At 41.9% G+C, this 144,179-nt stretch overlaps 2 protein-coding genes across 3 annotated transcripts; both read right to left on the bottom strand.

The window, feature by feature from the left end:
* Nucleotides 1-30,940: 30,940 nt before the first annotated feature.
* Nucleotides 30,941-68,807, bottom strand: TESMIN (testis expressed metallothionein like protein). The gene is made up of 10 exons (XM_077819937.1): nt 68,744-68,807; nt 64,580-65,166; nt 48,633-48,791; nt 46,603-46,723; nt 44,777-44,853; nt 42,549-42,640; nt 36,241-36,343; nt 33,852-33,989; nt 32,838-33,013; nt 30,941-31,133 (listed from the first exon to the last, which is right to left on the bottom strand). The coding sequence occupies exons 1-10, from the start codon at nt 68,805-68,807 to the stop codon at nt 30,941-30,943; spliced, it is 1,710 nt and encodes a 569-aa protein (XP_077676063.1).
* A 951-nt stretch (nt 68,808-69,758) lies between these two features.
* CPT1A (carnitine palmitoyltransferase 1A) lies at nt 69,759-139,608 on the bottom strand. Of its 2 annotated transcripts, XM_077818178.1 has the most exons (19): nt 139,548-139,608; nt 115,612-115,766; nt 113,143-113,282; nt 110,673-110,844; nt 106,273-106,374; nt 105,194-105,331; nt 103,689-103,766; nt 101,400-101,507; nt 98,132-98,216; nt 94,682-94,877; nt 93,002-93,190; nt 90,567-90,672; nt 86,144-86,260; nt 85,110-85,274; nt 83,792-83,926; nt 80,387-80,539; nt 78,569-78,673; nt 76,652-76,744; nt 69,759-72,899 (listed from the first exon to the last, which is right to left on the bottom strand). In XM_077818178.1, exons 2-19 carry the CDS (start codon nt 115,750-115,752, stop codon nt 72,813-72,815), a joined length of 2,310 nt encoding a protein of 769 aa, XP_077674304.1. In that variant the 5' UTR covers nt 115,753-115,766; nt 139,548-139,608; the 3' UTR covers nt 69,759-72,812. The 2 variants fall into 2 exon arrangements, with proteins under 2 accessions (XP_077674304.1, XP_077674305.1); XM_077818179.1 differs by lacking the exons at nt 69,759-72,899; nt 76,652-76,744; nt 78,569-78,673; ... (1 more) ...; nt 83,792-83,926; nt 90,567-90,672 and having other exon boundaries at nt 85,117-85,274.
* Between the last annotated feature and the right edge of the window lie 4,571 nt (nt 139,609-144,179).

Here is a 144,179-nt window from a genome sequence, read left to right as displayed (position 1 = left end):
ATGAGTCTGCTCTACAGCCTTAGTTAAGGGCGAGGTAGCTTTTAGCTCATGCAGTAGAGGCTCATGCATTTAGCTCCAGAGGTCCCAGGTTCAGTGATGACCAGGGTCTGCCGGCTTTACATGTACACTATTTATCAATAAACAAGATTACACCAAGAATATATCTGACCTATACAATCTATTTTTCAATCTAATAGCCCCAAATTTTGAGTAACTGGGCCACATGGACAATAGTATTATATGACTGGTATGAAACAATCTCACTGGTTTCAGAGAACACCTTGAGCTAACAAAGAGTTAAGCAGCTTCACAGCTCTACACCTACTATAGCTTTTAATCACCTAATTCATAGTAAATTTATGCGAGAGATTTTCCAGTGTTTCTGGCTCTAGCATGAGTGATGTATCACTTTACAAGACATGTAACAGCTGCTTCCAAGACTGCCTCTATTATTTTTCTCTTTAAGAAACAGCTGAATGCCTGAAAAGCCATCTGTAAATCTTCCTTTTATTATCTGTAGTGTAGGAGACTTGTCAGAGGCCAGATTTTATCTTGTCAATTAGTTTCTGAAATATCAGCCTGGCTGTGGAAAAGCTTATTCAGGAAAGAAAGGACCATTCCACAAACATAATGATGTTCTGAGTGATAGCGACAGGGCACACCTCTATGCTATTTGTATTGATTTTCTATATTCAGTAGCTTGAATTCTGTAAATCATTAGAGTTGGGTAAAAAGGCCCAATTTTTTCCTTTGTGATATTATTTTTGTTTATTTAAATTTGCTGGATTTATACTATGAGCAGGGATGGACAAACCGGTTTGGAAAAACTAAGAACCTTTACCCAACCCTAGAACTCCACCTAGACCAAATCTTTGTGGGAGCTAGAGGGGGTCATTACATGGCATTCATCTTTCCAGCACATTCTCTTATTTACTTTTTCATGGTTAGCACGTATGGAAGATAGCTGCATCTGGAGCCAGTCTTCTCTTCAAGGGACAACTAATCAGCTCAATCAGGGATTGACAATCCACCCTCTCCAGGAAGCTAAATGGATGCCTCTCCACAGTTAACAACCCCATTCACTTCTGAAGCTGTGGGACCCAATAGCTCCTTTACCCAGTCTTACTGAACTGCTCCTCTTAAATATATTAAAACTGTGGAACTTAGGCAACTAAACAAAGCAAAAAACCCAACAACTTTCTATTAACAAGTTAAACACAATGGGCTTGATCAAAAGCCCACTGAAGTAAATGGGAGGCCTTTCATGGACCAAATGGACCAATACGAACTTACATGGTGAAAGTTTCTGTCTAACATACTGTGTCATATAAACCTACAGAGTGAGACAGACAGATCCTCAAAGAAATGTCTCAAAGTATTTTAATGACTGAAGAAATCTAATTTAATACACACATTCTGGATAATAAGGTTGTATGCAAACTTGACAGTTTATCTTGTGGAAAGAAAAGGAGTACTTTTAAAATTTTAAATTTGTTAGTCTCTAAGGTGCCACAAGTCCTCTTTTTCTTTTTGCGAATACAGACTGACATGGCTGCTACTCTGAAACCTGTCAGTTTATCTTGTGGAGTATGCAGATCAACCGATGAGAAAGGGAAACATTTGAAGATTTTAAGGGCTTGATTTTTTAAGTGGCCTTCATTATTTGTGGGCATAAATTGTGAGCACCAAAAAAGGATGCCAGATTTTAAAAATCAGGCCCTAACCTTTTTGCAGTAGAGTTCTGTGAATTTTAATGTTTTTCACTCTTTGCCTATAACTTCAAAACAAATGTAGAATGAAACAGTCCCTAGGGCTGTTCTTTTCAAAACCAGAGTGGATCCTACTTATTGACCATGTGGATAAAGCAAACTTCTTATAAGACTAGCTTTTCAAAAGTAATTTTGAAAAGCCTTAAAAGGAGCTAATTTGCAGAAAGTGCTGAGTGTCTCCCTCTCATAATCAGTCCCCTTTAAGCTACCTCAAGCTAGGCACCCGAAATCACTCATCACTTTTAAAAATTAAGCCTCGTCCTTTTCTTCAGTCAAAGACATTAAAAACTTATTGTCCATTTGTTTCAAATCCTGCAGTCCTTAGTCAGGCAGAACTCCGTCTAATGTCAGTGGGAGTTTTGCTTTAGAGGATAGTGTAAGGATTGCAAGGTTGGGCCCATGTTGATTATTTTAACAATACGATTAGTTTAGATTTAACTTCTGTAAATCAAACATTCTAAAAGCAGCACATGAAAATTATAAAAGAAAACACATTAAATACACATATACTTTTTAATAATGGGCAAAGAGGTAAAGCCATTAAGCTGACCTTTTCAAATGTAAACTCTGTATTAGAGTGGTAAATTGTTAAACCCTGGATTTGTGCTGGAAATGGCCCACCTTGATTATCATACACATTGTAAGGAGAGTGATCACTTTAGATAAGCTATTACCAGCAGGAGAGTGGGGTGGGGGGAAAGAAAACCTTTTGTAGTGGTAAACACCCATTTTTTCATGCTTTGTATGTATAAAAAGATCTTCTATACTTTCCACAGTATGCATCCGATGAAGTGAGCTGTAGCTCACGAAAGTTTATGCTCAAATAAATTGGTTAGTCTCCAAGGTGCCACAAGTACTCCTTTTCTTTTTGTAAATTGTTGTCAAATTCACCCCATTTCTCTTGGAACAGCTTCAATGAGTTGCTTCAGATTATGTAGCGATTAGCCTTTCAGTTATCATGGACCGGATAATAACTCTCTGAAGCTGTAACTGAACACAGAATAAAGCAAGTCATTTGGTTAAAACAAAACCAAAAAAACAAGTGGTACATTACATAAAATCAGTGCTAGAGAAAAATACTACATAAATAGCATCACCTGCAATCTGTCATCATAGTAGCAATTTTAGAACTGAAGGGCACGTGTATTCACATTTTACGGTCTTGAATTGATGTATAACTTTGATGTAAGATAATTAGGGAACTGAAAAAAATGTTATTCAGTACATGTTTATGGATGGTTCAGATGAAGATTAAAAAAAAACCCAAACCCCAAAGTAGCAAATCTGCTTCCTAGCCTCACTGACAGAAGTTACACTGAAACATGTGCTTTGCTGAACAGAGATGGACTAAAGCATGTGCCTATCTTAAAGCATGTACTTAAGTGCTTTGCCAAATTGGAGTCCTGATGAGGAGGGTCCAAAAGACAGAGGAACTGGTACAGTTCCACTCCAAAGGGGAAAGGGGCAGGATTTGGAGAGCCCATGCAGGGGAGCCATACCTATTTTGCTGAGCACGGCTCTATGGGGGTTCCCCCCGTGGGGTTCCGCCCACAGGTCACTTTTTGAGGGCAGAGGTGGGATAGGGTAGGAGTGGAGCTTGGTGGGTCTGAAGCTATGGAGATCCACTGATTACTGCTCCAGCTACAGAGCTCATTGGTGCAGTTTCTCAAGGTGCTGCTGACATCAGAATTTGTTCCTAAATGCAAAATAATTAGATCACTGCACAGAAATGAAGATTCAGTTAAGTCAGGTCTGGTCATATGTACTGTTAAAATTCATGCAAGTTGTTGCATCACCAACATTTCTTACTTCTATTTAATTTAATGTACTTGATGAATCTGTCAATTTACTGACTGATAGTCCATTTGTTGGTATTGCTGCTTCTGAACAAACACCGCTAAATTCAGTGCTGATTTCCAGGTAGCATAATGCTGGTGACTTCAGCATTGCACAAGATGTGTTAAACAGTGCTAAGTTTGGTCCACCATTCCTTTTAATTCTCTCAGGACCCTTCTGTATCCAAAAGTCCAGTTAACTGCAATGGGAGCTTTGAGTGAGCAACTAAACTTTTTATATTATAATAAACACACATGGGCCTGAATCTCATTTACATTGAGACAACTCTGCAGCACACTGGCAGTGTAGAAGGACTTTAAAGTGGGAGCAGATATATACACCCACTTTATGGCCCCTGTACGCTGCTAGAGCTGTATAAAGTGGCCTTTGTGTCAATAAGAATTGGACCCATATGTAATACTTAAACCCTAAAGATTTGTAAAGTTCACACACAGCCCAGAGCTAATATTTCTACATATATTTATAGGAAGAGGAGAGGAAATAAAATCCTTCAGATTCTACAGCTTGAATTTCAGCCCCTTCACTTTCTTTACTCTGGGCAGAATATTTTGCTAGAATCCTTAACATTTGTTTTAATTTACTAGTTTATAATAATTCAATCTTCTTTCCTTTTGTGGTCAAAACACATTTTTAATTCTGGAAAGTCCTGTAAATGTAGGAAATTAATGAACATGTTGTTGCTTTTCATCTTACCATTAATAAGCTTAAAAAGAAAAGAAATAGTGGCATGTCCAGCTCTGTGTAATCAATGGGAACAGATATAACAGGAACTAGTCCGTTTCCTAATGAATCTGAACCCTTGAAATGAACCTATAAATGTATAAAGTCATTGACTTTACAATAAAATGATCTAAAGGACTTAAGCAAACACACCAAAGAGATTAAATAAAATACTCTGAATGTATATGTTATATGCCATACAGATTAATGCCATATCGGATAAAAAACAAATTAACGACTGCAATGAAGGGATGGAACAGTACATAGAAGTAAAACAAAATGTGTAGCTCTACATAGGTGCTACGGTAATGAGTATGGTACAACAAACTAAAGAGAACAGAAGAGAGTGATGGAAAAATGAGCGTATAAAATAGTCAATGAACCGGAAAAGTTTCCTTTTCAACCATTGTCAGGTGTTTACTATGGTAGAAAACAGGGCAGAAGATGCAAATTACACATATACAGCATCTGCTGAGAATGCTTGACATTTAATCAACTTTTGTCTTGTTTTTTTTTTTTTTTTCCTTTGGGTACAGGTTGTTTCTGGATCTCATGGGGACAACTGTCATTAACTACCCTGGTATAAAAGAGCCTGACACAATAATTTTTTTGTTTTGATCACAAAGGAAAGTAGACACTGTATACCTAATTTTCGCATACTAAACTGCATGTATACATTGGTGCCTTTAAAACTGACTGCTGGAAAGAAACATTCGCAGCTGAACTGAGGTTTGCATGTTTTATGATCATCAGCTGCTCAATCTCTTTTCTAGTGAGAAAGTGGCAAACCAAATCTTTGACAGCATTTGGATGATAGAAGAGAGGGACAGCAGCAGACGTGCTAAAATGGTAAGAAGAATACAGAGTATGCATGAAGTTTGATTTATAATATTCATTGCTCCATTTTGCTAAATGTATTATGAAAGACAAAAATATTTTTTTTATTATTTTCTTACAGAAAACTAAAACTGCAGTGGTTTGCGCTTGTGCCATCCTCATGGTTTTTCTTATAGTTGAATCTTGGTGTGCTCCAAAGGTAAAATTTGGGTTAAAAATGTCTCTGCAGGACTTTATAAGAGGATTCATTTCTAGCCGAATAATTTCTACTTTGTTTTTGCAACTTACAGAACAAACTAGTAGCAAGAAATTGGGGCCCACAATCAATGCTATACCTCAAAGGACGATGTAAGTTAAATTCAGTAGCCTATCATTTTCACAGTGAGATTAAATGCTTAGTTGGACGAAAAAATAGTTATGAAACTGAATTGATATGTATTTTTAAAAATACCATATTAAATAAAAACACGGCTAAGTTAATAAATCTGTTTTATCATATGAAAGTTGTGCCACCGGGAAGTATACAGATAAATCTACTGTGTAAGGATATCCTAATACCAAAGTATTGGTAATTTTTTTGTGTTAAGTACCAATTCTGTTAGAAATGTTATTTTTCTACTAATACCATAGTCATATCTTACTCAGTTATGTATTTCTTTTACATAACATATTATTTACAATTACAAATACTAGTGCCTTAGACAAATAGTACAATACTTATTAGCAGAAAATAAGATTGTGTTTCTAATTTTTGTGATGTTTGTACATTTACATGTACTTGTTATAAAGTCAACCCAAAAACAGTTTGATGAAAAGTGGTAAACGTATATTGCGCTGTCTACTTTTAATCAATTTTACTGCTAGTGTCCAGTCTTGAAAACAAATAATCTCCCAGCATTCAAATGTCTCTACCTGTAGAATGACCCACGCATTCCAATGCAGGATTTTAAATTCACTTTCAATTCAGATTTTTTTAATTACAGTAAGTAAACAAGTAATTTTGTTTTGTTGATTCTCAGAGGAGTCTATAAAGTACGCAATCATCTAATTTATTTAAGTAACCAGAGAAAGACAAGAGCTAGCAGTGGCGGGCAATCTGATAAAGTTTGCCATTGTTTGACAACAGAATGTCACAGAGCAGACAGCACTACTTAGTTATATCTTTGAAATCAAACTAGTTGAATTTGTCAGGAGTGACAAAAGGTACCTGAAGTACTGAGACCTACATCTACTCAATGTCTTCCTATAATGTCCCGATGACATTTGTACTTTTAATAGACGTTTATTATCACTATGACACGTGCGACTGTCTGTGCATAGTTTATAGGTCATAAGAAACCGTTATGATTAGGTGCATTGTGAATAAATACAAGCTGTTGTTGCTGCTGCTGAAGATAACTGTGACAAGGTCTGAAATGCTCTTTCAGGCTTGGATGAATTTTATAAATGATACTGTGGGAAAAATATGCTTCTAGAGAGTGATGACCAAAGAGTTCATTCCAAATTACTGTAAGCTCTCAGATTCATAAACCTCTAAAACCTGATTTACTTAAGAAGTTTTATTTTCTGTGACTGTAGGTTGAGACGTTAATGTAGATAAATAATCTTGGAGTGGATCATATTAAAAATCAAAATATTTCAGAGGTGGATCACAGCTGTAGGCCTAAATCCTTCCATCACTAGGACAATTTGGCCTTGCTTCACTGATGGGCAATGGCTATGAGGCTGGTTTAACCAGCCACAGGAGTATTCCCCAATGTAGGGGGATTCTTGGATGGCATAGAACCAATAAGGCCTCCATAATGGCTTTTACTCCAACCCAACCTCCTCCTGGTGGCCAGTATATGGGGCATAGCTGGAGAAAAGAGGGGATTAGCACATTTTCCCTGTTCCCAGCGATCCCCAGTTATCATAATGACCCCTTGGGACTGTTGGCAGTGGGTGCAAGTTAGAGCAATCTCCCAGTTATCATAATGACCCCTTAGGGCTGTTGGCAGTGGGTGCAAGTTAGAACAATCTTCAAGCTACTCAGAGGTCATTAAAATCACTTTTGCACTCCTGCATCTCCTGACAAATTCTAAGAGATCCTCAGCTGGACTCTTTGTCCACTTTGTCCCCGAACTGCAAGCAGCCAGTACAAGCAGCTCTTGCAACACACTGGATAGCTGCTGTCTATGTGGACACAAGGCATTGTACAGGCATTGCAAGCTCAATTAATGGTTTGTTGCAATGCCTTTTTGACTAGTTGAGATCAGGTCAGAGAAGTTAAGTGACCTGACCAACGCCAAAGGAGGAGTCAGTGTCAAGATTCAGGAGTTCCTAGCTCCCTCGCTCAGCTCAGCAAATCACAGCTTTGTCTGGATTCAGTGTGGCTCTCTCACACACATACTGAATATTTATAATAAACCATGCAGACCTATGGTTTGTTTTGAATGATGCCTTGATAAACCATTTTCATTGGTAACTTGTCTGTCTCTTTTTTTCATTTTTTAACAGATGGTAGAAGATATGCTTCTGATAGTGAAGAGCAATATTACAAGTTTGACCTGGAGGACTTGAATGCAGTGTTAAAAAGTAATTTTAAAAATATAATATAGAAGTAAATCTGCCATAAGCATTTATACGTCGCTTTTTAAAATGTTACCCAGTCAAACAAATTTCTTGGTCTGGGATGCAGGCAAAACCTTTGGGGCAGATCCTCAGCTGCTGTAAATTGTCATAGATCCAGTGGACAATTTACACTAGCTGAGGATCTGTTCCTTGCTTTGCTAATTCACTTCACATCTGGAGGGAAAAACAGAAAACAGAACACAGGCATAATTTTCCACAATGGTTAATGTTACCTTAACCTTGCTGCTGGTGAACCATTGACTTTGATGGGAGCAGAGTTAGGCCAGCACGGTGTGCAGTGGAAAATCTCATGTATATACTGACAGGTTTCAGGGTAGCAGCCGTGTTAGTCTGTATCCGCAAAAAGATGCATGCATCCAATGAAGTGAGCTGTAGCTCACGAAAGCTTATGCTCAAATAAGTTTGTTAGTCTCTAAGATGCCACAAGTCCTCCTTTTCTTTTTTCATGTATATACTGGAGGTTCAACCATTTCATACCATAAAGCAAAAATTTAAATAAAAAAGTCTTTATTTTTGGACTGGCAAAAAGGCAGGCAGCAATCTTCCCGCACATCCTGGAGTCTGCAGAGGTGGGAGTGGGGCAAGGCAGAGAGAAGGGAGTTGCAGGAGTGAAGACAAGAGGAGATGAAGGAACAGATGAGGATTTCAACTGAAGTGGAGTGGTGGCAGTGTTATACACACAATGGCAATGATGGAGGTGCCAACAGGCAGCGTTGCAAACGTAAGTGATGCAGGTAGAACAGTGAAATTCAGGGCCCATGATAAAGCCAAATTTGCAGACAGTGAAGGCTACTGGGGAAAACATATGCTTACTTTGTGACATGAGAATCATTCCCATCAAATATGCGGTAGTATAACAGGAAATGGCATTGCAATGCTGCGTCACAGCATAGAGATACACCACGGTGCACTGATGCAACATCACACTGGGGATGCATCCGATGAAGTGGGTTTTAGCCCACGAAAGCTTATGCTCAGATAAATTGGTTAGTCTCTAAGGTGCCATAAGTCCTCCTGTTCTTATCACACCGGGGAGATTTCCATTCTCTGATGTGGCAACACAATGGTGAAATCCTGCCCCATCAAAGTCAATAGGAGTTTTGCTATTACCTTCAGTGGGGCCAGGATTTCAGCCCTAATTATTCTGGCTCACCGGCAAATACTGAAAGGTGGCAGCCCACAACCAGGGTGAGCTGGGAGTCTTCAGAACCATACCCCAGGGTCTCTGCTTGCTGCCATGAAGCCACAAAAAGGTGTTACTGTTACAATACCATCTTCTCTCACTGTTCTACAGGAGCAGCCGAAGAAACCCGACCTCGGCCCCGTCTCCGGTCTGGGGGCCATGGCCATTATTGTCCGTGCCTGTGCCAAGAAGTGCGGCAGCATGTACTTCAGTGCTTTCCTGGCCAGGCCTGGATTTGAGTATGTGCTGAAATGCTTTCCTGGATTGGGGACTGGGTGAACAAATCAGCAGCAAATTACAATGGGGACAGGAAGGAGTGAGCTCCAGGAGGACGTGGCCTTTTAGTGGTAGAGAGAAGGATGGTGGTTTGTGGCAGGCCTTACCATGGGAAAATGAGAAGTCCTAGCTCAGGTCACCAGCAACTCACTGTTACCCTAGGAAATGAATGAACACTTTTATTTTTCTCTTTGTTTTTGCTATCTCTGCTCAGTGTATTTTGGGGTATGTTGCTGAAGAGTAAAATAAACAAAATCTCCAGGAAGAGCAATTTGTTTCCCACCAGACTCCCACCAAGTCTGGGCTGCTGTAGGTGGAGGGGGGAAAGAAGGGGTGGACGAAGACTATGAATACACTATACTTTTTAGGAAAAGATCAGTGACAAACTTTCTACCCTATAAATTGGTTTAGATTCATGTAAGTTTTCAAGACTAGATTGGCAAGGAAGAGGGCTAGAAACAGTAGCCCAGACTTGGTGGGATGGATCTTTATACCTAAAGTAGGTGGAGTCCTACTCAGGTGTTTATATTACTGATTTTAGGGCCCAGTCCAACTCCTAGTGCAGTCAATAGAAAGACCTTGACTTCAATGGTAGTTTGAACAGGTCATAATATCTAATCATGGACACTAAACATTGTATATGTTTTCATATTAGGAACATGTGTAATGAATATATATTTTTTGAATTTAGGTTATAAAAGTTCAACACCAGTGAAATTTATGAACATCAAAAGAAGATTAACAGCTCAAAATATGGACATTAACTACTTGGAATAGAACAAATAGATTTACTTTACCTGCTGCTAATTTCTCATCATGCTGTAAAAATAAAAACAAATATGTTAACTTAAAAAAGTAACTGTAAATGTCACTGTGAAAAATCCCATTAAAGGCTGGTAAACTTGAAATCAGTTTGTTTTAGTAACAATTTCATTTTATGTTAATAAAATTAAATTTGGTAGTCATGGAAGCTAAAGGGTGAACAACATATTAAACGCTTGATGTTCTTAGGAGCGATATTCAATGTAAAAAAGCAGTAGCAAAGTTTACAACTCCCAGGTATCTGCAAAGTAGCAGTGTTCAAAACACAAGACAGGTGTCTCTCTCTGCTTTCACTAAAGACATACCTCCCAAAAACTGGCAAATGTGACTCTGTTTCTCACTTCCACTGCAGTGACATTACGCGTCCTCCTGTGTTTGACTCACTCAACAAAGTCATCCCCATCAGCCAGGTGTTTAAATAGGATGAAATGTCCAGCTGGAGCTGCCTCCATTGCAGTTCTCTGGTCTGACAGAGAGAGCAGTTACTGCCTCTGATCACACATGTAAAAGACCATGCTACCTTTAAGACATAGGTTAAACAAGATGGCAATGCATTTGTACCTCATTGATGTATCTGTCTGGGTTGTGGGTAGTTGGCTTTTCTGATTTTATTGCAATAAAGTTATTAGCTTTCTTTCTTTATCAGGTTTCACACATCACTGGCTTCCTAAAGTTTGTTCAGGAATCTGAACATGACTTAAGTGGGATTTTGTACATGCAGTCTTCACAAATATTGCGCTAGGATATGTTTGGTATTCGTGTAAGAGCTACGAAACCAAACGGCATCCTTCAAGTGAGCTGCTTTTGATCTTTCTGGTACAAATGCCATGTCTGCTAATTTCTCATTGAAATTTTACATCAGATGCTCACTCATTACACTGACAGAGGACATGTGTTCTGAAAATGGCATTGTATCCTTTGTATTTAAACAACTAAGTCATTTATAATATTTGCTGTATGCCTGGTGACACTGTACACTGCCGCAAGAGTTATTCTGTGGCATTAGCTTATTTTAACATTAAACTGCTTCCAGAAGAATTTATCACTCATGTGAGATCAGATAATGCATATGCTCGCCAATAAAGATCAACATGACCTGGCAAAAAGTGACAGCATAGTCTGTGGTCTGTGGGCAGCTTATGCAATGTCGGTTTTTATGGTCGTCTAAAACTTCTGGGTGCTTATCTGAACTCTGAATGTTTTGAGGTTCCCCATCATTTGTGTCACTGTACTGATGCTAGTTTATGGCACACTTTTACGTGCTGTTTGCCTGAGGTAATGGGTTTGCATGTTTTTCCTTTTATTCCCGTCTCAGTACTAGAAGCAGGACAAGAATTGTTTTAAAAGGGGAGAAGGAAAATATTTCAGTTTGGGAGGCACAACTGACCAGGGAAAGATTGCCCTAACACAACTGTTTTTTTTTGAATATTGGATGCCTGGCCTCCTTCCTGTCATGGGCACAAAAAGTATGTGCAGTGCTGTGTATGACCACCCATGAGAGTAATGGTCAGATCTGTGCGATGCTTTGGTTACGCGTAGGCCTGGTGGGCACTTGCACCGGTAGGTAGGAAGGCTCCCACAGGGGGACACTACTCTGCTAAAAATAGCAATGTAGACATGGAAGGCACTGCTTGGGTGTGGAGAGAGCCATGTAGGGTATATACTCTAAGGTTCTGGCATGTCTCTACCCTACTTGCCTAAGCAATGCTCGCTATCTACATAGTACAATAGAACCCCATATAGCTGAGCCTCCATTATCCAGCTCTCCGTATTAGCTGAACTGGGGCTGAGAGCTGGAGCCCCACTGCCTGGGGCTGACAGTAGGTGCCCTGCCACCCAGGGCTGAAGCTCTTTGCCCACTCTCCAGATTATCCAAATTTTCGATGATCCGATCTGGCTCCGGTCCCACTTAGATCAGATAAGTGGGGTTCTACTGTATTTATACATGTGGTAGGGAGGCGTGCAGTGTCTTACGCCATCATAAGTGTAGACCTACCGATACACGTCTAAAACAGTGAGAAGGGATCAGAGTTGAAGACCCAGCTGAAAGGTCTATTATTCTTCTTATTCTTATTTGTATCATGTGAGTGCCTAGAAACCCTAGCCTTGAACCAGGACCTCACTGTGTACATTCTGTGGGCACTGTACCAACACAAGGTCTATCTAGTTTGGCTGGCGCTGCTCCTGCCTGAGATTAAGTGTACTTTTAATAAGACCTTTATTATCGGTACGACACCTGCGACTGTGCATCGTTTATAGGACATAAGAAACCGCTATGATTAGGTGTATCGCGAATAAAAACAAGCTGCTGTTGCTGCTGCTGAAGATACTGTTTGGTGGGTGAAAGGGTGCGTTGATTTTCACAACTGAATTTTGCCTGGGCTGTCAGTTCTGCTGTTCTTGAACTTTGCTGTTCAAGTGATGCTGATTTTGTGTCCTGCCTGCCTCTCCCAAGTTCTATGGCGTATGCCTCAGCAAAATGCTGGCTCCTGATTTATTGCTGTTCTTTTTGGCTAACTTGGGGTCCTGTGTGGTTAAAACAATTAGCCTCGCAACAGGCAGGCCGACGAGCAGCCAGACCACTGACTACGTGTGAGCACCCACTGGGTTAGATCTGGGGGAAAGAAACTTGGACATGGGCAAGAGTGCCAGAACAAACACCTGCCTCCCACTGATTTCACTAGCATATGAATCAAGCCCTAACACCAACAAATTAACAATTTTTCTTCCTTCCTTCCATTGACCCAGCCACTCTCTTCACCTACAGTGCACAAAATTTTAAGAAATGGCCACTATCCTGCTTGGGCATGAAATTCCAAGATCATGAAACTTCTCCAAATGGAACAAATATTTTCAAGTGAAATTTTGTGAAAAAATGGTCACCAGTTTGACACATCTCTTGTTGCACTCAGGTAGCCTGACTTTTATATGTGCTCTGAACCACACAAAACATGGAAAGGGGATCTGCAAGTGATAACGCCAAGTAGACTTTACAGTAGAAGACAGAAGCTGCTTGCAAACAACTGGAAGCATTAAAAAAATCCTTTCCTAAGGAAGCAAACACTGCTTCAAAATCGAACAGAAAAAAAATGTGATTTGCACATTTGCACTCCCATTAAAGCCAACAGGACTTTTGCCTGCAGGAAGTCTCCCCAGCAATAACCCCCAGCAATCCAGGTTTTCTATAATGTCCATCACTATAGTATTTAAATTCTGGCTACAAAAACTGTAGAATTGGGCCCTTAATTGGTTCGTTATCATGGATAAAGGTTACAAATATCTTTGAGGAATCATTTAGTGGTAGGGTGGGTGAAAACTGAGAACTCGTCAACTTTGTGATGGAAAGCCATGATTGCCACAAAGTGTACTCTGATTGAGCTCATTGATAGGCCTGATTTTTTGAGTTCCAATATATAATCTAATACCATTGGTAAAGGAGAGGTAGTCACCACTGTTTGTCTATTCTGGTACCATATGTGGAATATCTTCCATTTGTGAAAGTAAGTGTATTATGTAGCAGACTTTCTGCTGTTTAATAGTATGGCCTTTACCTCCTATGAGCAGGTCATTTCATTGCCTTGGAACCACGGAGTAACCATGCCTTAATGTGGAGTATTTCCAGGTTCAGGTGGCAGATGTGGCCTGCATCCTGAGACAGGAGATGGGGAAGAGTGTGTGGTGGGCATATTGCCATCTTCAACAGGTAAGGGAACCACATTTGTCTGGGCTAAGTGTGAGCTTTCAAGATGACTCTGGATTCATTGGTCTTTATCATGTGTATGACCCTGGAGGCGCATCCCATTTGAGGAGAAAAGCACTGCCCAGAGATCGGGGTCCCAATCCTGCTCTCGAGCAGAAGTGTGGGTACTTGGCATTCTGCGCTGTAGCAAAGAGGTCTATAGTTAGGGAATCCCAGCATTTGAATAGCCTGTGTAATACCTTGGTGTTTATTTCCCACTTCTGGTCCTGAGAGAATTTTCTGCTCAGCGCATACACAGTGGTTTTGTGGCATCCTGGTAGATAGGAGGTTGAGATGTTGATGTTGTGGTAGGTGCTCCAGTTCCATAATCTCATTGCTTCTGTACGTAGGGATTGCGACCATGCCCCTCCCCCCTTGCTGGTTTATATAAAACATACAAGGAATGTTGTCTGTCAACACTTTTATGGTCTTGTTCCGGATCCTGGGCAGAAAGTGTGAGCTTGCATTGCAGACTGCTCGCAGTACCAGTAGGTTTATGTACAATGTTGATTCTGAGGGGGACCACCTGCCCTGGATCGTGTGGTTGTGCAAGTGTGCTCTCCAACCAAGCATAGAAGTGTCTCTTGTAAGTATAACTGATGATGGGGTCTATGCAAAGGGAACTCCTGCACAAACATTGTGTGGTCGAGTCCACCAGTAAAGAGAGTATTTTATTTTGATTCACATCATAAGGCTCCTGTTTATTCTGTGTCTGTGTAAAATATACACTCTTCTGAGCCAGCCTTAAAGCCAATGCATGTGTAGCCTGGCATGCTTCATGACAAATGTCATTGCTGACATATCGCCTAATATTTGGAGGCAGGTCGCGGCCGATGTCTGCGAGCTGGTTTGTGCTGTACTGATCAGATTGACTAGAGTGTGGTGGTAGAGAGGCTGTGGCCTCCAGTGAATCGAGGTAAGCCCTGATGAATTCTAGTCTCTGTACAGGTGTGAGCGTTGATTTTTGCTTGTTTATTTGTAGACCTAGTTGTGTGAAGAGAGCTTTTCTCTTTTGGGTAGTTTCTAAGGCATCTTCTTGGATGCAGGCTTTGAATAAGCAGTCATCCAGATAGGAGAATATTATGACCCCTTGTCCAGGGCTGGTACACCCACAACAAAAAATTAGCAGGTGCTTAGCACTTACTGGCAGCCACCTTCCCCTTCCCCCCAGCGCCTCCTGGTAACCAGGGGCTCTGCTGTTCAACTCCTCCCCCTCCCTCCCAGCACCTCCTGCTTACCACAATCAACTGGGGTGGAGTGGGGGGGGGTGTTGAGCTGGGGGGGGTTGAGCTGGCGCCTATGCAGGAGATGGTTTACTTCCTGTCATAGCAGGTGCTTGTGAGAAGGGTCCCTGAATAAGGACAGGTAGGTGGAGGGGATGGAGGTGAATTGGTTTGAATAGCCAGTCTCAATGATTTTTAATACCCATTTGTCTGATGTGATGGTCTGCCATGCTGGGTGGAATGCAATCAGATGGTCTCCAAAAGGATGGATGGTTCAAGCACTTGAAAATGGGGGAAGTATCTCAGGTCCTCAGCCAAACCCTCAAAATTGCTGTTTAGAGGAGGGTTGCTGGGATGTCGATGGCTGAGACTGTAATGGTCTCCATCTTGTGGGCCTCTGTCTACGTCTTTGGGAATCATATAGCCTCTGTGGTTGTATGTATGTCACAGATCTTGTTCTTTGGGCTGAGTAGTATTTCCCTTGCTTCCTTCTTTGTATAGGCATATAGATGCCTAAGGACTGAAGAGTCAGCCTGCAGTCTTTTAGGATGTGAAGCGACTCATCGGTCTTAGCGGAGAACAGCTTTGGTCCCTTGAATGGGAGATCTTCTGCAGTGGATTGTACCTCTTTGGGGAAACCAGAGAGGTGGAGCCAGGAAGCTTGCTGCATGACTATGGCTGTGGTGATGGACTGTGCCACTGTGTCTGCTGAATCCAGTGAGGCTTGTAAGGCTGTTCAAGCTAGAAGGTAGTCCTCCAAGATGACTGCTTTAAATTGCTCTTTTTTTGTCCTCAGGGAAATAATCAATAAATTCTGGTTTCAGAGTAACAGCCATGTTAGTCTGAATTCACAAAAAGAAAAGGAGTACTTGTGGCACCTTAGAGACTAACCAATTTATTTGAGCATAAGCTTTCGTGAGCATCTGATGAAGTGAGCTGTAGCTCACGAAAGCTTATGCTCAAATAAATTGGTTAGTCTCTAAGGTGCCACAAGTATTCCTTTTCTTTTTGCAATAAATTCTGATATCTTTGAATGATTGGAGTGGTTGTATTTAGCCATCAGTGCTTCATAATTGACAATTCTGAATTGTAGGGTTGCCCAATCTAATCGCTTCCAGTCCCGAGCATACCGAGTGGATCTGGAGTGATGTTGTCTGCACCATTCATTCACTGCCTTTACCATCAGAGAGTCTGGTGTCAGATTTTAAAACAAAAATTCCATTCCCTTGGAGGGAAGTGGTGTTTTTTGTCCTGTTTTACAAGTGGATGGAACTGTTGCTGGGGTCTGCCAGATGGTCTTGGCTGGGTCCGTGAGTGTCAATCTCATCAGGAAAGCAATTTTGGATGAAGTTGCTGTTAGTACAATATCCAACAACTTGTGTTGAGACTCTGCAAGTTCTTCCAGTCGTATATATAGCAAGTCCGCAATCCTCTTACACAGCTCTTGGAATTGTTTAAAATCATCACCCATTGCAGGCGGTCGGGACAAGATGGCTTCATCCAGAGAGGAGGAGGAAAAATTGGTAGCTGGGGTGACTTCCTGATCAGGCCTCCAGTCCATCGGGTGCCTCTTCTGGGAGTTCAGAGGATCCCAGTATTGAGGATGATGGAGAATGTCTCAATCTCTCCCTGTGGGTATTGGGAGGCTTACAATAGTGGTGATGGTACGTTGCCTCACAGAGACCAGTAGGGCCACTGTGGCGGGAATGGCATTGATGGTGGCATCCATGGATGTCTATGCCACCCCTTGGTTTCCATCCTGGCTGGTATTCAGGTTGTTCTGGGGGCCCCATCGGGTGGCTGTCTGGATGGGCAAGGAGTGATGTGATGAGTAGATCTCCCCTTCCTCATCATCCTCCTCATCGCTGGAGAAAGGAGGCACTGATCTGGATGGCGGTGTAAATTGGTTTGGGACCAAGCTTGCTGGAGTAACTTCAGTACCAAGGAGGGGAGAGTAGGAGGTCTTTGTGGCAAAGAAATTCCTACGGTACTGAGAGCACCGATATTGAGAAGAGCATTGGTGGTGCCGCCGATGAAATTACCGCAGTTGTCGGTAGCGACAATTGCACCCTATGTGCTATAGAGGCAGAAGGTGGTGCCACAGACTTCAGTGCTGCTGAGCTGCGTGGTGCCGCACGTTTGAGCAGCTCTGGTGGTGCCGAGAAAGGGACGTGTGACGTTGCACTCTGTGTGTTTTATGAAAATACGCTTGGAATGTGAATATAATGTAACTGGAATATGCTTTATGCAAAAGGTCTCTTCTAAGGTATCATTACAAAGCTTATAATCTACTGAGTGTGGTCATCCTATTTGTATGAATGTATCATTCTTGTATCTAAAACTAAAAATATGAAGTATTACTAAGGTCCTATTGTAATTATGCAAAGTGTGGGCCATTAATGGTGGCTTAGGATCTTGATGGTTCCCATTAACTAGAACAATTGGTTGTAAATGGCTCTGTTTATTTGTAAGCCTTCCTGTGTTCCTGTGAGTCAGGCCGGAAAGAATGGAGGCTTGGGGTCTCACAGGACATGTGACCATGTCACCTGGAACTGGAATCCATCTTAAACCTGGTGCTTTCCATTTAAAAGGCAGGGTAGGGACCCAGAGAGACAAAAGATTCCTGCCTTGTGCCAAAACTATAGAAGGGGGTGGAACAGAACAAAGGAGGCTGCCAGTCATGAGAAATCCCCTAGTTACCACCTGAGCTGGAACTAACAAGAACTGTACCGGGGAAAGGATTAGGCCCAGACTAAGAAGGAGTCTAGTCTGTGAAAGAAGCTTATCAGTACATCTCTGAGAGTGAAATTTATCTGTATTCAGTTTCTTAAATGTATTAGGCTTAGACTTGTGTGTTTTGTTTTATTTTGCTTGGTAACTTACTTTGTTCTGTCTGTTATTACTTGAAACCACTTAAATTCTACCTTTTATTCTTAATAAAATCACTTTTGTTTATTAGTAAATGATTAATACCTGGGAGACCAAACAGCTGTGCATATCTCTCTATTGGTGTTAGAGAGGGTGGGCAATTTATGAGTTTACCCTGTATAAGCTGTATACAGAGTAAAACGGATTTATTTGGGGTTTGGCTCCCATTGGGAACTGGGTGTCTGGGGGCTGAAGACAGGAGTACTTCTTAAGCTGTTTTCAGTTAAGTCTGCAGCTTTGTGGGCATGGTTCAGACCCTGAGTCTGTGTTGCAGCAGGCTTGCATGTCTGGCTCAACAAGGCAGGGTTCTGGAGTCCCAAGATGGCAGGGAAAACAGGGCTCAGAGGTAATTTGAGGACGTCAGGTGACAGTCCCAAGTAGGTCTCTGTGAACGAACCCATCACAGGATGCTTCTCTTTCCTGTTTCTCTCTGACCCTGCCCACTTAGGGTCTTTGGCTGACATGGCACCCATGGTACCAGAGGGCACCGCTGCCTCAGAGGTAATCTGCCTCAGTGTAATCAGTACCAATAGCGTCTGATGGGTGGGGATCATCTCTTTTTAGCTAATTCCTGGGGAGGAAAGGTTGAAGGCTGTTTTTTGTCACCTTTCTGGTGGAGTGCTCTTTCCTCGGAGAGGATGGTCTGGAATGTCTCTCAGATGCTGCCTCTGGAGACCGGTGCCCAGGAGAGTCCATGATCCTGGACTGGATGCTGGGTGCAGAAACTTCTCCATCAAAAGAAGTTTTAATTTAAGATCCCTCACTTTTTTGGAGCGGATCTTAAGATTGTGGCAATGGGAGCACTTTTGTGGGACATGTGTCTCATCAAGACAGCAGACATAGTGCAAGTGTCATTGGAGATCAGGATTGACTCCTGGCAAATAAGGCAGAGTTTAAAACCTGGGGAACCAGGCATGCCCCTTAGAATAAAGGTTCTCCCTTGAGGGTGGGTATCTACACTATGCTAAAGGGTATAATAAGGAATGATACTTATTGAAGAAAATTTTTTTCTATAAAGAAAGATAAACGGGGAAGAGAAAGGTAGCTAAACTACTAAAGGTTCTAAAACTACTAAATCTACATCTAATTCTTAAGTTAAGGCAAACTTGGAGGCATTGATGATGCTCTGTCTTAAGCCACGGGTGGTAAAGAAGGAACTGAGGGCAGTTTAGTCACACAGTGCTATGTTACCATCAGAAGCGGCGTGAGATAGGGAAAGTGCATGTGCGACTCAACTAGGCACTGATACTGAAATTCTCCAATCACAGGGGCAGGGATGCAGATTCACCTAAAGTGGAGCACCCACAGGGACACTCCTCGAAGAAGAAACATGAATTCCTCTTTTTCTGACGCATGCTGATACTATCATCACACATTTTGTAAAAGCGTGAGATGCCAAGGACAGGCCAAAGGGAAGCACAGTGGCTTACCATGACAAATCTCAGAAATCTCCTGTGGCTTGGGAGAATCACCACATGAAAAGAAGCATCCTGGGAAGGGCAGCACACAAGTTATTGTGGTTCAGTGTGGGAAGGCTAATGTCTACAGTGACCATACGGAACCTCATGTATCTGATGTATCTGTTGAGGTGACAGAGATTGAGGATAGGTCTCATTCCTCCTTTGGATTTGGGGTCTAGGAAATACAGGCAATAGAACCTCTCTCCCCGATGCTGTAGGGCAGTGGTTCTCAACATACAGCCCAACTAGCACACAGCTGTGGCCCATCTGTGTGCTAAAAAAAACCCGGGTCCTGGCTGCCTGGCCCAGTGTGTGGCAGGGTCTGGGTCTGGCACCAGCTGCCTGGCCTCGTGTGTGGCAGGGTCCCAGCCCCAGCTGCCTGGCCCCGCACAGGTTCCAGGTTCCGGCTGCCTGGTGCTGTGTGGCAGGGTCCGGGTCCTGGCTGCCCAGCGGGGGTGTTAGTGAGGTGGGTGCTGCGGTTCTCAACCTGTGGCCCATGTAACACACTGAGGGCTGCATATGCAGCCCACAATTATAAATAGGTTGAGAACCACTGCTGTAGGGGAACCTCCTCTAAAGCTTCCTGCACAAGCAGAGTCTGGACCTGCTTCAGGAACAATGTCTTGTAAGAAGGGTCCTTGAAGACAGACGGGCTAGAAGGTGGTGAGAAGAGTTGGCTAGGAATTGCATGGCATTACCCGATCTCATGACGCTTAGGACTCATTTGTCTGCAGTAACTGTACATAAAAGTGAGACAACTAGTCTCCAAACTGAGGAGACGGAGATGGCGGGTATGCAACTAGAATGCTGCCCTAGACAGGCAAGGCAAAATGGGTGCTTGCTGGAGAAGGATTCGCTAACTGGTTGAAACTGGACCCAGAAGTCCTCCTGCTCTGAGATCTCTGACCTTTCCTGGAAAAATCTTGCTGCCTCACGGGAAAGGATGACTGGCAGAAAAACCTCTGTGAGCGGTATTGGTGCTGCTCCTGTGGACCCACTCAGTGACGTCGCTTTGTGGTTGGGGTACAAACTCCCAAGGAACAAGTAGTAGTAGCCCATGATCCTTCCACAAATTTAGAGTTTCATCCGTCTTTTCTGAAAACAAAAATGACTCTCAGAAGGTAAGTCCTCTATGTTTTGCAACCACAAGGCCCTCCTTATGGTCACAGCTGATACCATAATTCTGGATGAAGCATTTGCCATGTCCAGAGCCAAATGCAACAAAGTGTTTGCCACCAGATGGCCCTCTGCAGTGAAAACTTTAAACACTCTCCTGGAGGCTTCCGGCAACTTTCAATTGCCCCAGGGTGGTTTGCACTTAAATATGGTACTATGGTCTGTCATTTCTTTATAAATAAAGGACATTGTGATCCTCCAAGCTCCTGAAGCTTCTTGTTTCTTATAACTGCGGTGGTGCCATTTCCCTTGCTGTAGGCATTAATAATAAATAATAACCAGACTTTGAATTTCTATAGCATCTTCCACCAAAGATCTCAAAGTTCTATTCTTTCGATTTTCCTGGTGCTTATCCAGAACTCCAGGTATCTCCCAAATATTAAAACACTCTGGTGGGCCAGATTCTCAGCTGGTATAAATCAGCATAGATCTGTTGACTTCCATGGAGCCTTGCTGATTTACATCACTTGAGACTCTGACCCAGCATTTGAAATCCTAAAAATGTTCAATATGCTGTTATGATCCACAAAATATCTAGTTAATAGTCTCACACAAAAACCAAAGAAACTCAGTTGATATGGAAATATCCAAAGACCTGACCCACCTCATCCTGTGTTCTCCAACCCCTCCATCTATGAACTCTAACATCCCTGAAAGCCTGTGAGAAAAGATGCACTTTACAGCACAGCTTGGATTGTTCAGACTCCGAGGGACCAAGGAGGGAAGTGAATTTCATAGCCAAGCTCTCCTCAGGGAGAATGTCCTGCCATGATTTCCTCTCATTTATACTGAGGGACCTCCAGCTTGAGCACCTCTACTGATATCCATTGTGGCAATATAAAATAAGCGGCCCCTCAGGTAGCCAGGGTCTGTGCCACTTAGGACTTTCCAACTTAAAACATACAGCTACTTGACCTTCTGTAAACTGTAGGAAACCAGTGCAATTCTCTGGCTACTGATGTTGTATGGTCCCTGCTGAAAAATAGCCAGGGTCACTAGCATCAAGTGTTGATTTCTTGAGGATGGGAAGGACTACCTTGTGTTTCAGAGTACATGGTGGAGTGCCCTTCCTGAGAGGGTTGTTTATATTGTTAAGTAACATCTAAGATTACTATAACTGAAAGAGTTCAGAGGAAAACAGTAGTGTATCTTTCCTTCTCTGCACTTTACTTTGCATTTAACAGCACTTTCACTTAGCAACGAGAAAAACAAATAGGAAAGCATGACTGTAAAACCACATAGATTGGTAGTGAGTTTCAGGGACAAGGGTAGTATCTGAAACTATTGTTAACTCATGTTTTAAAACTGAATAGACTTCAAGTTGACAGCGACCCTTTAATCTGCTGGACATACTGCAAGGCCCACCTTTGCTCCCAGGCCTTTGGGGAGAAGGCTGTGTGAAGGGGAAAGGGAAGTTTTATATTTTATTTGAAGCATTATTGGTTACTTGTTTTCTGTAGCTTTGGGGGAGCTGGGTATTTGTGGTGGGTGAGCAGTTTATTAATTGTTGCTTTATTACATTAATGAAATTCTAATTTTAATTGCTGACAAGGTGCATGCCTGTTAAATTATTTGCCGTCTTTTAAAAATCAAAATACATAAGGGCTAGATTGTGACTTTAGGCTTAGTGCTTGGCCCTGAATGAGAGGTGCTGTGTAAATTGTACTAACCTAGCAGGAGTCTCAGAAGGCAGTGTGACAGGTTTTCTCTGAGGGACCCTATAGAATTCACTTCCCCATTGGTCTGACAGAGTCTGGATTTGTTAATCTTACAGGCATGCTGCAGTGCTCCTATTTTCTCACTGGTATTGCACTGGAGGGCTGAAAGCTGAAAGACAATTTAGGTGGTGTCTTAGATCACTGGACTTTAGCTCTTGCGAGAGTCTGTTAATATAGTACTTGGGAAAAATGATGAACTAAGGTTTTGCGTGGTAATTTTTAAATAGCTAACCTTGTGTTTAAAGTTCTGAGAGGTGCCCAGAGCTCTGTACAGGTATCAGGAAATCTAAAGAAAGGTCAATGCTAAAATACAACATTACATTAATATGGACTAATTATGAGCTGAATGTAACACTCTGAATGTTTGCTTAAATTAAATGTTCAGACACATTTACTACTGTATTAAAATGAATGAACCCAAGATGCTCTGGATAATTCAGTTCAGAGAAGAATGTACATTTATGGAAGTCACACTAAATCTATTTCACACACATACATCTACCTTTTTCAAAATACAGAACTCCATTCACATGTTCCCAAGACATTTCCTCTATATTGCTGGAGACAAGCACCTAAATACAAACGCCTCCTGTTCTGCATACATTCAGAACAGACATTTGCATCCCCAACTGTAATTTTGTTTCCATGCTCTTTCCAAATGTAAAGACTTCCCCCTCCCCACTTCCAATAATATAATTACGCTTTAGTGAATCTCTTTTATAGACACTGAAACATTACATTGCCTCTAACCAGTTTCCTTGTTAGGATGGAATACAGGGGGATGTGTTTCCAGCTACAGTAATTACCTTAATTTTGTAGGAACATAAGATTGCTGCGTAATCGGCTATTACTAATGCAATTACTCTAACAAAAATGGCTCACAAAGAGACAGTGTCAGGGTTACTCCTACATCAGCACAGATTGTAGTAATTTAATACTGAGTCATATTTGTCTCTGAAGTGGATAATACTGAATGCAAAATATCCACATTATAATTAAGATTTATGAAAGCATTATTTTGTGGTATGCTCATAGGACTGCTTTTTGGTTTTGCAAGTTCCCTACACTCCTCTTCCTGGGCCTAATATCCTAACAGTATTACTATTATTTGTAGTACAGTAGTGCTTGGAGGCCCAAACCAAGATCGGGGCCCTGTTGTGCTAGGCACATACATATATAAGGGTATGTTTACACTGGCAGTTACATCACTGGCAGTTATATCGCTGCTCAGAGAGCGCTGAAGGGAAACCGCTGTTGTGTGTTCACACTATCAGCTGCCTACACAATACCATGTTCACACTTGTGGCACTTGCATTGGTATTTGGAGCAGTGCATTCTGGGCAGCTATCCCACAGAGGATCTCTTCCTCTTCTACTGCTAAGAGTTGTGGGAAGGTGGAGGGGGTCATGGGCATCCTGGGTCCTGTCCCAATGCCCCATAATGCATTGCGCATCCCAGCAATCCCTGTGCTTACATCCGCATTTGGCGCAATCTTCCAATGGTTTGTGTACTGTGCGCTCTGCCTCTTCGGTCTGCAGGAATGGATCCTCCACTGTTGACCAATATGCTGCTCGCTCTGACTAACACATCATGAGTGGCAGTGGAGTTACTCCTTAAACATTGATCTTGCTACGTGTAGTAGCTACAACACAAGATTGCTTGTGGCATTCACAAAGGTGCTGACCACAGCTCGGGAAACAAGCACTGAGTGGTGGGATCACATCGTCATGCGTGTCTGGGATGATGAGCAGTGGCTGCAGAACTTTCAGATGAGGAAAGCCACACTCCTGGGACTGTGTGATGAGCTCACCCCAGCACTCTGGCACAAGGACATGAGAATGAGAGCTGCCCTGTCATTGGAGAAGCGTGTGGCGATTGCACTGTGGAAACTAACTACTCCAGACTGCTACCGATTGGGATTTCTGGAGCACCTGCTATGTTTTAGCGTCTTATGGAGAAAGTTGTGGGAGACATGAATTTACTGCAAGTGTTAGTTTATTTGGATGACCTGATTGTATTTGGAAGAACCTTGGAGGAGCATGAAGAAAAATTTCTTAAAGTTCTAGATCAGTTGGAAGCTTATAGTCTGAAGCTTTCAATTGACAAATGCCAGTTCTGCAGAACCTCGATGAAGTACATGGGTCACATTGTGTCTCAAGAGAGTGTGAGTACTGATCCTGACAAAATAGATGCCCTCACTACATGGCCACGTCCAAGTAATTACAGAGAACTCAAGACCTTCCTTAGATTTAGTGGCTACTACTGCAGATTTGTAAAGAACTATGCTACCATTGTAAAACCCCTGAATGATCTTACTCAGGGGTACCAGTCCACCAAGAACAAATCTAAGACCAAGAATAAGGGGAGGTCCCCAAAGGCTCCCAAGCAGAGACATTATGGCCCCTTAGAACCATTTGGACCACAGTGGGATGAGAGGTGTGAAAGGGGCATTAGCGATAGTAGAGCAGCCAGCTGAAGGAGATCCGTGTGAGAGTCAGAGGCCCATAAGAGTCTTCATGGGTGTGTTACAGAAGCTCTGGGTCTGCCCTCTGAAAGCATGCCATCTGCCTCAGTGAATTATACTGTGTTGGACCAATCTCCGTTGCCCATGCTCAATGTGGCTAACTGGCAAGAAGCCCAGCTGTAAAATATTGAAATTTGTGATACACTACTTGGCAAAAGGGAGGGGTGAAGCCCCACTGTGATTATCCCACTTACCCCTAAGGGTAAACTACTATTGAGAGAATGGACCAAACTAAAACTGATTCAGGGAGTGCTGCATCGAATTACCACTGACCCTTTACAACAGCAATGAACGCAATTAGTGCTACCAAAAGAGTACAGAGCCCTGGCCATGAGGGGCCTGCGTGATGACTTTGGACATTTAGGAATGGAGAGGACCCTGGAACTTATTTGTGGTAGGTTCTATTGGCCCCAGATGGCGGAAGATTTTCATAGGAAATGTGAGACGTGCGCTCAATGTGTTCAATGGAAAATTCTGCCCACAAGAGCTGCATATCTGAAGAATATTACCAGCAGAAAACCTTTGGAGCTGGTATGCATTGACTTCTTGTCTTTAAAAGTGGACAAGAGGAATTTCCAGAATATTTTAGTAGTGACTGACCATTTTACACGGTATGCACAGGCATATCCCACACGTGACCAGAGGGTCACCACCGTCGCTCAAGTGCTGTGGGAGAAATATTTTTCAGTGTATGGGTTCCCAGCTCGGATGCACTCCAATCAAGGGCAGGACTTTGAGAGTCACCTTCGGAAGAAGGTGCTGAGGATAGCAGGAATTAAAAAGTCTAGGACAACGCCTTATCACCTCAAGGTCATCCTCAGCCAGAGAGTTTTAATTGAACTCTGTTAGATATGTTGGGGACTTTACGGCCAGAGCAGAAGGCAACCTGGAGCCAGCATGTTGCGTTTTTGGTGCATGCCTACAACACCACAAAGAACGATGCTATGGAGTCACCCCATATCTCTTGATGTTTGGGCGAGAACCAAGATTACTCATAGACTTGTGCTTTGGCACATCAGGATGGAGACAGCTATGAGATTCATCAACAATATGTATCCCAACTAAGAGAAAAGCTGCGGGATGCTTATTGCTTAGCTATGTCTGCAGCTCAGAAAAACTCAGACCGTTAACAAGCATCGGTATGATGCTAGGGTGTGTTCACAGGCGCTCCAGCTGGAGGATAGGGTTCTGCTGCGAAATTTGGGTATTGCTGGCAAACACAAGATAGCCAACAGATGGAAAGCAATACCTTACTTGGTGGTGGAAAAACTGGTTGATCTGCCGGTCTACAAGATCAAACCTGAAGTGGGGCCATGGCAAATAAAGACAGTACATAGAAACCTTTTACTCCCTGTGGGGGAGTTGGTAGGCACCCATTACAAAGTGGACCACAACATGGCAACTGGGCAGAACAAACGTGCTAGACCAAAGCCATCATCCTACATGGACAGTGGGCCCCCTGTGGATAACCTACCCCTACTCAGCACATCTGAGAGTGAGTCTGAGGAGGAAGACACGACCGTGGTGTATCCTAAAATGGAGATGAGATTTCAGTCTCAATCAGCTGAATCAAGGGAGAGCACCACTTTTTCAGCCCTAAACCCCATGGAGGAAGTATTTAGGCCCTTTGCTGGCACACCCATGCCACCAATTAGATTGCCCTGCGATGACACATCTAGGTTATTGGACAGTGGAAACATACAGGTGGAAGGTGTCCTGGATGCCTTGGACCTTCCACTACTAGAATCAGAGATGCAGAGGCCTATGCCAGTAGCTAAGGGATCCTCAAAAGAACCCTCACCATCCCTTGCCCAAGAAGATGTCTCCCACTGTCCCTGCAATGCCCACTCTCAATAGGTGGGACAGGGTTATGAGGCCGGTAAGCCGGTTAACTCATGATGCACCTTGGGTGGCTAGTGAAGAACCAATACACTTAGTTCACAGGACTGTGGAAGCCATAGTGGGTTTCCTGAGGCCCTTTGGGGGAAACTAATGAATTTGGTATAATATCGAGTGTGATTTGTCAGGATGGCAAATTCTTGGCTGGGGGGAGGATGTAAGCAGAGTTTGAATGAGCTCTCCCCTGACATCTAGTGGTGAGCTGTGTGGAAAAAGACTTCAGGAGCTCATCTTGTTTGCATGGACACAACCACCCTCCCTAGGTGCTCAGCATGATGCGATTGCTTGCCCAAATGATCACTTGTGGCTGATGTTGGATCCCCAGTCTCCTTGTTATAGGGGCAGGAGTAATAAAGCATTGTTATCCTTGTTGTGTGAACCGAGGGCAGCAGAACTGCACCTGGCATACCCCGCTGGAGGGATTCACCCTCAACTGAACGGCACTCGATAGGCAGGGGACATGGGTTCCAAAGCCCAATGAGTTGAGAGAGGGTGGGGGACAGGTACTTGTGGTGTGGGCCCTGTTTAAGGGTTCTAGACACCATTTGACTATTTCTTTCTCCATGGTATAAAAGAGCTAATTGAGATTCAATTGAGAGTATTATTATATGCTGCAGAGCTACTTTGGGATAGTGTCTCTATTGCAAGAGACTGCCCAGTGTGTGCCAGCAGTGGGGCTCCCCCACTAACAGCTGAAATCACTGAGAGCTGTGTTAAGTGGGGGGCCCTGAAGACATCTTGGTGAGTGGGTGGCTGGTGGAGAGGCGCAGCAAGTGGCCAGCAGGGTGGTTGGTGGTGTGGTGTGGCAAGCAGCCAGCAAGGTGGCTGGTGGTGTGGGCCAGAGCAGAGCCCCGCAGAGAGGCGTGGTAATCGGCCGTTGGGGTGATGACTGAGTACCTGAGCAGTGGAGCGTGTAAGGTCCCGTCTTACTCCCCCTGCCCACGCAGGGCCAGAAAGATTAATAAAGCCACAAAAGAAGGGTGTGGCAGAACTGGGAATTGAACCCAGGTTTCCTGAGTTCAGTACCTCCAGTTCAGTGCCTTAGTCATAAGACCATCCCTCTCCAGGGTATAATACTGTGTAATGCAGATATAGCCTGCATTCTAATTAGTGCCATTCTTAATCCCACTAATCATTCGGAAGAACAGAATTTATTTTACTGAAAAATGGCAGCAAACAGGCCTGCTGTAATGTAAGGAAATTAAACTGAACATTGCATAGCATAAAAAGAAACTCTATCAGGACAACATCTATATGAGGGAGACAGAGAGAGGAATTAAATAAAAGACATTCAAAGTTTTAAAAATAAATTATATGCAGGATCATGAATAAATGATTCAGGAAATACACTTAAATTAAATAGTATATTATAATGTCCTTTTAAAAGTAATTTAAAGTTCAGAGCAGAGGGAGGGAACCTCTGTTATTTTTGTGAGGAGTGGACTTAACACAGCGTTTGTCATAGGAATACATTGTGTTTGGATATTTGTGTGGTTTTTGTGAAAATGAGATTTCAGCATTTATTTGAAATACATGATATTCAACGTTAAATACCTAAATGCATTGAGAAGTCTGCTTAACTTGCTGAATAAGGAAAGCCTGCAGACAGGAAGAAAGACATTATAGTAACAGGTTTCAGAGTAGCAGCCGTATTAGTCTGTATTCGCAAAAAGAAAAGGAGGACTTGTGGCACCTTAGAGACTAACCAATTTATTTGAGCATAAGCTTTTGTGAGCTACAGCTCACTTCATTGGATGCATTCAGTGGAATTTTCCACTGAATGCATCCGATGAAGTGAGCTGTAGCTCACAAAAGCTCATGCTCAAATAAATTGGTTAGTCTTTAAGGTGCCACAAGTACTTCTTTTCTTTTTATTATAGTAATAGAAATTGTCAGACCAGGCCAAAGTTTCAACTAGTCTGGTACCTTTTTCTCTACAGTTGCCAACACTATAAGTTTCAGAAGAAAGTGTAAAATCCCCATGTTGTTGAAGCTTAATCATAATAAAGGTGCAATACTATACCATGGAGGGAATGCCTTCATGTCCTCAGCCGATGATCAGTTTATGAAATTAAGTATCTAAGTATTAATTACTGTAGTTTTCATGTTGCTAGTGTAATTGCTGATATTTCAAAACTCTAAATATTTGCACATTTAAAATATTTGCATGATTTGATAAATGCTTTATGTCTAAATAAAATAGATTAAATTCTGTTCTCAGATTCACCAGTGTAAATCCATTGAAGTCAGTGGAGTTACATTGATTCACGTGAGAGGAGAATTAGGCTCAATATCCAGTATCTGTATATAGAATGATAAAGGATGGACTGGAACTCTACTGTACAATACTGCAGTGAAATATCCTATTAGTGCAGTGCAACAGGATATGATGCAAAAACAAGCATCCTAAGAAAGTCTTTTTGAAGAATTTTTGCTTCTGAGGGTTTGTCTACATGGCGCAGCAATGCCCACTAATGGGGTGCGAATTTTAAAGAGCACTAACATGCTGTGTACTAACTGACCTCTGTAGACCCTGGTAGCGCACACTAAATGCTCCCTAGTGCATGTTACCGTAGAGCTATGGAATCAGTAACTATGTTAACGTGCAGTAGGAAACATTTAGTGTACACCAGCAGAGTCTATGTGGGCCAGTTAGTGTGCAGCATGTGGTGTGCTTTAGAATTCACAACCCTCTAGCATGCATTATCAAGCTGTGTAGACAAACCCTGTGATAAATTAAGCTATTAAGATGTTAATTTCAAACACTGATTCTAGAAATTGCTCAAAATACAGAATGCTGTAGCATGTAAATTACCTATATGCAGTAGGAGCTATTGATTGTCATAAATAAGTTCTGAAGCATACACTACCTCTTATGTTTTATTTGCTTTTTTATACATATGGTTCACAACAAAGTTATATTAAATAAAAACAATGACATTTGAAATACCTGGAAAGAAGATTTAGGCTTCCATCTAGCAAAGCACTTAACTTGCTTAATTTTATTCATGTGAATAGTCCTTGTTGAAGGTGATGGGATTACCCAGGTGATTAAATTTAAGCCCGTATTTAAATGCTTTGCTGGACCAAGGACATAGTGGAAGAATACTATAAGAAATAGGAAAAAACAAATGAAATAAAAACACTGCTCTGTCATATCAAACTCCAGTATAGAGCAGTGTAGAAGTGTTTTTAGAACATTAGTATTTGTGATAACATATAAAACTTGGAAATAAATTGATTAAATATTTATTGTGTGAATAAAGATGGACCTAAGTGAGGATGCAAAAATGTGAACACCTTCAAAATACAGTTATCTGCAGGTAGACTGAATATTGACAGATACAGTATATATGGACCCAAACCAAATATTCACAAAACTCCCACAAAAATGGGCAGTGAATGTTTAATCCCTTTCAAAGTAGTGCAGCTCTACTTATTATAATTGGAAGAGCAGGTGTGGGGATAGGGTCTAGAGAAAACTTTGAGGCCTTGATTTTCAGCTGCACCTCCATCGAATCTCCAATTTCTGCAGGTGTTTTTGGGCACCCGTAGTGAACTGCATATATAAATATCAATCATTCACATCTAACTACCCGATTTGAGGGAGCAAAATTGCAACTGCAAAAATGAAGGCCATATCTAAAAATCTTGGGTTTAATATTTAATTTTTTCCCCAAACTGGAAAAGTAGAGAAAACACCAAAAGATGTATATTACAAGTAAATAAGTAGCTCTCTACTCTTCTGATTTTAATAAGTACTTTCATAGTACTAAAAGGGGCCTAATCCTAAATCCTAAAATAGGCCTCTTTTGGGGCTTAATCCTAAAATCATTGACTTCGATACCTTACTTAGGTAAACTCCCCTCAAAACCATGTAAATTATTTGGATTTCAATGGCAGTTTTGTTTGGGTAAAGACTTCAGAATCTGGCCCAAAGCAATGATGTTGTTTTATGGAAAATTCTTTAACATAAGTAAAATATTCTAGGTGACTCTGAAATGTTTTGGTCCTGATTCTGATCTCACTTAAACCCTGTAATTCAGAATCAACTGAGTTAAAGTCAATGGAGTTACGTCAGTGTGAGATCAAAATCAGCCCACTGAGTAATAATAGTACTCAGAATACAGTGATGCGCAATAAAGTGAACACTCATTAGTTTTAGAATACATTGTACATTACTCAACTGTCAGCCCTTTGGACTTAAATTCTGAATGTAGAATTTGTGATAAGCATCTCCCAAACTCTTCCAAGATCATTTGTTCTGCTAGACAAAGAGAGTAAGCTTCTTTTTCTGCCTCTTCAGCTTGTGCCAGGAGACAAGCACACGTTGCTTCAACCACTTCCCAGGATATACATGTAGTAGGTTGCCTGTCAGGAAAAAAAACACAATATAAAATACTTGAATAGTAAACACTCAATATATGAAAGGCAAATTACACTCTACTAAACTTACTGAAACTGAAAATACATAGTGCTGAGTCATGGTAGTTGCATAGTTACTAGATAGCATATTCCTGTGGGACATCTTAGTCCTCTACTTGTAACAGCTCTAGAAGCCAACAAGCTGCATCTGAATCCTCCTAATTAATCACATGTAAGATAGTTTTCAGAGTAGCAGCCGTGTTAGTCTGTATTCGCAAAAAGAAAAGGAGTACTTGTGGCACCTTAGAGACTAACAAATTTATCTGAGCATACGCTTCTGTGAGCTACAGCTCACTTCATCGGATGCAAGTGAGCTGTAGCTCACGAAAGCTTATGCTCAAATAAATTGGTTAGTCTCTAAGGTGCCACAAGTACTCCTTTTCCTTTTATGTAAGATAGTGTTCACACTAAGGGATAAGTGCATCCAAGTGCTGCATACATAGTACAAGTTGGGAAAGATGGTGCAATGAATTTCTTTCCTCTTTTGTAAGAAACAGTCAGATTCCCACCTTTGCAGTCAAGGAACATGGTCTACCATTTAAGAGGCCTAGTCAGGCACCATGGTATTTGTTCCAGGAAGCAACACACATTAGCTGGAAACATACTCTGCTCATTTTTAAGCAAAAGGCAGTGAGTGTCCTCTCCTGGCACTCAGAGCCATCTTGCTTCAAGTCAACAGGATGACTCTTGTAACCCCCATATGGTTGCCATCATTCCACTCCCCCTGCAGCATGACTCAAGCAAGTAATGGCAGGACTTAGTACTAACTAACTAATTAACCAACCTCACAAGTACATGCACAAACAGCAAGCCTACAAAAACTATTTAAATTAATCAAAATAAGTCACCAGTCAGTTTTTAAAACAGAATTAATAATATGATTTTTTAAAAATTATATATGAAGGTTAAAAAACAAAAAGCCGTGGTTGATGCAGTGAAAAATTCATCTTGCATAGAAGCTTCTGGGCCTGATGCAAGGTCCATTGAAGTCAATGGAGAGACTCCTATAGATTTCAATGGGCTTTGGATCCTTATTAAGTTTTATTATGTTTATTAGGATGGTCCCTAGGGTCCACAAAAGAATGGGGTCCTGTTGGGCTGGGCACTGTTAAGAGTAGTAGACAGTCCCTGTCCCATATAGCGTACAATCTACATGGGCAAGACAGACAACAAGTAGAGGAGAAAGGGGTATAACATACAAGCAGGGTGAACAATGTGATCACCTGCAAACATTGTGTAAATGACATTTTAAAAAAATTATTTGGCCACGATTTTGTTAAGAGGGGATTAGCTAAATCGAAAGACAAATAAGGGAGAAGGGATGCTAAAAATGAGTGGGACGGGGAAGAGAGAAGAGTGGGGGAAGGATCAGGTCCTCAATCAGTAAAAAAGTAATTGCAGTTCGGTAAGTAGGTGTAATATTTATAAACCCTAAATGATGCACAGTGTATTCCTAACGGGTTTGTCTTAAATTATCTTTCTAAGCCTATAAATCCAAAATTATGTGTGGATCCACAGATATCTGTTATACAAACCATTAGTCAATATTAGTCACTATTTTTTAGATAACGCAGTGATGGGCACTTCAGAAAAATCTAGAATAACATGGACAGATAGATGGACTTCATTTTGTTAATGCCAAATATTCACCTGTCTCGTCTAGATTTTGATAACGTATCAAATGTAGATGTTGAAACAAGGATGTTTCCTTCATTATTTCTAATCTCTGTGTAGTTTGGCATGTTCATTAGTGTTTTTCGATCTGGGCTTTCTTCATAATTTTTGCAACCAATGCATTTGCAAATAGAGGAACACATAATTTTCGCCTGGAAAAAACAAAATACTTTGATTTAAACAAACACTAAAATCATAAATTACTAAACATACATAAGAGTATCTATTGGAGCCATGCTACCACAGACTCACCCTGACTGTTCTAGTCCTGGAGACTCCCAGAGGGAGACTAGAGAAAAGTCAGCAGAGCAAGGGGCTATTATCAGCTTTTCCAAGTATTCTCTGTGGGGCCACAGAGGGGAATGATTGGGATGTGTATGCCTCGAACCCTGCACATGGCCCACCCACTCCTTCCCTCTAGCCTGCCTAGTCTCCTTCAGCTCCCACAGCATGGACTCCAGACATGTGGAGGACTTTGCTGGATCAGATGGGAGGACAATGACACAGAAGCAACTGAGCCACTCTTCCACACGGACAGGAAAAATCTGCACTTGGGGCCTGATCCAAAAGTCCAATGAAGCCAATGGGAAACTGTCCTCTGCCTTCAAATGCTTTTGGATCAGGGGTGGGGCAAGGCCCTTCAGGGACCACACAACAACTGAGAACTGGTGGAGCGTAGTTGTGCTTTGCTCCTCCCAACACAGCCTTTCCCCATCCCCTACACTGGAGCAAGGAGTGCAGTTGGCATAGGAGCCTGCTGAGAGCTCCTCCACCCCCATAGGGAAATTCTTAGCTGGTGACCCACAGCCAGATCAGGGAAAAGGATCTGTTCCCCTAAGGTGAATAAGATTTAGAACGAACAATCTGAGGGGGGGAAAGACAAATATTTATTTTTAGTGTCTAACATTATTTATGCAAAAACAGCTGGATCAGAACATATCCATTTTCATTAAGAACACGATTAATGCTAGGAAAGTTCACTTGACTAACCTCAAAGCACTCACAATAATTCTTAAGGCACCCTGAGCGCTTGCAATTACATCCTTTGTTGTGGCGAGGTTTAATATCCCCCAGTTTCCCTTTCCCAATCTTTGGTAGGAAAGCTTCTGGGTTTCTATCAAGACAAGCCTAGAACAAAAAGCATTGGCATGTGAGACATTCACAGAAATTTTCCTTATGTAAAATACAAGATCAACTGTGCTTATGAAAAAAAAAGTACTTACATGTAATTCTTATTCTCTGAGGTATGTGCAATAGACCCACACCTCTGAGTCTGGATATCTAGTGTAAAGTAAGTGGGAATTCCTGTAACTCAAAATTCTGAGCTGACAGGGCTCAGCCAAGGGTACCATGTGCTGTCCCTCTTATGGTAAACTCTAGTGACTCCTACTCTCCAGCTCACTTAAGATTAGTCTGGTACATGGCACATCATTCTTAAATAATCTTAATATAATATGGCTCAATCATGAAATGCTAAAGCTCACTCATTGTGCAAACTGAAGCCACTGTCACCAGAAATATAACATTCCATGTAAGAAACTTGAAGTCACTGGTATTTATCTGAGGAGGTTTCATCAGATTTATAAATATCATACTAAGGGTCTGATCTAAAGCCCTTTTGTTGAAGACAATGGGAGTCTTTCAGTTGACTTCAATGGGTTTTCAATCAGGCCTTAAGATTTCATGACACCAAGGACTTCTAAAAGGCAGACTTTAAATGTAACAAGCCCCTCATGAATCGGAGGAAAAGGGACAGCAGAGAAACTGGTCTGCCTTCAGCGTGGTGATACACACAACTGAAACAGGACCCAGAGGTGAAAGTAAGCCGGTACGCCCTGGTATGGCGTACCGGCAAGAGCTGGTGCGCCGCACCAGGGTGGATTGGCTTCCCTGGGTGCAATTTAAAGGGCCTGCGGCTCCCAGTGGAGATTTAAAGGGCCCAGGGCGGTAGCAGCGGCTGAGTCCTGGGCCCTTTAAATCGTCCCTGGAGCCCCACCGCCGCTTCCCCAGGGCTCCGGCAGGCTCTGGGGACAATTTAAAGGGTCCGGGGCAGCAGTGGCGGCTGGAGCCCCGTCCCCGGAGCCCTGCTACTGGAGCCCTGGGGAAGCGGCGGCGGGGCTCTGGGGATGATTTAAAGGGCCCAGGGCTCCGGCCGCTGCTACCACCCCAGGCCCTTTAAACCGCTGCCAGAGCCCCCAGCTGCCGCTGTTACCGCAGGGAGGGGGAAGGAGGCACTTGCCGGTACAGGATGCGCCGGGGCTGGCTCTGACCCCCCTCAGCCCCGCCCCTTCCGGGAGCCAGAGCCGGCCCCAGCCCAGCCCCTTACCGGTAAGTCCCTACACTTACTTTCATTCCTGCAGTAACCAAATATACTCTCCCAAATATACTCTCCAGGATGCAATCTGAAGTAGCAAGGAGAACTTCAGGCACCTGCTTGGAGAGTCCAAACCTCTCCAGCTTTACCATCCAAAGAGCCATGCTGACACAGAAAGAAATCCAAGGGTATGATGCAATGAAGTGCCATGGTTTTGTGTGATCAGATGTGACAAAACTCTCAGTCTGATGAGATCAGCATCAGCTACTACCACTATTCACAGTGCTTAGAACTATATTGGGGAATTCCTGACAGTTGCAGTCTAGGAGCACAGACCAAGTAATACAGAGTTATTACAACGCACCTACCTTTGGAAAATAGATTTCTTTTATGTTCAAATTTTACAAAAATTAGCTAGATAATATAATTCTGTCGTAACAGCCGAGACAGATATACTATATTGCTTCTTGCATAGCAATTAGCCCTCTATTTTTTCACTCTTTTATTCCCCTCAAAGGTTAATCAAAGGCTCCAAATATGGAGGTGATCTTCCTTCCAAGACAGCAGGTTCAATATAGCTGCCATTAAAGAGCCTTTATATTACTGCATGAGTCATACAGAAAGAGTAACAAAAGGGCCCTGTGAAATGCCCATTCCTCTCATGTTGAGGTCTGTCAGACCGGATAGCAACTTGGATATCAGTTTCTTCTGTTTGATTTTGAGACATTACACATTTTTTCTTCCAAGTGAAAATCTTTTCTTAAATTAAATTCTGATATGCTCCACTTCCCTCCAATTTTTTCAAGGACATCCCTCACAGTTCAGCTAAAATAATGCTGATTATGATCCAAAAGGGTCAAAAGTCCTATGAAGTGAATGAAAATTTTTAACTGCAATGACTTTTTTTTATTTAAAAACAATATACGGACTATACGCCACTTACTCTATCTAGGTTTTAAATCGGATTATTTTAAATTACAGAATTTTTGAAGCCGAACCAAAACCAACAAAAACACTTGTATATTTTTTCCTGTCTGAACTAGATACATATTATACTTTTATTACCTTAATAGCTTTAAACCGCTCAGTTTCATGAAATGGATTGTTGTAACAATTATTACAGTTGCAGTTGTTGCAAAAATCACCATTGGCAAAGCAATCGCAATATCTGTGTTTAACAAAGCAAATATATATACAAATTTAGAATTTTTCATCATTCTCCTTTTTCAAGAAAGAATTTCTGGTAACCAAACAAGAAACATATATGTCTCACACACACACTATATCTGATGCTTACTTCTCTCTCACACATTTTATAATCTATGCCAAAACCATAATGACATAATGAAATTCTATCAGCATCTGTATATCTCTCTCTCTATATATATATCATAGAATCATAGAATATCAGGGTTAGAAGGGACCTCAGGAGGTCATCTAGTCCAACCCCCTGCTCAAAGCAGGACCAATCCCCAATTAAATCATCCCAGCCAGGGCTTTGTCAAGCCTGACCTTAAAAACTTCTAAGGAAGGAGATTCTACCACCTCCCTACGTAACGCATTCCAGTCTTTCACCACCCTCTTAGTGAAAATTTTTCCTAATATCCAACCTAAACCTCCCACACTGCAACTTGAGACCATTACTCCTTGTCCTGTCATCTTCTACCACTGAGAACAGTCTAGAACCATCCTCTTTGGAACCACCTCTCAGGTAGTTGAAAGCAGCTATCAAATCCCCCCTCATTCCTCTCTTCTTCAGACTAAACAATCCCAGTTCCCTCAGCCTCTCCTCATAAGTCATGTGTTCCAGACCCCTAATCATTTTTGTTGCCCTTCACTGGACTCTCTCCAATTTTTCCACATCCTTCTTGTAGTGTGGGGCCCAAAACTGGACACAGTACTCCAGATGGGGCCTCACCAATGTCGAATAGAGGGGAACGATCACGTCTCTCGATCTGCTGGCTATGCCCCTACTTATACATCCCAAAATGCCATTGGCCTTCTTGGCAACAAGGGCACACTGTTGACTCATATCCAGCTTCTTGTCCACTGTCACCCCTAGGTCCTTTTCCGCAGAACTGCTGCCTAGCCATTCGGTCCCTAGTCTGTAGCTGTGCATTGGGTTCTTCCATCCTAAGTGCAGGACCCTGCACTTATCCTTGTTGAACCTCATCAGATTTCTTTTGGCCCAATCCTCCAATTTGTCTGGGTCCCTCTGTATCCTATCCCTGCCCTCCAGTGTATCTACCACTCCTCCCAGTTTAGTATCATCCGCAAATTTGCTGAGAGTGCAATCCACACCACCCTCCAGATCATTTATGAAGATATTGAACAAAACCGGCCCCAGGACCGACCCCTGGGGCACTCCACTTGACACCGGCTGCCAACTAGACATGGAGCCATTGATCACTACCCGTTGAGCCCGACAATCTAGCCAACTTTCTACCCACCTTATAGTGCATTCATCCAGCCCATACTTCTTTAACTTGCTGACAAGAATACTGTGGGAGACCGTGCCAAAACCTTTGCTAAAGTCAAGAAACAATACATCCACTGCTTTCCCTTCATCCACAGAACCAGTAATCTCATCATGGAAGGCGATTAGATTAGTCAGGCATGACCTTCCCTTGGTGAATCCATGCTGACTGTTCCTGATGTATATATATACATGGAGAGAAGTGAGCCTCAAGTATACAGAAGTTGATACAATTTCATAATGTTTTTGCCACATATTATAATCAATATTATTTAGTTTCAGGTTTTATTCTTCAAAACTCTGGACCATATGTAGTCATGTACACCTCTGGGCCAGATCCTCGGGTGGTGTAAACAGGCCTAGCTATAATGACCACAATGGGGTTACACTAATTTACATCCACTAAGGATCTGACCCTCTCTGGTTTTAACCCAACATACTAATTGTGTATTTTGGGACATGCATGCATTCTATTTCGTGTTTTCTAAGCTTTGCCTTTTCCAAAATAAACTTAGCTCATATTTCATAATAAATGCTAGTTGGTTAGTTACTTACAATTTCAAACACTGAGATTTGGTACAGTTACATGGTTTTTTAGACTTTGTATCCCATGAACTAAGAGGCAATCTATAAAGTTTAAAAAAGAAAAGAAATTAAATGATACTTGAATGTAAAAACTTATTAAAATAAATTATGATTCTTTTTCCCCCAAACCACAAATCCTGACTTTTTAGCATCAGATATCAGTATTATTTAAAGATGATTTGCAAATACAGCATAATTAAGAAAGTTTCATTAGCTATAGAATTATATGGTGAATTCCCCATAGTTAGATTTAGAGTCGTCAGCATATAAATTAACGTTTAAAACTGATATATTTTATTTTTTCAGGTCCCCGAAGTCCAAATCACTGACTCCAAGTGATGCCTAGCATGCGCATGCTTGTAACATCACATCAACTATGGAGTCTGTCGGAACATACAGCAGGCAAATCGGACGGTTTAGGAGATGTTGGATAAACACAGATTTTTTTTAAAGCATATTATGTAGGTTTTCTCAATTTTTTTTTGATGTAGCATGAAATAAGGGAATGTCAAATTCTTGAAATATTTCAGAGTTGAAAGAAAGGAAAGGACCTCAGATGTGACTGGGCCTATGGAAAGGTGATGGGGAGAGAGGAGAATCTGCTTTTTATTTGAAGTTTTCAGCTGGGTTTTACTGAAGAGTTAGAGTACGGGATAAATCTGCAGCACTACAGAGAGTTTTGCAAAGAGTTTGGAGTGCAGAAGGGAGAAGATATATGTACTGATCCAAAAAATCCAAAACTAAAACAAGGTTTGTTTCATGGCTTTTGTCAAGGAAAATCATGCCTCACCAATCTATTAGAATTCTTTGAAGGGGTCAACAACTATATGAACAAGGGTTCTCCAGTGGATATAGCGTACTTGGACTTTCAGAAAGCCTTTGACAAGGTCCCTCACCAAAGGCTCTTAAGTAAAGTAAGCCATTATGGGATAAGAGGGAAGGTCCTCTCATGGATCAGTAACTGGTTAAAAGACGGGAAACAAAGGGTAGGAATTAATGGTCAGTTTTAAGAATGGAGAAAGGTAAATAGTGGTCATCAAGGGATCTGTACTGGATCCAGTGCTGTTCAAACATATTCATAAATGATCTGGAAAAAGTAGTGTACAGTGAGGTGGCAAAATTTGCAGATGATACAAAATTACTCAAGATACTTAAGTCCAAAGCAGACTGAGAAGAGTTACAAAGGGATATCATAAAACTGGATGACTGGACATCAAAATGGCAGATGAAATTTAATGTTATGAATGCAAAGTAATCCACATTAGAAAACATAAGCCCAACTATACATGTAAAATGATAAATTCTAAATTAGCTGTTACCACTCAAAAAAGAGATCTTGGAGTCTTCGTGGATAGTTCTCTCAAAACATCCGCTCAATGTGTAGCAGCAGTCAAAAAAGTGAACAGAATGTTGGGAATCAATGGGACCAATACAGCATTGGAGAGTATGACTAACAGTTGTTGAAATTAAGTGCTCTAAGTAGAGCTGGACAGAGGAAGCCACCATTTGCAGGGTGCAACTGTGATGTCCTGGCCCTTTAAATGTTTGAGCATACCCCCCCACCCCCAGTGCAAAGCCTCACTTTTGTGTTAGTTTCAGTTTTCCTGCTGAACAATAAAGCTACCATCACATCAGTCAGCTATGCTTTTATCAGCTCCCATTGTGTCTATCTCCTTCTGTGCTGGGTTCTAATAGAACATATTAGTGATGAGGAATTTTTATCCCATGAGTGTCTAGTGCTCCCTTTGCCTGAAGAAGACAATCATTATCATCAACATCATCATCAAAAGGAAAAAAGTTCATCTAGACTCAGAGGCACAAGGTGACAATCTGCTGCTTTTTGCTGCTGGGACTGTGAGAGCCAACTAGCTAGAGAGGGAGAAGTAGGCAAATAAAACTGAACAAAAGATAAAGGGTTCTGCAATTACTGCTGGAGTTGTGAAAACAAAGCAGTGAGGCAGAAGCAAGCAGAGAGGGAGCCCAAGTGCAACCACAGGAAGAATTCTGCATTCTGCAGTGTAGACAGAGCCAGAAGAGGCAGACTAAGTGCAGCTAGTGCACAGTAAAAAGGAAAAAAAAGTTTCACTGTGGGAAAGAAGACCTTCAGGAAATGTGAAGTCCAACAGGAGAGCAGAGAAATGGCAACTTTTTGTGGGCAATATTGGTGAGTTTGATGAAAACCAGAAATCATGGGTAGCGTACCTTGAACGTTTTGAGCAATTTCTTGCTTGCAACTCCATTTCAGACACACAAAGAGTTTCAATCTTGCTGACAATGATGGGTTCAAAGGCATATGGACTGCTGTGTGACCTACTGTCTCCAACCATGCCCTGAACTGCCACGTCTGCCACAATTCCTGCAACAATGCAGGAATATTTTTTCCTACCCCACTGATGAAGCAGAATAATATTGGTTCCATCAGTTACATCAGAGAAGTGGAGAGTCAGAAGTACAATTTATTGCTGCTCTCAGGATGTTGTCAGAACACTGTCAGTTCCAACAAATATTAAGTGACGCCCACATGACCAATCTGTCTCTGGATTATGCAATGACCAGATCTGGAAAAAGTTACTGACTTTATCAGCCCTTTCACATGCAAAAAGGCTGTTGAGATAGCAATTGTCATGGAGACCGCAGCGAAGGATTTGCTGAAATTTAATGTGAATCAAGAAGTTCCCCTCCTGCACTGGCGAGACAAAGGACCACGGGAACTTAAGGAACTTCTGTGTGGCTGTTATGCATAAACCACATGTGCTGAGAAGGAATGCTGGGCATGCCAGCTTATCTTCAGGAAGTGCAAAAAGAAAGGACACATTGCTGTGACCTGTCACACAGTTCAATGACCAGCAACACAGAGTAGCCATACATCTAAGAAGACACCTATCGAGACTGAACCTAAGAAAGGATGGAAGTCGGGAATTCATCATATAGAAAAAGACAAGAGTTCTTGTGACACTGATCAAGACCTAGCACTACATCTGTTATCAGAAGCTGGAGTAAAAGATGCTATCTTGGTCACATTCTTGATCGAGGGAGTTCCTACAAGAATGCAGCTTGATACTGGAGCTGCCATCTCACTGAGTTCTGCATCTACCTATCACCAGATGTTGTCACAAGTTCCTCTGGAACAGTGGTTCTCAACAAGAGGTCCGGGGCCCCCTGGGGGGTCATGAGCAGGTTTCAGGGGGTCTGCCAAAATTAACCAGAGAGCAGGGCTGGTGTTAGATTCACTGGGGTCTGCGGCTGAAGCATAAGCCTGAGCCCCACTACCCAGATTGAAGCCGAAGCCCAAGTAATTTACCTTTGCAGGGCCCCCTGTGGTGTGGGGCCCCGGGAAATTGCCCTGCTTGCTACACCCTAATGCCAGACCTAGCTTTTAATCTACTGGATATGCAGAAAAACAACTGTTGTAGCACAGGTGCGCCATGGAGATTTTATAGCATGTAGGGGGGCCTCAGAAAGAAAAAGGCTGAGAACCCCTGCTCTGGAAGACACCTTCATGATTTTGAAGACTTATACTGGAGAAAAGTTAGTCCCCAAAGGGATACTCCAGGTGAAAGTTCACCTTCATGGACAATCAGTTGTTTTACCCTTGTATGTGATTGAAGGAAAGTATCCACCATTCTCTGCCAGATCTTGAACTGAGAAGCTCAAGGTGAACTGGGTTAAGATCAAGGTGATAAGAAAAGCATCTTGAAATCAAGAAACACTGGGCAGAAACTCCAAAATTTTTGAAAAGGAAGTTGGACAGATGAGCAACAGGTCAGTGAAGCTCACTGTTAAGTCTTTAAGGTGTTTCATGTTAACCACATAAATGATAATGTACATACATTAGGGAAGTTTTTTAAAATAGGGTGGGGAAATGTGATGTCCTGTCCCTTTAAATGTTGGAGCACCCCTCCCTCCCCAGTGCAAAGCTTTGCTTTCCTGTTAGTTTCAGTTTTGCTGAAGAACAATAAAGCTACCACCACAGCAATCTGCTGTGTTTCTATTAGTTCCCTCTGTGTCAATCTCCTTCTCTGTTGTGTCCAACTGTCACTGCAACAACAACTTTTATTGGTCCTACAAAACTCAGGAACTATGTTACATATTTTTGAGCATCATCTTGAATCTAACAATTTACATATTTACAGACAAACAGCATTATTGTAACAGAAATGCTTTCTTTATTGGGAGAGAGAGGAAAAGACATATTAAGAACAATAGTATCAGTGCTTGAAGTGAACTCTCCAAAACGAGAAGAAATATTACAACTGTACAAAATAACTTGACACTGAAATTAGTAGCAAATTAAAGGTTTTGTGTTTCTTACCCAACTAAAGTCATTTTTGTTGGCCCTTGAAGATTTCCTTCCGATTGGAATGTGACACTGCTAGCTACTGATTGTAAGGATCCATTCTCAAGCTGTTCAAAATAATAAGCAAAAATTCTGTTTGTGCTAAGTTTTAATAAAGACAAATCATTTCTGTTACTATGAGAATGAGACAGAGAACAGTGGACTGGTTTAATCAGGTAGAAGTTACTAATAAAACTAACGGAGGCACAGATCTTGGGAAAATATGTAGTCACATTCTTTAGAAAGGTTCAATATGCCAGGACCCTTGTCCTCATTATTACAGAGAACTAGCAGTAAGTTTAATTTTTGCTGTTCAGCACTGGCACAATATTTTCATGCTGCTGTCTAGTCTGGGTCCAATCTCTTTTTAATTCCGGCAGTCAGTAGCCACTGGCCACTGCCACTGATGTTTTCCATTGAGTTTAAATGTAATAAACCCTTTGACTGGCCCCAGAGCATGTGAAATTTAAAGAGAGAACAACCATTAGGACCTTTTTTGGAGAGGATCAGAGAAAGAAAGGCTGGGGCTCTGTTGGGAGGTTATACAGAGAGAAGGAGAAAACAGGGGATCGTTGGGAAGAAGAGGATGGGAAGGAATGTAAAAGTAGAGGATACAGAAAGATATGGCAAACAAAACTGAAAATTTCTTTACACCACATTTCCAGTGTGTTTCACCCCTGACCTGCAGACACCATCTTTAGGGATAAGAGAAAACTTCAGGCGCCTTACTCCATTCAGCGCTTGGGGTTTCTCTTCTCTCTTCTTTGATATAGACACTTATCCACTAGGAATTCGACTGAGCCACAAATTCATCTGACATATTTCATGCAAATTAATATAATTCAAATCGCATGTCATCAGGTAATAACTCCCAGTCACTATTGATTTGAACTCTATTTGTTCTGACAGGCCAGAAATCCAGGGCTTTCTATCTTCTTATCAGGCTTCTGTACCATTGTTTTATTTAAACTAACACACGGTTCTAACAACTACCCCAGTGATAATAAATAAATAACAAGGATAACAACCTGAATACTTATAAAGATTAATAACAATGAACATTTCAAGTCTTAAACCCGGGTGGGTAGAGAAGAGGGAAATCCTACTGAAGTACAACAGAGGATGCTTGCCAGAGTGCTTATAATGGCAGAAAAAATTAATGCCCAGCATATGTATTATGCATTGAGTTGTGATTGCTCCACTTCAAATTTTGACATTTTAAACGAACACTCACACATGCACACAGAAGGCAAAAGTGAATTTTAATTCCAAAACCATTTCATATTTTATATATGGTGGGAATTTCTTCCAGTTCTTGGCTCAATCCCCCAAGGTGCTGACCACCTTCAACTCTGACAGATTTGAATGGGAGTTGAAGGATAATTGGCACCTCACAAGTGTGACTTTTCAGACTACTATGCTTAGCTCATGTTCTCTTTTCAAAGCTTCTGGATGAAGTGTTTCCTCCTTTCCAGGCAAAAATCAGGAAGTTGTGATTTCATTTACAAACAGAAACAAGTCTCTAACTCCTTGTCTGTATGGTGACACAGTCTGGACTACAGGTGTGTGATTTGTAGAGCACACTAAACTGTTGATCTCTGACTACCCTGTGTAAACTCTGCTGACATGAACTAAAAGGTACCTAGTTCGCATTGATGTAGTCCTGTTTCAGACAGGACTATGTTAACTCAGAGTAGATAATTTTTAGATCATGCAAGCCAGAAGGGTCGTCACAGGGCAGTTAGAGTGAAACACTTCAAAAAGCTCTACAAATCACACACCCATAGTCCAGATTGTGGCACTGTGTAGACAAACCCTGAAACAGTTTCCAATCATAACAGCTCATATATGAACACCAAATTTAAGATCTTGATACTGTAATAATTACATTCTTTCTAAAAGGTATGTTCTTAATACTGGGTCCACCTTCAGTCTTCCAAAAATGATATTGAAATCACAGGCCTCTATATATCTAACATTATTGTACACTGGATGCAGACCTAGCCAAGCGTTATACAATAACATGTACATAACAGCTAGAAATTCTGATTTAAAGGGTCTTTACATAATTTACAATGTATTGGTTACTTCCCTAAGTCAAATAAATATCCCATTTTATGAATAAATGAGAAGCTTTAAGCGAAGGAATGACAGTATATTTACTTTTTTCTTCTTCTTCTTTTTTTTTTTAAAGGCTTCCTCACCTGTTGTTCATTGAGATCCACTTTACCTGGAATTGGTAAAAATTGTCCCAGCAGAGTTGTCATAGGGTTAGGCACATCTGATAAGAAAAAGTTTATATGAAGTTAATTGGATTGCTCATAGGTCATAAAGTTAAGCACACGCGCAAGTGTTTTCAGGATCAAAGCCTACACTTGTGGGAACAGGTGTGCCATTTAGCATCTTTAAACCTTTCTTTTATTAAAGAAAAAGACATTTCCTGAGTTTATCTTCCACCTCCACCTCTTTGTCACAGATTAGCTTGGAACCAAACCCATGCTTCCCCTACAATAAATATTGTTAATGGAGGGCCCAGAAGATAGCTCTCCAGAAACATTTCTTTTAACTTTGCAAAAGGGTTGCATTTTGGAATTAATGCTAAACAATTGCACACAGCCACCAAAGGCCATCACCATTTTGTCAACAAGTAAGTTGACCATTGGAGGTCTTTACTCTTTGACATTAAATGCATCAGAATATGTTTAAAAATACTCCAAATGCAAATTTTATAGCCTAAAATACCTTTACAAATAAGTAACTGACAGAAACTTCCATTGCATTTATTTTGGATTCTTATTTTACAACTTTCAAAGTCAAAAGAATGCACTTGGAGCAGAAGTATTTGCCTATGAACAAAAATTACTGCTAGAAAAATAAGGAGGAGGCCATAGCCCTAGAGAGAGTTTCTTTACATAGGTCCTAATTCAGCAATGCACTCAAGCACATGCTTAACTTGAAGTCCGTGAACAGTCCCACTCACTTTAATTCACATTAATCTTCCACACCAGTTTGAAAAAAAAAAAAGGAATATTAGGCTCTATGAGATTGGCAAGATGAATCTTGCTTTCTGAAATTAATGTACAGATGCCTTCTTGCAGATGTTGTAAGAAAAAATCGAGCTCAGAAAAAAGCTCAAATTGGAAATTTCTGGGATCCATTAGCCTGGGACTTTAATGGACTTAATTTCTGGTTCTTCTAATACTGGGCCTCCCATTGCCGTCTGTTCCATACTATGAAGGTGAGTAAAATGGAAGAAAGTCTGGTCAAACGGGAGATAAAGACATATGGTTGTTCTCTGATATGGTTTCACCCTCCTCTCCTCTGGAGATACTGTGACTGTAATAGAATTTGGAATTTTAATATAAATATTTTCCTCATTTTGGATCTTTCAAATTTATCCTTGGTAAGGCCTTGGTTTTTTTTACACTATATAAAATGTGTTGGGCATGTGCAGAATCTGCTGAAGTCAATCAGGATTGGAAATGCTCTGCATCTTGTGAAATTGAGCCTGTTAGTCATGTTTTTATAGTGCCTAACATAATGAGACCCTGATCTCAGACTGGTGCCCATTGGCACTACTGCAATACAAACAACACATAATAATAAAAACAACATGGAAGGAGACAACGGTAAGATAGCTCTTAATGCTAAATCAGTGCCCCTTCATCTGCTTTTTATTTTTGGAGAAAGAGTAACATTTGGTGGCAAGCTTCTGTAAATGCAAGTTGGTGTCATCCTTGAGAATGCATATGGCTTGGAGCAAACTGCTTCCTACTGAATGTAATCTGTTTATTAACATCATATACCAATTCACTAATTTCAGCACATCTCTTGTAGCAATCTTGTGGTCTTTTTGTGAAGTACCTAGCAGACATTGTAAAATAATAATTAATAATAATTGGTGGTAGCCACATTAGTCCTGGCTCATCTCAGCACCACTGTTGCTTAGAAACACAAACACATAGTTACATGTTAATTATTTGTGGCATAATATCTGACACATTATTTAAAATTTTCATTTTCTTTGTACCTGACTGAAGATAATTATGTTGGTTTTGATACTGGGGAACCAGATGAACTGTTTTTAGTTCTCTTGTGCCAGAATTGTTTATACAGAGTATTTGAGTACCTCCTTTCAACTGGCAGATCACCTGAAATACATCATAAATTATTAGTTTTCATCTAAGAGATAGTCATTCTAGGCCAGGGGTTGAAAACCTTTCAGAAGTGGTGTGCCGAGTCTTCATTTATTCACTCTAATTTAAGGTTTCGCGTGCCAGTAATACATTTTAATGTTTTTAGAAGGTCTCTCTCTCTAAGTCTATATTATGTAACTAAACTATTGTTGTATGTCAAGTAAACAAGGTTTTTAAAATGTCTAAGAAGCTTCATTTAAAATTAAATTAAAATGCAGATCTTATCAGTTTAGTGCAGTGGTTTTTAACCTGGGGTGCACACACCCCCTGGGGGTGCGAGATGCCCTTTCTGGGGGTGCGAGACATGCGAGATTTTTTTAGAAGGTAAATCATCGAAAACACAAATTAAGCACAGGCACATAAGTACAACTACTTTGTTTCATCAAACCTATGTATTTATTAACATTATACATTTTTTAACGATTACTGTAATATACAAACAGAGTTTTAAAGTTTTTAAGCTAATTGTAGTGTAATTTTTGATAAGGGGTGAAAGAACATATTTTGAGAACTTCAGACCATCAGCAGGCTGAGCAGGGCCAGATGTAGTGTATTAAATTGCTTTCCATAGGAATGTGCTACTTACGGTTTATGGCTGCCAGTCCTGATGCTCTGAGCGGCATGGTAAGGGGACAGGAAACAGGGGTGGTTGGATAGGCATGGGAGTCCCGGGGAGCCAGTTATGGGTGTGGATAGGGGTCAGGGCACAGGGAGCAGGGGGGCTTGGATCGGGGGGTGGGGTCCCGGAGGGGACAGATAGGGGTGGGGGGTCCCGGGAGGGGGCGGTCAGGAGACAAGAAGCGGGGGGGTTGGATGCGTGGAGGGTTATGAGGGGGGCAGAGGGTCCCGAGAGGGGGTGGTCAGGGGACAAGGAATACGGGGGGTTGGATGGGTCAGAGGTTATGGGGGGGGCAGTCAGGGGGCGGGAAGTGGGAGGAGGCGGATGGGGGCGCACTGTTTGGAGAGGCACAGCCTTCCCTACCCTGGTGTAGTGTATTAAATTTCTCCCTGTAGGAATGTGCTACTTATGGTGTAATACTTATGGCTGCCAGTCCTGGTGCTTCACAAGTAGCACATTCCTATGGGGAGAAACTTAATACACTGCACCAGCGGACAGAACCCCAGACCAGCGGCGGCCTGAGCGGCTTAGCCCGCCGCCAGTCTGGGGTTCCGTCCGCCGGCCCCGCTCAGCCCGCTGCCAGCCTGGGGTTCCATTCACCCAGGCTGGCAGCGGGCTGAGTGGGGACGGCGGCCGGGACCCCAGCTAGCAGCAGCATGCCAGTAAAAATTGGCTCATGTGCCGCCTTTGGCACGCGTGCCGCAGGTTGCCAACCCCTGTTCTAGGCAGATAGATACAAAGGTTTTCATAAGAATACCTATCTGTCTGATTGCAGAATGCCATTGAATGGCTATGCTGCTGCTCCTCATCTCAGGCGGGAAGGATTCATAGCTTTCTAGACTCCCCAACCATGGAACTCCCCAAGACACATTCCAATTACTAGTGCTGTGTTTAGGATTTGTCCCGCAAGACAGAAATATGGCTCTGCAATGGTGTTTCATTTTGTTCACTCAACTATAACTATAGAGCAAGCATCTCTTTTTGGATGTAGCCAACGCCACAGCTTGCTTTGTTTCTAATGTTATATAGTAAATACAGACAAAATATAGTATAATTAAATATAGGCTCCTGGATCATTAGTTCTGTGGAACAGGGACTGCCTTCTCATTACTTGTCTGTGTAGCACCCCCATAGGGGTGCCCTGATTGGGACTTCTAGACTACTCTAATACAAATAAATAAGCAAACAAACAAACATAATTTCCTTCAATGTGTACTGTTCCTGTCAGTTTCAGGCAGAAATTACCACTGGATTGGAATCTTTTCTGTGTGAACAGCTGGGGTCCTCCATTACGTTTTGTGTAGTCAGTAACTTGCAGCTGGTTTCTCCTGCATTTGAATTCTGAAAAACTGCTTCCTTTTGGTTATTAGCCATATTACTAACAATTGCCTCTCTTACTTCCGCCTGAAAAAAATAAATAGTTTCACATCTTAAAAAGAATACTTTAAATGCTACTTTAAATTGCAGTGCCAATAGGACAGGAGATGAAAATTTATAGCTGCATAAACAATGCATTTTAAAGCAAAAACTGTATTCAAACCTAATTTGGAGAATAGCTAGTTCTAACTGTCACAGCTTAGGCTGAATGATTTTCATTTAATATTCAAATGAAAATACTGATGTAAGCAGAGTCAGAGTGAGCTCTACCCTGACATCTGGTGGTAAGCTGTGGAAAAGGACTTCAGGGGCTGATCTTGTTTGCATGAGCACACCCACCCTGCCTAAGACAATGGACTGCCTGCCCAAATGGTCACTTTGGCTTCTGTGGGATCCCAAGTCTCTTTGTTATTGGGGCAGGAGTAATAAAGCATTGTTATCCTGGTTATGTGAATCAAGGACCGTAAAACTGTACTTGGCATTTTATGATGGAGGGACTCGTCAACCAAGCAGCACTCGCTAGGCAAGAGACATGGGTTCCAAAACCAGTGAATTGAGAGAGGTTGGGGACAGGTATGTGTACGTGGCAGTGTGGGCCCTAAACACCACTTTGATCCTTCCTTTCTCCACCGTGTATCACAGACCTAATTTTGACTCCATTAGAAGTCTTGTTACATGCTGCAGAGCTGAAATCACTGATAGCTAGGTCTAAGTATTGGACCGATTTTGGTCTAGTGGTGCACCAGCACTAAGGCTCCCCTACTACTAGCTAAACTCATTGAGAGCTGAAGTCACTGAAGAGCTGAAGTTACTAAGAGCTGAGATCACTGAGAGCTGTGTTAAGTGGGGGAGGGGCCTGAAGACAAGTTGGTGAGTGGCTAGCAGGACGGCTAGTGGAGGGGCGCAGAGCAGACAGCAGGACAGCGAGCAGAGTGTATAGCAGGGTGGCTGGTGGAGTGGAGCAGACAGCAGGACAGGGAGCGGAGCGGATAGCAGAGCAGCTGGTGGAGAGGTGCAGCTGGCGGTGAAGATTGCAGCAGAACCCCATGGAGAGGTGTGGCACTTGGCCGTCAACCCGAGCAGCGGAGCATGTAGGATGTCCCCCCTCCCATACCTCCCTCCACCTTCACCCAGGCTGGTAGGTAAACTCTGCAGATGAACCTCTGAACTCTGGGGCTGCACTGACAAAGGTCAGAAACTATGGGTGGGGTGACTGTTGGGTTGCTGGACTTAAGACCCTGAGGGGAAAAGGACACTGCCAAACTTCCTTGGGGGTGGGTCATTTGCTCATGGTTTGTGTTATGAATCCTGTTTGTGGTGTTTCCCTCCTTTATTAAAAGGCTTTTGCTACACTCAGACTCCGTGCTTGCGAGAGGGGACGTATTATCTCTTAGAGGTGCTCAGGGGGGTGGTATGTAATTGTCCCAGGTCACTGGGTGAGGGCTCAAGCCGGTTTTGCCTTGTGTTAGTAAAACGGAATCCCTAGATACTGAATCCGGCCCTTGTTGCTGCCAACTCTGACGGGCAGAAGGGTTATACTTCTAAAGAATAACAATGGGTAATGCACAAAGATATATTCTACAGTAACAAAGACGTTCCCTCTCTTCCTATACTGGCAATCATCAGCTCAGTTCCACACTGCACTGGAGAAGCTAAGAAACTGCTTTAGCAACTAATGTGAAACACATAAATTAGTCATAAAATACACAACTTGAGTCCTATGGACCCAAGGGATTTAATTTAATTAACAACTGAGCAATGACTTCAGGACTGGGGTGAGGGATAGCTCAGTGGTTTGAGCATTGGCCTGCTAAACCCAGGGTTGTGAGCTCAATCCTTGAGGGGGCCATTTAGGGATCTGGAGCAAAAATTGGGGATTGGTCCTGCTTTGAGCAGGAGGTTGGACTAGATGACCTCCTGAGGTCCCTTCCAACCCTGATATTCTATGACTGGGACCTAACAGTTTAAGCAGCATTCCCATACTATGACATTTGTCACAATGGTCAGTGACTAAACTTTGGTGGGACTCTTCTTCAAATGGGAATTGCCACACCTTTACTCATTGGCAACACTATCCACCATAAAGCATTTGTCAAGCTGGTACATGGGAGAACTGTAGTACCCACTACAAAATGATCAAACCTCTGAATAAACCCCTGATTCATTCAATGCACACACTAAAGCACTCACCAGGAACCCTGGCACACCTTGTCCATGACAGTGTTCTAGGGGTGTCTAGCAAAAAGTTCTCCAACCTGGAATTTCTTTGTTTTTATGGTTTGTCTTTTATAAATCTAGGAAATTACATTTAAAAAACCCAAACACGGTAAGAGAATATTAGGGTTGCAAAGTGAAGCACTCCAACACTAGGAATTCCCAGTATTATAGTTGTACCCCAGTCTTAACTCTGCCCCTTTGTATGCACGCAACATAATACAGGCTCAGATGCTAAGTGACAGCTGAGGGGTTTTTGGCATAGCTCAGGATGGGATATGTGCAAAGGTAGCCACAAGCCACATTTGTATTCTCTGACTGTACAGGGATGACTGGCCACAATCCATGTGACTGCCTGAGGCAAAGGGGTAGCATAGAAGCTAATATACTATCCAAGATCCCCCTGGGCTGGGGAAATCCTTTGAGGGCAGGCATGGCAGCTATAGTGCATTACATTATCAAATAAAAGGCATCTGCAAGACTAGTGTTTCTTTCGGGCCCTGATTTAGCAAAGCCTCATTGGGTACATCCATGTCGCCTGCAGACTGCCCGCAGAAGCAAGTCTCCCAGCCCAGGATGAGACACTTGGGGACTGGAGCTTGTGCTAGTGATCTAAAAAGAACTGTGTAGGCAGTGCTTTGAAGTTGAGGCTTGGGTTGGAACTCAGGCTCTGAAGCCTACCCTCTTCCTTAGGCTTCAGAGCCCGAGCTCCAGCCCAAACCATGATATTTACACAGCTACTTTCAACGCAGTAGTGCAAGCTCCACTAACCTGAGTCTGTCAACCCAGAAATACCCATTCTCTTCAATGACAGCTGCTCGTCCTCAGCACTTCTGAAAATCAGCCACTTACTTAGGTGCTTAGCAGCCTGATCCAAAACCCACTGAAGTCAATCAAGAGTCTTTCCATTGACTTCAGTGGGTTTTAGATTAGCCCCTAAATGAGGATTTAGGAGCCTAACTTTACAGCCAAGATTTTCAAAAATGGATGTCTAACGTTCTCTTTTTTCTGTTGTATGTGGAATATGTAGGACTGCATTTGAAAAAACATTTTACCCTTTGGCAGTTTATGTGATTTCCATTTTCAATTTCTACAATATTTTGCCTGTAAGATCAAAAACAAAGAACAAAAACTTTCAGAAAAATAATAATAACATCCTAAATTCATACTTACAAGTTCATCACAGACAGGAGCACTAGTCTGAGGTAAAGTGCTGACCTCACTGCAAGGTTCTGTCACACAAAATGGAGGGTTTTTTTTTTAACAAACAATGAGGACAATGGCAAACATTAGGAGATCTTTTATACTATAGGTCTGAGGAAAAAAAGATTTGGACATCACAGGATTGTGTAGGACACTGACAAAAATTAAAACAAGCACTCTGAAAGTGCAGCCCGGCATGCGTAAAAATATTGAATGTTCTCCTATAACAGACTTCCTGTCAGGAATGTTGGGAAAAGAGACCCCAATATTGAGCCAGCCTGATGTTTCTCAAAACAGCTGGGAAAAATTATACATTTCTCAGCGATGTTATGTTAATAAAGGCTAATGAATGTGCAACTTGCCACTGGAGGGATTCTAATACCTGATCACATGACAAATGGCTATGCGATACCTCATACATTAGAAGAGCCAACTGGAGAACATGCTTTGTGGTCTGGCACCCATATAAAGGCAGCTTTGACTTTTTGGCACTGGCTCATGCTACGACTGATGCAGAGCAGTATAATCGCAGGAGGAGCTCCAAAGGCAACATTCTTCAAGGATGCACAATCCCTCTGTAGGGAGCACACCCCCGGCATCACTACTTAGGAAGATGCAGCATGATCCCTTCTGCATATCTGTCCAGCTCTGTATATCCGGCTTTACTCGTCTCTTCCTTCACCCCTTTGGCTAGTAAGCAAGGAATACTGTTGCACACAGGGAGTGCAACTATGCATGGCCTCTATGCAATGGTGTCAGGCTCCTTTTGCCCATCCCCACCCCCTCTCCTTCCCTTGTACAACTGTGTATGGACAGGGTGCAAAGTGGCCATTACTGAGCTCCTGAGACGAGAGCTCATGCCTACCTACTTGAACCTGAGCAATATCTTTTCAAAGGACCAACGAGAAAGCTATCCTTTAATTGAACTTTATATCTTTTCAAAATAACCAGTGAGCTACGATAATTTTTTCAAACACATACTCTATCAAACTTCTTCAGTTTCCTTATGGACATCAAAGTAAAAAGAGGTACATGGGTAGAAACAATACTGCCCAGAAATTAAAAACAATTTCCTTTCAACCTCCATGATGTAAAGCCCACATTATCACATAGCAAGATCAAAGGTCACAAAGCTAGCCTGCAATCAGAAATTAGAACACTGGGGAACAATTCAGAGGATTGGTGATGGTATATCATACTTCTTACCTTTCAGTAACTGGTTCAAATTTGGGCCTTGTGAGAAATGACAAAAAATCATTCCCATTTAATAGCTGTTCAGTGGCTTATATCAAATGAGCTTGTGATTGCAGTTTTATTTCTAATGTGTAAGCATCCACATTACAAATCTCCAATTACAAGTGGCACTCACTGCTGGCAGACTCAGCAGAGAGGTCAAGATCTAAAATAACCTGAAGACTGATAATCTCCCTAACTAAGACAGGTCATGGGCAATAAACAAAAATTCACGGAAGCCGTGACCTGTCTGTGACTTTTGCTGCTGCAGCTCCATGGTTTCCCCTACCACCATGGTGGCTGGGTGCTGTGGGGTTCCTCCTCTGCATGTGGCAGCTGGAAGCTACAGAGGGGCCCCCCTCCACCGAAGGTGGCTGGGGGCTGCAGGGTGACCATATTTCCCAAAGAGAAAACTGGATGCCCTCAGCCACTTGCCAAAGGCACCCCCTACCCACCCTCCTGCGCGAGGCTGTCACCCACTGCTGGAACCTTGACGAGGGCCCCCACAGGAGGCTGTCGCCTGTCACTGGAACCGTGCAGGGGGCCCCTGGGGCTGAAGCAGAGAATGTTATGGAGGTCTCTGGAAGTCACGGATTCCATGACTTCCATGACCTCTGTGACATAAACATAGCCTTATGCATGGATAAATAGAAGACTTTCATCTCAATCCCATCACACTTTAATAAGTGCTAACAAAAAATTCACTTAGAGGAAAAAAACAAACTAGAAATCTGAACAGTCATGCACACACAGGCACAAAGAGAATCTTCTATATACAGGGACAGTCAGTCATTTATACTGTCAGTTGTAGATGGAAGACCAAATTAAAAAAATCAAACTCACAGTAGGTGACTTCTTCAAACACTTACCATCGGAGCTATCTGGCAAGGCTTGTGACTGTACACAACTATTAAGCATTCCTTTGAATTGGTCATAACAAATACAATTATTCGCACCAGTAACTGGATCTAGTAGCGGTCTGAATACCTAGAGAAAGAGAATAGTTTTCTTTCATTCCTTTCTTTAACTTCAACACATTTATAGAAAAATGTAGCTATTTGATTTCAATTGTGAAAAATCATAGCCATTTAGTTCAAAGTTTAAGAGAAGGTTGCTCAGCTTGTGCAGTAATTGAGGTTCTTCGAGATGTGTGTCCCTGTGGGTGCTCCACTTCAGGTGTCGGTGCATCCCAGTGCCATCGATCGGAGATGTTCAGTAGCAGTGTCTAGTCAGGGTGCGCATGCGCAGTAGCAGTCTTGAGGTGCCACCGGTGCCTCATCTAGCATGCTCACGCCCCGACCCTTTCAGTTCCTTTCTCTACCGTGGAGTGTTTAGCTCGTACTCCGAAATAGAGGGGAGAAGGGTCGGTAGTGGAGCACTCACAGGGATTCACACATCTCGAAGAACCTCAGTTACTGCACATGGTGAGTAACTGTCTCTTCTTCTTCAAGTGCTGTCCCTGCGGACGCTCCACTTCAGGTGAATGTAGAGCACTGCCCTCATGAGGATGGAAAGGACTTAGGAGTTCAGTTTGTTGCTGAGGCTAGTACAGTGAGGCTGAGTCTTGTGTCTGAGCTTGAACCAAGAGTAATTGCATAGTGGTTCGTGAATGTGTGTTAAGAGGCCCGACGCTCTGATGGAACCTTTAGAAACGGTGTGGCAAATGCAGACATCAGATGTCTAGAATGGGCACATTGTGTAGGAATGCTATGGAGGTAGATGAGGCTCCTGTTGAGTGGGTTCTGATGCCCGGAGGGGCTTCAGTGTTGTATAGCACATATGGACACAACTAGATATGAATTTAGATAATCTTTGCGTAGATATGGCAGAGCCCTCTGATCGTTCTGTTGTTGACACAAAAAGTCGAGGTGATTTCTGGAGGAGCTTCGTTCTCGCCAGATAAAATGCTAATCCAATGTGTACAGGACAGCCTCTTGAGTGTTAGTGAGTGGTTTTGGATGAAATGTAGGTAAGTGAATCAGTTGGTTGAGATGGAACAAGGACAATATTTTGGGCATAAACTAAGGATGCGTTCTAAGTGTCACTTTATCCTTGAAGAATATTGTATATTGCAGGTGAGCCATGAGAGCCCCTATTTCACTGACTCTTCACACCAATCTAATGGTGACCAGGAATGCCACTTTCATAGATAAGTGAAGTGATGACCATGTGGCTAAGGGTTCAAATGGGGCTATGGTTAGACCTCTGAGTAGATTTAAGACCCATACTGGTGTGGGTTCTCAGATGTCTGGGTACATGTTCTGTATGCCCGCGAGAAACTGCTTAGTAATCGGGTGAGCAAATATTGAAGTCCCGTCTACCTGCTGATGGAAGGCTGTGATGGTGGCAAGATGAACTCTATGTGAACTCATAGCAAGCCCTGAGTTCTTTAGGGATAATAAATATTGCAGTATTAGTGGAAGTGATGCCTGGCTTGCAGATATTTGTTTGTTCTGGCACCATAGGAAGAATCTTTTACATTTTTGGAGGTAAGTAGTACGCGTGTTGTGATTCTTGCTGTTTATTAACACTTGTTTTACATGTTCTGAGTAGGTTAGTTCATTGCAGTGGAGCCATGAAGGAGCCACACCGTCAGCTGAAGTTTCTCTGGGTCTGGATGGAGGACTTGACCATTTTCCTGAGAGAGAAGATTCCATAGGGGAGGGAGAGTGAACGATGTGCACATCACCATGGGTGTCAGGTAAGGGAACCATGTCGGTACTATGAGTATTATTTTGGCCCTGTCGGTTTGTATTTTAGAGGTATTGGTGGGAATGTGTATAGGAGCGGAGCGTTCCATTTGATGAGAAACACGTCCCCTAGGGATCATGCCCCTAGTCCTGCTTGTGAGCAAAGCTTTGGGCATTTCTTGTTTACTGATGTCATGAACAGCTCTATGTGTGGGGATCCCCATACGTGAAATATGTGTTGTGTTATTTCATCATTCAGTTCCCATTCGTGCTCTTGGGAAAACTGTCTGCTTAATGTGTCCGCCATCATGTTCAGTTGACCCAGGAGGTATGCTGCTGTAATAGCGATGTGTTTTATGCACCAGTTCCATAGTTTTAAGGCATCTGTGCATAAGGAGTGGGAATATATTCCACCCTGTCGCTTTATGTAGAACATACACACAATGTTGTCCGTCAGGACCCTTATCGTTTTGCCTCATATAAGAGGGAGCAAATGAGGGCATATGTTGTGGAACATGCATAATTCAAGCAGGGTTCATGTGTAAATGTGTTTCAGTGGGGGACCACTTTCCTTGGATTGTATGTTGGTTTAGGTGAGCTCCCCATGCGATCAGTGAAGCATCTGTTGTGATTTGTCTGGATGATGGATCCTGTTGAAACGGGATGCCTGAGCAAACGTTTATTGGGTTTGTCCACTATCCTAGTGAACGTAGAACCTCTGGAGTCGGTGCAAGTCTTTTGTTTAGGCTGTGCTTTCGTGGAATATATACCGAGCTCCGCCATCCTCAAAGGCAGCGCGTGTAGAGTCTGGTGTGTTTTACAAAGAAAGTGGTGGCAGCCATATGTCCCAAGAGTTGTAGGCAGGTGTGTGCAGACACCCATGGGAGATCATATGAGGGAGATCATTGCTGTGAATCCGGGCATTGGAGTGATGCTTTAGCCTCCACTGAGTCCAGGTGCACTCCTATGAAGTCCAATCATTGTACTGGAGTTAGGATAGATTTCTTTTCATTGATTTGTAGCACTAGGGAGTGAAAAAGAGGGATGGTTTGTCAAGTAATGTATAATGTTTCTGTCAGGGTAGGGCCTTTTAGCAGGCAATCATCTAAGTATGGGAATATCAATATTCCCTGTCTGCACAAATGAGCAGCTACCATCGCTAGGATTTTGGTAAACACACTTGGAGCTGTCAACACTCTGAATGGCAGTATTCTGTATTGGAAGTGATCTTGTCCCACTGTGAATTATAGGAATTCTCTGTGAGCGTGATGGATGGTAATGTGAAAATAAGCATCTTGCAGGTTCAAAGTTTAGAGCCAGTCACCCTCTTCCAGCACAGGGATGATAGAGTTCAGTACGACCATTCTGAATCTGTGGGTACAGACAAATTTGTTGAGTTTTCTGAGATCTAGTATGAGTTGCCAACCTCCGTTTTTTTTTAGAGTCAGGAAATAATGAGAATAAAATCCCTTCCTTCTGTGTTGTGTTGGAACTTGTTCCACAGCCTCTAGTTGTAGAAGGTGATGTACTTAAGAACATAAGAATGGTCATACTGGGTCAGACCAAAGGTCTATCCAGCCCAGTATCCTGTCTACCGACAGTGGCCAATGCCAGGTGCCCCAGAGGGAGTGAACCTAACAGGTAATGGTCAAGTGATCTCTCTCCTGCCATCCATCTCCACCCTTTCTTATGTTCTTACTTCTTGTCTCAAGAAGCTCAAGATGCTTGTGAGAGGGTCCCTGAAGAGGAAGAGGGGGTGGGTAGGTGGGATGGAAGTAAAGGGGATGGTATAACCCGTGTGAATGATCTCTAAAACCCAATGGTCCGTGGTGATAGAGGCCCACGTATGGTAAAATGGTCAAAGCCAATGACCAAAGTTTTGGATTGTTTGTTCTGTTGGCGCTGATGGTCGGGGGAGGTCGGTTAGACCCTCAACCAACGTTTCAAAATTGTGTCTTGTCTGGTGGTGCTTGAGACGTCGCAGCCTTTAATTGGGTAAGGCAACATCTCTGTGGTCTGTGCCCTTGTCTTTGATTGTTGTATGGTCTCTGCTGGCGCTGAGACGCGCTGTCTCTGTTATGATTGTAAGGCTGGTATCTGCATCTCCTGTTAGGGTGTGTGTAGATCCTGAGGGTCCTCAGTGTGGCCTTCAAGGAATGGAGGACCTCATCCATTTTAGCGGAGAAGAGCTTGTCCCTGTCGAGGGAAAGGTTCTCTACCTTGGTCTGGAGTTCCCTTGGGATATCAGATGAGTGGGATAACATGGTTTTGGTAATTAAATATTCAGAAATAGGCCTAATGGCCTGTGATGGGCTATTAGATGGGGTGGGATCTGAGTTACCCAGGAAAGAATTTTCTGTAGTGTCTGGCTGATGAATCTTGCCCATATGCTCAGGGTTTAGCTGATCGCCATATTTGGGGTCGGGAAGGAATTTTCCTCCAGGGCAGACTGGAAGAGGCCCTGGAGGTTTTTCGCCTTCCTCTGTAGCATGGGGCACGGGTCACTTGCTGGAGGATTCTCTGCTCCTTGAAGTCTTTAAACTACGATTTGAGGACTTCAATAGCACAGACATAGGTGTGAGGGTTTTTTTTGTAGGAGTGGTGGGTGAAATTCTGTGGCCTGCGTTGTGCAGGAGGTCAGACTAGATGATCATAATGGTCCCTTTTGACCCAAATATCTATGAATCTATGAGTGCAACCAGGATGTTCTGTGCATGACAATAGCTGTCGCCGTCATGCATGCTGCTGTGTCCACCATGTCGAGGGATGTCTGGAGTGCTGTTCTAGCAATAAGTTGTTCCTCATTGACAATGGCATGGAATTGGTCTCTTTTTTCCTCTGGAATTTCCTGGATGAAATCGTTCAGTTTTATATAATTATCACAATCGTAGTTGGCGACTAATAGTGTGTAATTGGCTGTGTGGAATTGAAGAGTCGCAGAAAAGTAAACTTTTTGCCCCAAGAAGTCTAGTCTCTTCCAATCCTTGTCTTGTGGTGTGGATTTGAATTGAGGATATTTGCCCCACTGGTTGACCGCATCCACCATTAAGGAGTTAGGCTGTGTGTGTGAAAAAAGGAAGTCCATGACTTTATTTGGTACATAGTATTTCCTGTCCATATGCTTATTGGTTGGGGGGATGATGGCAGGTGTTTGCCACACTGTTTCTAAAGGTTCCATCAGAGTGGCATTTATGGGCAAAGCTATTTTTGACGTAGATGAAGTGTGTAGGATCTTGAGGATTTGCTGTTGCGTTTCTGGAACCTCCTCAAGAGGAATATTTTGGCTCTGTGCCACCCATGGCAATAACTCCTGAAAGTGTTTGAAGTCATCTGTAGTAGTGGGAGGCGGGAGCATAACTACCTTGTCAGGGGAAGAAGAGGAGTTGTGATCAAGGGATGTTTCATATTCTGTGGTTTCATCCCTGTCTTCCTCCACCTCCTCTGTTCCCTCAGAGGGCTCGGGTACCAATGTCATCACAGAGTGTATGGGTTTCCTGTGGGAAGTGGGAGGTCTGTGAAATTGAGACCTGTAGGCTGCGCATGGGTCCCATTGTGGTCACTTAATGGGAAATGGAATGGGACGACACATCCATGGATTAGTGAGCCATTGGGGAAAGTCCCTGGTGCTCTGTTCCCTGGATCTATAACGAGATTCCGTGCCTGCTGGGGAGGAACGTCCAGATGAGAAAACTGCCTCCTCCATGTTGTCCTCCTCATCACTCGAAAAAGGTGGAGCATCGGGAGATACTGGTTGGTCCAGTGCCGAGCAGTGGAGATCTGGGAACAGAGAACACTTCCATATATGATGAGTGCATAAGGGGGATTGGTACCATTGTATGCGGTGCTGTATCCTTCTGCGCCGCCGCCCTAGGTGGAAGTGAGCCTGGTGCCGACCCTTTGTGTGTAGCCTTCTTCAGTGCTGATGAGCTTGGTGCCAGATGGGGAGCCATCACAGGTGGTTGAGGTTGCGATACTGTGCCCTTTGTAGGGGTACTTGGTGCTGTGGAGCAGGAGGTTGCTTTGTGCCTGCTACTGGACTCCTTTCTCCTGCCGGCAAAAGTCATGGAGCGGACGGTGCTGGAGGTGCCCAGTGCATCAATGGTGCTCATTCTGGAGGAGGTCGGCATTGCGGGGAGGGATCTCGCCAGGGACCATTCTTTTTTAAAAGTTCTTGGCTTGGTGGAGACATGGCCTTTTCCCTCGATTTTGTAGAGGAGTCGGCACCTAGTCTATCCACAGAGGATGCACCCGTGGAGTCCCTTGTTGCGGGTTGTCCAGGGCCCAAAGTAGAAGTGAGGGATTTCTCCATTAAAATAAGTTTAAGATAAAGATCCCTATCTCTCATTGCTCTCGCTTTGAGACTGTTGCAGTGAGCGCACTTCTGCGGTACATGTGACTCACCTAAGCATCAGACATATAAGGAGTGGCCATCAGAAATTGGTATTGCGTCCTTACATGAAGTACATCTTTTAAATCCTGGGGAGCCAGGCATATTTATGAAAAAGGGAGATGGGAAAATGAAAAGTTTTTTTATGGCTATCTAACAAAGTTTAACGCTAACTAGAACTATATTAATTAAAGTAACAAATTACTAATAAATAAGGGTAATAACTAGATTAAATTAGATAGAATAATGTTTTTGAAGGCTTTTAGTGACACTGCTACCGGACTCTGTCTTAAGGCAAGGATGGCTGAGAATGAACTGCAGGGGTCGGGGTGTGCGCGAGTGGTGCCGTGAGACTGCTACTGCACAGGCGCATCCTGACCAGACACTGCTACTGAAAATCTCAGATTCACTGCGTGATGGGTTGGGCCACAGAAACTCCTTCAAGACTGTTACTAGATGTACTGGGATACCACTGAGAACAAACCCCCCTGCCAGAAAAGGTTGCCTCTATTTCCCTTACCCGAAATAAGCAAACAGAAAATAACAAACCAGTAACCACTTTGTTTGTTCTCCAGAAAGCACACTTAAACTCACTTAAAATCACTACCAGTATCTCAAAGCAATCAGCTGTGCACAGATCCTGCTCAACTACGCCACTGTGATGGGTTGGGTCACAGAAACTCCCTCAAGACTGTCACTAGATGTGCTGGCATACCACTGAGAACAAACCCCCCTGCCAGAAAAGGCTTCCCTCCACTCCCATCTTGCTGAGCTAGACACACCAGTTGGCTCCAGCACAGACCAAGAGGCTGGGCCACACCCCCTGCAGTTCACAGAAACGAAGATTCACTTAGCCCAGGGGCTTCTCAGTTAACAGGGACTTTCCCAGCACCCAATATTCAGTCTTTCTGGGAGCCTAAACCCCCCCAAAATCCGTTTTACTCTGTATAAAGCTTATACAGGGTAAACCCATGAATTGTCCGCCCTCTATAAAACACTGATAGGGAGATACGCACAGCTGTTTGCTCCCCCGGGTATTAATTACTCATTCTGGGTTAATTAATAAGCAAAAAGTGATTTTATTAAGTATAAAAAGTAGGATTTAAGTGGTTCCAAGTAATAACAGACAGAACAATGTAAGTTACCAAGTAAAACGAAACAAAACATGCAAGTCTAAGCCTAATACATTAAGAAACTGCATACAGGTAAATCTCACCCTTAGAGATGTTCCAATAAGCTTCTTTCACAGACTGGAATCCTTCCTAGTCTTGGTCCAGTAATCACTCACACCCCCGTAGTTACTGTCCTTTGTTCCAGTTTCTTTCAGGCATCTCTTGGGAGTGGAGAGGCCATCTCTTAAGCCAGCTGAAGACAAAATGGAAGGGTTTCCAAGGCTTTTTATATTTTTTCTCTTGTGGGCAGAAACCCCTTTGTTCTTCTGTGCAAAGTCACAGCAACAAGATGGAGTTTGTAGCCACCAGGCAAGTCACATGTCCATGAATGATACAGCTTTTTGCAGGACGACGCCATAGTTTACATGTTAGTTTGAACATTCCCAAGAAAGCTCAGATGTAGATTGGCATCTCCCAAACTCCATTGTCAGTTAAGTGTTTCTTGATAGGACTAGTTTCAGCAAATGCCCATTCTCAAGAAGCTGACCAAGTGCTTCACTGAGGCTACTTGGAATCAAACACATTGAGATACAAGTACATAGCCAATAGTCATAACTTCCAATACAAAAATAATACACACACACAGACAGCATAATCATAACCAGCAAACTACAACCTTTCCATAGACACCTCTGTACAAGACCTGGTGCCACCATAGGACCCTGTTTGCAACAATGATCTATGCTGGTCACAGTTCATGTCAATAATGTCACAGATGGGACACAACGACACCTGAAGTGGAGCACCCACAGAGACAGCACTCGAAGAAGATTTGGTTTTTCAAAAACTTGATTTACAATGACCTTGAAATTTAGGGGGGATATGATGCACTGGTGCAATCGCTACTGGAATATTATGTCCACTTGTGATGTCCAAAACTCCAAAAGGATACTGATTAAATTGGAGAGTGATCAACGGGACAGGAGAATGATTAAAGGATTGGAAAACATGCGTTACAGACACAATGAGCTCAGTCTGTTAAGTTTAACCAAAAGAAGAAAAAGGCTAAGGGTGACTTGATCATAATCTATAAATACCTACATGGGGAACAACATTTTGATATAGGGCTCTTCAGTCTAACAGACTGAACAAGATCCAATGGCTGGAAATGGAAGCTAGACAATTTAAAACTGAAAATAAGGTAAAAAAATTAAGTGAATGTAATTAATCATTGGAACGTCTTACCAAGGATTATGGTGAATTCTCCATCACTGACAATTTTAAATCAAGATAGGATTTTTTCTAAAAGATATGCTCTAGTTCAAATACGAATTAATTCAAGGAAGTCCAGTGGTCTGTGTTATACAGGTCAGACTAGATGACTACAGTCTCTTCTGGCCTCACAGTCTATGATTCTATTATATTTATATGATCTAGAGATAGTCAGAGAGGTGTATAAAACTGTTTTAATCTATCTAGTACTAGTAGATACTAAAATAAAACCTTGTGAAAGAAAGCTGAACACAATACTACTGTTTTCTTGTTCATGAACATATTTTTGTATTTTAAATACAGTGCACTTGTAATTGCATCATCTGTAATACCTGATTTTTATTTTCAAATTTAAAAGTTATGAACAGAAATTACAACAAACACAGACCACCTAATCTGAAACTTCACAATCAGGTGATAAATTTAAGATAACCAATGGTCCCTTTGAATATGTGTTAACTACTTATGATAAATAATCTGTTCCACATAACTTTGTTAGACACTACACACTTTGTTAGACACTACAAATCATGGTCTTAATAAAGACAAGGATTTATGGCTTATTACAACAATCTGTAACCCACTAACCTCCCTTTTTGTCATATGACTGCAGAGGTGCTAATGAGCCACCTCACGTTGAAAGGTCCCTTAGAAAGTGTGATAACTACTTATTGTAAACAATCCGTTCCACCTTGTATTTAGCTGTAACATGCTGAGTACCTTTCCCAGACTTGAAGAAGAGCACTGCTTAGCTTAAAAGCTTGTCTCTTTCACCAACAGATATTGGTCCAGTAAAAGATATTACCTCACCCACCTTCTAATATCCTGGGACCAACACGGCTACAACACTGCAAACAACCATAGAAAAGGTTGGATATTTCACATATCCTGGCTGCACTGTAAGTACAACAGATGGAACAAAGACATTAAAGCGAGAACAGTGAAAGCCAGACATGCCTTTGTAACTCTAAAGCCCCTCTGCAGAAACAGAAATCTTGCCCTCCAAAGTAACTTTGAATATTTAACACAATTGTAGAGTCAATTTTACTATATCGTATTGAAACTTGGAGACTTATTAAGACCTTACTATCTAAACTCCAAATTTGCATAAACAGCTAACAGCCTTAGACAAATCCTCAATATCAGCTGGCCAGAAAAGAGTCACTAAGGAAGCACTCTAGAATAGAATGAAACAGAAACCAATAGAACAGGAAATTACAGGGGGAAAAAAATGAAGATGGCTAGGACATACATGGAGGAAAGACCCAAAGAGAATAACAAGATGGGCACTGGACTGGAACCTCTGAGGTAAGCAGCAACAAGACCAAGGATAACATGGAAATGCACAATACAAGCAAAATTGAAAGCTATCAGAATAGCATGGTGAACCTAAGACTGCAGACCGAGACTGGCAAAAATGAAACGCAGTGGTGAAGGTCCTATGTTCCGCATAAAAGAGAGATTTCAGAGTAACAGCCGTGTTAGTCTGTATTCGCAAAAAGAAAAGGAGTACTTGTGGCACCTTAGCGACTAACCAATTTATTTGAGCATAACTTTAAGAGAGAGAAATGGTAGCTAATACAACTTATATAGTAATAACTTTAAAGCATCTTATGCTTTCTCATAATATGGGAACTGTGCTTATTCAGACACTTAAATCAAGAAAAAAATATATAAATAGAAATCTGTTTTGTTGAATCTTACTGGTATCATTCTGACATTTTGATTGATTGCTCCTTCTGGAGGGCAGGTACTTAGTGACAAATCATTAGAATTTCTATGTTGCATCATTAAGGAAGACAGAAAATGGACATTGTATGAGTGCGACAGTGGACAAGGTGGATATGTATGTTTAGCTTCTTCTGAAGGATTTAGGTGTTGTAGCTTCTGACATTTTCCAAGGATTTCATTATCATGATTGTCTTCTACAAGTGGCTGTATTTTGACCTTGAGTATTGTATTTTGACTTTCAATAGTAAAAGGGTATTTGAATTGATCAAGCAAAGTTTCTCCAACAGCCATAGTGGATAAATGACTGTCTTGACTGGAGTGAAACCCTTCTTCACCAGGTTTATTAATTATTGTATTTTCAAAGTTAAGGTTTTCAGAACTAAATGGCCTATTTTGACTAAATATTTCAGTGATAAATCCATCTTCTGTACTTGAAATTCCACCAAGCAGTATCTGATTTTCCATAGCCACAGTTGGAATCTCAGTTTGTTCACATCTGTTTTTCTCTTTGGGGATATCTAACTTTTCTAGATCAAAATTCTTCTTGGTAAGTCTTTCATCTATAAAATAAATAGCATAATTTTAACAAAACAAAACACACACAATTAAAGGTTTCAGAGTAGCAGCCGTGTTAGTCTGTATTCGCAAAAAGAAAAGGCGTACTTGTGGCACCTTAGAGACTAACACATTTATTTGAGCTACAGCTCACTTCATCGGATGCATTCAGTGGAAAATACAGCAGGGAGATTTATATACATAGAGAACATGAAACAATGGGTGTTACCATACACACTGTAACGAGAGTGATCATTTAAGGTGAGCTATTAAGCAGGAGAGCCGGGGTGGGGGGGGGAGGAGAACCTTTTGTAGTGATAATCAAGGTGGGCCATTTGCAGCAGTTGACAAGAACGTCTGAGGAACAGTGGGGGGTGGGGGGAATAAACATGGGGAAATAGTTTTACTTTGTGTAATGACCCATCCACTCCTAGTCTTTATTCAAGCCTAAGTTAATTGTACCCAGTTTGCAAATTAATTCCAATTCAGTGGAAAATACAGCAGGGAGATTTATATACATAGAGAACATGAAACAATGGGTGTTACCATACACACTGTAACGAGAGTGATTACCTAAGGTGAGCTATGAAGCAGGAGAGCGGGGGGGGGGAGGGGGGAAAACCTTTTGTAGTGATAATCAAGGTGGGCCATTTCCAGCAGTTGACAAGAATGTCTGAGGAACAAGAACGTCCTCTCCAACGCATCATCAAGGATCTACAACCACACAACAGAACCACTAACCCAGGAACCTATCCTTGAAACAAAGCCCGTTGCCAACTGTGTCCACATCTATTCAGGGAACACCATCATAGGGCCTAATCACATCAGCCACACTATCAGAGGCTCGTTCACCTGCACATGTACCAATGTGATATGTGCCAGCAATGTCCCTCTGCCATGTACATTGGTCAAACTGGACAGTCTCTATGTAAAAGAATAAATGGACACAAATCAGACGTCAAGAATTATAACATTCAAAAACCAAATCTCTTTGGTCACTCGATTACAGACCTAAAAGTGGCAATTCTTCAACAGAAAAACTTCAAAAACGAGACCCCAACGAGAGACTGCTGAATTGGAATTAATTTGCAAACTGGATACAATTAACTTAGGCTTGAATAAAGACTAGGAGTGGATGGGTCATTACACAAAGTAAAACTATTTCCCCATGTTTATTCCCCCCACCCCCCACTGTTCCTCAGACGTTCTTGTCAACTGCTGCAAATGGCCCACCTTGATTATCACTACAAAAGGTTCTCCTCCCCCCCCCACCCCGGCTCTCCTGCTTAATAGCTCACCTTAAATGATCACTCTCGTTACAGTGTGTATGGTAACACCCATTGTTTCATGTTCTCTATGTATATAAATCTCCCTGCTGTATTTTCCACTGAATGCATCCGATGAAGTGAGCTGTAGCTCACAAAAGCTTATGCTCAAATAAATGTGTTAGTCTCTAAGGTGCCACAAGTACTCCTTTTCTTTTTAAACAATTAAAGATGAGCCCAAACCAAAGTCTAATTCCAAACAAACCCACATGTTGGCAAAATTCATAACCAGAACTGAATACGCAGCCAAAATTTTAGCAAATTTTTAAAAAATGCAAATCCAACACTTTATATTCTATTACAGCAACTGTTAGTCACGTTAGCTCCATATAAATATTATTTATATTACAGTAGTTCCTAGAGTCCAGGGCAATATTGTGCTATCCACTCGACAAATATATAAAAAGAGATATACCCTGAAAACTAGTTTACTATCATTCTCAAAACTCAAGCAGGGGTGGGATGGATTGTCACATTCAACCCCAAGGGAGACAGGGAGTGTGGTGGGGAGACACAGGTACAATCCTCTAACCCCAGGGGACAGAGGAGAGAAAACAGAGCAAGTGCAAAAAAAGGGTAAGGACAAGAGAAAAAGTTTTATTATTCCTACTGTGCCCAGGAGCCTGAGTGATAGATTTGCATCCAAAATCTGCAGGGATCTGGGGCAAGAAATAACTAGTGCCCAGACTCCAGGATGGGGTGTGTGGAGGAACTGGTAGCTTGTGGTTTCTAAACACTGCTTGTGTTATCATTTGCAGAAGAAAGGGGAGATTGGGACCCCAGTGGGAACATGACCCTCAACCCTCTGTGTGTATGACTGGATTTTGAGCCTGCCCCACATGAGAGGGACATGGGTTTTAATCCCCAGTGGGGCACAAGTGAAGCTCAGGCTGGATTGTGACCCCCAACTCGCCCAGAGCACTGTGGGCCGCATTAGGGACAGCTCTCCCACGTGTGCATCACGACACTCCCTCCATCTGCAGGGATAATGTGCACTGGGGCCCCCGGTCCCGGGATCAACCCCCACCTGAGGGGGACCTGCGCTGGGACCCCCTATGCCGGGGCTGGATAGCCTGTCCCGCCCCGCGGGTGGGGCAACACGGTGTGCTCACTCCCCCCCGGCGATCAGGCTGCAGCCTCCTTCACCTTCCCCTCGCCTTGCAGCAAGCTCCCGCCTTTCTCCCTCCATGCCCCGCCCGGCTCCGCGCTGGGCCTCGGAGGGGTCAGCGTGCCTAGTCCCGCCCGCGCGCGCCCGGGGACCGTTGGGGCCGAGCGAGAGGGGAGGGGGGAGGGCCTGCGCGAGAGCCGCGCGGGGGAGGGAGCTTCTGTTGGGCCGGTGGAGTCACGTGGCGAGGGCCAAGGACGGGCCCCCGGCCACTTCAGGCCTCGCGCGGGCTGGCCACGGAGCGCTGCGTGCGCGGGACAACAAAGGCGGGAGCATCAGCCCCGCGGGACGCCGCCCCCGCGCGCAGAAGCCGGCCTGCGTCCTCGGGCAGCGTCCGTCGCCCTGCCCGGCTCCCGCATGGCTGCCCCGGCCCGCCCCAGCAGCGCGTGGGAGGCGGGCGAGGCCCCAGAGAGCGCGCGCTGCACCACGCCGCCTCCGGCCGTGCCCGGGCACGGCCCTGGTGAGCGGGTCCCCCCGTGCCTCTCCTGGGGACAGGGCGAGCAGCGTGTACGCGTGCTTCCGAAGAAGGGGGGGGGCGCTAGGGTAAGGAAACAAGAGCTGGAGGCCTAAGGGGGAAGCCGCCGAGGTGCCCTCTGAGCTCTAATCCGCTTTTGATACCCTCTGAGCTCTCATGCAAGGAGGACGTGGCTGCTCAGGGCCCTAGCCGTGGTGTTTGATCCATTGCACGGTGCCCGGCTGCCCTCTGGTGCCCACCTTTTTATCCCTACGAGCGGACCATTACCCGACTTCCAAGCGCTCCGCGTGAACCAGCTTTGTTGTGCCCGAGGCTTTGCTGTTTGAAACATACGAAGGTAAAACGAGCGCTGGGCCACGGCTGTAGGCGCCGCGCCTGAAAACGTTTTCAATGCAGTTAACTGAACTCCTGCGTTCACTCCTTAAAGCGATTACGGTCTAATAGACATTAACAGCATGTGGATTTACAGGTCCGTGGACGGTTCTCACCTCTGAAGCGCAAAAAGCCTGCCCTCCCCTCCCCAAGGCGAGCCCACAGCACCGCCAACCCCCAGGCACAAGGCAACTCCCCTACCTCCCTAAACAGCCACTTGCGGCCCCTGTAAAGATAAGACATACCGATAAGATTAACACTGGTCTCCTCACGCTCCTGGGACACACACCTTCTCTCACACTTGGGCATACAGCAGGGCTGCCCGCTTTCCAAACGCACAAAACTTAACACCCTTGCCCTGACCCCACTCACTCCATCCCCCCACCCTCGCTCACTTTAACTCTGCTGGGGCAGGGGGGTGTGGGGGGGGTGAGGGCTCTGGCTGGGAGAGCAGGCTCTGGGGTAGGATCATGAGGGGTTAAGGATGCAGGAGGGGGCTCTGGGCTAGGGCAGAGGGTTGGGGGGTGTGTGTGTGTGGGGGGGGGGTATGGGCTCTGGCCAGGCAGCACTTACCTCAGATGGCTCCTGGAAGCAGCCACCATGTCTGGGTCCTAGGTAGAGAGGCCAGGGTTCTCAGTGCGCTGCCCACGCCCGCAGGCACCACCCCTGCAGCCAACTGGTTCCCGGTCAATGGGAGCTGTGGAGCCGGTACTCAGGGCAGGGACAGTGTGCGGCACCCCCATGACTGCCCCAGTGCTTAAGAGTGGGACATGCCGGCCACTTCCGGGAGTTGTGTGGAGCTGGGGAGCCTGCCATAGCCCTGTTGCACCGCTGACCAGATTTTTGTGGCCTGGTCAGTGGTGCTAACTGGGGCCGCCAGGGTTCATTTTTGACCGGGCATTCTGGGATCAAAAACTAGATGCCTGACAACTCTAGCATACAGCTGCTGTATTTTCAACAGTTTTGATCTCTTATTCCTTAAACTGTGGAAGTGGGAACACTGCAGCATCTTTAGCTGGACACAAACCTTTAACATTAGATATCCCACTCTATTATGATAATTATGCAAATCTTTAGACCCACATAAAAGCAATTCTGGTAGATTAAATTATTTTTCTGATAACTGGCAAATTCATTTATTAAAACTAAACAAAAACCAGACAGGCCGCTCAAATACTGGCAAGGTAGTAACCCTAGGTCCACGAGCAGAGATATGGGAGCAAAGGATAAGGAAGAAGATTCCAACAGAATGGGTGATAATCGTGAAACCTTTAATTTTTATTTTTCAGAGTCAGAAAGGCAGAACAAATATAATTAAAGAACAAACTAGTAGTATTAGATGTAAATAAATGATGAAAAAATAGTACAAGTGAAGTAAATGAGCATGATAAAACCAATATAAATTAGTAAATCCTATATAGGAAATCAATATAGTGCAAAGCATAATAAATCAGGAACTTTTTTAAACTTGTGGGGCTAAAGTCAGGCACCCTAATTCATATTCCCACCAAAAACAAAACAAAACTTTAAAAATAGTTAGGGCCATCAACCAGAGTAAGTGTTAACACCTAAATATTAAGTCTCCCAAATCACACCAAAAAGCTAAATATTAGAAATTTTGGAAATGCACAGTTGAGTTGTCCAGCCAATTCCTCAATCGCATGTAATAACTGATTTACTATAATTCCTACCACATTCTATTACCCTCTCAACCTTAGCTTTGTCCTCCTTAAATCACTGGTTGAGAACCAATCAAGAATTTTTCTAAATATATACATAATATTTTAACTTGGCAGTGCTTCTTAGTATTGTGTACCACACTTAAAAATTAGAGCTAAACTGTCACTTTCATACAACTTTGAAGCAAACAAAAGTGAGCAGTTTCACTGCGTATACATAATGTAGAGGATAGGAAGATTAAAAATTTTTTAATTAATGATAACCTACATTCACTGTGCATTTAATATTTACATCCAAAAGAGCACATTTTTATTTACATGCAGTTGACATTCTAAGATAAATGAAATACAAACCATGTTTAGAAATTATCTGCTCCAAATAAAAAATACATAAGACTTACCCTTTTCAACATGTACAATAAAAACGAACTCTTCCTGTGCCAATTATATTTACACTCTCTTAAGGAATGTAAAATTGCATTGATAACTGCACTACCTACAATTACATATGTAACATTTAAAACCTGAGAGTCAAACCTAAACATTTTCTTAATAAAAAATTCTCCTACAAGCGAATATGTCAATGTTAATTTAATACAGGTTGGTCAGTGGTCATCATAAATAGTGCATGATTTCTGCAGCTTCAAAAGGACAATTCACTGTGAAGTTGCTGCAGTAGTCTGATTAGATGCCGTGCCTGCCAGTTGCAGTAAGGCTTATTTGATAATCTCCTTGCCTGCACACTGTATCTGACCCAAGAAAAATTATCTGGCCCACTTCTGTCGGGTTCCTGCATTACAATATTTACATGACTATGCATCTGTGATCTTCAGCAGGGCCTCTTCCCAAACTTGTGTATCAAATTCATGCGAAACCCAGAGGGGGAAAAATTTACGTGGCAGAGTCAAAACAAGATTATGGTCAGAAAATATTCATATTCTCACTCTAAAGATAAATTAGACATTTTCCTTTACAGGGCTGTTAATGTTATAATAGCCCTGGAACAGCAGTCATTTTTGTACTGACCACCCCTGTATATGTTACAAGATCCTTTTATATAAAGTTGCTCTGTATATAAAGTATTTGCCACATTTTATGCTGCTTAGGCTTTATGTGATATAAAGACTGACTAAAAGGAACACAACCTTGAATCCCAGGGAAGAGAGGTATCACAAAAAGCTACTTCATTTAATTTCATAGCAACCATGAACTGTGAAGGTTTCTTTACTCTGCTTTTAAAATTTCCATTATATATCTTTTTGAGTGGTACTGCTCAGTTTTTTTTCCCCTTTCTCCCTCCCCCGACATTTGCTTTCCTCATTAACTGTGTTAATTCTCCCTGGCCCTACCCAGACACTCTCCAGGCATAGACCAGGGAATGCTAGATTTCACCATTCTGGTATTACCATTTGGCAGTCTTAATCCTTTCCGCTTAAAGATGTTTGGAAATGTGGTGGGTGCTGCTCTAAGCATGAGGGTAGACAAGATGCAGTTCCTTAGCTGCGAGAGTCTTCTTCTGTGGATTGCCCAACGGGCTTGTATGTGGCTCATGGCTACGTTCCCTGGAGTCCCAGAGAAAATGTACATGAGATGCAGCAGTTATCTTAAGTGACTTATTCAGCAAAATGGTGGGTTTTAGAAATGTGGTTCTGAAAAAAAGTGAATTCATTGTCTCACCGGGACTGGTCTTTCATTAGACAGACAAAGGGGCATTTCACATAGGGGCCCTCTGCCAAATTGCAATGTGTCAAAACATGAACTCTTATCCGATGTTGCACCTAAATAAATTACAACTTGAGAATTAAATTTACAATTCCATTCCCCTTGTTCAGCATAGAAAATGTATAGAAATAATTAAAAAAACAAGAACCCCACAGTGTAAGGTTTCCCTGTATTTGAGGCCTTTCATTTTTAAGGCACTGGCTCATACAACATGCAGGTATGTTCATATGGTAATAAAATTAAGATGCGGCAAACTATATGCTTATAAAACAGAGGAAAATAGGTGATACCTGCCATTCTTTTATGTAATGCAACTATTTTATCACCCACTGTAGCATATACTTATTTCCAAGAAGCACAGTATATTTTCCAGTTAGTGCACTATATTAGGTTATGTCAGGTTAAGAAATACCTTTAAAAAGTGACAACTTAGATGAATACCCACAAGTCTGGTCACTGTCAGACAGAAGTAGCAGATATACTAATTGATGTTTTGCTACTAGTACATAGGAAGTCAAATACTTTCTGCTGATTGAAGTTGACTGAATACATTTTATCCACTCATTTATGAAATACAAGTAGACCCAGAGTTTAAGTAAAAAGTTACCATATGTACACAAAATTGAGACAGGCCTACAGTACACATCTTTCACATGATATTGCTTTACAGTATCCCTAGAATCACATAGGATGTCAAAAGTCATCTCTTATGGGAAGAGAACTCTTCTGAGCTATTGTGAAATGATGGGACATTTGAACCTCAGCCTAGGTGTTGAATCCTTATTCACAGGTGATCACAGGATGATTATGACCCAAATGCCCCTCTAACCGTTGCAGAGTACACCTTGCTTTCATTCATTGATCAGAAGAGTTCTCACCCCAATGGTAGGACACTGGCATTGATATTAAGGAATCACTTGGTAGAGTTCATACCAACGCCAAATAAAGTTATGGTGTCAACCATTGCTTGCTTGATGTTTTTTCCAAAACGATGAGAATCCTAAGAGAATAAAAAGATATAGCAAGAGTTGTAATGCAGTTGTAATGCCACCATTATCTTGTAGCCAAACTTATCTATTTCCTCCTTTCATTTTTTGTAATATTGAAATTTATGGAATGAAGCAGTCATCTATTCATAATGAAGCAGGAGAATGTGAAAATCTGAATAAAATTTAATGTAGTGTATAAGAGGGCTATCTCAGCATGGATCCTCCTCCATTTTCCATTTACTTCCCTGTAAATGGAATTTAGCTGTATTTTAGTTTGAAATTATATTGGTCTCTATTGTAGGTTAAATTGAAAAAAAATTGTCCCTCAGGAACAGCACTGACTTTTGCAGATTACTATTTCAAATAGTGACTTTTTATTTTGTAAACAAGACTCAGCAGGAACGGATTTTCAAATGACACCAAAATATTAGGAAATATAGATGACCTGGGAGAAATCTTTTAACATGAAGTCTCTGGTGACAATTTTGACACACTACACCCCATATTCTTCATTGAAATGTTGTTATAATTATAGCATATCTAAGATGTATTTTATGCAAGATGGGTTTTGTGAGATATAATTGGAAAGGTTATGATTAACTGAACATAATTATCCTATTTGTATGCGTGTATGATTTTTGTATCTAAAGTTAGGAATATTGACTATACATCTGTACTACAAAAGTGTTCGCACCTGAGGACTGCTCACCAGACAGAATGCAATCAGCTAATTTCCCACCTTCCTGGGATGCTACAAACAGCCTCTGACTCATGGCTGCTTTGACACTGCAGGGTGATGTGATCAAAGTCACATGGCACTGACTCCATAATAGAATACCAGTATTTTTCCACTGGGGGAGAGAGGGGGGTGAGGGGAAGAGACCACGCTGGAAAACAAAGGATTCCCGCTATATGTAAAACCTATTTAAGGCCGAGGAGTGACTTAATTAAGTTCATTCTTCACTGAATCCCCACCCAGGATGACTGCTGGAAACGTCTACATGTATGTCTACACTGGCAAGTTTCTGCGTAACAAGTTATATACCACTTTTATTAAAGAGCTGGAATTAAACTGCTGTTGCATGTTCACACTGTGCTCCTTGTGCCAGGGGAGCGCATCCACCTTAGCAGCTCTTGCAACAGCAAAGACAGCAGTGCATTGTGGTAGCTATCCCACTGTGCAACTGGCCACAGGGTGCTTTGGGAAGGGTTTGCAATGGCTCTTGAGGCAGGCACAGCGTCACATGATGCAGGTTTCCCAATCCCATTGTTCCATGGGTATCCTACTACATTGCCAGTTGCTTTTCAACTGAAGTGGGGGGCAGGCAAAGTGTGTGTGTGTGTGTGTTTTGGGGGACAGAGTGTGTCAGCATGCTGTCTTGTAAATTCAGACAGGGGCAGGAAGCAACCAGTCCTGAGCCGGGGGAGGGGGAAACCCCGACATAAGCCCCCGCCTCCCTCCCTGGGCTCTCTGCACAGCAATCTCTCTCTCTCTTACACACACACGCCTGCCTCTGTGTTCAACAGCATGAGCAGTCCATATTAATGGTTTGCTTTGCGTCCCAGAGCAGATCAGCACATCATGCAATGGCTGTCAGAAACAGAGCTTTGAAAGGGGAGAGGCGCATATCTCCAGAGCAGCCACTTGAGCGATTATGGGACACTTCCGGAAGCCAATTGATTGCTTTCTGCACTGTAATGTGTTTACACTGCCAATACAGCGCTGGACACTCTGCGCTGTAAGGCTTAAGACTCTCGAGGAGGTTTTTTTGCAACGCTGCAACTGAGGAGTTTCTGCGCACTAAGTGGCTTGGCAGTGTGTACACCGCGGGAGTTACACAGCAGAAAGCTGCTTTATTGTGCAGAATCTTGCCAGTGTAGACACGGCCTAAGAAACAAAGACAAAGTGGTGGGGAGAGGGACTGAGCCCAGGCTGGGAAGGTGTCTGGCCTGTGAAATAAATACCTGGAGTTTTAATCTGCAAGCAAGAGCAGCTTGCCTCCAAGAACCTCTGCAATCTGCTTAAAACAACATTGAGGTTGAAAAATTACTACTTGTAACCAGTTTTTTTTAGTGTATTAAGCTTAGTTTGCATGTTTATTTTATTTGCTCAGTAATCGGCTTTGATCTGTTTGCTATCACTTAAAATCTATCTTTTGTAGTTAATAAACTTGTTTTTGTTTTCTCTAAAACCAGTTTTCATAACTGGGAGGCAAATAGCTGTGCATATCTTCCTCCATATTGAGGGAGGGAGCAATTTTCATGAGCTTATGCTGCACAGTTCTCTGTGCAACGCAAGATGATACAAGTTTGGATTTGCACACCAGAGAGTGGTGTGCACTCAACTGCTGAACAATTCCCTAGCTGAGTCTTCCCATGCAGAGCTGATTTCACTGTCTGTGTCTTTCTGCAGCTGGGTGTGTCCCTACTTGTGTGTGTGCTGGAGTAGGCTTGAGGGCCTGGCTCAGCAGGACAGTGTAAGGGAGCCCCGGCTGTTGGAACAGGCAGGCTCAGTGGTACCCCAGTACATCAGGTGGCACAGGGGGGTGGGGGGAGAGGAGAAGAGGAAAGAGGGGGAACCTGTTACAAATACATTTTGTACTTGAGGTTGTGTTGGGATCTCTTATCTTTCTGGCACCAGAGGGTTATAAAAACTATAGTAAATAATTATACAACAATACTCTAGTCTATTAATAATAAACTCTGAACTAGACCAGTTTTCCTTCTTGTAAGTTAAAGATCAATAATGAAAGGAAGGAATTAAGATTAAAAATAGGACCAAACAGTTACAACACTGAAGACAGTGCACACTGGGTGTAGAAACAGTACTGAAGTCAAGGTCACAAATAAAAAGGGCTTCCTTCTTGGCGTGGAACTCTGACTTCACTGATGAGTAAGGCAAAAAAATCAAGGCAACTAAAGGATGAATAATTAAGGGCATCTATAATCCAATAAAAAACAATTTCCATGATGCAAGGACAAAAATGTATGTCCTCATCCATTTATGAATAGGTGGTAGTAGCACTGGAAGCGTCGTTAAGATATCTTAAATTACCTATGAGATCAGTCCCAACAAGACGGTGAGATCACCTATGTGGCTAAAATTCAGCAGGTTTATAGAAACACAATAAAATAATAAAGTGAATGACTGAGGCTCGCCCTGTATCACAGGATATTCCCACCTGATCCTAATGGATGACCCTCACTAAAAGCTTCAGAATATATTACACATTTATTAAATACTGATCAACACAATAACTGGACAAACTTCACAAACTATTGTTTAGATGAGGATAGACTTTTTTCAGAAAGAGGTGGCATACATTCTGCACTGTCTGAAACCTCCAATGCCTCCAACTAGTGGAAGGCCTGAAGAAAGATGTGAAGTATTAAAAAGTGAGAATCCACCAGTGGTGTTTACTGGCTGGATATGGACTATCTTACATGTGTCACATGGCACTGTATGTGTGAGAAAAAGATCAGGCCATATATTTTCATGGTGTATGAAAGTCTGGATGAACTTGAATGGGGGCAACTTCCATTGTTTATAAAGATATTCAACACACACAAGTTCAGAAAAACAGATTCACAGCAGATCTAAAAAAGTCAGCAGGAGTAACCACAGAGAAGCCATATACTACAGATTCAGATATGTTTATAAAAATATGACTTAAGGGGCATTTCACAAATGAATCCGCAAATGTAATCACTACTGAGCTGTGTAGGAAAGGTTAATAGAATTGTAATTTTACTTCACACTTACTGTCTCAGGACAAGAGAATTTGCTGGACACATGGAAATGGATGAGGTGTTCTCCCACAAGAATGTAAGACACACCATAACCATCATCAGCAACCTGTGGAAATAGTATTTAGCAATAGGTTTAATACACTCATATATAAACAGCACAATTCCTGTTCTATAACCAGGTATTAAAATAACTTCAAGTTTTCTCTAAAGCAGGGATTCTTGATCTTTTCTGAACCACGCCTCACCTTGGCATTTTTTATTTATTTATTTAAAATTTGGAGCCCTTCGCCCCCCTCCCCCGCATGTCAGGTCACAACTTGCAGCCAGGCCAAATTTGGCCCCTCACTTTTACTATGATTACTGTTAGAAGGCTTGCCGTGGCTCTCTAAAAAGTTTGATATAACCCCCGGTTGACCACCTCTGCTGTAATGGAAAAATAAATGTTAATGTATGTTTAATGATGCTTCAGCTCAAAGAATTACTGCTATTTAGGGGAACACAGAACAGTTTAAATGGTCTGCCTTCAATGTTATCAGCACACGACCATCCAAGTGTCAAAATGCAGCTCCATGGGACAGACCTATAATACACATAGGAAGGACTGTCCAGCTGTGCACCTCCTACTTATTAAATGTAATGCATCCTCCCTGCACGTGGGGGCATCTCCCATTCTTGCTGAGCAGTCTGATACCCTATAATTCTCTCTTTATACTATAGGGTCATGTTCTGTAGAGCTTTAAAAGAAGAACAGAGAAACTAGGGAGTAATAAAGTAATGAGTCCTTGGGCTGCCATTGTTGCAATGGAAGAGCTCCTCTATCAGTTTTTGGAGGGATGCTAGAGATATCACAAGCGGAGCCCATTTGGAAGTGAAGAGAACATTCAGGGACAAGACAAACGAAATAATAAAAAGAAACAGGAAGAGAGAATTTGATGAGTGAGACAATGGAACATAAGTAAGAGCAAAAATGATGGACTGAAATCCCTATGGCTGAAACACATTTCTTTGTTGGCAAAAAAGTGTCCTCTTTTGGATACTAATTACTGGCTATATATAATCTGGATGTTGTGGTTCATGAAACGTTTCTCAAGTCAAACTACCCCATAGAAAGCATTTCAGAGGTTCAAATGCTGCTGGGGAAAGTTTCACTTAGTCTTGTTGGGTAGGTAAAAGTCTTATTTGGAAAAAAAAGCATATCTATTCAGAAGCCTCCTAATTTGAACACCCCTTTGGGGAGCTCTCTTATTTTATGGCATTGCAATTTAAAAAAAATGTATCTCAATGTACTGGAGAAAAGATAACTCACGAAAGCTTATGCTCAAATAAATTGGTTAGTCTAAGGTGCCACAAGTACTCCTTTTCTTTTTGCGAATACAGACTAACATGGCTGTTACTCTGAAACATACCAAGGACGTGATTTAAAGGTATTTTCAGGCTCATTAGCTGGTCAGAGAGTACAGTATCACAAAGCATATATACTGCAATCCCCACCTTTGACTGGAGGGAATCTAACAAAAATAGGTACAGTACACATGAGCCTTCATCGGCAGCTACTCTGTGTCCTCAGTGGTTGTTCAGCAGAAAATAGGAATGTGTCATAATGAACACAAATACCACAAGTAAGAGGTGAAGTAAGCCCCCATCCACCAGCTTTCATGGTATAGTTATGTCTGCCTAGCACACCTGGATTCCTCTGCAAGACCCACCCAATTTCCCTAGTCTGAAAGAAAAGAACAAAGCCAAGACAACAGATTCTCCTCAGCACATACATACAAAAGGAAAACATTAACACACATACTTTCAGAATCCCCCAACTCGTCTTCAGTCTTCATATTACTGAGATGAAAGTTTCAAGTTAGGCGCATGCAAACTAAGTCCATGTTTAAGAAGTATGCATTACAAAATACGTTTAAAAACCCCCCAAACTTACAGGTCCAAAGCCTCCGCCACTGGATACAAACTCGGGGTTCTTCTCCAGATCAATGTGCTGCTGTGGTGTCTGACTTGTTGACAACCTCCAAGGCTCTGACAAAACCTTTAGAGCATATGAAGTCCAGAGTAATGTGCATATGGACAGTTTGTGTGTTGCAATTAAGTATTTGTGATTAAGCTAAGATACAAGACTTTGCTTAATAAAGCACTACTACTAAATATGAACTCCAATAAACATTCCCAATGGAATTAACAGGTTAAAATGAATGATCTATATTTCAGGACAAGCTATTTTAAAAAAAAGAGCAGCACATAAGGTCTTGACATTGATCCCATACAGAAAACAGATTAAGTTCCTGTTAGTAGCATGTTTGGAAAAGGCTTGCTGAAATAAGAAGCGTGATCACTAGGAATCTGATCCGATTCCCACTAACTTCAATGGGCTTTGGGTCAGGCCCTTGATTCGCCCAGTAAAGTATTAAGAAACTGTAACCCTTACAAAAAAGTAAGAGTTCTGTGTAATCTCTAGTTATAGCACACCAGTTTCAAGACAGGACTAAGGAAAACTGCAAAAAGTTGTTTTCCTCCTCAGCCTGATCATTACATTCATTAATCTCTGTGACCCAGACAATGATCCCATATGTGATTAATCTTTTATGGAATGAAGCAGCAAAGTATTTTTGTCATCTATGAGAAAAAGTGCAATACTGCATCATTTTTGCATGTCTAGACCTTACAAACCCAAACTATATAATGAAATTAAAGAACTTTATTGATCAAGATCCGTGGTTCTCAACCTATATTTATAATTGTGGGCCGTGTTACGTGGGCCGCAGTTGAGAACCACAGCGCCCACCCCACTATCCCCCCCCAGCAGACCTCTCTGTCCAGCGCTCCCTGCGCAGAGACTCCTCCACAGAGTGGGGCCAAGAGCGCCACGCGCAGGGTGGGGCAGCTGGAGCCAGGACCTGGACACCGCCACATGTGGGGCCAGGCAGCTGTGGTTATTTTATTTATTTATTTTTTTAATTAAAGCACATAGCTGGGCCGCAGCTGTTTGCTAGCTGGACCCTGGGTTGAGAACCACTGACCAAGATAATATTCTGTTCGTGCGATAATCCGTAACATATATACGGTTTCCTAAGCAAACTAACTTCAAAGGGTGATATTTTACAGTGACTTCACCTTACATGTAAGTAATGTAATCTAGAGGAAAATTAAAAGCCTAACTCCACTGCCTTGATCACTATCAATCATTCTTTTTGCAATACCTGTCACATCTCTTTGAACCACTGCTGATACTTACTACTCTACAAAAATAGTTTTCTGCAAGTTGTGTCTTTGTATCTTATCTAGTCTCCGATAAAGCTGAATACTACTACGGGAAGATCTACACTACAAATTTGCAGCTGTGCCACTGTAGTGCTTCTGGTGAAGCCTTAATAACACTTAACTCCACCTCTGCAAGAGGCAGTAGCTATATCAGCAGGAGAATCTCTTCCACTGACATAGCGCTGTCTACACCAGTACTTAGATCAGTATAACTACGTCGCTCAGGGGTATGGATTATTCACACCCCTGAGCAATATAATTATAGGGAAGTAATTTTGTTGTGTAGACCAGGGCTAAATTAGCATCATTAATGTATTTCAAAATGTCAGCGTAACCAATTCAATCTCACATTTTCCTTAGAACTACACATTTTAACATAAAATTATAGTAAACTCATATCAGAAAAAGCTAATTACTGATAACTAATCTTTTGTTTACTTGATGAAGCTGCACGACTGGACAGCAACCAAGAAAGGTTACTTACTTCCTTAAGGAAAGGAGACTCAACACCAAGGTATTTGGACACCACATAAAGGCAGAACAGATGGCGGTCAATGCCTGCACCAGTCATGGCAAGGCGATACAAGTGCTGGTGTTTATCAGCAGCAATCCTGAGTAGTTTACACCTCTTTTCATTCTAAAGAATAATAAAAAAAAAAACACACCAAGGAAACAGACAGAAGGTATTTAAATTGGGAAATCAAAATAAAACCTGCAGCACTAAAAGCCAAGTACAACACAAAGTATGCAACAAAAACCAGCTATGAGGAACAACTACCAACAGCAAGAAAGGAAGTTTGAAGTGATGTGGGATGGATTTTTTTAAAATCCCACTTTTCTAGTTTTAACATATATTTCAATTTCTGGAGTTATATGTCAATAGTTTCTGGTAGAACTGTAGCGAAGGTACATTTAGTTCTAGAACTGAGAGATATAACTCACTGAATCAGGTACAGCATGAGATATGATTACAACACTAGCCCTATGAAGTTTGCCTCTTCATTGTGCATCTTTTCAGATCAAGCTTCATGAGAGATTATAGTTCAAAAAGAATCTAATCTTACTCTGTTTTTGTATTACTCTGCTTAAACAGGTACAAAAAGCAGGTCTGATCGAACTGATGAAAGAACTGGGAGCTTAACAGCTATTTTAGGAGGTTGATAGATAGTGCAGTCAATAGCAATAGAAGATTTTAGTTCCTAAATAAAACAGTCATTTTCTAGATAGTCAAGCACATTCTGTCAGATTATTTCGTACACCCAGTGTGCTATCTCACAGCATGATAAATTGTCACTTCTTCCTGAGCCCTCTCCCATCACAGCATGGTGTACTATCCGTACAGGGTCTTAGACAGCCTACTTGGTTTGGCATAAGAAGTTGGTAATACTTCTCCTGTTAGTTATTTGAGATAATGATAGCATCCAATAAAAGCAGCCATTGGGGAAGAGTGGCAAAGAGAGGGATAGAAGAACAAGGGTGGCTGGAAAGGCGCACAGGGGAATGCAGGAGGAAAAAACAGAAAAAAGGAGACGTAGCAGAGATCAGGAAAAATGGGGGAGGAAAAAATCAGATGTAGAAATAAAGAAAGGAAAAAAGTATTCTAGTAGAAACAGCATTCTATCAGAGGCTGAAGTACTGCCTTCAGAGAAGCCCATTAAGGACTTGGAGACGTCATAAGTGATTGAGATGGTTGAATCATCTGACCTACTGTAATAAAAAAAACCTTGGCCATAATCTTTACCTTTAAAATGTTTGGCCAAATAATAGGACACTGTCACAGAACTTTCTGAAATGAGCCCAGGCCCAGATTTTCAAATCTGGGCACCTAAAGAAAGATCTTCATAGATGCTGCGCACCCACAGTTTCCAGTGACTTTCTGCCATCGCATTCAGTAAGTTTACAGGGTGAAAAGCACTTTTTATACTGCATAAATAAAAACAATTCTAAAAATTAAGTTTGAATTCTCGGCCTGATTTTCAATATTGCTAGCACTCCAACTGAAGTTCACAGGAGCTGTGGGTGCTCAGCATATCTGAAAATCAGGTAAGTAATTTCCAAGCTCATCAAAGGCAACAGTGATCTTGTGAAATGTGACATATCGTAGTACTTTACACTATCAGTCTGAGAGCACCAAGTTAAGAGATCATAGGGTAAAATAACCATTTCAACTGTGAATTTTGGTTTAAAACTACATAGTATCAGGAAGTTGCAAAGATGGTATTTAACATGACGTTAATTGGACACACTCAATGGTGGTGTCACAAAGGTGTCTTCAGCAATATGCCTACTTGTAGCTGTACACTCAAAAGTGACAATTTCAACGGACGTAATTCAGCCTGTACATGTGTCCTCACTTTGACCTTTCACATTGTTGGACTGAGCAGTATGTGGGCAATACTTGCGTAAAATGAACATGTTTTCTGTTATCTTAATACAGTATGTTCACAAGACATTGACTTGCACTGCACAGCTGTAAAACAGGACTTTACCCTACCAACTGTACAGTAGCAGAACTATCTGCTTCACTTAAAGAGACATTCACAGTCAAGAAAACTTTTACTTAGAACGTATTCCATTTACCTCTTAACTGTTTAGGTTTTCCCATGACATTTACTTATTAAACATCTGTGTAAAAAAGCCACACAACCTTTCCCCCCCCACCAAGTTTTTACCCATAACAAGGCCCGGAGTTCTCTTGCTCAGTCTCACAGTGAGGCCATAAGGCTACATTATGGCTACTACAGCAAAAAGGATTAACATGGCTTCTGTTTCTAATCAAGAAATTCTGGGTAAATAAGAACCAACACAAAATTGAGCCATAAAATGTTAACATGTTCAAACATTTAAAGAAAAGAAAGTTCTGCTAGCTTTTTTTTTTTTAAATAACTAGCAGCATTCAATATTAGTAACCACTATGTTTAATATATAATCAGAGTGGAGATGAACAGCAGCTGCATAATTCATGATAAAAACCAGGAGAAAAGCCACACTGCAGTTCAATATTTTCTTCTATGTCTATGTTAGCTAGAGTGTTTTATTGGTATTATCAGAGGATGCCATCCAGAAATGTTTGTGTTCCCTTGTCAGCATTCATACTATTACAACCACTATCAAATATTTATTTCTTAAAGTAAAACACAAACAGCTAGCACAGTAGTTTGCATTACAGAAGATTACCTTGCAATAGCATTGATTTGCTCAGTTTCTCCTTCTAAGAACACATTTTTTGCTTAAAAATGGTAAGAGATTTATATTTGTGAAAATTATGAGTTACAAAGAAAAGGGTCACTTTTTGTTTTTTAGTTACTGCGGTTCTCTTTTTATGTAACAATTCTGAAATCCTGCTGCAATGATAGAGAAGTACAGATTATCACCACTAATCTGCATTTAAGCCTTGTCTATATGACAAATGCTTTGCTGGTGTAGCTATACAGGCAGAGTCCTCTAGTGTTTATGCAGTATATGCCAACAGAAGGAGTTTTTCTGTTGATATAACACCACTACATCCCCAAACCTTAACTATGTTGACAGAAGCACTCTTTCAGCATAGCTGTGTCTACACTGGGGGTTTTACTGCCATAGCTATGTCAGATAGAGGGTATTGTTCTTTCAACCCCCTGACTGACATAGCTATGCATACAAAACTTTGCAGTGTAGATCCAAACTTAGACATTTATTCCTCATTAAGGAAGAAAGATATAGTAGTTCCTAAGCATTTAAAACCTATTATGGGGTTTATTTGTACAGCTAATGTTATTTCTGGGTTGGTAGACAATGTAGTAAATACATCTAGTGTACTGTCACAGGAAGTCTGTGTTTTATTACCAGATACCTATATATGTATACAAAATTGATGGGAATTTGTCATGAATTGCTGCAATGAACTTACACTTTGGGTTGGGTCTTCCATGGCTTGAACGTAATTGCACGATTCAGTAGTACATGAGCGCACTGTTTCTGTCCTGCCTTCTCTGAACAGGCGGGTCATAGAGGCTTCATATGTCAAACAAAATTTTCCCATGTCCTTGGAGACAAAAACAAAGATTGAAAAATCTACTCAGACTAAAATCTGGTGTTATAAAGCAGCAGATCAAGGAAAGCGCATAGAAACCAATTAAAAAAAAAATCACACCATAAATTAAACTGACCAAACTGAAGTATTTATCCTTTCATCCTAAAACCTGAAACACAGTCTGTATCCTAAAGTCTTTGAAAACAACACTGGCTCAACAACTACTTCCCAAAATTTCTGATGAAAGCAACCAAAAGCTTAACACAAACTATCCCGCACAATTTTTCCCTTCACAATCCTCTATAGCTTGACAGGGCCTGATCCAAAATCCATTTGAACAGTCAATGGAAAGGTTCCTACATATTACTGTACTTGGGCATATTACATCCCATGCACTACTTTTAAAATTTACCAAGGAAGTTACACATCACCAAGTAATATGCATCAGCAACTTTCTGGTTAAAATACAAGCCAGGACAGGTGTGCAAGCCAGTTACTCCTTCTAATGAAGACTGCAAGTAACAATGACATGAACTATTGCTCAGGGTGGTAGCCTGACAAGGCGCATTCATGGATACTTCAGAATTCAGGATGAGAAAATTGGCTGCAGTAGTGAGAAAGTCTAAATTTCTGTGATCATGTTAAAAAGAGATTCCATCTACAACAGCATCAGAAAAATGGAGTGAAAATACCTTAAACTGAGAAAAGCTACCAAGCAAAGTCAACAACAGGAATGGAGACTGGTTCTGACACAAAGATGCGTCTAAAATCATACTACAGACAGAGGATTAACCAAAGAGGAAAGAAACCACAGTCTAAATATCTATGAACACTACTGAAGTAACCAAACATATATGATTAAATTTGTATGGTTTAGGATAACAGATACTACAAATGAAAAATACCTACTAGATAATCAAATCCATTTCCTTTAAGTGCAGGACTTCTGTAAATAGATTACTAATTAAGCAGCAAACAATCTCTGTGTGTGTCATAGAAATGACCTTTGGAATCTTGAATTTCTAGCTAGCAGACCATTTAGAGCCTGATCCAACTCCCACCAAAGTCAAAGGGAGTGTCTCCACTGACTTAAACAGAAGTTGGATTGAAGTCTATGCATATAAGATGTCTGTATATTTTTAGCCATGGTACAGCTTTATTATATCCATTTTTATGACATTCTGTAGGTTCTTACCCGATAGTGAGCAAGCTGAAGGGAAAGTTGCACAAAGGCATCAGGGCTTATTTTGGCTTTCTTGATCAACCCTTTCCCAAAAGCATCAAAGGGAAAACAACAGAAGTCCACATCATCGGCAAGAGATTTTGCAGTGCACAGGGACCTCTCAATCACTTCTTGGCACTAAGAACAGCAACAATTGTTTTAAAATACATACATAATACAAAATGGCACTGTGTCTTTAAGAAAATGATAAAAAGCTCATTCATATATAAATAGCTAAAAAAAATCTGACCAGAAAGCTATTTAAACTCTCATATGCTAAAAAAATGGAAAAAATCAGGGAAGTCAATATGCTTCCAGGAATACAGCAAAATTGTTATGATTTTCTATTCTGAGATGTTTTCTAAGTCACTAGAGCTTAAATAGTATTATATGATGACATTTATAAAGGATTCTGGTTCCTCGGGCCCCACATAAAATACAGGAAAGGAAAGAAGGGAAAATGCTCCATTTTCTGCAGACATCCCTACTCAACTGACTTGCATTTTTATTTACTCACTAATACATAAAACTGTGAATGTAAGGTTAGTGTATAACAACATGTATTTTAGGTAAGCTATAAATGAACAATTGCTTATATTACATAGCAAACAAGTGCTCTGCAGCATAAATTGAATGAAATACTGAAATTTTAGTGACACTAGAGTGCTGCTGTTAAATCTTTGAAAAATTATGGATGGCCATTTTTCAGTGCTGCTATGCACAAATTACCAAGTGCAACCTAGTTAAGGTCCTACTAATAATCTGGGCAGAAAATTGAACAGTTTTGAAGGAAAGCCTTTATTAAAAGTCCTCTCAATTTGAGAAACCCAACTGCTGTGGTTGTCTCTTATCCCAAGGCTCCTCATGTGAAACACATATAATTGAACCTTCGAAAAGGCTCAAATGAACTGAAGCATAGTGGGGCAAGTTATCTTCTCTGTAAGGTAACTACTGACAAACAGATAAATAAAATGAACTCAGGAACTTGGCTGTGGTTTTGCACTTACTTCTTCAGGGATTTCCCACTGTAGTCTAGTGGGGAAAGGAATATTTTGATTGATGTCTCCCTTGCAATGACCATCTTCTGTATAGCCCAGTTGAAGGCAATCAGAAGACATAACATTCTGCAAAGAACAAGACATATGTAACTACATGTATTATACAGTAAAGAGTTCCAGGTTACAGAGTTCAAATGCATTTCATTTTGGAGTTAGGCTAACAATTCCAGTTTTGACCTACCGAAATATTAATTACTAGATTCAGAACGCAAAACAATATCTGCACACATGTTCATTAATGCACTGAACATTCAGTTTCTCTCTCTGGTATTTAGAGCAAGCGTGCAGCTCTGGTGCAGGAGTTTTCTTAAAGTGCCACCACAATGGATTTGTTTGTTTTAAACCACAACCTTGTATTAACAAAAGCAGAGACTGAGCTAGTTGGATATTAGCCTGATTCTAGATAAGAGCTGCCTCTTGATTTATAAAATAAAGGCTTGTAAAAATAACTAGATAAACACAAATGCTGTCTCTTTTGCTTTTTTATTGTAAGCACTTTTTATAGACTGCTAGTATTCATGGTAGAAATATTTGATTTCTTAAATGAACAGAAACAGTTTTACAGTAAAAATGGGAGTTCCACAGTATGTTTTACCACAAATGCAATAAAGACCTTTTCAATAAATTTGTGTAGGTCTCAGCAGCAGCATTACAGTAAACTAGACTAGAGAACCAAGTGACTGTTTCACTGATGTCTACATACTCCTTCTCAGTGTGAGTCCCAGTTGATATTTGAATCTGCTCAACACAGTGGTAGCACACAAACTGAGTACAGAACAGGGCATTTTTGTAGCAAACCTGTTATTCCATACATACTTTCAACCTTTTGCTTCTTATTGAATTTCTTCACTTGACAGACACAACATGCCAACTACCTGGTATACAACTGGTTCTTAGAATCTAATCATTAAAATTTACTATATCTTTAGGTATAATCAGCTAGCAGAAGTTAATCTTTTAGAAAATTAAACCAAATTCAATTTATTCTTAGGATTCTAAGATGCTAGCAAGAAGTTGTTTCCCCACCCTAAAAGCACCTATATTAAGGAAAGGAGATAAACAAATAATAGTCAGTGCTTCCTTAAAACAAAGAATTAGAAGACTTTTTCCTCTCTAGTGATTGAATAGAAAAGCTAGTCAGAATTAGACTCTTTGGGGCAATCTCAGTCCCAGAATCCCTTTGCAATTTCTAATTAGGGATGAGAGAAAGACTACTAGGCTTTTAGATGTGGATATTCCTTGCTGAAATATTAAAAACTACTAGCTAATACCAAAAACGTATGAAAAAAGACAAAACACTTTGGACAAACGTATTACACACAAATGTAAAATAAAGCTGAAATGGTCTCCAAAGCAACAGATTTACCCTTTTTGTACTGGTTTTGAGAGCTGAGAGAGTCAATAAGGGTGGATATATGCTTAAACTCCAAAAGGTGAAAAAACAAGATTTTGGGGCAATGAGCTGTGTTGACAATGAAATAAAATAGGAGGGCCAGGAAACAGAGAAACAGATGAGCATTTAAAAAAAAGGGGCGGACACTTCTTCACTCCACTCACTGAAAGTATACATCAGAATGAACAACTTGAACATGTAAATCTGTAGCCCTGTAAAATAATTGTTTAAAAAAAAAAGAGAGTGTTCAGCCTTGAGAGTATGCTTCCTCAAATTCTTCACAATCACAATTTCATAAAAAGCACAAAAAGTAAGAACTTCAGAAATATGCACACAGGTTAAATGAAATGTATGTCACAGACAGATTATAAACCAAATAAATCTTTGTGCACAACTACATGTGCAAATTAAAGATAAAGGGAAGTTATCTACCTTTGTAACTTGAGTTCTTCAAGGTGTGTGGTCCCTATCTGTATTCCACTGAAGGTAAGCACACTGAGACCTGAAAATTCTTGCAAGCAGTGTCTGCTGGTCCAAGCCAGTGCCCTGATCTCCTCTTACTCTGCACAGAGGGTATGTTCTAGGTTTGATGCCATCCACATAACAAGCTGTGAGATGAAGTGCATCCAGGTTTGGATATTTGATTGCCATTCTCCTGGGTCAAGGGATCTGAGAGGACCGAATGCTGACAGGTAGATGGGACCACTTTTGCAGTAGATGTGGAAAACAGAATTCTCCAGGCCACTTGGGCTCATTGAGGATGACTTATGCCCTGTCCAGTTGAATCATCTGTAAAACCTGAGTTAGTAGTGGAATGGGAGGGAAGAGAATAGCTGAAGTGATCTGTCCAAAGCAGTAAGAGAATATCACCTCTGGAGTGCTTTCCCCGAGCTCCCCTGGAGTAATGTGTTGCATTTCCTATTTGCCTTAGAAGCGAACAGGTCCCAAGTGGGGTTTCCCCACTGAGTGAAGATGCTGTTCACTAGTGAATTGTGTAGCTCTCACTTTGATATACCAGTTCCATAAGGTGACTGCTTCTATACCCAGGGGAATGGATCTCGCTCCTCCCTGGTTGTTTATGTAGAATATGATTGTTATATTTTCTGACACTATGATTAAATGAGAGACTGGATGAATGGTAGAAATGCTTTGCAAGCCTCGCAGACTGCCTGGAGTTCCAGGAGATTTATATGCATTCTGATTTCTCGGGGCATCCAAGTGTCCAGCACCACGTTACTGTCCACATAGGCTCCCCAGCCTAGCAGAGAGGCATCCAGAATTATCATCTTGTTTGGTGCAAGAGATAGAAAAGGAACACCCACACAGACTTGTCCAGGATTTTTGCATCAAGTTAGTGAGGCCCTCACTCTGATGTTCACGTTGTGCTTGCTTGGTTTATATACTCCATTTGGAGCCAAGCCCGCAGCCAATGTAGGTGGAGTCTGACAAATGGCATGGCAGAAGAACACGACGCTATACATCCCAAGAGAAAAAGGGAAATATGAACCAACGTTCAAGGGTTGTGCATGATCTGAGCTATCAAATTGTTATGGGTGTGAGATAAGCCCTTGCTCTGATTGAGTCTAGACTTGTTCCTATAAATTCTATAATCTGCTTTTGTGTCAGGATAGACTTTTCCATGTTTACATAGACTCCTAGAGATAACAGATGAAGCAGCAATGAGGCTGATGCAAGGGCTTCTAAGCACGCCCTTCCCGCAAAAAGCCAGTTGTCTAAATATGGGAAAATGGCAAAGCCACTACGTCTGAACTGTGCTACTACTACTAGAAACAGAAACCCTTTCCGTGATGTTGAAGAGGCACCTACTCTACCACTCCCCATTGCAGGAGGGATTCTATGCCCTGGAGGAGGATCGCCTCATGAGAATGGTCCCGGAAGAGGTATACGGAAGGAGATTTTGGAGAGAAATTTGATGATATAGCTGGAATGGATGATATTCAGCACCCTCTTGTCTATTATTACACTCCAGCTGTGGGGAAAAGAGTGCTAGATGACCAAGTATATGCAAGGATTGGGTGAAAATAGCATCAGTAGTGGTTCACAACTCCCAATCATCCCATCAAAAATATCTATTGGCGGGGTGGGGGGAGGTTGGGTTGATGTGGAAGGTCCAGGATATTGTGACTTTTGCATCCTCTGTCATGCTCCTTGCTGACTCTGGATGATGTACAGGAGAAAGGGGGAGTTCTGATTGGGTCCAAATTACCTTTTCCATGAGCCACTTTTTAAGGTGGAATTAGAATACCTGTCAGGTTCTGCTAGGGATGGAGTGACAGATATTGTACCTGGTGGAGATATGTGCTTCTCTAAGGCAGCATAGGCAGTGCTGGTGGTCATTTCTGACCAAGAAAGAATGAGGGCAGGAGACACAGTTTTATGCCCAGTGCTCTGGGCATAATCTAATTTCTGTACCAGGAGGCGACATGTTCCCAGGGATGGAGGGGAAATCTAACTAACTAAATTAATAAAACTAAACACCATCACTAAGGACAAAACTTTGAAATATTTATATGTTTGGAGTCTGGAAAAAAGGAGACACTCCAGACCCTGGGAGATTCTGACACAGACCATATGGCATTAAGAAGGAACTGGAGAGGCAGTAGTCCACCCTGCACCTTATACTCGTGGTGCAAAGCATGAGGAGAGCAGAGATGCAGGTGCAAATCAATGGACACTGCTTGCAAGAATTTTCTGGTCTCAGGCACATGGAGCACATGCATACCCACAGTGGAATACACATATGGACCAGCACTCAAAGCAGAAGCAGTGACCTTTCAGTTTTCCACTAAGACGTCAAAGCTTATCACATGAAATACTATGAACTCTCAATATCAGACACAACTTTCTTAGTAAACATAGCTTGAAACAAACTTTAGCCTCAGGATTCACAAAACAGAAGTAACCAAGATGAGATAATCCCTTCCATTACCTTACTTTGTCAGCTATATAAACACTCACCTCCCAAAGGTGTCCAACAATAGGAGCATCTGCCCAAGAATGCTCTGTATTCAGGCCCATTTTGCCATTCTTGAACACTACAAGAGTGAATGTTTTGTCAAACCACCTAAAAAAAAAATTGGAGATTTTTTTTTTTGGTATGTTTAAAAGTTTTCATTCGAAGTGACACTTTGCTGAATCTCTCTCATTCAATTAGATACACCAGCACATGCAATTCTAGGGGACAACAGAATAGAAAAGATTTAAAAACATGCTACAGAAATAACCAACCTATAAATTCACTGGGCCAAATGCACTGGAAGCAAAAACATGTGCAACTCCACCAAAGTGAACAGAGTTAAAAAGCTGATGCCTTCTGTGAATTTTGCCTATCAAGTGAATCTGGCAATGCTAGGTTATGATTTACAACTGTGTATTACGATTTGTATTTAAAAACTATATCATAATAAATAAAGGTTTCTAAGCGATGGTCACATAAACACCACCCTATACCGGAAACCTACTGACCGCTATGCCTACCTTCATGCCTCCAGCTTTCATCCAGACCACACGATCCATTGTCTATAGCCAAGCTCTACAATACAACCACATTTGCTCCAACCCCTCAGACAGAGACAAACACCTACAAGATCTCTATCAAGCGTTCTTACAACTACAATACCCACCTGCTGAAGTGAAGAAACAGATTGACAGAGCCAGAAGAGTACCCAGAAGTTACCTACTACAGGACAAGCCCAACAAAGAAAATAACAGAATGCCACTAGCCATCACCTTCAGCCCCAACTAAAATCTCTCCAACACATCATCAAGGATCTACAACCTTCCTGAAGGACGACCCATCACTCTCACAGATCTTGGGAGACAGGCCAGTCCTTCCTTACAGACAGCCCCCCTGCCTGAAGCAAATACTCACCAGCAACCACACACCACACAACAGAACCACTAACCCAGGAACCTATCCTTGCAACAAAGCCCGTTGACAACTGTGTCCACATATCTATTCAGGGGACACCATCGTAGGGCCTAATCACATCAGCCACACTATCAGAGGCTTGTTCACCTGCACATCTACCAATGTAATATATGCCATCATGTGCCAGCAATGCCCCTCTGCCAAGTACATTGGTCAAACGGGACAGTCTCTACGTAAAAGAATAAATGGACACAAATCAGACGTCAAGAATTATAACATTCAAAAACCAGTCGGAGAACACTTCAATCTCTTTGGTCACTCGATTACAGACCTAAAAGTGGCAATTCTTCAACAAAAAAACTTCCAAAACAGACTCCAACGAGAGACTGCTGAATTGGAATTAATTTGCAAACTGGATACAATTAATTTAGGCTTGAATAAAGACTGGGAGTGGATGGGTCATTACACAAAGTAAAACTATTTCCCCATGTTTATTCCCCCCCGCCCCTGCTGTTCCTCAGACGTTCTTGTCAACTGCTGGAAATGGCCCACCTTGATTATCACTACAAAAGGTTTTTCCCCCCCACACTCTCCTGCCGGTAATAGCTCACCTTACCTGATCACTCTCGTTACAGTGTGTATGGTAACACCCATTGATTCATTTTCTCTGTGTATATAAATCTCCCCACTGTATTTTCCACTGAATGCATCCAATGAAGTGAGCTGTAGCTCACGAAAGCTTATGCTCAAATAAATATCAGTCTCTAAGGTGCCACAAGTACTCCTTTTCTTTTTATAATAAATAAAGGCACTTAACCATTTTACTTTTGTTTGAAAAACCCAGATATTGAACATTTTAAAGTTTTCAAATAGACAAGTGCATTTATTTTTAACCAAAAGAAAATCTGAAATTTTAACGTTTTCTTGGGGGCAAAACATCATCACAAACTTGAATGTTGCTTGTAGTGGTTACTCACCAACTTCAGCATGAATATGACACTATAACTGGTTATGAATTATGAAATGCAAGACATAGGTACATATGATGCTTAAGAAACATGGAAAAAAGTGACTGATTTAAGTCGCAGATTGAACAAAAACACCAACTCTGGTAAAATAATAAACGATGAGTTGATTGCCAGAAGACCAAAATCCACAAGCGTATGCAGTGCAAATTACAGGATAGACACAAAAGGTAAACACCACACTACGTTACACATGAACCAGAATCCTCTTCAGTAAAGTAATGTGATTAAGTGGCACTGTTCCCACCTAAGAACATAAGAACGGCCATACTGGGTCAGATCAAAGGTCCATCTAGCCCAGTATCCTATCTTCCAACAGTGGCCAATGTCAGGTACCCTTGATGGAATGAACAGAACAGGTGATCATCAAGTGATCCGTCGCCCATTCCCAGCTTCTGGCAAACAAAGGATAGGGACACCATCCCTGCCCATCCTGGCTAATAGCCACCTGCTCATTGTGACTAACTGGCACTGTTCCCACCTGCTCATTGCTGTACCTGTCATAACAACTGCCATGCAGCAGAGATTTTGCATATGTATCCATTGAAGTCATTGGATCCTCTTCTCTGTATCCCTGCTCAGTTTCATCCAAAGTCACAAAGAAAGCTGCTTTTTCCACAGCATCCAAGGACTGCTTGTTCTTTCCGCGTCCAAAATAGGCCTGACGAGCCTTAGCCCAGGGTACTCTGCAGCAAGAATTTCAATTTATGGTGATATTATGTAAATTGGTCAGTGTTTTACTACCTTTAAGAGCACGGTATAATTCTATAGGGCAATCTTACTTTTAACAGATTTAAATGTCCTTCAGCTTTCACCCTGTGCCTAATGAATTTATACAAGCAGTAACAGGTGAGGATATTGCTACAGATATTCTTGAATCAGAGTCCTGGGATGAGAAAGGAATTACTACCATCTGAGGCCAACCCAAGTAGTAGTACACAGGCAGGAAATTTGGTTTTCAGGAATTAAACATGTCTCTGGTACACAAAATGCATACTACACATCTTGTACATTTACAGCCTAACAAAGCACAACTTCTTGATGTACCTCTGTGGAAAGTCACACAGACACTGGAAATTAGATATAACACATCACAAAACCAATCCACAGGTACTCAAATACTATGACAAAGGAGACCAATGTAAGAACCTGGATAGATCCACACATTCAGCTTAAAACAACTATGCTAATGAAATGGTTATGTCTGAAATTTTAACTTATAAAGGTCTGAATATCTGAAATGTGAGTCCAAGAACTGTAACTCACTTCTCTTGTATGCAGATGGCTAGATTTTTGGAGTCAAACATGTACATTTGCTAATATATATTAGTGTGAGAGAGAGAGAGAGAGAGAGAGAGAGAGAGAGAGAGAGAGAGAGAGAGTGTGTAATTTATATAATGTAGATACCCAAAATGAGTGTTATAATATAAGTAAGACTGTACTCTCCAAAATAAAGTTTTTTATATACTATGCTACTGAATTGTACATTTAAATACATTACATTTTTCCATTAAGATGTGCATTTGAAATCAAAAACCTGAAAAAGGAAGTGAACTGTGTAAAAATAAGGAACCATTGAGCTTTCATGCATTTGTTTTCCAAACCTTCCAGAAACAAGGGGACAAACTGATCTCTGGTGTAAGGCTACTGAATTCAGTGAAGTTGTAACAGGGATAAATTCAGTCAGGTCAGTCAGATTCTACTTTTTCAATTAGATATGCATAAATTAGGTTGGAGTAACACCACTGAAGTCAAGGGAGATATTCTGGATTTATACTAGTGTAACAGCAGAATCTGACAAAGTATCTTGATTTTAAAATTTGGTATTTTTAGTAGGTATGCTAATGCCCCAGAAAAGAGATTTATACAAATGTTCGTAAGTCATCAAATATGGTTCAATTAAACAATTCACTTGTGTTTCATAATCAAAGCAAGCTTCTCAAACTACAAATAGGCAGAAGGTGTGCCTGAAGGTGACTGGTCACTGCTAAGTTACTTCTAACTCAAACCAGAAAGGGTTCAACAATTGTTTCACATTCCAGTGATATGCAACAACACAGATTATGGAATAATCAACTAACCGCAGACAGTAAGGTTCAGAAGCTGGCACTGAGCCTGGCATCTTTAAACAACTGTCTTAAAATATTAGAAAAGTTACTGTTTAAAAAAATTCATACCTATCTCCTGCAGTAAGAGCTGCTAACTTCTCTTCTCCAGCCTGAGGTTCTGAACAGTCTTCTAGAATTCTTTGCATCTGCTGTTCAATTTCCCGAGGCTTCAACAGTCTACCATCATGATATAGCCAGACTTTGAAATAACGGCCCTTATGATAAACCACAATGTGTCTGCTGTCCTTCATGTGCTGGATAGTATCTAAAATCGGAATCAAAGGTTTTAAAGCAACCTTAGGTCATGTGATGTTAGGATGGAAACAATCCGATACCAAATGTTTAACTCTAAAGGGCATATGTTTACCATAAAATACCATTGTGTCTAAGCATACTTGTTTACAAAATATTAAATCCCACATTTCATTTGATTTATAAACACTGGCGACCCACTATATTATCTGAAATCTAGCAAGAAAATACTGCTATACAAAATAGCCAAAAAAAACCCTAAATTTTATAATAATTTCTCATATACATAAAGCAAACACTTTCTAACTTGGGTGCCAATGTTAAGCAACTCAGAAAGTGACCTGTTTTCCAGTTCTGTGATACGGCCGGGAAGTCAGTGCAGGAAGCGTGGGTGTAAAAGTGGCTTTACATCACCCAGGCTCTTCAGCTAGTTGGCACTGAGCACAAGTTAAAGCAACCTCAGGGCTGCCTTAATTTATGCCTGTGGCCCACATTCACATCTGTTCTGGCAGCTGGGAATAGGCTGAGTGCAGCAATGCTATTGCCACACCCCTCAGATGGGGGCTATGAAAAGGGCAGTTATGTAAGGAACACACTGACACTCGGGGATTCAACCCTATATTCAGGGATTCTTATCTGGCCACAATTCACTAGTTTTATGGCCCTTTTGTGCCCTTACAAAGGGACCACACCTCTTGACTGAGAACGAGGAACCCGGTTTTCCAGTGGTTCCAACTACCCCCAGCTTCCACTATTTCAATAAGAATTTCAGGTGCTCCACACTTCTCGTGATGAGACCACTTATTTAGGTTCCTAAATATAGATTTAGGTGCCTAACAAAGTATGAAAAAATTAGCATATTACATAAATAACTTTCCATAAACATTTGTTCTATTACTAGAAGAAAAATGTTATTTCTGTACATCTGTAAATGTCTGAAGAAAATTGCATGGGTTTCCTATGGTGGGGAGATGGACTGGCCAGATGATATTCCACCTCTGAGGTCTAACATAAACAGTTTACTGTTGTCATAATATATTATGTTTAGTTGTAAGAGAAAAAATTAAAATAAGAACTGTTTAATGGATACTGTATTAAGATAATTAAGGTTTCATCACTGGCAATGTGGAAGTGAAATACATATTTTTAAAACATAAAATTCCTATAGTTTAAGGCTGTTATAGAAATAATTTAAGATACCATTCCAGTCATTATTGAAAATAAAAATTAATCCCTTCAAGATGCAGAAAAACTGATTTCAGTAAACATTGTGCAAAATGAGAACAAAGCCAACACATAACATGCATTATTCATAGAAAATTGAAATAATTTATTTTTAATAGAAAAATGAAAAACATGCTGAAACTGAAAAGAGCAAACAGGACATGAAACAATGATTAAGGGAAAGTGATTAATTATTTTATGAAGACGACAGAAGATTTTCATATAAAATACTTTAAGTTTGCTGCCTGGAGCAGAGGAAAAATTAGGGTGCAACTGTAGTGGTTTTCAAATGTACAGAATTTACTTTAACTATAATTTGTTGCAGTTACAGTATGGCAATTTTATATAATATTTCTGCAAAGCTCAATGCACAGAAAGTATATGAACCAGTTACACATAGGCCTTGATACTGAAAGTGTAGGAACGCTATTTCTTTTCAGAGTATTCCAAGTAATTATAGTACATACACTGAACTTGCCTACAGGTCAGAGCCTATTCCTCCAAGCCTCTCTATGCCCAGACCACTCTTCAGGCCAGTGAGAGGGATATAAAGGGGGGAGCAGTACCATAGTCTTGCTTTCTTCCTTGCTCATTTTGGAGCAACATGTACCCCAGAAGCAGACAAAAAAGAGCAGTCTCTGTGGTCCCTGGACCTTTTGCAGGTCCTTCCCCTTGGAAGGCTTCTTTTTCCTTTCCCTTCCTTCTATGCCTCAGTCAGGGATATCCTGGCTCCAAGTGAGAACTAATAACTACTGGTGTGAAATGAAATTTCATTGGTTCTGAGAAGATTCAACGGAGTCCTCACTGTTCTGACTGAGGATACTTGATGGCTTAAACACTAACAAATTGCTCTACAGAGGAGAATAGGCCTGTTTTTGTTAAGACTTTTGTTTTAAAACAAAAAGCTATCTGCTTCTGAATCCAGTTTCTTTGGTTTTGTCCTGAACAGAAGTCATTGTTTTATTCTGCAGTGAATCATGACCTTATGTTTATGACACCACAAACCATCACCACAGAAGTTTATATCACACTCACCACTGGGACTTCATTGCAGGATTAAGTAACAGAAGATGGACTGCAGGATATAATTTTAAGAAATGGCAAGAAACATTATTTTTAAAAATGCCAAAGTGTGTAAAATGTATGTACCCTTGTATGTTCTCTAGGATGCTCTCTTTTGTAACAATTTATAATTGCTGGTGGAAGATCCGATTAACAACCTTAGCAGTTCAACTTTCACCTGAAGACACTTTAAGGGATAAGAACATAGTTCTAGTTTCCAAGCCTACTTAATCTACAGTTTCCCAGATTAACAAGGGTACCAACTGCAAGAGTGTTTTTTGTGATATGGTCACATACCATCAACCCATTTCATATAGCCCAGTGGTTTGTACTAGTGATGAAAGGTTTCAGATCCCTTTGCTAGTCCCCAGAACTACCAGTATGTATAAATCTCTTATGAATGCAGATCTGGAATACAATATACACAATTTAAATAAAATAGTGCCTTACTTTCTAGGCACCCCCCTTTCTCTCGTTCTAAAGATTTTAACTATACCTATCTACTATGTCCTATTTCTATTGCTCTACCATTAGAGTGACTTAGGTTTGAAGACCGCCCAAACCTTTCACAATTATTTAAACCTCACTATTTCTGTATGGTAGGTGAATACAGTTTTTTCCTACAGGTAAACTAAGCACAGGAAAGTAAAGGGAACTGCCTAGTGTCACACAGTAAGTGGCAGACACAGAACGGAATGCAGGAGTGGACTCCCCCCACCATTCTAACCAGTAGACACTCCCTTTATTATATTGATAAGCCTTCACAACACTATGGAAGTAGTTCATAACTTTGAACAATTGAGCTCTTAATTATTATAAAAAGCAATATAATTATCTTAAAGCATGTTATGGAGAAGTCACAGTTTGGATAAAAAAAGTGTCATTACTACAGGTGACTTCAACTGTGACATCTCTTACTACGCACAAAGAAGGTTAAGAGGCAAGTAGGGGCTAAAAACATTGACAGGACTAAAACTGTACCTGTCTCTACGCCTGGTATACGACTAGTGTTGAACGTACGTTCATACTGAGAAGAGCACATTGGGATGATATTTTGAATCATAAGCTGAAAGGAAAAAAGGAAAGTCAAAAACAAAATAAAAAGATTTCAAATGATTTGAAATCTCACAGAGAATGGAACTTTCATGGAGGTAAAAACGTAGATAAAAAACAAGAGGACCTTAAGGAACAGAATACAGAAAAAGTAAATATGAAATAACAAGGCAGCAAACAGTTTCCAAGGGCCAGCTTATAAATAAAGGAAAGGAACAGCCAAAAACCATTAATCTGTCAGAATACTACCGTACTAATTGAAGTCAGTCAAAAAGGAGAAATGTCTATGAAACTATTATGCTAATTTGCTAATCGCTGAGAAATGGTCATAGCACACATTCAGTTTAACATAAGAGCATTTTTTACTCCTTTTTCAGGTTTTGCTCTTTGAAAGTACAGGTCTAGCAGCTTATGGCTATATTAAGAGGACACCCTTCGGAAATATTCCACAGACTGTTTGGATTCCCTGGCATTCCTTGTCCTTGGCTGGCCCCACTTACCTGTTTCCTCTCCTGGGATACGGGAGGTATTAAACATTCGCTCCCACTGAGCTGAGCAGAGTGGAACAGTGGATCCCATCAGAAGAATCTATGCCGCAAATGTACGTTACAATTGTGTTTTTATACATACAATTAGCAAATTGAGAGAAAACACACACATGCTGGTTAGAGAGAGAGACTGTAGGACAACATGAGGATTTTAACACGTCAAAGACCTTTTTTTTTTCCTTTCTTTCTAGTTGTCCCCTGACCTACCATGTTAGGGTCCATAGTTTTTCCACTAGTCATATGTACACTGCCCAGCTACTATGAGCTTCCCCTTTAAAAGCAGATGATCAAAGCTGTAGATTTAACAAGGCTTTCTCAGTGCCAAACACTGATGCAGAACTTCATATCATCCATTGGGAGTTGCCTCTTCACAGCCTCTGATTCCTCACAGTTAAATGGCATATCAGTGAACGTATTTTATATATGTATATATGCAAGAGAACAGATTCTTATTAGACTGCAGTTTCTTAAAACAATCATGTGACCCTAGGTCTCAAGCTAAAACAGTCATGTGATCTTGATTCCCTCCATTAGCAGCATTTATTCATTAAAATAAATGGCCATGAAACTGAGTAGAAATTAACTACAAACTGAAGGCACAGAAGAAAGGGGAAGCCCTTCATATGAATAACAGAAAAGCCATTGGCATGGTATTACCTGTACATTGCTCCATAAAAAAAAAAATCTAGTTATCCTCCTGAGATTCATTCAATGACTGTTTTTAAAACAAACAGTGATACCACCAAAATGGACAGGGGAGATAACATTTCTAAATATGAATTTCTTCTAAAGCAGGGGAGGCCAACCTGTGGCTCCGGAGCCGCATGCGGCTCTTCAGAGGTTAATATGCGGCTCCTTGCATAAGTGATGACTCCGAGGCTGGAGCTACAGATGCTAACTTTCCAGTGTGCTGTGGGGTGCTCACTGCTCAACCCCCTGCTCTGCCCCAGGTCCTGCCACCACTCCACCTCTTCCCTCAAAGCTCCTGCCCCTTCCCCCCGAGCCTACCACGTCCTCGCTCCTCCTCCCCCCTCGCCACCAGAGCCTCCTGCGCACTGCAAAACAGCTGATTGTGGCTGGTGGGAGGCGTGGGGAACGAGGGGGAGGTGCTGATTGGTGGGGCTGCCAGTGGGCAGGAGGCGCTCAGAGCTGGAGGGGGGTAGTGGATGGGGGGGCTGCTGACATATTACTGTGGCTCTTTGGTAATGTTCATTGGTAAATTTTGGCTCCTTCTCAGGCTCAGGTTGGCCACCCCTGTTCTAAAGTTTTCAAACACCATTTAAATAGTGATTAAGATTTTTCTAGCCTTATTTTTTAATTTTTATAGGATGCAGAGAAATGGATTAAAGCCATAAGGCCCATAATAGGATCTGAACTTCCCCAAAGTTTGTAACTATTCAGATGCTGGGTTTTGGTTTGCATCTGTCTCTAGTACGATTTCCTGGACACATCCTTCAACTGCTCCAGTTGCAACGTAACAGTAGAAGTCACTTCGCTGAGATGCCTGCTTTAAAAAGAAGATTGTCTGGGAATCAATTTTGTCCAGTAGGTTCCTACAGTCCTGTGTGATGCATTATTGGTATGCAGTATCCATTTCAATGCCATGCACAGAAAGGCTTTTCTAGCTCTACGCAAGTTTTAAACTACTTTTTGGTTTGAAAATGCCTCTAGTCTCCTAACTTGTTTAGCACATGATGTCTCCTCAAAGAGCAGTGAAATGATCTGATCTTACCCAGGTATTAAAAAACGCTGATTTCCTGGTGCTTTTTATTACACTCCTCAAGGCTTCACTTTTTGACAAGGTTACCGAATTTTTACATTTAGTTTTCAGGATTTTAAAAGTTTGAAGCTTTTCAAAATTTAGCACAATTTTACTTATTTTAGAACTGAAGTACAGTGAGGATCGACTGGAAATGTAGTTAGATGGATTTCTGCCACTGAGATTTATGGTAGTTGCCACATTTCAATTTCCACATCAATATGCCCATTAAATAGGTTCCTCCATTTTGCCAGGTTTATTTGCGTAGGTGTAAGGACTTAAGGTTGGCCCTGTTTGTCCTTCATGTGCACGTGCATGCATATACACACTGCTCTCTGTATTCTTAAAATACAGCACGAAGGTAAACATAGAATACAAACTATTCTGGCATGACATTTCTGCTGCTCCTGGAAGATGTCATTTTCACTATCATCTGCCTTTTGTCCATTAAAATCCTATTGCACAAACCTTAAAACTTGCCTTCAAAAAAACCATAATTGCATCTTCCTACAGGGTTCTGCGTTTGAATATATTATCATACTAATTAACATGTATGTGTATCATTGCCTTCTACTAGACATGTGACTATTTTGCCCTCCAGTGGAGTGCAGCCCACGGCAAAGTTCGTTTCAAACACTACTGTAGCAAAAGGAAGTTTTCCTTTAACTTCCATGGCAGAGTTCTACATCTTTTTAAACAGAAGGTCCAACATGAGTGGAGTTTAACTAGCAACCACAATGGGTTTGCGGCCACACATTAGCTAGAGTTACATACACTGTACCTTAACATAAGGCACTACTTCTCTCCTCTGTTACTTTTCAAAATGGAGGCTGATTTGTTAAAAAGTAAATTTGAAGAAATTAGAAACTACTGAAATGGATTTACATACTGGCTTGATTTCCTGTCTGTCCAGTTTTTTCCTGTAGAGCAGGGTGGCATGGATAACATTACCTGCTCTAGCTGCCTGCAGGGAAGTGGGAACAACATACAGAAAGTCCTGAAGATAGAAGAAAGGTAAGTTAATATAGATACTATAATTGCCAAACTCCACTCAGCAAACGGAGTTCATTAATCATGCATTAGTCAAAACACAATTTTCCCTATAATTAATTCCAGTGTCTTACAGAAAAGGCTTTCATGTAGGGAAACTGGCCAAGTCACTAGCCAGAGTGCACTTAACAACTTCCTACTTTAAATATGCTCAAATTTGTTAGTCTCTAAGGTGCCACAAGTCCTCCTTTTCTACTTTAAAAATGTTTTCTTAAAAAGTCACAAAATAATAGCAGTACCTGCTCCTCAAATGGCATCAGATCGAAGGCTTGTTGACTGAAATCTAGTGTATCAAACAGCTTACTTAGGCTAGGTCTACAGTACAAGCACTACTGCAGCACAGCTGTAGCTACGCCACTGTCAGCACTGTAGTGTAGACACTTGCTGCAGCAACAGGACGGGGGGTTTCCATGGCTGTAGTAAATCCACCCCCCTCTAGAGGTGGAAGTTAGGCTGATGGAAGAATTCTTCCATTGACTTAGCAGTGTCTATACTAGGGCTTAGGTCAATTTAACTGCCTCTCTCAGGGGTGTGAATTTTTCACTTTCCTGAGCAACATAGCTAGGCCAGCCTCCATTTTAGGTGTAGACCAGGCATCACACTTGCAACAGAAGTGCAATACTAAAAACCTTAATTCATATCAAATCAGGGAGATAGGGAAGCTTGGTGGCAGCTAGTGCTTGTTTTCTGATAACAGAAGTTCATATATTTTTATTTCCAGCATGTACGTATTCAAGAATTTAAAGCAGCATCCAGTATAACAACATGCTTGTGGATTAAGTAGTATATGGAGCTGTGATGAATTGGGGCTATGTCTGTACAACTTACAAATTCCGACTGACATTGTGAAGTTGTATTATGAAAAATTGCTGTCATCAGTGCCTGTGGCTTGATCTACACCTAAAATCTGACACCATTAAGAGACACAGTTAAGCTGAACTAAGCCTCAGTGTAGACTAGGGGTGGGCAAACTACGGCCCACGGGATTACCACCCCTGTGGCGATGCGGACCCCACACCACTCCTGGAAGCGGCCAGCGCCACGTCCCTGCAGCCCTGGGGGGAGGGGGTGAACGGGGGGGCAGAGGGCTCCGTGTGCTGCCCTCACTTGCAGGCACCGCCCCCTGCAGCTCCCACTGGCTGGGAACAGCAGCCAACGGGAGCTGTGGGGGAGTGGTGCCTGCAGGCAAGGGCAGTTTGTGGAGCCCTCTGCCCGCCCTTCCCCAGGGGCCGTGCTGCCAGCCGCTTCTGGGAGCGGTGCAGCACGGGGCCAGGGCATGCAGGGACCTGCCTAAGCCCCACTGCGCGCCGCTGCCACCCCGGAGCCGCTCAAATAAGTGGCGCCGGTCCAGAGCCCTCACCCTGAACCCCTCCTGCAACCCAACCCCCTGCCCTGAGCCCCCTCGTAAACCCCACACCCCTCTTGCACCCCAACCCCTTGCCCTGAACCTCTTCCTGCACACCGCACCCCCTCCCACACTCTGCACTCCCTCCCGTACCCCAACCCCCTGCCCCAGCCCTACATTCATGGCCCTGCATGCAATTTCCCCACCCAGATGTGGCCCTCAGGCCAAAAAGTTTGCCCACCCCTGGTGTAGACACTGCTAGTTCAATGGAAGAATGCTTCAGCTGACCTAGCTACTTCCTCTTAGGGAGGTGGATTTACTACACTGACAGAAGAACGGCTTCCCTTGCTATCAGAAGTGTCGAAGCTTAAACACACCCCCAGGGATCCAGAGCACAGAGACTTGGATTCCCCCTCACAGAAATCCTAGTGGGTGGCAACAGGGAACGCTCATTAGAATCAGTCATAGGCATTTATGAGCCAAGAGGCAATGCTTGTCACAGTAAATAATTAGTAGACTCTACTCTTTGAACTTTTAAATCTGAAGTAGAGTCCTATCTAATAAAGCAGGGCTAAAGACAGAGGAACTGAATTTATTATGAACATTTCCATATTAAAAGACATCAGTGCTTTTGTAATATATTATGTGAAGACTATGCCAGCAGGAAGAAAGCACAGATTATATCAGCACAGTAATGGAGTTCAGAAACGAAGTATTAAACAAAAGATAACAGGAATCCTAAGGAGGAATGTTTCTATAAAAAGGTTTAGAAGATTTACTTACCATTGCATAGTAATTACTATTAACCATAATTGGCCCACGTCCTCTTAGATAGATATATTCTTCCCACCAGTCGCTAACCTACAGAATGAAGAGAACAAAATTTAGCATAAACTCGTTAGCCTGTATCTCTGCTCTCAATGGCTTCTGGTCCTCTACTGTAGTGGCTCCATAACACTGGGTAATATTACACACCAGGCAGAAGGAAATGCTTTATTTATTTATTTATTTTTAATTAATTCTGAATGCTGAAGTGTCACTGTTTGGGGGAAAGAGAGCCACAAGGACCCATGAAACTAAGGTCAGAAATTCAGCCTTAACTCTCAGGTAAGCAATTTTTGAAGCAATCTCCCATCTCCTCTTCAGACAGTATTTCTAAAGTGTCCTTATAATATGCATCATAATAAAGCTTCTGAAATATTATTCATCCTATGGTAGGGTTGCTCTAGGGACTGTGTAAGCTTGTTCAAACTACCATGTATAGCTAAGATTTAGATAACAGGCCAGTAAGGTGTGTGCCCACTTTCTCCCCGCACCCCACCTGCACACCCCCCCACACACCCACCCATCCTGGTGGCTACAGCTTTGTTTTTCTCTCTAACATGTACACATAATTGGACAGATTCACATCTGCATTAAGTTCATACCCAGTGCAGCTGAGGACAGCGGGAGGAAAAGGTGGCTCTAAACCACACTGCCTTTCCACTCCCTGGATCCCAGACCGACCAGGTGGAGAAGTTGCAAGTTAATTTAAGAAGCAAATATAGCAGTGAGTAGGTTTTGAGTCCTGTTCAATGACAGACAGGAAGCCTGGTCTAGAGTAATAAGACAGGAATTCTTAAGTTCTACTTGTCGCTCTGCCACTTGGTTAAATAACTTACTCACTGTGCCACACTGAGCAAGTTATTTAACCATTGTCTCAATTTCTCCACTTAGAAAATGGGGATGTCAATACAGTAGAACCTCAGAGTTACGAACACCTCGGGAACGGAGGTTGTTCGTTAACTGAAATGTTTTTAACTCTGAACAAAATGTTATGGTTCTTTCAAAGTTTACAACTGAACATTGACTTAATACAGCTTTGAAACTTTACTATGCAGAAGACAAATGCTGCTTTCCCTTTATTTTTTTTAGTACTTTACATTTAACACAGTACTGTATTGCATTTGCACTTTTTTTTCAGGGGGGGGGGGGGTGTCTCTGCTGCTGCCTGATTGCATACTTCCAGTTCCAAATGAGGTGTGTGGTGGACTGCTCAGTTCATAACTCTGGTGTTCATCTGTACATATACTCACCTACTACACAGAAGCACTGTAAGAATTAATGGATATGAAAGACATTAAAGATGTAAGTGCAAGGCATTTTTAGTAATTTTGGTTTTGGACTTCCTTTAAAATTACAGAAGATTGAAAATTGAAAAAGCATGTATTAAAATCAGGAAAAAATGCAAGAGGGGACAGAGAGTTAAACTATGCGATTTCATAAGAGCCGTTGTGTCATCTGCTTACATAGTTTGTGGCCCACCAGGATTTCAGTTTCAAATACCACTGCAGTTTTGGTCCAAGATTAAATGCAAAATTTTTGGCAAGACCCTCCATTCTTTTGAACTGTTCATCATTCATAAGTGGCTGAACTGAATCCAGATACTAGAATAAACACAAAAAAAATTCATGTCAGTGCCACAGCTTTCACCAGAGCTTATTGTCATTTATTCACAAAGAGCTTAATAAACAACGGGAAGTATTCTAAAGTCGGTTTACAGGGTTTCAGCTGTAACAGGTGTTAGTAAAAAATAATTGAGAACATACATCTTGAAAGATATGAGCTCATTTCCCCCCCTTCAAATATGGTACTCTCTTCCCACCCCTACCCCGTCTACTAACTACTTGCTACCAAATCATAAATGAAAGCACATCTATTAGCACAGAATTTTTGGAAAAGTGATTTTCCTTTTAGTAGGTGAGATATTTTATATTATGAATTAAGTGTTTCCTTAATTTTGAGCCATTTTAGATATATTTTTTAGTTACAGGGGATAGACTTAACTGCTATAACTATTTTTGTTGCCTATTAATTTTCATATATAGTTAGTTTGCCTAAGGCCAGCAGAGACTCTTTACCTGCAAGAATCAAAATAAACCTAAAACTAGTTGGAGTCTTGCCTAAAGGAATTCCTAATACAAAGCCTATTATAACAGGAGCACTATACTTAAGTAACATCAAGAATACATAACATGGATAATGAAAGCAAGGGATATCAAGGGCTCTATCCCAGTAAATCACACTCCATTGCATGCTGCTGTACCAACTGACAAGGCATGTAATATCATGCATTTATCCACTGAGAGCCTGGGCCCAAAGATAAAGATTAAAGGAAAAAGGGTCAGTCTTTAACTCTGAATTACCCTTGGTCTGTCATAGTCTTTATTTTAATTGATACATTAACTGTTAATCTGATACTAAAACTGGAGGGATTGGAATGTTAATAGCATTAACCACTTCAGTACATTTATCATATAAAAGACACTGAAAACCATTACGACAATCAAATTGTGAAAAAGTTAATTCAGCTCCTCCAACAACACACCCTGTTGACAGTGTTTTCTACAGCTGGGACCGGCAGTCGTGGCAGAGATGTCTGAAAGCTGTACAACATTGGTTTACAACCAGAGAAAAGCTTTACCAGCCTCTGAAATAAAAAAAACCAAACAAACAATCTATTACATTCAAAATGACTGCAAAGTATGTGTGAGATGAAAATTAATAATACCCTGGCTTTTCATCAGTAGATCTTAAAACACTTTATAAAGAGGTAAACATTATCCGCATAGTGCACTTTGGAACTCAGGAGACCTGGGTCCCCAGCCTAGCCACCAGCCTGATGAGTGACCTTGAGAAAGTCACTTGACCTTTGTGCCTCAGTTTTCCAATCTAGTGTTCTAGCCACTAGGACACACTGCCTCTGTTGAATGGTAAAGGCCTGGTAAATGCCTCTGTTCCCAACCTAAAGGCCTTTGACAGGGAAAATGTCTATGATGTAGACCATAAAAGTTCTCTGTAAAGTGTTTTTCTGAATATGTTTACATCTTTGAAGACTAGAGGATTGGCAAGACTGAAAATCGAACTTGTATCTACATGGTGTCTCAGAACCTATTCCATCACTGGGTTAAGGCCCATGGTAGAATAAGAACACTAGTTAGCTACAACCATGTTTTAAAAAATTAAATATTGTAACTATCTTTGAGAACCATTTTCCTACACAGTTTTAGCCTGATATAAAAATCTAACTTAGACAGTGTTTTTCCCCCCAAAAAATACATTCCTAACAGAAACCACTGGCCCAGCAAATCCATAGCACAGTTTCTAAACATGCAATGAAAATAAGTATGAGGATGCCAGTGTTAATAGCCAAGTCTTAGTGTATGTAGGGCTTTCAAGTGCCTCAAGAAAGTCACCAATTACAGTAAGAAGGCAACACACTTTGCATCTCATTATTATATTAAGACTGAGCATTTCTTTCCCACCTTCTTCTTCGGAACCCTTCCACCTATTGCAAGTCCTGAGCACTGATCACATACACGGGATCTACACTACTATAAAACAAAAGGACAGAACATGCCACCTCTTATATTCACACATGGAGGAGTCCCACTTGATATGGATCACGCCACTTCCAACATAAAAGGGAAACTCAGTCTGAGTTCTGTTCTCCCTGCACCCATACCCAAGAATCCAGTGGAGCCTTCTCTGTGCGGTTCACCATCCTCGATGGTGGGGGCAACTACTCGGTGGGCACAGGAGGGCAATTCAATTAATTCCCTCTCTGACCCTACAGAACTTACAGAGAAAACTCAGTTTTTTCCGTGATCAGAGATACTACCCTTTGGCCCGGTCTACACTACGGGGTGGGATTGATCTAAGATACGCAACTTCAGCTACGAGAATAGCGTAGCTGAAGTCGACGTATCTTAAATCGACTTAGAATCACTTACTTCGCATCCTCGCGGCACGAGATCAATGGCCGCCGCTCCCCCGTCGACTCCGCTTCCGCCTCTCACCCTGGTGGAGTTCCGGAGTCAACGGCAGAGCGATCGGGGATTGATTTATCGATCCCCGATAGATCGATCACTACCTGCCGATTCGGCCTTTCAGTGTCACCCCACCCTGTACCCTTGCGGGCCTCCACAGGTGGCATGACTGCTAGAAAAGATCCAAGAAGGTCATCTGGAGCACAGGATCTCTACATGGTTCGCCATGTCCTCTCAGGGATCTGTAAGATTTGTGGGGAAGCCCCACCGTTTTCACAGGGGGAATGGCGATGGTCATGGAGATTTTCACCAGGAGGTTGCTTTCTGCTCCTTTCACCGGGGGGGGGAAGAGGGGGGCGACGACACAATTTGGCTTCAGAATATTTGAACCATACCAGGTGCAAATTCTCCCATGACAAGGAGGATACTTGCTCACCTGATGGCAATAACAATATTCACTTCTATGTAGCTCTTTTTTTCCTTACAGTAAGCTTGTTAACAGTTAAGACATTCTAGGGCAATTTGGATACTTCTCAAATGATTTGTCAAAAAGAATGTAAGTGATTTATTCTACACAGTTAACTTCTCTTATTTCACATCCAGATATAGCAATGATCTCTTTCTAATGGGTTTTGCCTTCACAACAGACACAACATTTCTCCTTTCTGTCTATGGAATAAATATTAAACTACAACTACAAGTTTACTTCCTAGTACTGCTACACGAATTAAAAATAATAAATTTCCTTAAAAAAAAAAACCTCTAAGCAAAAGTGTTACAAGTTTCCAGTCCCTTGCAAAGCAGTTTGGACTATGGGTGAACAGACAGTCCAGTTTTCCAATCAGGTGACTATTTCTGAACAAAGATCAGTAAATTCCTACTAACCACATCTCTGAATGCTCTTAATCAAGGGAACAGCTGAGAAATAAAATGGGAAACAGGTCCAAAAAAAAAAAAAAAAAAATCATGGAATACCAAAGAGAGATAATAAAGACGTAAAAAGCTATGAAGGTCAGAAATGTTTATGAGGGAAGTAATACCATCACTACCACTGGAAATTAGTAAACCAGCTATGTTAGATATCAGAAAAAACTTCTGAGGGACTTTGTAGTTCCAAAAGAGAATACCAACTAACTAGTTCTGATTTGTCAGTCTTGAGAGGCAACACTGGGTTCACTCCTTTATATATAGAGAGAGAGACTTTTAAAACCATGAAGAGAAACAGCTTTCCAACAGTACCCAGAAATATAATGCAAGCAGCAAGACGTGATAATTAGCATTACAGTTCACACTGCTCAAGCTTAGCATTATAAGGGAAGATTAACAGCTTAAAATATCCATTTAGTAGGACATGCTGAAAACTCCGCCAGTGACAATGACAAGCAATTCTGACAGAGTGCACTGTGCCTTACCATTCAGCACCTGCACTGTACAAATTCATATCAGCAGGCTCTCAATACCATATCTGGGGGAACTATAAAAAAATTCATTTAAAACAGATACATATTCACCTTAGAACTATTTTAGCATATCATTCTACAGGCCTACTGAACATCCTCCATAACACAGCCACTACATGTTAATCCCACACTGTAGTAAACTTGGAGAATGCGGTAAATAAGGGGTATCATCACGTGTATTTTAATCGGACTCTCACACTTTTTTTTTTTTTTTAATACAACCAAGCGCAAAACAAGGTAAGTATTTTTGTTGACATAACTGAGTGTGATTAACAGCAAATCCCCTCCCCAAAAAGCATTCACCTGCATGCAACCAGATCTCTCTAAACACATCATTTGAGGCATATGATAGCTTCTTAAATAGATTCTTTTCCACAGAGTCATGATCAGTACTGGGAGGCAGAACTCAGATCTTATCGTGGGTTTGACACTGGGCTTCTTTTGCTATCTTGGGTGAATCATTAGGTGTCTCTGCCTCAGTTCCCCCCATATCTGTAAAATGGGTAAAAAAACACCTAACCTCACAAAGCATTTTGTGCTTTTGTGTTTTCAACATGCTTTGAACATAAAAGTGCTAAATACTTTGAAAAGATGATGTTTTATTTCAATGCAAAATAAAGTTCAAAACAAACACATATTTACTGTAGACCAAAATAGCTATAGAAAACTGTACGTTTACCATAAAATGGCTAACGGCCCATACGTTCAACTATCTGGAAATCAATTTGAGAGAAAAGTAAATGAAATGAAACCAAACATCAATAAAAAGGTGGATCATAGGGGAACAGTAAAAGGGAGCTTTATTGTTTTAGACTGCTTAACAGGTTTTATCTTCTGTGTTGCTGTTCCTTAGCAACTCTTTCTCTATTCATCAGGCACATCCCTGGTCTTTCAAACGTTGCAGTTGTTTTGGGTCAAGAGCATCCAAGTCCTACCCAGCTGAAAGACCATGTTGCCAGGAACCAGAGAGCTGTAACTATTTTACTTTAAATGGAGTAGATTACAGTGCTTCTCAACTATAATAGATGTCACACTGCAGGGACTACAATCCCCAAAATTCGGTGCTCCATCCTGCACTAAGCAATTAGCTCAGATCATTCTGTAGAAGATGCAGCATTGCATGCTGGGACCTGTAATCTCTGAGTTGTACTTCCCTACTAAAGAAGAAGTGGCTGTAGGCAATATATTTGATCCCCCGCTTTGGGTGAATTAGCAAATTATACAAGTGCTCTTCCTTCTCCAAGGACTACCTGAACAGTTTCACCAACAACCCGGGTGCCAAGCAGATGACAGCAACCAAAGACACTGGGAGAGAAAACAGCACTGTACAAGGACATTCCAATGCATACCAAACATTATGAATGAATGAGACAAAGAAAACTGAAAAATAACTAAAGAGCTGGCTTCTAAGAGCTTAATGACACAAAACAAAATCAAATGATATTTAAGATATCCTATCAGTGCCACAATTAAAACAGAAACAGACAAAATTTCCTTACCATCCAAATCCTGGTTGCTGTGGAAAGTTTGCCATGTTCAGCAAAAATCCATCCATGATAAGAAAGCAGCATCTTCAGTGAGTATCGCATTGTCATAATAAGGGCTACCCACAGCCCAGTGCCAAAAAGCATCCCACTCACAATGTTCTGCGTTTGGTTGGACATATAACCACTATTTAAAATAAAAGTCAGTGTATGTCAATTAATGTCAGAAGAGGTAAAACAATGTATAAGAACAACAAAAGTGATAACATGAGCCCTGCTTGTTCCCAGTGACTAGCTACATCAAGCTCTATATAGAGGTCCTATAGCTAACCTTTCACCAACAAATTTCTGGGAGAATTAGAGGGTTCTTTGATCCATTAAAGTCATTCTCCATTGTGTGGCGGTGAATTCCTCTGGCACAGGCAAACTGTATTGGGATAGTTCTGCCACCTCCTTTGCCAACAACCCCACATAAGAGCAGTTGTGTGCACACATGTAGGGGGTATTCTGGAGGCAGGGGATGATTAGGATGGGGAGGAATAAGGTGTGTGCGCAGAAGCTCCAATATGCCTAATTCCTCACTGGTGTAAGTCCTAGGCTTCATCATAGGGTTGACCTTGAGCAACAGAAATTGGGGTAAAAGATGTTAACCTGCATTTACACAAAGGAAACTACTGTGGTTAAATCTTTTACTAATCTAGGCAAACTCAAAGAGGAGAGTGGCTGAATGGCAAAGGGAAGTTTCTCACTCCATACAAGTGATGCTTCCTGCTCAGAGGTGAGACACACTGGAGGGTGCTGTGATGCAACTTGTACTTCTGCTGTCAATGCAGTACCTAGAGTGTGGATAAACTGACTTCACCTTTTGAGGCCATTGCCAAGCTAGTCTCTTTCCACATGCTAAGTCCACTTTTTTCAATTGAGAGAGATAAAAAGTATGGATCAAAATTTTCTCTGGGGCATCAATTCTCCAAACAAAATCATAAATCCTTAAAAATGACTATTAAAAAGGGAACTTAAATATTAAAGTATTAGTAGCATCTTTTCCCACACACTTCCTCTCATCCTGCTGTAGGAATAGAGAAGAGAAGAGGATAAATTCTATTCTCATTCACCCTGGATTTACACTTGTAAATCACTAGAAAAGGTCCAACATGATTTAACATAATTCACCCAGATTCCTCAGTGATTGCATACACAAAATATGCAGAAAAGTGTGTTAAAATGGTAGTAACTGACAGAAAGGTAGCACTAACTGATTTGACCTATTAGCCTTATAACTCTATAAGAGAACAAATTCCTTCCTTCAGTCACAAGAACAAAAGAGAGTTTGTGGTTTCATCCTTGCTCATTTGTGCACATCAGAAAACTACCACATACTCTGCCACTACTAAGAAAGGCCCAGAGCCAGAAGAGAAGTATGTTGCAAGTCAGGATTGTGTGGGTCCCATCCTGCACAAGACTAACTTAGCAGAAGACGCTGTAGAAAGCTTGCCTCATGTCTACCAGTGCTTTGCTTGGCTGTGGTCTGTACTATTCCTCCTCGGACAAGGAACGTTGGGGGTGAAAAATACCACAGAAAAGACTTTAGTGTTTATATCTTGTGTGTGTTGAATATATGTTGAATTCATAAAACAATATGCCCATCCAAGCTTGGCACGATAAGAATTCTTTTCTTTAAATATATAGTGTCAAAAGTGCAGTTTATCATACACATACTCCCAACCACATTTGAAACACTTGGTGGTCTTCTGAAAATACTAACTGAAGTTATATCTCCAATCCAGCTAGTGACATACACACAATAGCTTTCTAAAGCAATAAAGGATAAGAGGCCTAAACTCATGCTCAAAAGCTTCTGCATGACGTTGGAGGACTGAGCTTACAGTATTTACTGATGCTTCCAAATAGCTCTGGCTACTAGTAGCCTAATACTTACATAGCTGAACAAGCCAAAGAAGGTTTAAATCAATTTCTACAGTATAAACAGAATCATGGCAACATTTTGTAGTCAACTGTACTTCATACCTAAACAGAGACATGGATATAGTGTCCTGATACACAGGTCAGTCTGCAGGTGAAACATCCCACTGAGAAATCTTCACTTATTTTTTTATTTTCTTAAAATTGTGAATGAACCTAGCACTCAGAGGTACGTTGCCTAAGCCAGGCACACTGTAGGGCAGGGTTGTACAAGATTCCTCTTTACAGGTTCTGTTAACGTACTTCAGTCCTGTCCACAACACCTGTGCTGTCTGTTCTCGTCGGATGAAATGCTGTCAGTTGTACTCCTCAGATAATACTCATGCTAATAAAATGAGTGGTAATATCAAATGGTGACTTGCACATTATGATAATTTAGTTCTTCAATTTAAAACTCGGTATGTGAAAGTCTATTAGATTAGACATCTGTCTGACAAGAGAAATGCTGGTTTGCATAAAAAAACCTGATTCACTCAGAGGAAACAGGTACTAGTTTACTTACGTTGTATCCAGGGTCCGGTTGATTTTAGCTATTATTCCTAAAGAAGGATCAATTCTGGCATACATTGTTGACATCACCCCCACTACTACAATAAACCAACTGGATGGGCTAGCAGGATACACGCCTGTGATAATTCCATTCTGGAAAAACAGAATCCCTTACTTAGCCTTCCCATATGAAAGTCATTTATTTCACAATACAAAAAAAAATTCTTAATTATACAAACAGCTTTTAAGAGGACGCTAACATTAGTATCCAATATTTTTCTTTCAAATACACGTCTAACTCAGAACAAGAAGATGGACACAGATGAGATGACTAGATTGGGAGGAAGAAGAAATTGCGATTCAGAAGCTATCAAGATGATGCATGAAATGAGCTTAGAGACTCTCAGTTATATATCAAATATACATACATTTGCCCTCCCAAACGGCAAGCCTTGTGCAAGCGTGAAGCAGTGCCAGCAGGGGCCGCGCTTTGCACTGGGGAAGACTGCTAAAGAGAGGCTGAAATGAATGGACCTCTTTAGCAGAAGTAACTCTTTAATGGAATATCCACTACATCTGAAACTGGCCTCTCTAAAACAAATGCTCAGTGTGGCAGCAACAGTTTATCAATTTGGATTCTAAAAACACAGCTAAGTTTTCTATATAATTAAAAAACCGTTCTCTTCACACAGTTGTATAAGAATCCCAAGTATACTTTTATATTTATAATAAAACTATTTTAAAAAGTAATTTCAATATTTCACATACAGTTATGTCAGACTACAATCTGTCAACACTAATAGTAATAATGCATAAATAAGCATAATGTAAAAACAGACATTCGGAAAAAAGCTCACTGAATTCACAGCAATCTAGACCCCAATATTTAGAATTTAATGTAAAACCCAGATTTGACTTAAGTGTTCCATGCATCGGAGAGCCACTATCTATTTCTTAGTTTAATTTACTAGAACACATTTATGTAACATCAGAATCTTCAAAAGTCACCATGTTTTCATGAATATTTGTTTTGATGACTTGGAAACTTACTTTTAACAGAAAGTATGCCCAATCAGGGTTTTACTGTAAATTCTTATGTATGTGAATAATTTAGACAGGGGAATAATTCAGTGAGACTTCTCTGTAAGTAATGAGAAGCATACATGTTTGGAAGACTGGGGCCTAGAAGAGCCAAAATTTTGTTTAACCAAGAGTGACAAATTTTTCTCAATCTGAAATGATTACCTACTCTAATTTAAACACTATGTTAGTTCACTCCTGGTCTTCTCATTAACAATATGATCACCAAATGTGACAACCCATGTTATGCTACTTCTGGGTTTTGGGATTTGGACTATTGTTAACTGAAGAGCGAAGGAAGAACCCTACCATCAGATTTATTTAATTTTACTCCTGGGGGAATTCTGCACCACTGTGCAATGCAGAATTTGCACAGAATTAATGTGCTGTGCAGAATTTCATTTCCCACCGCAGAATGGTGCTGCAGAGCTGCTGGCCACCATTAGGGACTGCTGGAGCCAGCAGAGCCCAGCTCTCCAGCTCACAAATACAGGACACTGCCAGGGGGAAGGAGGAAGGAAAGGCGGTGCTGGAGGGTTCCCAGCAGCTGCGGTTCCCAGCACATCCTGAAGGAAGGAGGCATCGTCCAGGAAACTCTGTACAAGCCTGGGACTCAACATCAGGCTGTTTCTCTCTCTGGATCCCTGGACGGGAAAGGGGGGTGGGTGTCTGGGCTGCAGGGGGGCGGGGGGGGGGGCAATCATGGAGCTCTGCTCTGGAGGGTACAGGTGTCTGGGCTGGGGTACGCCATGCAGCTGGGCTCTGGGAAGTAGAGGGTGTGGGTGTCTGAGACCAGAGGGGCAGAGTTAACCCCCAAGATGTGCCCAGTTGGCACACGTGACACACCCAGACTGAGGTGCCCAACAAAAGCATAACAGAGAAACAGGAACTGGGTTGTCGTAGGGTTTCATTAACTCTACCCCTGAGGGAATCTCTTTTGTCGTCTGTATTGGTACAGACATACTTGCTGACAAGTATTTGAAATAAATTACCAAAATAATTGAAACTCGTGTGATTATGTAGTATTATATAGACAAATAAAATACAGAGAATTTTACATTTTTGGCACGGAATTCCCTTAGGAGTAAAATTTAGAACAGCACCTGGGCCTCATACATAAAAGGGCAATAAAAATGCCTCAATGTTAGCCCTCATATAGCTATTTTACTGTTTCCACAAAATATCACTCAGTGCTAAATTCTTCAGCATAACTCAGTGTTTGCACTTACAACTGAGAACAAAATCAGCCTGTTAGAATAAAAAGACTGATTAAATCAGGATGAATGATTATCATTTTCCATAGCTACATCAATATTTAGTTCTACTCACGCAAAATCCAAGCAAGTTTTAAAAATACCAAATAGATTTTGATTATGCATTCAAATCTACAGGAACTCATTACCTTGAATCTGATGAACTTCTTTTTCCAGGAATGGAGACCAGAAAGATAGATCTGTCTGAGAGCCTCATGGCTCATTCGCAGGTCGATCCCATCTGGAGTTACTGTAAATTGAAATGCTACTGCTTGATGGGCTTCTGCCATTTTCAGAAAGTGTTCTGCCAAAAGAAAAAAGTTAAAACAAATCTGATTTTACTTCGCAGAGGAACTATTGGTCCAGAAGCTACTCCACTTCCAGTGAAACATCCCTGGCTTGCTCAATTTCACAATGTTTTTGGGAGATATCATGAAGTGGGCTGCAATTATGTGCAGTACGACCCAATTCCATATGGCCTATTTCAGACAGATGGCCTGTGCAATAGAGGAAATCTCAGTAGATGATCTAATGTTCCCTTTCTGGCCTTAATTTATGAGCCTATAAATAGGAGTCTTATCTTCTCCCAATTATATTAGGTTTTTCCACTGGTAAAATGAACCAAATGGTGTGTATATCTGCAGAATGGAGGTAGCGTATGTTTGCACTGCAATTAAAAACAGGTGGCTGGCCCGTGCCAGCTGACTCGGGTCAAAGGACTTGTGCTAAGGGGCTGTTTAATTGAGGTGTACATGTTTGGTGCCAGGTGCTAGGACCCTGAGAGATGGGAGAGTCCCAGAGCTTGGGCTGCAGCCCAAGCCTGAACATCTACACTGCAGTTAAACAGTCCATTAGCCTGATTCCCACGACCCCAAGTCAGCTGGCTCGTGCCAACTGCAGGTGTCTAATTGTATATATACCCTTAGAATACAGGTGGAACAGCATAATGGGTTAATCAAATTATATTCAGAAAATAGTATAGAGCAAGCAGTAAGAAACTTTTCTCTGTTTAACTATATACAGAGATACAGTGTTAGCTCTTTCAGGTGCTTAGAACAGAAAGGTACTTAGAACATTCACCTCAACCGGCAGAACCCTCCACACAGATCTGACTTTATAGAGAAAACAAATTTGCAGCCAAATCATAAACTAAAGACCCTCTCCCCCATTTTTTTCCCTATATCCTACAAAACTCATTATTGAGAACTCCAGAAACTAGAATATTTTAACATTCAGTGTCATATTTTCAGCAGGAGTTAGTCATGTGAATTCATCAGCACATTAATGATTGCAATGCGGTTAAAGCTATCTGAGCAACCCTTATTTCTTATTCTAAAGAAGACTCCTTGAGCATTACAAGATAGAAGGTAGAAATCGTTAGATTAAAAGAGTAGAAAGTATGGGCTGATTTATGGTTGAACAGGTTGAGGACCACTAGGCTAGTGCATGAGAATCTCAAAGTGAAATCAACTATGCTTTTTCCATTATCTAAGCTAAGAGATTTACAACCAGTAAATCAAACAGCATCAACAGTGAAAGATATATTCATTTTAAAAGATTTTAGTTTTAATATAAAGGGATTAGGTAATAAACATTTTTAATCTGAATGTCTCAAATACACAGACACATTAGCTCCCATGGAAAAAATAACCTAGCCTCTCCAAAAGCTCAGATTTAAGAAAAAAAGTGATGCAATGAGAATCACTTCATCAGTATGAGCCCTGAAAACAAGGAGTGTCTGTTGCTTAGATTACTACACCCCTAGAGACCTGGAAAATCTCATGGCAATAGTTTTCCTTCACCAACAGCATTTTCCCCAGGAATTGAAAAAGGGGAGGGGGGGCGCATTTGAATATGCGGGGCGGGGGGGAGAGGGTGATAGCTGACATGGGGTGCGACCATAGGGCGAAAGTGGGCTGTATGGCACGATAATAAAAACTGAAAAATATTTCACGACCATTTTTATTAGATTTAACTCATGTTTCAAAATCATCACACAAATTAAAGTTAGCTACTCAAGCCTACTATGAAGCACTACATCTACATCCTTCTTGGTTTCTTGTTGTAATTTGAACTTCTCAAATGCAGTGCGTTCATCTTTGGTGGCTTCTCATGTGTCTGGTATTTCGGTCCTTCATGATATGCTCATGATTAGGCAGAAGGTGCCTCTTTTCAAAGCACAAAATTCTACTCAATGAGGAAAAAGAATGCTCAACTATAGCTGTTGTGACTGGGAGTAGCAAGAGATGAATTCCTACTTCTTTCATCACAGGAAACATAGCAAAAAGATTGGGTCGAACCACTAGTGATGATAAAGAAGAAGTTGAAATCAAATCTTCATTCATTTGTTGTATGATATTCTGCTCTGTGTTCAAATTCTCTGTTCTGTCCTGATCACATAGCAGCCCCATTGGTGGTACTGCCTCACTCCACTCAACTGTTGGTGTTTTATAAGACAGGCATCTGTAAAAGCTAGATAGAGATTTAGTAGAATCCAGAAGTTGCTGTTGTAGATTTGTAAGAATCAAGTCTGTGTACTTCTTCAGCTGGCTTAACAAACACTTCTTGTCCTCTTTACTGAAGTAGGCAATATAAATGCCTTAGTCAGTCAACTTCTGAACTGCAGTCTTTGCTTCTTACAGTATGTTTTCAATGACTCTCTCTCCGATTTATATAAGTGTAGCTTCTATTGCTGGACAAAGATCTACTACTGTTGCACCAGATGCCTGGATGGCCTTATTTAATAACTCAAGTGCTTTCAACAGTAGACTTATGAGAGAGAATAGCAATAGCTTTCTCTGAACTTAGTAACAAAAGTAGTTAACCATCCTCACTACTTCGATCTGTCCCATCTTGGTAGATGCTTTCCAAAGTCAATAATAATGGTTGCAGTAATTTTAAGACAACAGCCAAAGATTGCTCATTAGAAAGCCAGCAGGTTCTCTCAGGTTGGACTCATTCGAACTTCAGTCCTAGTGTATCTTCTATTTTTTCCAAGACGTTCAGTCCTTTTGGACTCTTGCTGGAAAAAAAAAACATATAAAACACATTAAATGTATGGCTTTTTTTAATGGCTTTTGAAGATTCTGCATCTTGACTAGTGTCAGTTGGAATAGATGGCCTCTGCTGTGTGTACAGGAGAAATTAGGATTACACTTTTCTCTGAGCAAAGCTTGTACTCCACTATGTCTTCCAGAGAAGTTTGCAGCTCCATCAAATGCACAAGCAGCAATCTGTTTGGGGTTCAGTTTACAAGCATTTAACTCTTCTAAGATGTGGGTTGTCACAGATACAGCCGATATGCCTTCTATAACCTGAACATCTAGAAATGCATCTACTGGCCTACCACTGACATCAAGATAACGTACGCAATGACTTAATACTTAACGCCCATCATCGGCCGTGTATGCACATTTTCTGAATGTGGTGAGAGAGTTCTTCACTTTTTCAACTGCTGAGTCTTTCACTGTTGCACCACATGCTTCTAATCAGCCAGTTAAGTTTCTTGAAGAAAGATAGCGAGCATTTGCTGGTGTTAGTCAGAATCAATGTCCAACTTCAGAATTAACAAGTGACGATGCACTTAACATTGGTCCCCAGTTTGTAGTGTGTGGTATCTCTTGCTTAAATAGGAAGTATGATGAGACAGCCATGTTTGTTTGCATAAACTGTGCTGTCTCTCCAGCAGTCTTAACAGCCTCATTAAGTACTTCTAAATTGGCTTTGACAGTGACTGGTTTATAAGGTTTTCTACATGTCTATGAAGTCCAGAGGCTTGGTATTTTGCAGTCTTTTCACATAGGTTGTCAGCATTGGTTTGCTGATCAGTCTGGCAAACCAAGCTCCTCCACTTTTACTATATAAATCCATGGTATGCCAACATCTTGAATACTGTGTCCAGTTCTGGTCGCCCCATTTCAAAATAGAGGTATTGGAGTTGGAAAAGTCACAGATAAAGGCAACTAAAATGACTAGGGATATGGAACAGCTTCCACATGAGGAGAGATTAATAAGATTGGGACTTTTCAGCTTGGAAAAGAGACAACCAAGAGGGGATATGATAGAGGTCAATAAAATCTTGACTGATGAGAAAGTGAGTAAGGAAATGTTATTTGCTACTTCACATAACTTAAGAACTAGGGGTCACCCAATGAAATTAATAGGCAGCAGGTTTAAAACAAACAAAAGGAAGTATTTCTTCATACAGCACACAGTCAACCCATGGAACTTTTTGCCAGGGGATGTTGTGAAGGCCAAAACTATAACAGGGTTCAAAAAAAGAACTAGATACGTTCATGGAGGATAGGTCCATCAAAGGCTATTAGCAGGATGGGTAGGGATGCAACACCATGCTCTGAGTGTCCCTAGCCTCTGTTCTCCAGAAGCTGAGAGTGGAACACAGGGGATGGATCACTTGATAATTGCTCTATTCTTTTCATTCCCTTTGAAGCACTTAGCATTGGCCAATGTCAAAAGACAGGATACTGGGCCAATGGTCTGACCCAGTATGATCGTTCTTATGTAAAAAGTAATTATAATATAATAAGAATGTTTTGTACAGAAACTTCCCAAGATAATGGCCTCTCGAGATAGCGACAATGTGAGATAATAACCTTGACAAATAATGCATTTTAAAAATCTTGGCCGACTAGAAAATGTATATTTATATAAGTTTCCCTAGTCACAAATCTAGCATTCTGGAGCAAAAGTCACTAAAACATAGTCCAACAAACAAATGTTCCTTTAACGTACTCCTCCCTACTCCCTCCGCTGCACCTCACTCATAGTTGTTGTCCTTGCAGATCCAGAGTTCAGAGATGCTTTTGCATCAGTTCATCTAGCACCTACAGGCGGGTGAGAGAGAGAAGGCACCTTGTTCATTCCTCCAGCTGCTTGCCACTCACTCCAGCTGTTGTTGTCCATCGTGCCACTGTTCATACCACCGCTCCTGTGCCGTCATCTCCTGCTGCCACCGTGACCTCTATGAGTCGGTCTCTTGAGGTTCCACCCAGCTTTCAGTGATTTCAGCTCTCAGTGGGGGAACCTCACTGCTAGTGCAGACTGGGCAAGGTCTTCCACAGAAATGCTATCCTACAGCAGGTCTAAGCACTTAGACCAAGGATGGGCAAACTTTTTGGCCTGAGGGCCACATCTGGGTATGGAAATTGCATGGTGGCCCATGATAATTGCTCACAAAATTAGGGGTTGGGGTGCGGGAGGGTGCTCTGGGCTGGGACAGACAGGTTCAGAGGGCGGGAGAGGGAACAGGGCTGGGGCAGGGGGTCGGGGCATGGGAGGGGGTCAAAGGTGCAGGCTCCAGGTGGTGCTTACCTCAAGCAGCTTCCAGAAGCAGCAGCATGTCCGTTCCCGTCCCCCGCCCCCCCCGGCTCCTGCAGGGAGGCATGGCCAGGCCCCTCTGCATGCTGCCCTGTCTGCAGGCGCCACCCCCTGCAGCTCCCATTGGTTGTGGTTCCCAGCCAATGGGAGCTGAGGGGGCAGAGCCCCCAAGCTGCCCCTACGCATGGGAGCCGGAGGAGGGACATGCCGCTGCTTCCGGGAGCCATGCAGAGTGGGGCAAGCCCCTGACCCCGCTCATCATTAGCGGTTGGGGAGAGCTCATTCAGACCTTGCTTACAAATCATAAGTTGAAATTATTAGGTTGGGCAATATCACCGAAATGAATGCACTGACATGGTCAGGAAAAACAACAGCTGGGTGAGGAAGCTAGTCTGTGTTCATAATTTTTGTACCTGAAAAAGCATAATAGGTTTAAGTATTTTATCATACACTGTAAATGCTTTTAAAGTGTGTATTAATGTTTCGATTTCCATTCAAATTTCCAACCAATGACTAAACTGGGAACACTGCATGTAACTAGTTGACCACTGGGGAGGTACTGGGAGCGGGGGGGGGAGGGGGAGGGTGTAGGGAAATCCCCGTTCAGCAGTCCTTCTTCACAAAGAGAGGAACTGCAGCTTCCCAAACAAAACTACTACTATTTTTTTAAAACGCACTTTCACAATGAATACGGGCTGTGTAGCAAAAAGAAGAAAAAAAAAGAAGTTTCCTTGAAGCCCTTTCCTTTAGGGAAATTCTCTTCTGCTTCTCCAAAGCCAATTTAATAATCTGCTCCATGCATTCCCCTCTTCCACATTTCTGAGGCAGTCACATGTTTGTCAGTAAAGTAGGTAGAAGGGCACAGCTCAACTGAGCATGCGTTTTATTCATCAACTCGATTTGCCAACATTTAGTAACACAGACGCCACACCACTCATTCAGACCAAGAGGAAAACAATCATTCATTTTAGCTGCAGGCAAACTAGTAGTCAGCAAAATGTTTCCGTACAGTACATGCTAATAAGCCTCACCCCAAACGGTGAATCACAAAGCTAGGGTGTTTGTGACTTTCTTAGGACTCAGCAAAATCTTAGAATATTAAAAAGTTGACTGTGATTTTCTAAAAATGTCATTTTGAAACAGAACTTCATTTCCGTAAGTGTTCTTTAAAAATATATTCACATCCATACAAGCGTAAAGAAATCTTACAGTGTCCTTCCAGGAGAGAAAGATTTGCCTGTTCTACACACTCTCCTGCTTTCTATGTTACTGAAACCAGCTGTAACATCAACCAAGTTAGCCCACCAGTTCAAAACAAGGTAGTTTAAAAAAAAACAAACCCACACCACACGCAACCACAGTTCAGCATGCTTTTTCTCTGTTTAACAAAACAGTGAACACCAGCCCAGCTGATTTTCCCAAACAAATAATATTGCTGACCTCCCCAGCCACATCTACCTGTTAATGCTGCCCACTATGCTATCTTTGTGACTCTTTAGGACATTTATACTGCCTCGACTAAAGGTCAACTTTTAACCAGACATGCCCCTGACCCATATTCCCCTATGATTTCAGGGAACAACTGTTACACAGCCTTTCACCTTTGATGTATGCAGTGTAGTTGTAGCCATCTAGGTCCCAGGATACAAGGTGGGTGAGATATCTTTTATTCGACCATCTTCTGTTGGTGAGAGAGATAAGCTTCCAAGCCCTGAAAAAGAGCTCTTTTTGGCTTGAAAGTTTCTCTCTCTCTCTCACCAACAGAAGCTGATCCAATAAAATATACTACCTCACCCACTTTGTCTCTCTGTATCACCTTTTGTCAGCGAACACAAAGTAAAATGTCGTGTTTAAAAAAAAATCAGGATCTCAGATCTGAAAAACAAATTATCATAAACCCACAAAGAAGGCAGTTACAGGACCCATTCATTTAATCACGTGTATAAAAAAGGCACTTGGAGTTAGGAAGTGGACATCTGAAAAATGCTATTGCACATGCTAGTGAACAAGCTCCTAGAACGCAGCAGAATAACCACTATATATATATATATGAATATGAAACAGCATCAGGTTCATTGTGAAAAGATTTAGTCTAAAATTGTTACATACAAAAGGGTGCATTTAGCATCAGGCTCTTCTGTAGCAGAGATTTTGGGGGGGAATGTTATTGGCAGAAGGAGCCCCCTCTTCATTCATAGATCTAATGACTGTGTAGTGTGGGGGAATACAAAGGCAGCTGAAGATCACCTCCCCTGCCCGCCCGCCCCCACCCCCACTCCCAGCTCCCTTGCCCTTAATGAGATATCCAGGCACTCCCCACCCCTGCACTCATTTTAGCCACTTGCTTCCCACCCATTTTATGACCCATCTGCTACAGAAACAGAAAACTCTATGCTTTCCCTTGCTGTAGCAAAGGCCTGCCACTTCCCCGTAGTCAAGAGGCCAAACCTTTCTGAGTCACAGTACATTTTACAACATTTAAATAGAAGAAGCCAGACATTTTAAGTAATAATAATAGCAGTAATAAGATCACAGAAGATGCAAATTAGTAAATGCAAAGCAACTGAATAAAACAGAAGTGCAGATTTCTAAGGCTACAGGGTTCAGCCATATCTCAATATCTGGTGAGTATTTCCACCACTATCACCTTCAAACCAACTCAACAATTTATGAAGTGGTCTTCATAGTATTTTAATAATATTTACACATTATTGTGAAATGTGTGCTCTGTACTTATAAATGCTAATTAAATGCCTGATGACAAACTAAGTACACAAAATGAAAAAAGGCTCTTCTACTATTCTCTTTTCAAGATCAAAGGTTAATGATTCCTTGGAGAAACAGTAAGTAGAGAATGCAGTCTCATCTCAAGCAGCGAATCCAGAGAATATCAGAGAGACCTAAAAATACACTTGCAACTGTGATCCATTAGGTGAGCACTTATGTGGCAAACAGCAAGAGTGGAGATAGAGAGGAGAGAAAGTGATACTGACAGGTTACAATTACATTGTTTAAAGAGTTTGGGAGAGGGGCATCACTGGAAAGTACATTAAATCCAATTCTAGTTAGAAGTCGACTGCACACTCAGTTTCACTAAGCCACATTAAACTTTCAGTTTAAAATTGGAATCTAAGGCCTTGGGAAACGTTGTGCAATTGACTCAGAGTCTTTGCCTGTTCTGAAGCAGTTATATTTCAAAAGAAAAACCATAAGAGTAAAGCCTTCATCTCTATAAGCATGCACAGAAATAAGAGTTACTTCACAAGCAGATGTTATCAGAAGAAGCTATACATGGTAGGACATATGTTTTAAGAGGCGTCTCAGTTTTCTGAGCAGATTCCAACCATGGGAATTGTTAAACTTTAGGCTCTTCAGAAACAATGAGCCAATCATTTTCTTCCTCATCCCTTTCTTCAAAGTAGTTAGAAAGGTTATTTAAATTATCTTATGGGTCAGACAAACCCAGATATTGGAAGGAGAAAAGACAAACCCAGAAGTAAGATAATTTCTTGTTTGCCTCTGCTTTGACGGTCAACTGGCATATCATTTGGCTGGACCTAGTTAAAACTCAACAGCACACTCTAGGGTTGACACAGTTTGGCATTTAGAACAGGGCATGGTAAAGTCCAAGGTTTTTAGAGTAAACCTAGTGAAATCCAAGGCTGTAGCAAGATTCAGAAGTGCTTCAGTTATATCTATGTTACAGGATCAAAAGATGATGTTGGGCGCTTCAGTGTTATAACCAAGGCCCATAGTACTGCAGTTAAGGCAGGTAGCTACTGAAACAATAGTACTGAAAGAAGTTTGAACTTCCTGCCATCACCTTAACTTGATATTAAACAGAAGAGAATATTTTCCACTGTTGATTACACTAGAAACAGCCAACTAATTTGCTTAATTAGTGCAGCTAATCATACCTCTAACACAACATGTATGTAGAGTGCTTTAAAAGGTCTACAGCACTTACTAATTAAGATTGATAACATCCTTTCGGGGTGGTGGCACTACTCTCAACACATGGGAAAACGCAAAAAGAAAAGGAGTACTTGTGGCACCTTAGAGACTAACAAATTTATCTGAGCATAAGCTTATGCTCAAATAAATTGGTTAGTCTCTAAGGTGCCACAAGTACTCCTTTTCTTTTTGCAAATACAGACTAACACGGATGCTAATCTGAAAGATGGGAAAACGTAACCTTTGTACTTTACTTCTGAATATGACTTTTTTCCATGTGAATATTTAACTATCTTAAAAACTAGTGAGAAAAGACGGTTATATTGCTAGAAACTAAGAAATATTGTGCCTGTGTGATTTGTGAAACTTTGTGGTTTCTACTTGTTCTATCTGCAGCAAAGGCAGGTTAGAAAGCCAAACATTTTTTCAGTGACCTTTTTGTGTATTGACATATGATATAAAAGTAAAGAATAAATCCAAGTAGATTATAAATAAAAATCTCAACAAAAATTTTACAGATTGGAGGCAGATAGAAGAATCCTCAGAATATGCCAAAATTCTCTTCAGATACCTGTTGTTGTGGCTCATAAGTGTATTAGTCAAGACTTTCTGTGCCATCTAAAGTATACAAACCATGTCATTCTGTGACAACTGACTGAAGATAGACATTCCAACTGGCAGCAAACTGCAGTAGGTAAAGCACAACACAGTCACTGCCAACGTTTCAAAATTACTTACTATTATGCAAGATTACTTCCACTTTGCCATCAGTTTCAGAGTTTAATGATAAGCAACTATTCTGCACGGCCATGCCAGCAGGGTGGATTTGATTTAAATCACTAATCAGGAAGACTCGATTTAATCATGGTTTTCAACATAAAAGTGCATTCTTGTTGGTTGTTATAACCTTAATATATATTCCTCACAACTCAGAGATAGATGTAGATTTCATTTTTAGAAGACACAGTAACACCTTGCTTAACGTTGTAGTTATGTTCCTGAAAAATGCGACTTTAAGCGAAACGATATTAAGTTAATCCAATTTCCCCATAAGAATTAATGTAAATGGGGTGAGGGGTTAGGTTCCAAGGAAATCTTTTTCACCAAACAAAAAACCATACACACACAGTAAAAGTTTTAAACAAAATTTAATACTGTACACAGCAATGATGATTGTGAAACTTGGTTGAGGTGGAGGAGTCAGAGGTGGGGTATTTCCCAGGGAATGCCTTACTGCTAAATGATGAACTAGCATTCAGCGGAGCCCTCAAGGGTTAATACAATTGTTGCTAATGTAACCTCATACTCTACAAGGCAGCACGAATGGAGGGAGGGGAGACAGCATGGCAGACAGAGACACACACCCTGTGGGTGGAGGAGAGAGAGATGTGCATTACCCCTTTAAGTACGCTGCCCCACTCTAAGTACACTGCCTTTTTAAATTATCAGGAAGATGAGACAGCAACTGCCACCAGCAAGCTCTCTCCGTCCTGAGCCCTGTTGTGTCGCCACCCTGCTCTATATGGAGAAGGAGTAAGTGGGGGCAGGAGCAGGGGGGAAGGGGACACCCTGACATTAGCCCCCCCTCTTCCCGCACCACAAGCAGGAGGCTCCCAGGATCAGCTCCAAGGCAGAGGGCAGGAGCAGCACATGGCAGCGGGGGGAGGGACAGCTGAACTGCTGGCAACTGACAGCCTGCTGGCCGGCTGCTGCACAGTGAGCTTAGGGGAGTTGATGGGGTGGCTGCCGGTCCACCCTGGTTCCAAGCCCCACCGGCTAGCTCCAATGGGCTGCTCTACCTGCAAGCAGTGGACAAAGCAGGCGGCTGCCAAACAACATTATAAGGGAACACTGCACAACTTTAAGCGAGCATGTTCCCTAATTGATCAGCAACGTAACGACGAAACAATGTTAACCAGGACAACTTTAAGTGAGGAGTTACTGCACACACTATTCAAACTAAATCACTGTTTAAAAATGTAAACTTTTTCTGATATAGCTGTAAAACTAATCTGAAATGAATAATTGGTTGGTTATTTCATTTACCAAAGGTAACTGAAGCAGATATTTATGAAGTCATTGGGAGGTGAACTATCTCCAAATCAACAGGTTAATCATTAATATTTGGAGGATTTTCTTGTCATGCTGTATTAGGAGAAGAACATCACCAGACAGACATTTAAATTGATTTAATTAAAACAACAACGTTAAGTATTCTGGATTTTTTTCTTCAACAGCAAGCATATAATATTTTAACAAAAAAGCATATGTCACTCACTTCTCACATTTATCTCCAGACTTCTTCTCCTTGTCCAGATCTATTCCGCCCCCAACAATCTTCTATTCATTGAACTTTTTGAAACTTTGCACTTTTACAGAGAGGAAAGGGATTGACTCTGTGTACACAGACTTTCAGAGGGACAATAGAGTTGAGGTCTGTTATTTCTCACCTCTATATATTATTTATTTATTTAAAAACAGTTTTGCTGTTAACAAGCATGCTACCTCTGGAGACACAAATCCACAGTTTGAGAACTGCAAAACTAAGCATCTCTGATGGTATTTTCTAGACTGAGCACTGAGTCCCATTGGGTAGATAGAAAGATTAACCTAAATAATCTATACAGAAGCCCCTGGCACCCCATAAGGTTGGGTCCCTAATCCATGAACTACTGGAACTCATTTATAAAACTTTTCTTAAACATTACACAAATATATTGTCTCATACTATAGAATTAGAATTTATAATCCTGATTCCATAATGATATATCTTTGAGCTATAATGTATCTTAATTAAAACTGTCTTTAGATAAAATGCTTTTTGAGGAAAAAACTTTAAAAAATCCGATTTAAATAAAAAAAACTGGATTTTTTAAAAAAAAACAAACATTGATTTTTATCCACCCTGCATGCCAGCAATCTCCTTTCCATTATAACCAACAAATGAACTGCAAAAAAATACTGCAAGATCCCGCACAGCAGTAATCATTAGCCTTAATCAAAATATCTTCATCTGGATGTAGGTTTGATAAAGGTCATATGCCAAAGAAGAGCAGAAAGGTGCAAACACTGCTGTTTGCCTTATTTTTCCCTTATCTCAGGAATTTACCATAGTTTCTACTTCCAGCTAAGTACAGCTGGGTGGAAACAAAAGCATAATCATCATCGAGGGGAAAACATGAGAGTCATTCACCAGGCAGGTCAGAGATGAGGTTGTGGAACAGCCTGTTTTGCTGCCTCTTCAGATCTCCAACAAAGTCGCAGTAACCGCCAAAAGAAAAAGTTAGTAAAAAAATTAATCTAATTCTCTAACATTCCTGTCTTTTCGTATGCAAATTAATTCTCAGAAACCAGCTCCTATTCCTTATGAATAAGGTCCACAGTTCTAACAGCCATCTCACTCTCACTGGTTATTCACGCGCTCTCATAGCAAAGTGACCACCTCATTATGTCAAAAATACAGCACTTGATTCACACAAAAGTAAAATGCTGGATTTTTATAGTTCTGTAATAATTTTCTTAACATATAACTATGATTACACATACATCAAGCTGAACTCCCTTGTACATCTATCCCAGTTTGGATACTGCAGAAGAACTGAAGTCTATCAACTCTTCTTGTGTGATGTTTCTGTGAAACACAACCTGTGAAGCACAATCAGGCTCCACCGCTCCCTCCGTCTGCTACCATTGCTGTTAAATGCACTATTGGGCTGCATCTACACTTGCAAAAATAATAATTATAATCACTAAATTCACTGTTAGTGCAGTTCACAAGTTATTTGTGTGCATGTGTGTCTGCAAAAACAGACTTATCTCTGCCACACTGCCCTGCCAGCTCTTCACTCTTGCCAGCCGCATAGATACTGCAGTCAAAAGTGCAAAGTAAACAGAAAAAAGTGAAATACATTTTTTCTTGTGTCTTTCCATTTTAAAAGTTGTGGGTATTATTTTTAATAGCAAGAACAAGATTTTCAGGTAAAAATGTGATTTTCAAGTTGGTGGCCTTTTACAATGTGGTCTACTATAGTTTAAAATGTTTGTAAACTCATCAACTTGAAAATAGGTAAAATATGCTTCAAAAAACAAAAGTCAGATGACAGGTTTCAGAATGGTAGCCGTGTTAGTCTGTATCAGCAAAAACAACGAGGAGTCCTTGCGGCACCTTAGAGACTAACAATTTTATTTGGGCATAAGCTTTCATGGGCTAGAACCAACTTCATCAGATGCATGGAGTGGAAAATACAGGAGCAGGTATAAATACATGAAAAGATGGGAGTTGCGTTACCAAGTGTGAGGCCAGTCTAATGAGACAATTCAATTAACAGTAGGATACCAAGGGAGGAAAAATAACTTTTATAGTGGTAATGAGAGTGGCCCATTTCAAACAGTTGACAAGAAGGTGTGAGTAACAGTAAGAGAGACAGCAGTATGTCGACAGGAGAAGCCCTCCCATCTACCCAATGCTGTCTACAACAGGAGTTTGGATGGTATAACTCCATTGCTCACAGCTGTGGATTTTCCACACCCCTGAGCAACAGTTATACTGACATAAGTTTGCAGTGGAGACCAGGGCTCAACGAAATAGTAGTTAAAATTGCGATGTCTGATTGAATCCTATCTACACTAATGCTCCCGCTGATGCTCAACCAATGATAGTGGCAGGATATTTTAAGATAACAGTCCTAATGAAGACTAAGCTCTAAAATTGAAGACTCTGCTCTACAGGGGTTAATGCTCTGCACACCTAGAAGGAAGGTAACTGACTCCACTACTGCCCAACCAAGCCAACATGAGAGATGAGTAGTAAAAACTAGTTGTGATCTCTATAACTTATATTTCAGAGTTTTCCCTATTCAAGTAATAGTTTGTTCTATACAGCTCATACTAGAGAATTCTGCTAATTAGAGTATCAGTTTGGTAATTTAGGGTCACATTCAGGCTTGTTATGAATACAACTCCATTAACTTCTGGGGTACTTTATCCACCTTCATCATGGCAGAATTTGGCCTTCAGGGTAGCTGACTACTCATGCTTAAAGATGCCAAAAAACTCTTCATTGGTGTGAATCTGGTGCTCACATAAGGCAGTATTTGAACAACGACCTCATAACATGGAGCTCATCAAAACCACACAATTTAGTAGAATTCCAAAGATACCTTAGACTGGGGATCAGGTTTTTCTAGAATTTTACATACTCATGTATAGCTATTAGGATGCGTAATTGAACACTTCTTGGTATGCCACTCAAAGAATGCTAGAACTCATGTCCTCAGAAAATTGTGTGAAGAAGCACTTGGTTCTGAAGCACTTTAATGGCGACCCAGATAGAAAGAGGATTCTGACTATCGGCTATTTATGCTAGTCATTCATGACAGGAAAGTAGTAGTATTAATAGCTTTCCAAGTTTAAAAAAACGTGGTAAGACAGCAGAAGCTCAGAATCAGGGTAGCTATCTCACTTCCCTACCACGTGACACCCCTGCAAAAGCTGATGTCTAAATTTGCCCGTGAAAGCCCTCCAAGGACTGTTATTCACTTAAGTATTTCCATTTCAAAGCAGTGCCCTATTTTCCTCCAATTCTACTCATCCTTACTGATATCTAATCATGCTATTCCACCTTAACAGGTAAACAACCCAAGACACACACAGAAACTCACTGCACTTAAATCTTATCAAAGCAACTGATACTACAGTGACTATGACAAAGTTGTATGAATAGTCTTAAAATACATCAGACATGCAACACTGTTTAGAGAAATTTGCAAAGCAAAAGTGAAAACAAATATTCACTGCACAGAAATGGCTTGAGACTTGCATGAGCCAAAATGTTCTACCTGACAGCTGAATCTGATGGCTATAGCATAAGGATGGAGCAAAAGGAATAAAGACAGTAATATCAGAGACAGACAGAATATTTCAGATGTACATAGCCCTCTTAAACCTGAATTAAAGAAATATTCAGTTTAACCACTATTTAACTTGGATGAAAACAAAATTAAGCTGACTGACTCTAGCAAACATTTAACTGGGGTCATAGCACCACTATAGTTAAGACGGGCACTAGCTTACTGTTTAACAGCCAAATTTTGAAAAGTACTCTAAAATCTGCATGCTGACCAATTTGTTGTGAAAACTTCTGTGCCTTGGGGGGTCCAGGGTATAGAGTTAGTAGTTCAAATGTTAGGTTGTTTGAGCAAGGGGTTCCTAAGATGCAGCCCCCACCCACGCACCCCAAAAAGTCACAACGTCAAAATTTAACAATTTTAAATTTTTTAACACACTTGGGGCTCAAACCATGTCTCTCATCCTCTTGAAACTTATACCACCTATGCAGGATTGATCTGAACTAGTGTCTGACAACCACTGTCCGTTTGGGAAAGTAATATTTAAAAAGTTATTCAGGGTTACAGTTGCATCTACAGTGAGGAGCCAAAGTCCTTCACATACGTGCAGCAACACTGGGGATGTGTTGCAAGCCAGAATGTTTACAGGCAGCCTGATGTCTGAGTCTTTGGGTGGTTTGCTGGGGCCAATGTCAAAGACCAAGCTGCACCTATGTATTGTCAGCTTGACTATTATCTACGCTGCAATACAAATCCCGTGGCACCAAGTTTCAGAGACCAGGTAAACTGACTTGGGCTCATGGGGCTTTGGCTGCAGGGCTAAAAATAGCAGTAAAGCTGTTCAGGTCTGGTCTGAAGCCTAGGCTTGGAGACCTACCCCTCCCACATGGGGCTCTCAGCAGTTCGCTGTTCATGTTTGAGCTGGAATCCAGACTCTGAGACCCCATAAGGAAGGGAGGGTCTCCAAGTCTTGGCCCCCAGCCCAAGCCTGAACATCTCCACTGCTATTTTATAACCCGCAAGCTCATGTCAGCTGAAGCCATGCTGTAAGTCTTTTTATTGTAATGTAAGCAAATCCCTTGATTCCCGTGGTCAGCCTGGGGCAGCTTTCTGAGAATGTTTGTTGTTCACATTAGCTGCTCTTGACCTGCATTCTACAGCAGATCCTTTAATTCTGCCATTAAAATTAAAATTAATTTAATTTTACCTCCTTTCCCCTCCTAAATTTGGGCAATGCTTGGGGGGAGGAGGGGAAGAAGAAACAAAAACCAGTGACGCTGACCTGCATGTAGACCTGACCAACAAAACCCACTGAGGCCCAAACAGAACCATAATGAGGGAATCTGGTTACAAAGTTCCATTTTGTAGTATAAAAATGGCTTCAGAGTTTCCAAACCATGCTAATAACTTGCATGGTCCAAGTTCTTACTATGGTTTGGGAATATCGTTAAAGACCCACCTACCCTATTAAATAGAATTGTGCTGTAACCAAGTCACTCAACATAGCTCTGTTTTGAGAGTTCCGGGGCCCCCTTGAGAGCCGTGAACTGGTTTCAGGGGGTCCACCAAAATAAACCATAGAACAGGGCCAGCATTAGACTTGCTGGGGTCCAGGGCAGAAAGTCGAAGCCGAGCCCCACCGCCTGGGGCTGAAGCCGAAGCAACTTAGCTATGCATGGGGCCCCATGCAATTGCCCTGCTTGCTACCCCGTAACACCGGCCCTGGCTTTTAATCTACTGGATATGCAGAAAAACAATTGTTGTGACACAGGTGGTCTGTGTAGGTTTTATAGCATAAGAGGGGGGTGGGGGGTTAGAAAGAAAAAGGTCAAGAACCCCGGCATAGAGAACACCTTATTCCCAAACCAGCTGGGGCTGATATCCTTGTAGAATTGGCACAGAACTTTCAGCTGAGGTGGGAGAAGAAAATATTGGACTAAATAGGACTTCTATTAACTGAGACAGTTATAAAGAATCATTATAGCTCCACACTGGAGAAGTCATGAAGACACATACACATATAAAAAAAAGCTTTGACTTTGAACCACCCCAGTCTCCTGGGTTTCATAAACTGACTGCTACTCCCAGTACACTGGAACTAGGTCAGAGGTGAGGAGTGGGAAGGGTTTCAGGAAACTTAGTGCCAAACAAGGGAGTCACAAATACAAGCTTCAAAGCCATATTTACTACCCTTTCACACAAATACACACCATGCCCTCAGGTGCAGATATTAAACAGTCCTGTTTCTCCTGCTGAACCGTCTTTAGTCAGCAGTTCAGAGCTGATCACGAGTGGAGAGGGCTGAAAGTAATAACTCTGTGCCCCCAGCAAGGATTCTAAGGAATCAAACCAGTTTAGCTAACATATAGAGTAAAATGATGCTGGGGGCCAAATGACAAGTGAAGGCACAGATATTCCTTTTGCACGTATCGTTTCTCCAGGCTGTTCTGCCTACTATGCTTGGTGTCCCCATCTGGTTCCCTTCGTTTGATCCTTTGACCACACACCTGTCCCTGTTATTTCATTAGTTGTCCCCCATACTCATTTGGTGTCCAGGTCCTGTGGATCCCCCTCTTAGGCTGGGGGGGGGGGATCCTTTATCAGTGGGCGGGTGCCCGGATCCCAATAGGATCATGTTAACAACTATAAAACCCTTCCCCTTCAGGCAATGCTCGAGAGAAAAGAAAACCATCTGCTGGGGGGCATGGCAGAGCGGGACAAATGATTATTATCTCTCTCTGTATCTCAATGGAGTTCAATAAAAATTCTGCTTTTCTTCTAGAAGTAGTGTGCTGCTGTGATCGTCCAATTTTATTTATTTATTTTTTTAAGGCACTGATCTAAATTGAATGCTGTGTTTCATGCTTCCCTATTATAGAGGAACTGACTGGTAAATGGTTACAGCAATGGTTCCCAAACTTTTCGGCATCACGTCCTCTTTTTAATTTCCAAGAAACCCTCACCTCCCTACCTCTCCTTTACCATCATCCAACCCGCCCCCCATCCTTGTCCCCTGACCATCCCCCCCCAGGACCCCACTCCCTATCCAACCCACCCTCCTCCTTGTCCCCTGATCTCCCGGGACCCCACCCCCTTTCCATCCCCCCTGCTCCTTGTCCTGACCGCCCCCTCCCGCGACCCTCGGAACCCCACCCCCTATCCAAACCCCCTGCTCCCTGTCTCCTGACTGCCTCCCCACCCCGGGACCTCCTGCCCCTTATCCAACCCCCCCCACCCCCTGCTCCCTACCCCCTTACCAGGCCACTCAGAGCGGCAGGACTGGCTTACTGGAAAGCCTGGGAGGTGGGCGGGCACAAGCTGCACTGCCCGCACAGCGGCACAGCTGTGGGGGAGGGTGGACAGGAGGGGAGGAGCCAGGGGCTAGCCTCCCTGGCCGGGAGCTCAAGGGCCAGGCAACCTCGTGCCCCCCTGGGAATTTCTTCATGCCCTCCCCCAGGGGGGTACACCCCCCAGTTTGGGAACCAATGGGTTACAGTGTTTCCCACATCTAAGTCACCAATCCAAAACCAGTTCTGACTAATAGTAACCAAGTCATGTAACATTTACCTGTTTGGAGGCCTATGCAAAATGAGCTGGTGGTAACCTCAGGGCTGCTCTACGCTTAAAAATGAGGCAGCAGCACAGCTTCAGCGAAGAGGCTACCTACACCAACAGGAGGGCTTCTCCCAGAGGCGTAGGTACTCTACCTCCCCGAAAGCCGGTAGCTAGGTCGATGGGAGATGCTCTCCCATCGACATAGCGCTGTCTACACTGGGAGTTAGGTCAGTATAACTGTGTCACTCAGGCGTGTGGATCTTTCACAACCCTGAGCGAAGAAGTTATATCATCATAAGTTGCTAATATAAACCAAACCTAAGTATGCTTAGAAGGATTAGATTTTTATCCATAAATGTTGATTTCACTGTACATAAACTGATGAAATATATTTCAGATAGGCAAACTAAGAAAAGTGCTACTTGAGCACTTATTGTATTTCAATTTAAGGATATTTGCTTTGTTATTAGAACCTCAGAGTTACAAACACCCGTCAACCACACACCTCTCTTGGAACTGGAAGTATGCAATCAGGTAGCCACAGCAGCGACAAAAAAAAAAACAAAAACAAATACAGTACAGTGTTAAACGTAAACTACTTAAAAAAGGGAAAGTTAAAAAAAAGATTTGACAAGGTAAGAAAACTGTTTCTGTACTTGTTTCATTTAAATTAAGATGGTTAAAAGCAGCATTATTCTTTTGCATAGTAAAGTTTCAAAGCTGTATTAAGTCAATGTTCAGCTGCAAACTTTTGAAAGAAGAACCGTAACATTTTATTCAGATTTAAGAACAACCTCCGTTCCAGAGGTGTTCATAACTGAGGTTCTACTGTATAGTTTGACAGCTGATATTGACAATTTGCGTTTTAACTGTAATAAAGCTTTAACTTTTTGAATCTCAGCATCTACTGTCTTTAAATAATTGCCCCCCCCCCTAATATTTTCCCACAACTGTGAAAATTTTAATCAACAGAAATCCCGAAAAAAATGTTTAAAACTCCTAATTTTGCACAACTGTGAAATTTTGAACAGGTAAATTAAAAAAAAAGCTTAAAAATAAACAATGTTACTCATCAAAATTATAAAAAAAAAAATAATTGAATTCTACCAAGTCTAAGAATAAACTATTTTGTCAATAGTAGAGGCACATGGGCAAATAAGGATGGGGGAACCTGACTGCAGCAGCCTGAGCTGTACTTACTGCATAAATACTAGAGGACTTCACTCTAAAACTGCCACTCCAGCACACTTCCACAGCAGCAAGCTACAGGTAGAGGAAAGGCCCTTTAATGTACAGGCTAAAAACTCAGACAGCTCACACAGCTCAACTCAGTTCAAAGGCAAAATTGACATTCACTTATCAGGAAAATACTAGTAGAAAGGTATTTTCCTTATTCTCTGCCCATATATGTTCTTTTCTATACAGTACCAAGCCTAGAAAAAGGCATTACTTCAGGCCTGTACTGCAATGCATGTTATTCCGTACATCCACGCAAAAGCCACCTTTTATGACATTCTGGAAGTTTAAAGTACATCCTGCTACATAAAAGCCAGATATGTAAAACCAAAACACCATATAGCTATTTTGCTATGCAGCAAGGAAAGGGCTGAAGACTGGTGGGTTGTTTTTTGTTGGGGGTCTTTTTGGAGGGAGGGGGAATTGGTTTTGCTGTTGTGAAAGATACACCTAAGCATTTACATTACCGGAATAATGGCATTCCACTAATTACCTTCTGTAATATTCCTGCGGTAACACAGAATTGCAATGCTTACCCTCCGTACATTAACCTAGATAACTGGAGTGACAAGCATTTTATTGGCTAAGCATACATTCTCCAGTGGCTCAAAACGGCTATCAGTATGACTGCTAAGCAGGGCTAACGAGGCAAAAAAAGTGGGGTCATCTCAGGCAGCAGATTATGTGATTTACAGTGCAAGTGGGTAAGGCGGGCACGGGGGGAGGGTTCAAGTGGTAGACTTTTCATTTGCCCTAGGGACTAAAAAGAACAAAAAAACAAACCAAAAAGAGTCAAACACTGGTGCCATCATTTAAATAGACCCTACAAAAAAAAGGTGATTTGAACATGCAGGGAGGACTGCTTTACAATTGTTTATATGCATGTTTTCCTAAAAATCTGGAGTTTAGGAATACTTCACAGTATACTGCAAGTCCTAGAGGACTGTACTGAATTACGATACCCAACTTAGTTGCATGCCAATTAAAAAAAAAAAAAAAAAAGCTTCCATTTAAGTTGCTTTTTATACAGGAAAGCTCTCCAAGGTTGGGCTTATAATCATACATTTTTTAAAGCAGCAAGAAGCTAGACCCACTAGTTCCATTTTCTCTGCATATTGTAAAGGTTAACCATTTTTCCTGACAAGAAAACATTTGAATTAGACATTCTCTCTTTTTTTACCCCTACCCTCCCACCAAATAATTGAGAATACATTTGGATCTGCAGTTTAGTTTTACGACGCTCTGATGTGTCATTTGAAGGGCACTTCCACTGCACAACCGGTATTTCTTTTCTTGAAACCGCACTCCTCCTCCACAGCACTAGAAAGTCACATGACTGCTGCAGAAAAGTAGGTGAAAGGTTATGCTGCTGCAGAATGGGCTACTGAACAACAAAAGCTCAATTTGTCTTTTACACTCCGGACTACAGATCCTGTTTCACTGCCAGGGGTCTAACAAAATGGGAAGCGCGGCTGCTAACAAGAAAGGAGAGTTTAAGTGCAGACTTTAAATGCATTCCCTCTTTAAAAAAAAAAAAAAAAAGAGAGAGAGAGAGGGAATAAAGCTGAGTCTTTAATTTAAAGTAGAAAAAAGATACAGCCCAACACAGAACTAAGAATTTGATACTAAAAAAAGGTATTTTGCCCAAAGTAAAATTGAAAGACTTTTTTCTCTAATTGTTTTCAGTAGTAATAGCCTTTAAAGTAGGTAAAAAAATGTTCAGTCTGATTTCCAAGGGTTTTTCTAAACATAATTGTTCATTTAAGGAAAAGGTCCATAAGTGAAAGCTGTAGCTCCCCAACATTTTATGAGTTAGAAAGCTCAGGCACTAGTAGTTAGCTTTCAAGCTACGCCAAGCCTGTTGCAGAGCTTGGAACTTGTAACAGGACTGGAGTCTGCGCCTCTCGGTTCCGGGTATCTCTTTCCTCCCCAGACTGTCCCATTCCCAAGCTAATGCATCTGATTCTCTCTCCAACTACAGATGTAAGGCACTACTATGAAGTTTAATACTTTAATAAACAGCTTACAAATATACTCTCTGGATCTCTGTTGACATTCTGTATTTATACTAGTCACATGTTTGTAGTAGTGGTTTTAAGTTGCATTATCTCAATCAATCATTTTCAGTATCCACAGAGTCAGAAACATCAGTCTGAGGACTGGTAGCTATGAAACCTCAGTACAGTACAGTGCTGTACAGTACTGACATCAGTGAGAGCAGTTGCTCTCCATTATTATTTACAGGCTGAATAATAAGGTGTATAATAAGCTGATTAAAGTAAATATACTTTTAGATCTAGAAAGACAAGTAATCAGACACTTAGGGAAGAGAATAGTGTAATAAAAGGAGTTTAAAGATATTCCCCATTCTTAGACCTAGCACTCTTAAAGACACCATGATGCAAAGTGTAATCTTTCCTGTCAAAATTTACTCCAAAATCTAGCCTTTCAAATAAGCAAAACAAAATTATATATTACATTTCACATACATACACACACACACACTCACTGACCATGTAAAGTACAAGTCAGCTGCAAGGTAGAAAAAGAATTTGAGTTATAAGACTTGAAATCTCTTGCACTTGGCTATACTTACACTTGCCTTTTGGGGAAAATTTCCTCTGGTGCAGCAGATTCACCAGAGGCTGTACAGCGTGTACAGACTGCATTGAGAAGGGTTTTAAGTATCTTGAGTAGTATTTTATGTCAACTTCCCTGATGAAATCAGGAGTCATGCCTCACTTCCAGGTGTTTTCTATATTCAGATGTTAGCTAAGAATACTGACAGGTATGAGATAATGTTAAGTCTTAGTCACTCAACTACCACTTCTAATATGTTATAGTTCCAGCATAATTAGCTTGCTTACTGGATGACAGCAACCCAACTTGCTGACCATCCTGAACACAGGAAAGAGTGCCATGGCAGACCATGAAAAGTTAATGAAAATTTGGAAAGCAGCTCGTGATAGCTGATTGTGAAGGTTTTTTTTTAGCCAACATCCACTCTCACTATCCCACTTTCCTAGAGCTACAAGTTACACTGGGGGACATTCTAACCACGAATTACATATTATTTACCTTCAAACAGCCTTCTCCATCCCACCATCACCCCTCTCCCTGTATTTACAGCTTCACTGTTCTAAAATGAAGTCAAGACAAATACAGTCAACGGATGCAAAAAGTCACATTTTTGTGATGCACCCTTCCTTTCTTGTACCATACAGAGAAGGAGAGAGAAGATGCTACAGAATATCGTTTACTTTGTGTATTTGATCACAGAAACTGGGTGTTTTGTAGCACAACAAATGAAAGGTTTCCGCAACTTTCAGGGCCTGACTATTTTAACTTTCATGTATAGATATTTCTTTGTACAATGGCTCTGCAGCACAGTTACTGTTTTGCATTTGGCCTCATTTTAGACTGTGGCATTTTTAACCAGAGTGAGCTCAGTCAGAGAATGAACACTGGTTCAGACGAGGTGGACGCTGGCCCCGGTGGGTCCGAGCCGTGGGGTGCCTGCAAAGTAATACTGACAGAGAATCAGCTGGATACCCTTTCCCTTGAAGGCGCTCTGGGTGGGTGAGGCAAAACGACTGACGTTTCATTCATTCCTCAGTGCGGGAGCCCGTGCCGGGAGCCAACCGGCGGAACCACCCCTGCGGGAGCGCCGCGCAGCGAGCACGGCGGAGTGCCCGGGAGACTTGCGCGGGTAGGGGGGGTCGCTTCCAGGATCCCAAGAGGCCGGACTCCCCCCAGCCAGGAAAAGGGGGCGGGGAGGGAACCGCGTTGCTGACCGCAAGGAAAAGCTGCACATGCCGCTCTGGAAGTCACTCAAGCTGAGGGCAACGTACAGGGCACCCCCCCCTCACACACACACACACACCCCCCCACCCTGCCCCTCTGCTATGCGGGGACCCTGCTCGCTCACCCACCCCCAGCCCCGCTTGGGGAGCCCCCAGCCCACCGCCCCGCGCCACCACGCCCAACCTAAACCCTTCGCTAATGGGGACCCCACTACTAGGGCGGGATTCAACCCCACCGCAGCCCGCTGCTAGGGAGCGACCTCAGCCCCTCCCTCTCCCAGGGGGCCCCTGCTATGGGGCGCAGCTCTACCACCCGCCCGCTGCCGTGTCCCTGCGCAGAGGGGTGTCCCTTACCGGGGCTCGCGGCGGCGACGAGGAGACAGACAGCTACAGGGCGCGGGCGCGCGCGCCGGCCGGCCGGTCACTCTCTCACTCACACACACACGCGCGCGCACACCCAGCCAAGGCACTGAGGGAGCAGCGCGAGCGCCGCTGCTACCGGCTGCGCCTCGATTGGTTGAGCCCCCGCCAGCAGCCAGACTGGGGGCGTGGCAGTGGCCAGAGGCTCGCGGCGCCGGAAAGGGGCGGGGCCTCGAGGGGCAGGGAAGAGGCGCGGGGGGAGGGAGGAAGCCCCCGCCTCCCCTGCGCTGAGTGCTCGCCCCTGAAGGGGGTCGACGTTGTGACGTGGGGCGGGGCTAAAGGAGGAAGCGTGGAGGGGGGGGCCAACGTGGGGGGAAGGGTCCCCTCAGGGGAGGGAGAATGGGGGCTGTTGGAAGGGTGGGGGTGTGCAAGTCTCTGGTGAAAAGGGATTGATGTGAGGCAGAGGCGGGGACAGGCTCTGTAGTGGTCAGGGAACAGCTGGGTTCATAGAATCATAGAATATCAGGGTTGGAAGGGACCCCTGAAGGTCATCTAGTCCAACCCCCTGCTCGAAGCAGGACCAATTCCCAGTTAAATCATCCCAGCCAGGGCTTTGTCAAGCCTGACCTTAAAAACTTCCAAGGAAGGAGATTCTACCACCTCCCTAGGCAACGCATTCCAGTGTTTCACCACCCTCTTAGTGAAAAAGTTTTTCCTAATATCCAATCTAAACCTCCCCCACTGCAACTTGAGGCCATTACTCCTCGTTCTGTCATCTGCTACCATTGAGAACAGTCTAGAGCCATCCTCTTTGGAACCCCCTTTCAGGTAGTTGAAAGCAGCTATCAAATCCCCCCTCATTCTTCTCTTCTGCAGGCTAAACAATCCCAGCTCCCTCAGCCTCTCCTCATAAGTCATGTGTTCTAGACCCCTAATCATTTTTGTTGCCCTTCGCTGGACTCTCTCCAATTTATCCACATCCTTCTTGTAGTGTGGGGCCCAAAACTGGACACAGTACTCCAGATGAGGCCTCACCAATGTCGAATAGAGGGGGACGATCACGTCCCTCGATCTGCTCGCTATGCCCCTACATATACATCCCAAAATGCCATTGGCCTTCTTGGCAACAAGGGCACACTGCTGACTCATATCCAGCTTCTCGTCCACTGTCACCCCTAGGTCCTTTTCCGCAGAACTGCTGCCTAGCCATTCGGTCCCTAGTCTGTAGCGGTGCATTGGATTCTTCCGTCCTAAGTGCAGGACCCTGCACTTATCCTTATTGAACCTCATCAGATTTCTTTTGGCCCAATCCTCCAATTTGTCTAGGTCCTTCTGTATCCTATCCCTCCCCTCCAGCGTATCTACCACTCCTCCCAGTTTAGTATCGTCCGCAAATTTGCTGAGAGTGCAATCCACACCATCCTCCAGATCATTTATGAAGATATTGAACAAAACCGGCCCCAGGACCGACCCCTGGGGCACTCCACTTGACACCGGCTGCCAACTAGACATGGAGCCATTGATCACTACCCGTTGAGCCCGACAATCTAGCCAGCTTTCTACCCACCCTATAGTGCATTCATCCAGCCCATACTTCCTTAACTTGCTGACAAGAATACTGTGGGAGACCGTGTCAAAAGCTTTGCTAAAGTCAAGAAACAATACATCCACTGCTTTCCCTTCATCCACAGAACCAGTAATCTCATGATAAAAGGCGATTAGATTAGTCAGGCATGACCTTCCCTTGGTGAATCCATGCTGGCTGTTCCTGATCACTTTCCTCTCATGCAAGTACTTCAAGATTGATTCTTTGAGGACCTGCTCCATGATTTTTCCAGGGACTGAGGTGAGGCTGACTGGCCTGTAGTTCCCAGGATCCTCCTTCTTCCCTTTTTTAAAGATTGGCACTACATTAGCCTTTTTCCAGTCATCCGGGACTTCCCCGGTTCGCCACGAGTTTTCAAAGATAATGGCCAATGGCTCTGCAATCACAGCCGCCAATTCCTTCAGCACTCTCGGATGCAACTCGTCCGGCCCCATGGACTTGTGCACGTCCAGCTTTTCTAAATAGTCCCTAACCACCTCTATCTCCACAGAGGGCTGGCCATCTCTTCCCCATTTTGTGATGCCCAGCGTAGCAGTCTGGGAGCTGACCTTGTTGGTGAAAACAGAGGCAAAAAAAGCATTGAGTACATTAGCTTTTTCCACATCCTCTGTCACTAGGTTGCCTCCCTTATTCAGTAAGGGTCCCACACTTTCCTTGGCTTTCTTCTTGTTGCCAACATACCTGAAGAAACCCTTCTTGTTACTCTTGACATCTCTCGCTAGCTGCAGCTCCAGGTGCGATTTGGCCCTCCTGATTTCATTCCTACATGCCCGAGCAATATTTTTATACTCTTCCCTGGTCATATGTCCAATCTTCCACTTCTTGTAAGCTTCTTTTTTATGTTTAAGATCCGCTAGGATTTCACCGTTAAGCCAAGCCGGTCGCCTGCCATATTTACTATTCTTTCGACTCATCGGGATGGTTTGTCCCTGTAACCTCAACAGGGATTCCTTGAAATACAGCCAGCTCTCCTGGACTCCTTTCCCCTTCAAGTTAGTCCCCCAGGGGATCCTGGCCATCCGTTCCCTGAGGGAGTCGAAGTCTGCTTTCCTGAAGTCCAGGGTCCGTATCCTGCTGCTTACCTTTCTTCCCTGCGTCAGGATCCTGAACTCAACCAACTCATGGTCACTGCCTCCCAGATTCCCATCCACTTTTGCTTCCCCCACTAATTCTACCCGGTTTGTGAGCAGCAGGTCAAGAAAAGCGCCCCCCCTAGTTGGCTCCTCTAGCACTTGCACCAGGAAATTGTCCCCTACGCTTTCCAAAAACTTCCTGGATTGTCTATGCACCGCAGTATTGCTCTCCCAGCAGATATCAGGAAAATTAAAGTCACCCATGAGAATCAGGGCATGCGATCTAGTAGCTTCCGTGAGCTGCCAGAAGAAAGCCTCATCTACCTCATCCCCCTGGTCCGGTGGTCTATAGCAGACTCCCACCACTACATCACTCTTGTTGCACACACTTCTAAACTTAATCCAGAGACACTCAGGTTTTTCTACAGTTTCGTACCGGAGCTCTGAGCAGTCATACTGCTCCCTTACATACAGTGCTACTCCCGCACCTTTTCTGCCCTGCCTGTCCTTCCTGAACAGTTTATAGCCATCCATGACAGTACTCCAGTCATGTGAGTTATCCCACCAAGTCTCTGTGATTCCAATCACATCATAGTTCCTTGACATTACCAGGACCTCCAGTTCTCCCTGCTTGTTTCCAAGGCTTTGTGCATTTGTATATAAGCACTTGAGATAACCAGTTGATCGCCCCTCATTCCCAGTATGAGGCAGGAGCCCTCCCCTCACAGACATTTCTGCCTGTGCTTCCTCCCGGTATCCCTCTTTCCCACTTACCTCAGGGCTTTGGTCTCCTTCCCCCGGTGAACCTAGTTTAAAGCCCTCCTCACTAGGTTAGCCAGCCTGCTGGCAAAGATGCTCTTCCCTCTCTTCCCTCTTCATGCTAAGGCCCCTCACCAAGTCACCTTGCTTTTTATACAGGAATCCTCCCATGGATATTTGCTTATTGCTGAACAGTACCTAAGTGGGAGGGTAACCATCATCCTGTGTGAAATTCATACAGGGGCCATCGCTCCTGCCTCTAAAGCCAAGATATAAGGAATAGAGGTTTCTTTATAGCGAAGGAGAAAAAGTAATAGTCCTGAGAAAAGCTAGGCCGGATCATTTTAGAGAATAGGAGAAGATGATAAGGAATGAAGCAGAAACACTGGATTTAACTGTCCCCTCACATAACTAGGTGTAACTTCCACTGAAGTCAATGTGGGTTGTATCTACTCAGACCATTGCTGAATTAGACCCTCATTACATAATGCTGAACCTGTTTGGTTACATTGTTTAGTGTTAAAGCATTGTCAGAATTATAACAAGGAGAGAAATTAAATAGCCTCTGGCCCATACGATAAAATGCAAAAGATAAGTACAGTCAGTCTCACTGAAGGACAATAGCTTCTTTGAAACAAACATTTGTCATTGTGGACTCCTTGGAAAGAGTGAAAAACATGACATTCGAAAACACAGGTGAAAGATATGTAGAACCTTGCTGGTAACATCGCCCTGAAATCCAATACCATTCACCCAAAGAACTGCAAAAAAGAACCATTGGATTTTAAGAAAATATGCAGATATCACACTTCCTGGAAAAAGACTTCATGTTCTTTACATAATTCCAAATAATAAAAGTACTACAAAAAAGTGGATCTACATTTTATCACAAGATACAGCAAAATACATTTAAGATATTTTCTCATTTAAAAGTACTGAAAGTTTAAGTTTGAACTCTGTTAACTTTTTCAGTTTGAATAAGGGTGATATTGTTTGATTAGAATTTTATAACAGCTGGATGGCCATTTTTTTTCGTGGTAAGGGAAGTAATTCTATCAATCTGAATTCATGTATCAAGGCTTTTCTTCTGATTTTTTTTAAACCTTTGAAATATCAAATACATCAAGTCTGGTCTTCTCGTTTTGTTGGAGGACTTCCTAGATGTCTCAGGTCATAATCAGCATGTTT

Source organism: Eretmochelys imbricata, chromosome 6 (assembly GCF_965152235.1).
Source record: "Eretmochelys imbricata isolate rEreImb1 chromosome 6, rEreImb1.hap1, whole genome shotgun sequence".
Classification (NCBI taxonomy): domain Eukaryota; kingdom Metazoa; phylum Chordata; order Testudines; family Cheloniidae; genus Eretmochelys; species Eretmochelys imbricata.
The sequence above is the reverse complement of the archived record's forward strand: the minus strand, read 5'-3'. Positions and strand labels throughout refer to the sequence as shown.

Excerpts from the sequence above, each read along its gene's own strand:
- TESMIN (XM_077819937.1), bottom strand. The coding sequence starts at position 68,807 with ATGCCCAAGTGTGAGAGAAGGTGTGTGTCCCAGGAGCGTGAGGAGACC. Across the intron at positions 44,854-46,602 it reads ACATAATTATCTTCAGTCAG|ATGTGCCTAACCCTATGACA; the intron begins GTACAAAGAAAA and ends TTTTCTTATCAG. Across the intron at positions 31,134-32,837 it reads TCAAAATCTAGACGAGACAG|GCAACCTACTACATGTATAT; the intron begins GTGAATATTTGG and ends TTTTCCTGACAG.
- CPT1A (XM_077818178.1), bottom strand. The coding sequence starts at position 115,752 with ATGGCAGAAGCCCATCAAGCAGTAGCATTTCAATTTACAGTAACTCCA. Across the intron at positions 86,261-90,566 it reads TTGTTGGACACCTTTGGGAG|AATGTTATGTCTTCTGATTG; the intron begins GTGAGTGTTTAT and ends TGTTCTTTGCAG. Across the intron at positions 72,900-76,651 it reads AATTCTCTTGTCCTGAGACA|GATTCTCATCGTTTTGGAAA; the intron begins GTAAGTGTGAAG and ends TTATTCTCTTAG.